Source organism: Callospermophilus lateralis, chromosome 10 (genome assembly GCF_048772815.1).
Source record: "Callospermophilus lateralis isolate mCalLat2 chromosome 10, mCalLat2.hap1, whole genome shotgun sequence".
Classification (NCBI taxonomy): Eukaryota; Metazoa; Chordata; class Mammalia; order Rodentia; family Sciuridae; genus Callospermophilus; species Callospermophilus lateralis.
In genome coordinates, this window is record NC_135314.1 from 40,223,284 (window position 1) to 40,344,391 (window position 121,108).

The 121,108-nt window shown below is 39.0% G+C and overlaps 2 protein-coding genes across 3 annotated transcripts; one reads left to right on the forward strand and one right to left on the reverse strand.

Annotated features, from left to right (window-relative positions):
* The first annotated feature begins 15,369 nt into the window (after positions 1-15,369).
* On the forward strand, positions 15,370-110,070 carry Yeats2 (YEATS domain containing 2). Of its 2 annotated transcripts, none has more exons than XM_076868098.2 (31): positions 15,370-15,537; positions 30,360-30,478; positions 34,489-34,586; positions 35,153-35,245; positions 39,359-39,604; positions 41,600-41,715; positions 49,025-49,186; positions 53,346-53,457; positions 57,640-57,684; positions 61,120-61,300; positions 62,570-62,806; positions 64,459-64,617; positions 66,075-66,178; positions 67,827-67,934; positions 68,562-68,744; positions 73,826-74,084; positions 76,339-76,500; positions 81,099-81,283; positions 82,072-82,230; positions 87,989-88,165; positions 90,322-90,505; positions 94,341-94,469; positions 94,943-95,041; positions 98,732-98,834; positions 99,838-99,911; positions 101,559-101,638; positions 102,309-102,510; positions 104,142-104,368; positions 105,194-105,268; positions 106,535-106,608; positions 108,349-110,070. In XM_076868098.2, exons 2-31 carry the CDS (start codon positions 30,379-30,381, stop codon positions 108,455-108,457), a joined length of 4,242 nt encoding a protein of 1,413 aa, XP_076724213.1. In that variant the 5' UTR covers positions 15,370-15,537; positions 30,360-30,378; the 3' UTR covers positions 108,458-110,070. The 2 variants fall into 2 exon arrangements, with proteins under 2 accessions (XP_076724213.1, XP_076724214.1); XM_076868099.2 differs by having other exon boundaries at positions 106,535-106,631; positions 108,349-108,409.
* A 3,739-nt stretch (positions 110,071-113,809) lies between these two features.
* On the reverse strand, positions 113,810-118,763 carry Map6d1 (MAP6 domain containing 1). Its single transcript, XM_076868913.1, has 3 exons — positions 118,384-118,763; positions 114,511-114,628; positions 113,810-113,890 (listed from the first exon to the last, which is right to left on the reverse strand). The coding sequence occupies exons 1-3, from the start codon at positions 118,761-118,763 to the stop codon at positions 113,810-113,812; spliced, it is 579 nt and encodes a 192-aa protein (XP_076725028.1).
* Between the last annotated feature and the right edge of the window lie 2,345 nt (positions 118,764-121,108).

Sequence of the window (121,108 nt, forward strand, 5' to 3'; positions counted from 1 at the left end):
TGCTGGGAAAACTGGAAATCCATATGCAACAAAATGAAACTGAATCCCCTTCTCTCGCCATGCACAAAAGTTAACTCAAAATGGATCAAGGAGCTTGATATCAAATCAGAGACACGGCGTCTGATAGAAGAAAAAGTTGGCTACGATCTACATACTGTGGGGTTGGGCTCCAAATTCCTCAATAGGACACCCATAGCACAAGAGTTAATAACTAGAATCAACAAATGGGACTTACTCAAACTAAAAACTTTTTTCTCAGCAAAAGAAACAATAAGAGAGGTAAATAGGGAGCCTACATCCTGGGAAAAAATCTTTACTCCTCACACTTCAGATAGAGCCCTAATATCCAGAGTATACAAAGAACTCAAAAAATTAGACAACAAGATAACAAATAACCCAATCAACAAATGGGCCAAGGACCTGAACAGACACTTCTCAGAGGAGGACATACAATCAATCAACAAGTACATGAAAAAATGCTCACCATCTCTAGCAGTCAGAGAAATGCAAATCAAAACCACCCTAAGATACCATCTCACTCCAGTAAGATTGGCAGCCATTAGGAAGTCAAACAACAACAAGTGCTGGCGAGGATGTGGGGAAAAGGGTACACTTGTACATTGCTGGTGGGACTGCAAATTGGTGCAGCCAATCTGGAAAGCAGTATGGAGATTTCTTGGAAAGCTGGGAATGGAACCACCATTTGACCCAGCTATTCCCCTTCTCGGTCTATTCCCTAAAGTCCTAAAAAGAGCATGCTACAGGCACAGTGCTACATCGATGTTCATAGCAGCACAATTCACAATAGCAAGACTGTAGAACCAACCTAGATGCCCTTCAATAGACGAATGGATAAAAAAAAATGTGGCATTTATACACAATGGAGTATTACTCTGCATTAAAAAATGACAAAATCATAGAATTTGGAGGGAAATGGATGGCATTAGAGCAGATTATGTTAAGTGAAGCCAGCCAATCCCTAAAAAACAAATGCCAAATGTCTTCTTTGATATAAGAAGAGTAACTAAGAACAGACTAGGGACGAAGAGCATGAGAAGAAGATTAACATTAAACAGGGATGAGAGGTGGGAGGGAAAGGGAGGGAGAAGGGAAATTGCATGGAAATGGAAGGAGACCCTCAGGGTTATACAAAATTACATACGAGAGGAAGCGAGGGGAAAGGGAAAAATAATACAAGGGGGAGATATGAACTGCAGTAGAGGGTGTAGAGGGAGAAGAGGGGAGGGGAGGGGAGGGGAGGGGTGATAATAAAGGATAGGAAAGGCAACAGAATACAACAGACACTAGTATGGCAATATATAAATCAATGGAAGTGTAACTGATGTGATTCTGCAATCTGTATACGGGGTAAAAATGGGAGTTCATAACCCACTTGAAACAAAGTGTGAAATATGATATATCAAGAACTATGTAATGTTTTGAACAACCAACAATAAAAAAAAAAGATTTTCATCTACTTATAAAGTCTTATTTCCCCATATGTCAAATAGGGAGGTCTATTTTGTAATAAAGAATTCTTCACTCAACATGAAAAAAAATAATAATAAAAAAAAAATAAAATAAAACTTGAAGATGTGGGAAAAGGCAATAATAAAATAGATATTAAAAAAAGCATCCTGGTTACCACCTGGGTTTGACTCTTCTTTTGATATCTCATCCTTCTTCCTGTAACTTGCATATGTGTCTGAATGTATTCCCACAAGTAAGCCCCAAGTTTCTTACAATTGAAATAGGCCTTAATGGTGTTCATTATTCATTAGCCTCCAGGTGTGGGAGAATCACTGTCGCAGATGTAAAAAAGTCAAACTGGAGTTCTGAATAACAGCTGTTATGGGTTTGAGCCAAATCATCTTCTTTTTGGTCTGTAGAAATCGCTTTAGTTAATCTCTCTGGAATCCAAATGGCTGCTGTTTTCCCTGTGGAAACACACAAACAGACCCCCGACTCCAGACAATCACTGGGTCAGGACCTTTCCATTGTCCTGTTAGAATATCCTTCCAAAGTACCTTGGGCTTATGTACAGTTTTTGGACACATATGCCTTTCCGCAGCACTAAGCCCTGATGAATCCAAATTTTAAAAATTTATAGAGTAAAAAAGGTTATTTTAAGTTTATCTTTGGGGGATATATACCCCTTTCCAATTCCCTCTTTTTGCTTTAATAAATACATTTTAATAATTTGATGAGCTCTTTCAACTATGTCTTGCCCCTGTGGATTGTATGGGATTCCTGTTATATGAATAATGCCAAATGATGAGCAAAATTGTTTAAAACAGGTAGAAGTATAACCAGGAGCATTATCTGTTTTTAACTGTTTTGGAAGGCCCACAGTGGAAAAATTTTGTAAGCAATGAACTATAATATCTTTAGTTTTTTCTCCGGCATGAAGGGAGCCCATCAAATTCTGGAAGAAGTATCAACTGTAACATGCAAATATTTTAATTTTCCAAATTCGTGCAAGTGTGTGACGTCCATCTGCCAAATATGATTAGGTATCAGTCTTCTAGGATTGACTCCAAGATTAATTTGTGGAAAAAAGGTCACACAATTTTGACATTGTTTTATTATTTGTCTAGCTTGTTCCTTAGTTATTTTAAAACGTTTTTGTAAAGTATTAGCATTGACATGGAACTTTTTATGAAAATTTGTAGCTTCTTCTAGCATAGAGAAAATATGTATGTCATGTGTAGTTTTATCTGCTAAATCATTGCCCAAACTAAGGGCTCCAGGCAATCCTGTATGTGCTCTGATATGTCGTATAAAGAATGGATCTTTTCTGTCCAAGATTAGACTTTGTATAGTGGAAAACAAAGAGAAAACAGTAGAGGAAGGGGAAATCCTACCAGCATCTTCAAGGGATACTATAGCATTAACGATATACTGACTATTGGAAAACAAATTAAATACAGAATCTGTAAACATCACAAAAGCTTGTAATACTGCATTAAGCTCTACTTTTTGAGCTGATTGTTTGGGTACTAAAACTACAGCTGCTGTACCATTATTTGACCCATCAGTGAATATATTTGGAGCATTCATGATAGGTGTTTTTCTTGTCATTTTTGGAAAAACTACAGGATGCGAAGACCAAAAAGACAATAAAGGATTAGATGGTAAGTGGTTATCAAATGAAACATTAGATTTATAAATGATTATTGCCCAAGTATTTAACTCATTAGCTAACTCATCAATTTGATCCATAGTATATGGAGTAATAATTTTATGGGGAGAAATTCCAAACACTCCCTTTGCTGCTTTTATTCCTTTGAGTATTAATTGTCCTACAGCCTCAGGATACCTAGTAAGAATAGTGTTAGGAGAATAAAATAAATGTATCCATAATAATGGGCCTTCATGCCAAAATACTCCTGTAGGAATATTTTTTTTGTTGGTAATACAATAAATAATAAAGGTAAACTTATATCAATTCTATCCAAATGCATATTTTCCATATGTGTTTCAATGATTTTTAATGCCTTTCTTGCTTCAGGTGTTAACATTCGGGGTGAATTTGGATCTGATGGACCTTTTAGGATATCAAATAAAGGTCCTAACTCTCCTGTTGGTATGCTTAGATAAGGCCTTATCCAATTTATGTCTCCTAATAACTTTTGAAAGTCATTAAGTGATTTGAATTGATCTACTCATATTTGAATTTTTGGTGGACGGACCATGGTTGAGGATAATAGAAGTCCTAAATAATTAATTGAAAATTTTAATTGTACTTTATCTATTGCTATCTCTAAATTATAATTTTTTAATAAATTTGTAAGTGTGGCATAATATTCTAGCAATATGTTTTTATCTTTGTGTGCTAAAAATACATCATCCATATAGTGAAATATTTGTAGTTCAGGATTTTGATTTCTAAGTGGCTGGATTGCTTTGTTAACATAAATTTGACACATAGTTGGGCTGTTAACCATTCCTTGAGGGAGTACTTTCCATTCATATCTCTGATCGGGACCTTCATGATTCAGTGCAGGGATAATAAATGCAAAACGTGGACTATCCTCAGGATGAATTGGAATTGAGAAAAAACAATCTTTAATATCTATAGCTAAAACATACCAGGTTTTTGGCAAAGCAGACAATTGGGGAAGCCCCGATTGAGCAGGTCCCATAATAATCATCTCATTATTAATGGCTCTTAAATCTTGCAATAATCTCCATTCACCAGATTTCTTTTTAATGACAAAAATGGGAGTATTATGGGGAGATACAGAAGGTTGTATATGTCCCTCCGCTAATTGTTGTTTGACCAGGTCATGGGCTACTTGTATCTTTTCTTTAGTCAGGGGCCACTGAGGAACCCATACTGGTCTTTCTGATTTCCAAGTAATTTTTATTGTCTCAGTGACCCCTTCTGAAAACCCAATCCATGTCTATTTATTCCTTGATCTATTTGAATTGGTGCTGCTATACCTTGTTCTTGTTCTCCTAATCTTTTTCCTTTGCTAAAATCTTGTCTAGCCCTAATAGTGGGCACATTTGAATTGATGTTATTTGATAATGTCAAACCTAATTGATTTAGGACATCTCGTCCCCATAAATTTATAGGAAGATGATCCAATACATATGGCTGTATAGTTCCTTCACATCCTTCAGGATCCTTCCAATCTAATACCATTGCACTTCTATGGGGATTAGTTGCCGCTCCTAGGCCTCGAAGCATTTGAGTGGCTTGTTGTAATGGCCAATGTTTTGGCCATTCTTGACGAGATACAATGCTAAGGTCTGCACCTGTATCCAGTAGCCCATTAAATTCATGTCCTTGAATATTTAATTTTAGCTGGGGCGAGAATCTAAATTTAAAGAAAGCATTGCCCAATCTACACCAGTGGAGCCTAATCCCCTGGAACCTCTTTCTATAGTACGGCTGGAAAATTTATCATTCAGGCTGGGTATTATTAGTAACTGTGCTATTCTATCTCCTGGTGAAATTACTGATATACCCCTTGCAGAACTGGCTGTAATTTTTATTTCACCTTCATAATTGGGATCAATTACCCCAGGACTTATCATAAGTCCTTTTAGAGTAGAAGAACTCTGTCCCAATAATAAGCCTACTGTTCCTTGGGGAAGAGATCCTTTTACCCCTGTGGGAATGATTTGAACTCCCACCTCTGGAGTTAGTCCTGCTCTGGTAGAGGCGCAGATGTCCAACCCTGCGCTCCCTCTGGTTTGTCTGATGAGGGAGCTAATGAATAATGTGTCCTGGGCACTACCCTGATGGTGTTGCTGGGTTCCTCCATTGCCCCGTATATTTGTGGTCATGGGCCCCGGAGCATTGGGCCCCCCTGTCCGTTTTTTGGCAATGGAGCCCAATGCTTTTCTCCATGATATTGTGGGTAAACACTTGGTCCTTGTCCGTTTTTTGATAATGGAGTACCCTCTATGGTGGTTTGAGAACGGCATTCATTAGCCCAATGTCTCCCTCTACGGCATCGTGGGCAAATACCTGGTATTCTACCCCTTTGATACCTAGTTTTGTTAAACCCTCCTCCTATGGGGCAATTCCTTTTAAAATGTCCTGTTTGTTCGCAACTGTAGCATGTTTTTGGCCTGGCATCTAAAGTCTGTTGTACTGCAGCTGCCAAGACTTGCCCTTGTTCATTAATGTCTGTACATAATTTAATATATGTGTTTAAATCTTCATGTTTCAATGGTCTAATGGCTTCCTTGCACCAAGGATTTGCTTGCTCAAAGGCTAGCTGTTTAATTAATGGCATTGCTTGTTCTGTATCCCCCAAAACTCTGGTATCTATTTGAATAAGCCTATATACAAATTCAGCGTAAGGTTCATTAGCTCCTTGTATAACCTTAAATAATTGTCCTTGTAAATCTCCATGTCCTTGTAAAGTCTTCCATGCCCTAACCGCATCTTCAGCAATTTGTGAATATATAGCAGGATCATATTCAATTTGTTGCCACTGACCCTCATAAGGTCCCTGTCCTGACAACATATCTAGATTTCTCTGAGGATAACCGGCTTCTGCATTTCGCCTAGCCGTCTCCGTGCAAAATTTCTGATTGGCAACCTTCCATAACAAATATTGCCCTCCATTTAGCACAGCTTTACACATGCTAGTCCAACCTGCTGGCGTCATGTTCAAGTTGGTAATGGATTCGACCATGCTTAGAGTGAAGGGTGCTTGGGGACCATAGATTGTTACAGCCTCTTTTAGCTGCTTCACTGTTTTGAAATCTAAAGTACAGTGAATTCACTGCTCTCCTGTCTGTTCAAATACAGGGCATGCTAATCTTTGAGGTCCTGTCTCAGGATCCCATCTATCAACTACGGGGGTTGGGGGCCCCACAGCATATGTTGTCTCTATAGGTGGAGCTGTTGGTTGGACACTTACACCCTCTGGTGATAGAAAGGTGTTGGTAGCAGCCTCCTATTGTAACTTTTTTTCTGATAGCTCCTTTTCCTTTAAATTTTCTTCTTCTGTCTGACTAACTTGAGAGACCTTCTCTTTTACTTGATCTTCCATAGTCTGAACCTCTAACAATTTACTTAACATTCTTTCGATTTTTTTTTTACTAATTTCTGATCTACTATAAAGATAACGCAACCCAACAAAATAACACAAAACAAAACTGAAACAGAACAAAACAAAAATGGAACAAAAGGGCTGGAGATTTGGCTCAAGCGGTAGCACGCTCGCCTGGCATGCGTGCGGCCCAGGTTCAATCCTCAGCACCACATACAAACAAAGATGTTGTGTCCACCAAGAACTAAAAAATAAAAATTAAAAAAAAAATTTTTTTTAAAAATGGAACAAAAAATCATTGTATCAGTTTTTCTATTTTCTTGACATGTGCATTTGTGGTCTATCTCTATCTGTTCCTCAGGGGCGAACAACTTCAAACCTTGAGCCAACCATTTTCCCCAGTTTGCCTGAGAAAGTTCTAGGGACAGGCAGCTTGAAATAAAAACAAAATAAATCAAAACAAGAACACATTGTTTTTTGAAATGGTTACCCATTCTTTTGTTCTCCTTCAGGGGCGAGCAATTTCACTTACCTCCAAGCTTCAAGCATTCCCCGTACGGGCCACCAAATGCTGCAGTCTGTCTGGGCACAAAATAACCGAGCCGCCACAAAGCCTTGTAGTTTCAAACAGCAACTCTTTATTCCCCAACTCTCACGGGCACTCTACACACACTTCCCAGGAACACACTCCCTCCACTGGGAACCACGCACCAATTCTCTCAGAACCCTGCGAGAACTCAAGGGGAACTCCAAAGTAGTTGGCAGGCGCCCAAGGCAGCAGGATCCACCCTAATCCCAGCAGGATCCGCCCTAATCCCGGAGTTGCCCTATCACCTCCCCCAGGATCCGCCCTAATCCTGGAGCAGGGTCATCTTTCAACCATTCCCTCTAGCAAAATGCCAGTCGGCATTCTGACTAAACTGTGGCTCTCAACAGTAGTTGTTGCACCAATTTGCAGTCCCACCAGCAATGTATGAGTGTACCTTTTTCCCCACATACTAACATTTATTGTTACTTGTATTCTTCATAATTGCAATTCTGACTAGAGACAGATGGAATCTCAATGTAGTTTTAATTTGCATTTCTCTAATTTCTTAAATTTGCTAGAGATATTAAACATTTTTTCATATATTTTTTGACCATTCATATTTCTTCTGTAAAGTGCCTATTCAGTTTCTTTGCCCATTTATTGATTGTGTTATTTGAGTTTTGATGTTGTTTTTTTGAATTCTTTGTACATCCTGGAGATTAATGCTCTATCTGAGGTGCAGGTGGTAAAGATTTTCTCCTGTTCTGTAGGCTCTCTCTTCACATTCTTGATTGTTTCTTTGCTGTGAAGAAGCTTTTTAGTTGTATACCATCCCATTTATTGATTCTTGATTTTACTTCTTGTGTTTTGGGAATCTTATTGAGGAAATCAATTCCTAAACTAATATGGTGGAGAGCTGGGCCTACTTTTTCTTCTAGTAGATGTAGAGTCCTAATGCCTAGGTCCTTGATCCACTTTGGTTATTTTCCTTTTTGCCTTTTACCTCAGCTTTCCTTTCCTTTTGTCGCTCTCATTCCATGACTCTTCTTGAGGCCTCATCCAGATCTCCAGTCTTTTAACCATTGCCCCTTACCATCCTGCACTCAATAATTATAGTGTCATACAATCACTTTCACCAGCTTTCAACATTTGCTCACTCTTTTGATCTCCCATTTCCACTTACTTACTCTTATTGCCTATATGTGTATCAATCTAATTGTTAGCCCTTTCATTTCCTACTCCCAAACTATTGACCACAGGTAGAGATTCAATTAGTGGCAAATTTACACCTCTAAAATGTGATCTCCAACTTCAACTGGACAATCCCCCCTGCCCCCAAATACTGGGGATTGAACCTTAGGGATGCTCTACCATTGAGCTCCATGCCCAGCCCTTTTTATTTCAGGACTGGGTCTTGCCAATTTGCCAGACTGGCCTCGAATTTGCAATTCTATTGCCTCAGGCTCCTGAGTTGCTGGGTTTACAGGCGTGGCCACACCTGGCTATGGACAAGATATTCTTGACCGGCTGCCAATGTAAGCCTACTCTCTCCTTCTTTCCCCTTCCTCTGTAACAGTTCAATTACCATCCTCCTGGAGTAAGCCACAATCTTGACTTTTGCTTTCAGTAGTTGATCTTGCCTTCTCCTTCAAAGAGAAAATAAAGGACTTAAGATAGAATCCCTCCCAACATTTTGCCCTCTCAAAGATGGGATATGGGGGGGGAGGGGCTGGGGTTGTGGCTCAGCCGTAGAGCACTTGCCTAGCATGTGTGAGGCCCTGGGTTCGATACTTAGCACCACATAAAATAAATAAATAAAATAAAGATTGCGTTCAACTACAACTAAAAAATAAATATATTTTTTTAAAAAGATGGAATATTTCGTTTCTTCTTCACCATTGAGGATTGAAGCTCATTCTTTCAGCTTCTTAGGACGTCCCTTTATCCCCCTCTCATTTTCAACCTCTCTGTAAGCACGGTTCCAGGGCAGTCAAACACACTCTGGCCTCTCCTATCTTTAAAATCCTTTCTGTAACCCTGTGTTCCCTTCTAACTCCACATTGGTTTTTCTTTCATGTCTAATCAAATATCTTAAAAGTTTCAACTTTGCCTCGCTTCTTCCTACACAGCAATCTGGCTCTCATCCTGCATTCAAGACCACAGCCTTATTTAAATCACATTTGCCAAGACTGTCAGTTTCATCTTTGTTCCCAAATCTGAATTCTTTATCTTAACTTAACCTCCCTACAATTTTGATGCTATTAATTATATTTTTCCTGTTTTTGTCTAGTCACAGAACTCTTTTCCACTTTTCCTTTGTTGTTGTTGTTGTTAAAGAGCTCTTATTCCACCTCAGCCCTGAATCTTCAATAATCAGGTTTTCTTTTTGCCATGCAGATAACTACCCTAAGTAATTTTAGTCAGTCACTCCTATGGCACCACCTATGGCTGCATTTGACAACCCCAAAATCTAAATGTTCTGCCAAGATTCATATGTTCAAATATTTTCTATAAACTTCTGAGTCCTTTATATTGAACTACTAGCACCTGGAACTTCAAAACCTCTTTCTCTCCAAATACTTGTCTATCTTGTATATTCTCTTCCATTAATAGCAACAATATTAACTGCTTATCAAAGGCAGAAATATAGGAGTGATTTTTTTTCTGTTATTTAAACATGCAAATATTTACCTTGTGCCAGGACTTCTTCCTCTTTGATATCTGTCTGTCCATCTGTCTGTCTATCTATCTTTTCATCCCCTCTACCAATGCCTTAGTTCAGGCCTTCAGCATCTCCTAAGTGGAAAAATCCACCTAAACTGCTTGCCTAAGACCAAAGTTCCTTGTTGCATGCAAATGAAACCAACTTTATCTAAATAGAGAAGGTAGCAGAGGCTCAGAGAATTAAGAATCAAGTATCAGTCAGATGGTCATTCCTGGTTGTCAGGAAGAGTAGATAATTATTTAACTTTCCAGCTTGTAGGAGCCATGGATTGTGGTGCCTGCCTGTAATCCCAACAATTAGAGAAACTGAGGCAGGATGATCACAAGTTCAAGGCCAGTCTGGACAATTTGGGGTGGAGGGATTGAACCCAGGGGCACTTAACCACTTTGCCACATCCCCAACCCTTTTGTACTGTTGTTTTTATTTTGAGATAGTATGACTAAATTGCTTAGGAACTTTATAAATTGCTGAGCTGGACTTGAACTTGAAATCCTCCTGCCTCAGCCTCCTGAGCCACTGGAATTACAGGCATGCACCACTGAACCTGGCCTGGGCAATTTTTTATTCTGTCTCAGAATAAAATTTTAAAAAGTGTTAAGGATATAGCTCAGTGGCAGAGGGTCTCTGGGTTCAATAGCCAGTACCACAAAATAAACTAATAACAATTGTTTTGTTTTTTCAGTGCTGAAGATAAAACCCAGTCTTTGTACATGCAGGGCAAGCACTCTAGCACTGAGCTGCATCCCCAGTCCTCAACTGAATATTTTAAATTTTCAACTTGGCATGAGTATAAAGAAATAATTCCCTAGTATGAGAAGACAGCAGTGCTAATAAAACAATAAATGGTAACTCATGCTCAGCCTGGGATGGGCAATGTGTCAGAAAAGCCTTGGGAGTGGTGAACTATGGCCTGAGGGCAACAGGGTCTCTAAATGGGATTAAGTTTCTAACTGCTTCCTGGTGGGACAGCTAAACTCTCAGACCCTGAGGCAACTGTGTCTGTCCACAACCCAACTGCACCACTTCTAGGCTGTGTAACAAGTTCCTCAACCTTTCTGCCTCCTTTTTCTCTTCCTTAAAATATGAATAATAGTAATAAAGTTGTTAGGAAGATTAAATTTGTATAGTGCTTGAAACCCTGCCTAGGAAGCAATGTTAGCTGATTCCTAATTATAGCAACATGGGCCAGGTTACCACAGCTCCTGAGTTTTCACAGAAGCCCAAACCCAGGTTACTATGTGAAGTATCTCAATGTTCGAAATGTGGCTTGTTTAATGCAGATTGTGACATTTATAGGTGGTGATGGTACAACCTCTGCACTGTTTTCTTTTCCATGGCAACCTCTCCGGTTCTCACCAGTTACCTGTTGACAACAGATTGTTGACAGCACCACCCATCAGTTCTTCCCTGAGCCCAAGAGCCATATACTATACACAGATACCTGTTTAATGTTAAGATGGATACCTCAAACCAAAATGTCCCAAAGGGATTTTTAAATTTTCTTTTCTTTTCTTTTTTTTTTTTTTTTTTTTTTTTGTGGTGATCAGGATTAAACCCAGGGCCTTCTCTATCACCAAGCTACATCCCCAGCTCCACACAGGGAATTCTTGATTCCCCCACCCTGTCTTAGTAAATGATTCTACTATCCACCATTTTTAAAAGCCAGAGACCTGGGAGCCACCCTTATCCTCCTAATCCTCTTCTCCAAGCTCACCTTCATGGTGGCAGGCAAGAGCTGCAGGAGAGCCTGGCCAGTCAGAGGCCCTGAAATCCAATCTCCAGCCACTAGTCAAGCTCCCAAATCTGCCTAGAGGAAGGGGTAACTTTCTAAAGGTCCCTTTGCCTTAGCAGGGGTCAGTCCCTTTCCTTTTCCTCCTGTCTCCTTCCAGTCTCTTCCTCACCAAGTCCTTAGGTATTTTGTCTACAGTTCTTGTATCCATCCACCTCCCTCCATCTCCACTGCCCAGGGTAAGCCAACCTCACTTCTCACCTATATGACTTGGACAAAATTTTCCAATACCTTCATTGCTTGTTTGTTCACAAACCCCTCCAATCATTCCCCATCCATTTTCTGCTGCAGGTGATAGTTTTAAAAAGGTGAATTGGATACATCATTCCTGCTTAAAACCTTTTGCTACAGGGAAGGTGACACATGGCTATAATCCCAGCAATTTGGGAGGCTGAGGGGGAGAATTACAAATTCAAGGCCAGACTCAGGAATTTAGAATCTGTCTCAAAATAAAAATAAAAAAGGGCTGGGGTATAGCTCAGTGGTAGGGCATTCTTGGGTTAAATCCCCAGTAAGGCAGGGGTAATGGGGTGGGGACAAACAAAACCCTTTGATGACTTCCTGTTGCTCTTATGGAAAAGATCAAAATCTTGCCACACCTATTTGTGTGTTCTTGCTACTGCGGATATCTGGATATCTGGTCCCATCTCTTGCACTCTACTTTTGCTTAAACAATCCTGAGTTCCTTCCATCTACCTTGTCTGAGACTTAATCCTCCCCAACAGCTCCTCCTTCTTCATCTCTCACTGAATATTTTTCAAGAGCCCTTTTCTAACACTAAATGTGTTTCCTTGTGTTGTGCTTTCTAAGGGCTCTGCTCATTTCCTTCACATAGCCCGTCTTTGTTTTTGAAATGTACACACTGCATGCAAATGTGTTAAAAACTATAGCTATGCTCTTTTTAAATGATACAAGCTTTCTCATAGGTTCTCATCCCTGTTCGGGATGTTTGCTCTTCCATGGCAACCTCATCAGCTCTTAGGAGCTTCCAGTTGATAACAGATTATTGCCGGCAGCACCCATCCATCTTCCCGGAACCTTCAACTTGAGCTCACCTTAAACTTGCTAATGGAAGTTATCTGAGTCCTTCCTGGTCTAAAACAGTTTCATCTGGGGGAAAAACATTTGGGTAAATAATTTAAAGTTTCAGTTCTATCAAAACTTTCCCCCTTTTCTCTTTTCCCTCTTGACTTTCCAAGGTCCCTGATGGGATCTAGGGGAAACCTCAAGGCTATAGCAGGAAGGGTCTCTGATCTGTGCACAATTATGATGTGCATTTTAGGTCTTCACTGGCTTCTTCTGCCATGTACCTTGTCACTCCTGGTTAGCACTGCCTTGTGGCATAAGCTGCTGAAGTGGTTGGCCAGCCATCTCATGACCTGTTGCTTCAGTGCCTTCGGATCTGAAATCTCATCTTTCACCCCCTCTGCTCTATCCTTGCTCCTTTCATCAGCTGACTTAGGAGTACTTCAGCTTTGCTGGCACCTTCAGCTTTGCCCTTGATGTCTTGTCACATCCTCCAGCCAGCCAGCCATACCACAAGGCCTTTTTGCTTTAGGATCAACTGGCCCCCGACACTGTGTCCACCTATGGCTCTCAGCCAGCCTACTTTCTGCATGCCTTGCAGGGAGCATAGAGAGAGGTATGGATTTCTGGCACACCATCTGCAAGCGTCAGAGCCCAGAAGCATTATCTCGGATTTCTCTCCCACCCATTGCCACTTTCTGCTCTTGAGCCCTGCTCAGTGTGGGACTTTTCCAAGAGCTGGGCAGCTTTCCAAGCTAGAGCAGGGAAAGTGGATGATCTGGATCCTTCAAGAGTGAAGGAACTCCAACACACTCACTGTGACCTCTTATTTTACCTCTTTACTCATGGAATTTATTTACTGAGTGCTGAGATGTGAACCCTGGGCCTGGCACATGCTAAGCAAGTGCTCCACCATTGATCTATATCCCCAGTCCTCAAAAAAAAAAAAAAAATTATCTCCCCAGTTTCTATTCTCTTTGAGTTTTAGCTTAAGGTTCAAAGAATCCTTTCTGTCAAGAAAGGATTCAGATTAGATTATTTCTCTGTCAAATTATAATCCAACTAAATTTCACAAGGGCAGGAGTTCTGTCTAATATCCTTAGTGCCTAACTAATATAATGATTGGAACACAGTGTCTGAATACAAAATAGAAACACATAAAAATTTATTGAGCATCTGGGCATGGTGGCACACACCTGCAATCCCAGCAGTTTGGGAGGCTGAGGCAGGAGGATTGCAAGTTTGAGGCCAACCTTAGCAACTTGGCTTTTAAGCCAAAGCAACTCAGCAAGACCCTACCTTGAAATAAAAAATAAAAAGCGGGGGATGTGTCTCAGTGGTTAAGTGCTTCTGGGTTCAATCCCCAGTACCCTCTTCCTAATATATATAGCAAATATTGTGAATCTGTTTTTACCCCTAATAAACCTATGGTCAGGAGGCCAGAGGTGACATAAATTCCTCTATTTCTTCATCATGTATGGCTTTTGAGTAAGTTCCTGGCCCTACTTTTCACATAATTTTTCCATAATTACTTTTTGAGTACATACTAAGTGTAATGAACTGGACATGTTATTGGTGATACGGAAGTGTATCTTTTAAATGCCACATTTTTTTTTATCCATTCATCTATTGAGGGGCATCGGGGTTGGTTCCACAGTCTAGCTATTGTGAATTGTGCTGCTATGAACATCGATGTGGCAGTATCCCTGTAGTACGCTCTTTTGAGGTCATCAGGGAATAGTCCGAGAATCTTTTAAAACATTCATATTAAGCATTAAATACATCAAACAATTGATAATGTATGTAAAGAAAGCATGAAAACAAAGAATTCAAACTCTCTAAGTCCATCCCCTTACTCCAATAGAAAATATCTACATACTGAAGAGAAAGGACTGAAGGGGGCCAGAAGGAGACCCTCAAGATCAGTTGAGAGGCTTTATTACAGTCTCCCTCCACCTTCTTCAGTGTTGGGGAACAAGCCCAGGGCCTTGAGAATGCCAGAGGCTACTGTATCTTAGGCAGAAATGACGAGGTGTTGGGTAGGATGGTCCATGGAAAAGAAATGAGATGGCTGGCCTCTGAGATGGACTTGACAGTCACTAGTGTGACCTATATTAAATCGCAACATTTTTGAGCTTTCCTTTCTTTCTTCCTTTTTTCTTTTTCTCCTCTCTTTGTCTTTCTTTCTTTTCACTGGGGTCGCCCTTTGCTGCCCAGGGTGGGCTCAAATGATCCTCTTGCCTCAGCATCCTAAGGAGCCCAGACTACAGGTAGGCACACGGAGCCAGCTTGAGCCTTGTTTTTGTATCTATAAAATGGGTTGTTATAGTTACTGTTATGTGTCTCCCCATCACCTAGTATAGAAGTTGGCACAAGGGCTGGGGCGTAGCTTAGTGGAAGTGCGCTTGCCTAGCATATGTGAGGCGCTGGGTTCGATTCTCAGTACCACATATGAATAAAAAGAAAAAAAAAAAAGTTGGCCCAAGACGGCACACACAGAAATCAGTTATAATCGTACCACGGAAGCTCATGAACGCCGGAAGAATGAATATTCTGTCAAACTTGGGACTAGAAGTCGCCGTCTCCTGGACAGGAAAATGATGGAAGCTGGCTTCTGCAGCACCCACACCCGCAGTCCCGGCAGCTGGGTGGCGCGGCCAGATTCTCGGCCTGGGCCAGCCCCCGCAGACCCGGGCCCGCCCCGCCCAGCTCGCCCCGCCCCCCGCCCGCGCGTCCCCGCCGCCAGCGCCGCGCGCGCCCCGCCCCTGCTGCTGACGTGCGGTGCGGAGCGGGTAGAGCGGGCTCCACCGAGCTGTGCGCTTCCGCGGGCTGCGGGGTCGCTGGGCCTCGTGGCAGGGCGGCTCCGCGGGGCTTCGCTCGCTCCCTCCCCTCCCCGTGCCCCCTCGCCTCGCCCGGCGGGGCCGCGCTGCAGCCACGTACCGGAGAAACGGTGAGTGCTGGCGGGAGCGGGGTGGACGGCGGCGCGCGCCCCGCTCTCCCGGGCATTGTCTGGGCGGGGGCGGCGCGGGCACGTGCGCGCCCCTCCTCCACCCGCTGGCCGCGCGGAGGCCGGACCGAGGCGGGGCTGGGGGAGCCTGAGGCCGTGGAGGGGAGGGGACCGGGGGAGTGAGGTCGCGAGCCGCCTGTGCGGGAACCGGAATTCGGACGTCCGTGTGAAGGGGTCCTTTTCGAAGGGGCGCTGCGCTTCGTAGGTTGGTGGCTCTCTGAGCCACAGTGGCCGAGCTTTCAGTGTAGTCACGTGGCCTGTGGATGGTATTGGAAACAAAAATTGGCCCAGCACCAGCAAGTTGTAGATTTACCAAAGATTCTGGAATGTACCTCCAACCTGTCGCCATCACCGCTGGCCCTTCGCCTCCGAAGGGTGGGCAGAGTGAGAAAGGTGTGGGGTACTCCAGGCGCGATGCCGGAGTCAAGCACCGGAGGTGTGAGACAGTGCGGCGTTAGAGTGGAGCCTCGGAAAGTGAGGGCTTGCCAAGAAAGGCTGGCTCTATGGGTTTGTGGCCACATTGCAGAAGACAATGAGGCTTTTAATATAACCTTCCCCCCATTATGTGTGTAGATAGGTTAAAAAATAGAAAGTAGAAGAGGGAAAATATCACTGCAGCCCCGACACATCATTCTTCGATGTATGTTTTCTTGTATTTTCATCTAAGCATGTTTCTTTACATATTTTCCATTGTTTTTCCTCATGTAAAAAAAATGCGATGTAATATTACATGTATTCAGCAGTATCATTCTGTTAAGTAGCAAGTATTCATTGTAGAAGAATTTAAAAATAGACGCAAAACTAGAAAAAGTAGTTTACTGTCTAGAGATAATTACTATTGATTGTGTAGACTTTCAAAGATAGGGACAGACAATGCCCTGATTAGTTTTATTTTAAAAGGTTTTGAGAAGGGGAGTAGCATAATCTGCCTGCTACATGGAGGAAGAAGCCAATAAAGAGAGATGGGAGATCAGTTCCAATGCTATGTACAATAACTTGGTCTAGGCCCATGGCAGTGGAGATGCCAAAGAGTGAAAAGATTAAAAAATATTTTGGAGGGCTGGGGTTGTGGCTCAGTGGCAGAGTGCTTGCCTAAGATGTGTGAGACACTGGGTTCCATTCTCAGCACCTCATATAAATAAATAAATAAATAAAAGGCCTGTTGACAACTAAAAAAATATTTTAAAAAAATAATAATTTGGAGGTAGAATGAACAAAACTTGAAAGTGAATTGATGAGAAAAGAAAGGAATCTTTGCTTTTGTTTTTTGAGCAACTGAGTAGATAATGGTGTCATTTATTAAGATGCAGAGTAGAAGAGAGTAATTTTTTTTAGGTTTTAAAAAAGTTTTTTTTAATTACTGGGGATTGAACCCTGGGATGCTGTACCACTGAGCTACATCCCAGCTCTATTTTTTTTTGAGAGAGGGTCTCACTAAGTTGCCCAGGCTGGCCTCAGGTTTGTGATCCTTCTGCCTCAGCCTTTCAAGTAGCTAGCATTTGGGTGTGCACCCCTGTGCCCAGCTGGGAGAGAGAAATTTGAGGAGGAAAAAAACGTGAGTTTCATTTTGGATGATTTAATTTGAGATGCATATTAGTCATAAAATTGGTATGTTGAGAAAGTAGTTGGATGCACAGGTCTGGAACTCAGGGAGCTTCTAGAACTAGAGATGAACATTTGGGAATGATCAGAATATATTCAAAGATATGGGACTATGTGAGGTCACTTAGGAAAAGAGTGTAGAGAGAGAAGCATATAGAACTTGGACACTCAAATACTTCCAGAGGGAAAAGGTTGAGCAAAGGATGGAGAAGAAGCAGGTTTTTCTCCTCTTGGGAAGCCAAGAGAGGTGAGTTTCTGGAAGATAGCATTAGTCCTCATATCAGTGCTTCTGAAATGTTTAGTAAGATTGTCAGTTGGATTTGACAATCTGAGGCTATTGTTTATTCACAATTCTGAAAGCAGGGGAGGTAGAGAACAGAATAGTCCAGTGGGATGTAAGAAAGTAAAGACAATGTGTGTTGCCAGATCTGGTGGCGCACACCTATAATCCAGGAGACTTGGGAGGCTGAGGCAGTAGGATCACAAGTTGGAGACCAGCCTCATCAACTTAGACCCCCAGCAACTTATCTCAAACAACCTTCTCAAAATAAAAATGTAAAAAGGATTGTGGATGTAGCTTATTGGTAAAGCACCCCTGGGTTCAATCCTCAGTACCAAAAAAAAAAAAAAAAAAAAAGTCAGAGGCTAGAGTTTATTTTATACATAAGTTGGAATTTAACTTCATTCTTGAAGGATGAAGAACATTTTGGTAAGTAGAGAAGGTCAAGGTGAAATTGGAACTCATTGGAAGATGATTGTGAAATGTTCAGGCATGTGAACTTTGATGACTAGACCTACAGAGGTAGAAGAACTAGTTCTCCTAGGCAAGGGTTGTTTGATCTGCTTGTACGTAGAGTGGGCTCTGGAGGGGGGACTGTTAATGTGATGGTGGAGAAGGTTGAGGGATGGGATTGGGGATTTAACTTTATTTGTAATATTTTTCAGTCATAGTGGTGGATACATTGGGGATTGTTTTTGTATTTTGTTTTCAAGTATTATTCATTCAAGCATATGGGTATATTTTTAAATCGAAATAAAATTTAATTACTGTTTTAAAGTATGGAATTGTTGAGATTTTACTATATTCATGAGATTGTGCAACCATCACCAGTATCTAATTCTGTGACATTACTATCACTCCAAAAAAGAAGCCCTTTGCCTGTTAGCGGTGTTGATTCTCCCCTTCCCTCATTTCCCTGGCACCCACTTTCTGTGTCTGTGCATTTGCCTGTTTCTACACATTTCATTATAAATATAATCTAACGTGTCTTTTTTCACTTAGTACAGGGTTTTTCAGTGTTCATCTATTTTATAGCTTGTATCAATACTTCCTTCTGATTGCTCAATAATATTCCATTGTAGGAATGTACATTTTGTTTACTATTCATCAATAGATTGGCATTTGGGTTGTTTGCATTTTTTTTTGCTATTATAAATAATGATATTGTAAGTAATGCTATTATAAATTATGTGTAAAGATATTCATATATAGGTTTGCAAGGATATATGTTTTCATTTTTCTTGAAGATATATGTAGGAGTAGAGTTGCTAGTTCATATGGTAATTCTGTCTTTAATTTTTGAGAAAACACCAAACTTTTCATTACGGCTGTACCATTTTATTTTCCCAAAAATGTATAAGGGTTCCCATTGTGTGTTCTTACACATTCTGGCAGACTGTGTTTAATAGTGTTGTATATGTGCAAACAGCTTTATTGAGGTACAGTTGGCAGGTCACAAACTGCACATATATAGAATGTACAACTTTTTAAGTTTTGATGTAGATATCTGTCTGTGAACCTATCACCACAGTCAAGATAGTAAATATCCAATCTCTCCGAAGTGTCCTCAAGCCCCTCTGAAAACTCTTTTCTCCCTATCCTTACCCCTCCCCAACAGGCAGCCATTGCTCACCTTTTCCTTCACACTAGACTTCTTTGCATTTTATATAAATGGAATAATGTAGGATGTACTCTTTTGGGCGTGGGGATTAACAAGGAGAACCCAGGGCTTTGCACATGATAAGCAAGCACTCTGCCATTGAGCTATATCTCCAGTCCTTTTTTTTTAAGTTGTTGAGGCTGATCTCCCAACTTGCAGTTCTCCTGCCTCAGCCTCTTGAATAGCTGGAATTACAGGTGTGTGCCACAACATTCAGCTTAGTATATTTTATATTTTTTCAAAAACTGGCCTCTTTTTACCCAGCATCATTTTGATGTTAATTCACGTTATTGTGTATATCAATAACTTATTCCTTTTTTGGTGCATAAAATTTTATTTTACAAATATATTACAACTTATTTAATTCATTCACCAATTAGTGGATTTGGGGGTTGTTTCCAAGAATGTGTGTGGCTATGGGGATTGAACCCAGGACCTTGTGCATGCTAAACACATGTTCTACCACTGAGCTACGTTCCCAGCCCTTGTCTCTCACTGTGTTCTCCTGTCTTTTTTTTTTTGAGATGAAGTCTTTCTCTAATGCCTGGCTGGTCTTGAACTTCTGTGTTCAAGTGATTCATCCTTCCACTTCAGCTTCCCAAGTGGTGTTTCTGGTTTTTGACTATTACGAATAAAGTTGCTGTGAACATTCATCATTCATGTCCAAGTTCTTTTTTTTTGTTTTTCCTAATTTTTTTAACATTTATTTTTTAGTTATTGGCGGACACAACATCTTTGTATGTGGTACTGAGGATCGAACCTGGGCCATGCTACCGCTTGAGCCACATTCCTAGCCCCAAGTCCAAGTTCTTACATGGACATATGCTTTTATTTCTCTTGAATAAATACCCAGGAGTGAAATTTCCAAAGTGTCTGTACCATTTTACATTCCTACTAGTAGTACATGAGAGTTCCAGTTGTTCCATGTTCTCTAGTTTTTTTTTTTTAACATAAAGAGAAGCATAAAATAAAGACATGCAGACATCTATAATCTGCCTCCCAGATTAATCCTTTTGTCATTTTTCTCTCCCAAATACCACATCTGTGTGGTTAGAAAGTTCAAACATGGTAGACAAGAATAAAATGAAAAAGCAAATCCACTATCCACTGGTAACTATTATTAATCATTTTGATTTTTTTTTCCCAGAAAGCTTAAAGAAAACATACTTCAGTATTTTTTTTCTGTCTTCACTTTCCCCTAGTTTATACAGAAGGAATGAAAATATGCACTCTGATCTGTGTCTCCATGTGTTTCACTTCACAATTTATTTTAGAAGTATTTCCATATCAGCCCATTATTTTTCTTTCTTTCTTTCTTTCTTTTTTTTTTTTTTTTTTTTTTTGGTACTAGGGATTGAACCCAGGGGCATTTAACTATTTAGCCACATCACTATCCCTTTTTATATGGGACAGGGCCTTGTAAAGTTGATGAGGCTGGCTACACATTCTTTTTAATAACTGAATCATAGTCTTAGAGCAAAACAGTTTTGCTATAAGAAAACACAGATTTGTTCCCAAGCAATGTTCATATTTGGGGACTTTCTGAACATATTGTGAATTTCACATTTGTTTATGCGTGATTCCATCTGCAGAAAACACTAGGTGAATGCAGAAAACTACACCCTGCTGAATGAATACACAAGCCACAAAATTGCAACCTCTAACATCTTATGGGGATCTCAGCTTACTCTTGTTAAGAGTCACACTCATCCATATCTACTGTTAAAACTGTCTTGTCAACTTCAGATAACCTTCCTGCTATTTCACAGTAACACACAAGCTATAATCTTTCATGCCCACTTCCACGAGCAAACTTGGTCTTTTTCAAGGTAAGATGTCATTTATTATAGCATTTATGTGTTTCTTAACCATCTAACATATAGAGAAGTGGGCTACCATTTTTATTAGATTCCCCTTTTTATGTCACTAAGTGAAGTTTTTCAATATTGTGTCCAATCCTATTTTCCCCATAAGCCAGGTGGTTTTATTATGCAGATTTACATAGTGAGGTTATTTTTTAAGAATAACATCACATTATAGAAAAACTGATTTGTTCCAAAGAATGAATGTACCCTGTTTCTTTAATTTATAATTTTTTAGTTTTATTTTAAGGAATTAACATATATATATATATATATATATATATATATATACACACACACACACACACACACCAAAGAGCACATTTTATAAGTATCTTTTAAGTAATAAATAATAAGGCAGGAAATAGCTACTTTTTATCTACCATCTAGTAAGAAATAGAAAATTATGGCTTGGCATGGAGGTACACATCGTAATCCCATCAACTTGGGAAGCTGAGGCAGGAAGATCCCAAGTTCAAGTCCAGCCTCAGTGACTTAGACTCTTAGCAGGTTAACTCAAAATAAAACAACAAAAAGGACTGGGGATGTAACTCAGTGGAAAGTGCCTTTGGGTTCAAGCCCTAGTACCAAAACAAAAACGGAAATTATGAATACTTTGAATCTCCCTGTATTCCCTCTCACTGATCATTTTATACTTTTCTAAATATCTGAAATATCTAATAATAAAATTAGAAAGTATTAAAATATTAATATCTCTTCATTTTTGGGGGGTGGTACCAGGGATTGAAATCGGGTGCACTCAATGATTGAACCACATCTCCAGCCCTGTTTTGTATTTTATTTAGAGATAGGGTCTCACTGAGTTGCTTAGCACCTCGCTTGCTGTTGCTGAGGCTGGCTTTGAACTCACCATCCTTCTGCCTCACCCTCCCAAACTGCTGGGATTACAGGCATGTGCTGTGCCCAGCCAGCAAAACTGGTCTTCATAATGTTGATTCCCTAACTGCCTGCCCTACTGCAAGCATACAGATAGTGTGCATGCATACTTGAGTGAAGGATAACCTGTACATATGTAAATATATATTTAGCTGTTGAAGGTAAATGCATCATGATGCATGCCTGTAATCCCAGATACTTGAATGCCTGAGGCAGGAAGATAACAAGTTCAAGGCCAATCTTGGCAATTTAAGGAAACACTGTCTCAAAATAAAAAATAAGAAGAGTTGGGGATGTAGCTTAGTAGTAGAGGACCCCTGAGTTCAATCCCCAATTCTGCCAGTATTGTTTAAAAAAAAAAAAAAAAAAAGATACATATCTGCACAGACGTGTGTGTGTGTGTGTGTGTGTGTGTGTGTGTGTGTATACACAACCATCACCACATCTAATTCTAGAAAATTTTCGTCCGGTAAATGTTTGTAGGTATGAAGATTTAGGCACTGTTGTTTTAAAGAATAAAGCAATTTTCTAAAAAAAAAAAAAAAATATATATATATATATATATATATATGTATATGTATATATATATATATATATATATGTATACACACACACACACACACACACACACACACATACATATATATGCTTTAAGGTACTTGTTTTCCTTCTGGAATCTCACCTCCAAATAGAAAACTATGTAACTTATGCCCATAGGAGTAATTCTCAGTTTGAAAGCTCCAGCAAAAGTTCCTGCTTAACAAAGTGTATAAGATTTGCCTCAATTATGTATGCACAGTGATTGTGTGCAAGAATATGAAATTCTTGATCTAGTCTAGTTCCTGTTCTTCATTTTTAACCTGGACTTGTAGATAAGTAAGTTTTATTTCCTTTTTGTTTCTGCTATAAAAATTTCTGCTAGAAAAAATTTTAATGGCTTCATAACTGAAACACACAATTGCCATGTAAGTTAGAACCATCCTTTTATTGGACAATTCAGTGGTCTTTGTTGGAAACTGACTTAAAGGAAGTCACTAGAGGGTTATGTGGTCTCCTTTAAGTCAGCTTAAGAATTTATCTTAAATCTCCTAAAACACTTAAATGTGTAGCTTAGTAGTAGAGGACTACTACGTTGCTCACTCTTCCAGAAAAATTATGTTGAATTAACTGGGGGAGTAAAGGAATGGTAAAACTTAACTAAGGTTAGCTCTTGAGTTGTTGCATAAGTAAGTAAAAACAGTGACTTGGATAATTTAAAATAATTGTTTTATCCTTAACTTTTATTTCTAAATGTCTTTATTTTGTTTATTTATTTTTATGTGATGCTGAGGATCGAACCCAGTGCCTTACATGTGGGAAGCAGGTACTCTGCCATTGAGGCACAACCCCAGTTCTGTCGTTAACTTTTCTATGTGGTAGTTGGCAAGGTTGGAGATAGAGTACTGGCCTGAATTGATCCTGGGTCTTATTAGAAAGTTGTATAGCCTTAAACAGTTTTATTTGTAATAGGAAAGTGGTTATTTTTTTGAGCTGAAGATACATAATTCTTAATAAAGAAACTTTTTGAGCTAAGATCTCTAGCTTTTCTATTTTGCTCAGCTCTTTTCATGCACATATATACATATATAGATATAGATATACATACACACATATATATGCTGTATTAGTTTGATACTAAGAGCAGAGACCTCTCTCAACTTCCCACCATTTTCACCGTGTAAAATTGTGATTATTTTTTCTTAAAAGACCTGTTTTGGGCTGGGGTTATGGCTCAGTGGTAGGAGCGCTTGCCAGGCATGTGTGAGGCACTATATTCGATTCTCAGCACCACATATAAATAAAATAAAAGAGCTGGTTTTGTTTCTATACCAGAGGAGTTGAAAAAACAGTGATTGCCAGGTGCAGTGGTACATGCTTGTAATCCCAGCATCTCAGGAGGCTGAGGCAGGAGTGTCGCAAGTTTGGAGCAAACCTCTGCAACTTAGTGAGACCCTGTCTCCAAATTAAAAATAAAAAGAGCTGGAATGTAGATCAGTGGTAAAGTGCTTCTAGATTCAATCCCCAGTATGGGGATGGGGCAGGGGTGGGGAGAAGAAAGAAAAAAGAAAGAATAAATAGCTATCATGTTGCTTGGGAAAATGGAGGCAGGAGAATCAAGTTCCAGGTGAGCCTGGGCAACTTAGTGAGACTCTGTCTCATGCAAAATAAAATGGGTTTGGTATGTGGCCCAGTAGTAGAGCACTTGCCTAGCATATGTGAAACTGTGAGTTGAATCCCAGTACCTTCTGCCCCCAACACAGACACACAGAAAGAAAAAACAGTGATTGTTGGCCAACAATTGAGAACATATTCAAAAAGTTTTGTATATGAGAATAATTAGCATAGTTTTTGTCAGTACCAACTCTAAGGAAAATCAGAACAAAATCTGTTTTCTCATTAATTTCCCTTGGTCTGTCTTTCCTGTAATAGATTATTTCAGATTACTTCTAGGATAACCATAATTTGGGGGAGAAAATTAGATGAATTTTTTTCAATTTCTATGTCAGTGAGAAATGACAATCTTATTTGAAGATAGAGAAATTTAAATTGACGTTGAAATATATTTTTATTCTTTTGATTCTATTTACCTAATAATTTTTCTCAGTAAAATATTAAAATGGGAATATATTCCTAGAGTGTACATTGGATTCTTTGGGAATCCTGGATGGTATTTGGGTCATAATTGCTGCTATTTTTAGTTTGCAAAATATAATTCATGAGGGGCTGGTGTTGTGGCTTAGTGGTGGAGCGCTCACCTAGCACATGCAAGGCCCTGGGTTCGGTCCTCAGCACCACATAAAAATAAATAAACAAAATAAAGATATTTTGTACAACTAAAAAATAAAATATTTAAAAAATATAATTCATGAAAGGATCTTATATATTTGAATTACTAAAAGTCAATGGCATTAAAATGTTCTTAAAAGTCCAGCATTAGAAATGTGTCCTATAGATCACCTTCCTTCTAGGTCCTTTAGTACCATTTTAGGATTTAGCCTTTGTTCAGTCTGTTTCTTTTACTATAATTGGCATCAAACCTTCTAGTTATGGGCAGGGGTTGTAGCTCAAGTGGTAAGAGTGCTTGCCTCGCATGTATGAGGCACAGGGTTCGATTCTCAGCACCACATAAAAATAAAGATATTGTGTCCATCTACAGCTGAAAAATTTTAAGGAAACTTTCCAGTAATGATGTACTAGACTTTTATCCCCACCGCCCCGCTGTATTAGTCTTTTAATACCCTGCTGGATTAGATTTACATCTGTATTTGCAAATAAAAACTGTTCTGTCATTTTCCTGTGAAAATGACTGTGTCCATATTTCCAATAGTTTGGGTATATTATGTTTCTTTTCATTGTTGTCAGTTTTTATTTTGCTTAATTATAATTTCCTCTTTGAGCCATGAGTTAGTTATTGCATAGTATCTTCTATATAGTAAGTTAATAATTTAATATTATTATCAGAGAATATGGTCATAACACTTCCACATTTTTTGCAATAGTTTAGACTTTCTTCATTTCCTGTCATAATCATCCTTCAGTGTGCTTGGGGAGTTGTTACCAAATCCAAGGATGCTTGAGGCCCTTACATAAAATGGTATAGTATTTGCATATAATTTATGCATATCCTTCTGTATACTTTAAATCCTCACTAGATTACTTATAATACTTAATACAATATAAAAGCTATATAGATAGTTATTTTACTGTATCATTTAGGGAATGATGTCAAAAGTCTGTACATGTGTAGTACAGACACAATTTTTTTCCCCTGGTTATTTTTTTGTTCCGCAGTTGGTTGAATCTGTGGTTGTAGAACCTGATGGTACAGTGGACTAACACTGTATCTGATTTAAATTTAATGCATTTTTATAAATATTTTAACTGGATTTTTCCTCTGTTGTGTTTAGAATTGTGTTAAGTCTGGCTTGTTAATTGCATTATTTGTATCTTTATTTTTATCTGTCATCTTGATCTTTTAAATATTTTGAGAGATATGTTTAGATTTTCCTAAAATTATATTTTTTTAAATTCTCCTTGTATTTACATTTTCAGGTTTTTTGTGTGTATTTTAATACTATGCTGTTTGCTGAATGGTTTATGACATACCTTTTTGATAGTCTTTTAGTAGTATCGTAATTTTTATCATATTAAATATTTTTGCTTTGAATTGTTCTATTAATATTGCCATGTGTACTATCTTTTTTTTTAAACCAATATGTCTAATAGTTTTGTATATCTCTTTATTTTAAACATTCAGCTATGGTGCCTTTGAAGGTGTAAAAATATTAAAAAATAGATTTGCAAGTATTGTGAAAGGAATGATGAAACCTAGTGCAAGCTAGTTATGTTCCCTGTGGGTATTTGTACTTGGCAAATATGTTAACCCTTCATTCATTTATTCAGCAAACTTATTGACTATTTCTAGGAACTTTGGAGGGGGTATGTGGGAAGAGCTCCATTGGATAGGGTGGTCAGGGAATCCTTCTCTGACAAAGTAAATGTTTGAGTTGGGATCTGATAAAGTTAATCTAGAGGAAAAGCATTCCCGGAAAAAAGAACTATAAGCCCAAAAGTTGTAATGAAAAATTGAACTGTATTTGAAGAACAGAAAGAACCAACATGTGAGATCTTAAAGATCAAGAATGGAGAGGGAGCCAGAGCCCAGTTCATGTAGGGTCTTACAGGTCATACTGAGGAATGTGAATTACTCTATTATGGGATTCCATTAGGTTTTAAGCAGGTGATGACAGAAAATATATTTTTATAATTCATTTCTAAATTGAGGTATAGTTTATATATAGTAAAATAGGCAGATCTTAAGGGTCCAGTTGGGAGAGTTTTTGTGATTGCATATGTCTGAGTAACTTAAACCCTTTATTAAACTATGAAACATTTGTCAACCCAGAAGGAATCTCTTTATTCCTCCTCTTAATAAGTCACCAGCACCCTCAACTAGACTTTCCATTTCTTTCACCATTAATTTATCAGTTCTAGGACTTCATATAAATAATACCATTTCATTTAGTGTGTGTTCCCGCTCTCCTTTAGTTTTTCTTCCAAAGCTGGGGATTGAACTTAGACTTCTAGCATGCTAGGTAAACTGCTCTGCCACTGAGCCACAGCCCCAGTTCCCTTGTGAATATGCTCGTTTCTGGTTTCTTTGCTTAACATAATGATTTTAAGATTCATCTCTATGGTTGCTTGAATCAGAATTTCATATACCACAATTTTCCATTACCCTGTTCGGTTTTCGTTTTTGTTTTTTTGGTGGTGCAAGGGATTGAACCTAGGGCTTTGTACATGCGAGGCAAATGCTCTACCAACCCGTGTTCAGGTTTTTGTAGACATTTTTTGCCGCAGTCTGGCTGGGCACGGATAACCGAGCCGCCACAAAGCCTTGTAGGTTCAAACAGCAAGTTGTTGTAGTTCAAACATTATTTCAACACTGCATGCACGCTTTTCCGCCAACGCCACCCACGAGGCCCTTCCAGGAAAACCCCCACACCGGAAATCCCTCCTCCGGCACTTCCCCAACCAATGGGAACTCTCCAGGAATCCCCAGGGAATCCCCAAGAGAACTCCAAAGTAGCCGGAGCAGAAGGGAGCAAGAGCTGCCCCATTGCCCGGCAGTAAAGGTCAAATATACAATAAAATCAATCCAGCATCACAGCATTTATATATAGCTTAACTCAAATCATCATCTCAATGGTTCACCTTTCAAACATTCCCTCTGGCAAATGCCAGGCTTGTGGCTCTCAACAATTTTTGAAGCATCTCTTTGGCTAATAGAAGGGAATGGATTACATGTTCTCTTATTCATGTATTTAATAAAAGAATACTGGTTATATTATTTATAAGGGAGAAATTATTTTATTTGAAGTGAAAAATATAGAAGAGGCAGGGCCAAAAAACTATAAAATCATTGCCAGAATTTTAGGAATGTCTGTCTGGAAGCAGATGGAAAATGATTGTGATTGTGCTAGTTCCCTTCACCCTTGTAAGCTGGATGACAAAGTATTTTGGGGGGGTGGGATTAAACCCAGGGTTGCTTAACCGCTGAGCAATATCTCCAGCCCTTTTTAAAATATTTTGCTTAGAAACAGGGTCTCACTGAATTGCTTAGGGCCTTGCTAAGTTGCTGAGGCTGGCCTTGAACTCACCATGTGCCTGCCTCAGCCTCCTCAGCCTCCTCAGCCTCTCAAGCCACCGGGATTACAGGCATGAGCCACCGTGCCCAGCTAATAGGAAAGTATTGAGTGAGACTTCAAAGTTCAGAGGTTCTAATGAGGTTCGGATGCCATGAGGAGCACAGAATTATTGAGAAGTTTTTGGCAGATTTTTCAGAGGCCTTATTTATCAGATTTCACTCCTTCCCCTCAAGAATTGGTCAAGTCTTGTACAATCAATGTGGTATTTGCAAAATATGGAATAAAGGACTATGTTTTAGCTCTTCCCTGACATGAAAACTAAGACTAATTTTTTTGTTTGTTTGTTTTTGGCAGTTCTAGGGATTGAACCCAGGGCCTCATGCATGCTAGGCAAGTGCTCTAGTACTGAGCTACATTGCGGGCCCTTTTTGTTTTTTGTTTTGAGACATGGTCTTCCTGAGATGCATAGGCTGGTCTCCAACTTGCAATTCTCCTTCCTAGGCCTTTCAAGTAGCTGGAATTACAGGTGTGCATTACCGCACCAGGTTAGGAAATAAGATCTTCTTTTTTTTTTTTTTTTAAAGTTGTAGGTGGACACAATATCTTTATTTATTTTTTATGGTGCTGAGGATCAAACCCAGTGCCTCGTGTGTGCAAGGCAAGCACTCTACCACTGAGCTATAACCCCAGCCCATAAATTAGATCTTTTAATACGAATTTTCAGTGATTCTCACATTATATAATTTTTCTTAAATACCTTTATTTTATTTATTTTATGTGGTGCTGAGGATCGAACCCAGGGCCTCACATGTGCTAGACAAGCACTCTACCTCTGCGCCCCAGCCCCACCCTCTGTAAGTGTAAAAGAAATTGAAGTTAAAGTGTAAAAAACCGGGCATTGTAAAGTTTCTAAGCTGCAAGGCCTGAGTTAAAAAGTAAAGGACCAGGTATTGTTAAGTTTCTCTGCTGCCCCCAAAACCTGAAATTCCTGTAGCTGTTAGGACAATACCCGAACTGCCCAGTAAATATTCCCACCGACTCTGTGGTTGTTTAATAACCTGGGACCCTGTGTAGCTTTTCACGTAGGCATTCAGGCCCCAAAACCAATCAGTTTGAATGTGTACCCCGCTTAGGAGTGACCAATCACCCCCGTCCAATCTGTTCCCGCCAATGAATGTACTAATCAAGTCTAAGAATTGTTGTTCAATTTTCCTGCGCCTCATGATGGTTTGTTCTGATGTATGCAAAGCCCCCGCCCTCCTCAAAAAGTGTACTTAAGCACTGCTTAACCTCGGTTCTGGGCTCTGGGCTGCTCTCCCTTCTTGAACGAGCTCGGAGCCCCAGCGCGCTGGATCCTCAGTAAACCCCTTTTGCTATTGCATGAGTTGGTCACTTGGTGGTCTCTTCCTCCGACGTTTTGCTGGACCCTTACACCTCACCCCCAATTTTTGTTCTTAATTATATAATTTTCTTTTTTAAAAATGTTTTTCTCTTGGGGTTTATTTATACTATAAAACATTAAGAGATTTTTTTTGTGTTTTTGGTCTTTAAACCTTTGTCAGAAACAGACTACAATAAATAAATAAATAAATGCTCCTCTGAGACAACATTTTTCCTGTAACTTATTTTGTATTATATTACTGAGCTTAAAAATATTCCCGAAGCATGCAGTTGAAGTTTAAAAGAATAATAATGTGAACTAGTTAAAAAAAAAAGTTACCACTTACAATTTGTCTGTGAGAATGGATTTTTTTTTTTATATTATGGGATCAAAATCAAATACAGAAGCAAATGAAAATAAGGACTACTATTGTAGTAGTCCTTATTGTTTGTAGTAGTCCTTATTGTTTCCTAATTATAAAAAGCAAATATTGTCATTTCCTCAGCCCTATTTTGTATTTTATTTAGAGGCAGAGTCTTACTGAGTTGCTTAGTGCCTCGCTGATGCTGAGGGTGACTTTGAACTCACGATCCTCCTGTCTCAGACTCCAGAGCCCCTGGGATTACAGGTGTGCACCACCGCACCTGGTGAATTTCAGAATTTTGAATTAGGGATATTCATCCTGAAAAGTCTTGTGCAAGAATTCCACAATCTGAAGAAATCTAAAATCTGAAGCATTTCTTGTCCCAGCATTTTAGATCAGGGACAATTTGTATACTGATTCATAAGTACAGTATTATATAATATTGATTTCTTTATTCCCTTTGTGTGTACATATGCATTTGTAAGCGTTAGTATTGTATAATGTTTATTAATTAATTAATTATTTTTACAGTGAAGAACTGAATGTCATCATGTCTGGCATCAAGCGAACAATCAAAGAAACGGACCCTGATTATGAGGATGTATCTGTGGCCCTTCCAAATAAGCGGCATAAAGCAATTGAGAATTCAGGTAGAAATTGGCTACCTTAGGAAACTATTACTACTTTGTTGATATTTGCCTCCACTTTAAAATGAATAATAGCTAAAATGAAATGAATTTTCAATTTACATATAATTTGAAGGGGTTTGTGAGCAAAGTACTCTGTATAATAGTAATACACCATTTGTTGCATAAAAGGCAGACGATCTGGCAGTATCATGATCAAATAGATATTGAACGTAGCAATAATGAGACAGGCTACAGATTTTAGCTATCATGGTATATTAGTAGTAATCATGAAGTCTTATGTGTACAGTAGTGGGTATCAGGTGAGATGATTGCTTCTAGTTGACACATAGATTGAGGTTTTAATGTGTGTAAAGAAAAAGAATGAACTGTAAAGTAGCCATCAAACTTTTAGTTTCATGGCTACTATTTCTCTGGATAAAATTAAAATTATTTAAAAATATTATTTGTGTTAAAACATTTCACATGGTTTTCAGATTTTCAGGAGTTATCTTAAAAGTGATATATGAATGATATATGGATATTTGGGGAACATTTATCTAGTTCAATCCTTGTACTTACCTAGCTGCTTTTAGTGGGTTCAGAGGCATTAATTATTTGCCCATCATTATATAATTTATTGAGGAGCAAATCATCAACTGTGTGTCTGTAGTGATCAAGAATGTCCTAAGCTATCTAAAAAAAAATTGCAAATTTGTGCAATAAATTATTGCTGAAATTTATGTTTATTTAAATACCTGAGTTGTGCACAGAAAGCATCGGAGTTATAGCTCATGTGTTGCAGTTTCACAAAGATTAAGACCCCTATAGTTTAAATGGTGAAAAAAATTTCTGTCTCTAAAAGTATAGTCAAGTCACACATATTCAGAAGTCTTTTTGGAAGGAAAATAGTAAAAATTCAATCCTAAATAATGAAAACATTTCACTTCAACTTCCCCCTCTTGCAGCTATAATTTTATGTGGAAATGTCATTTCTTTTTAATAACAAGCCAGATAAATATAGAGTTATCATGTAACGTACATCTATTGCTCAAAATCTTCACATGCACACCCCCCACCCTAAAAAGAATAGAGAAAAGTGGTTTTAACACTGTATCCCTCTATCTTTGGTTTAAATCTAATGTGAGTTCCCAAACCCTGTTTAAGAAAGGACAATTTTTTGTTACTGAGGACCATTTGCTGCTGTTTCTGTTGGTTTCCTTCTACGGAATCCTAATCTTTTTTTTCCTAAGAATTTTTTGCAGTATAGATTTAGTCATATATTTCCCTTTGCTTATGTTATTTTGTTTTGGCTTGCTTTTGCTTTTCAATCTTCTGAGAAATTCCTAAGTGTCAGGAATTTATGGTATGAAACAGTGAGCGTGGTACCTGACTCTCAGTATCTGAGAATATCTGTTGGTTTTTTAATACAACATTTATGTATACTTTTATATATAAATTTAGGTACATAAAATTTATATATATTTTATATATTTAATAATAGAGTTATGTTATTTTTATAATTAATTATATGTAACATCATTTTAAGTATTATTTTTTACCTATAAAATACCCAGTGATCTAGGAAAATATTTATTAAATATGAGAAATATACTAGTTGTTTCTCTCTATGCAGACAAATACATAATGTCAGTAATTTAAACCAGTTTTTTTTGTGTGTGTGTGTGTGGTGCTATGTTAACCAAATTTTTGTTGGTCTAGTTTTTTTGTTTTGTTTTGGTTTGGGCTTTTTTGTTCATTTGTTTTGTTTTGAAGGGAACTCACTGTGTTTCCCAGGCTGGCCTCTAAATCCTGGGCTCAAGTGAGCTTCATGCTCAGCTTCCCAAGTAGCTGGGTCTGTAAGTACGCACCACCATGGCCTACTATAGGAGCACTTTTTTGATGATGGTAGTGATTTTTTTTTTTTTTTTTAAGAATTTTAATATTTATTTTTTAGTTATCGGCGGACACAACATCTTTGTTTTTGTATGCTGAGGATCGAAACTGGGCCGCGTGCATGCCAGGCAAGCGCGCTACCGCTTGAGCCACATCCCCAGCCCGATGGTAGTGATTTTGAACCAGGACCTAGAGCATGATAAGCATGCAGTGTACCACTAAGCTAATTCCTCAGCCCCACCCATTACTAATTTTAAATTCCCAATTCCCTGACATATTTTATGTGGATAAAATGACACAGATTTATCAAAGAGTCAAAAAAATTTTTTTGTTATTTTTTCATATGCTTTACTCCAAAGCATTGGTGCTGAATTTTTCATGTCACAAACTCAAGGATCATTTTTGCTAAATCCCAGATTTGCTTTTTAAGCAATCATGTCATTGCTCTTTGTTTTGGTGTTCTATCTAGTCGCACTGTGTGTTTTGATATATTTAACTCTGAGTTGTGTATTGCTTTGAGTAGTCATCATCTGAGTTCTAGTGCCTTCAAAGGATTTGCTTTCTTTTGATTTCTTTCTTTGCTCATTCTTTCAGGTATTTATGATAAGAAATTGCTGAATTGCCTATTAGCTCATTCTCTGCAGAAGGAAACTTCTCCTGTTATATATTGCTCTAGTATCACAGATCACTTTTTCCTCAGCTCTTTACTATCTTTTTCTTTAGACCTCTGGTTTTTCACAGGCCACCAAATATTTCAGAATTTCTTGATTTTTTTTTTTTTTTTTTTTACTTCTTCCTTTTTTGGTAATTTCATTTTAATGTAATTATTTTCCTATTTTTATTGGTGCATTATAGATACGCATGATAGTGGGGTTCATTGCTGCATATTCATATATACATACACTATAACAATATAATGTGGTCAGTATCATTCCCTAGTATTTCCTCATTCTTTTCCTTCATCTCTCTTTATATAATTTCAAACAGAAAAATTGCAGGGAATATTCATGTCTTATCCAAATTAATTTACCAGTTATTTACATTTGCCTTATATGACTTATCTTTATTTTAGGTACTGGGTTCTTTAACACATCCACAGCCCTTTTAATATTTTATTTTGAGACAGGATCTCACTGAGTTACTGAGGCTAGCCTCAAACTTGGGTTCCTCCTGCCTTACCCTTCCTAATCACTGGGATTACAGGTGTGTGTCACTGCCCAGCAATCATTCTTTTTTTGTTTTTTAATATTTGTTTTAGTGTAGGTGGAGACAATAACCTTTATTTTATTTTTATGTGGTGCTGAGGATCGAACCCAGTGCTAGGTAATTTCATTTTGTGCTAGGCAAGCACTCTACAGCTGAGCCACAACCCCAGCCCTTTTTAAAAAACTTTTAATTAACATATTATTGTTTACATTTATGAGATAGTAAATGATGTTTTGATACGGATTTGTCCTTTTTCCCATTTCCACACACACGTACATGTATATGCATGCATGTAGGTAGGTAAGCACATTATTATTTTTTGTTTTTTCAAAACCATTGGAGAATAAATTGGAAACACCTCTGTGTGTTTTTAAAGGACAGTCTCTTATATAACCACAGTAAATTTATCAAAAGCAGAAAATTTGAGCATTGTTACATTATATTATTCCAATCTGTAGCCTGTATTCTGGTTTTATCAGTAGATTGTATTTTTAGAGCTATTTCTCCCCCTTCAGGATCCAGTCCAGAGTATGCAGGGAATTTAGTTGTCCCATTTCTAGTCTCTTTCAGTCTCCTCATCCTTACCATTACTTTAGTATCTAAATGGTACAAGGCAGTTGTTTTGTGGAATATCTTTTGTTTTTTGTTTTTTTGGTTGATTTTTGTCTGATGTTTCATGGTGAGCAGGGTTAGTATTTTTGGCAGGAATATCTCAGAAAGATGTAGTGGTGGATTTCTTAGTGCATCATGTCACAAAGCACATGAGGTCATTTTGTCCCAAAATGAGTGATTTTAACTTTCTATCACTGGTTAAAGTAATGCCCTCCAGGTTTATCCCTTGGAGCTATTATTCCTTAGGTTTCTTCTTGTTTGCTGACTTAAGATCGCTCCAGATTAATTAGGACTTGATGTATTTTGTGTTCTTTGTGTAGCTCGAGATGCTGCTGTGCAGAAGATTGAGACTATTATCAAGGAGCAGTTTGCTCTTGAAATGAAGAATAAGGAACATGAAATTGAAGTCATTGACCAGGTATAATGATCATAAGTTGAAAAAAAACCCACAAAAAGCCTAAAAGCTATGATAAAAAGTCTATAGGATGAATTGGGGAAAGAAGAAGAAAAAAATATATATATGTGTTATATTATATGTATATATATATTTTTTTCTATATATATAAATAGAGTCATGGTTTTCCTTTGCTTTTTTTTTCCTGCTATTTTTTTGAAAAATGTTTTGAGGGAAAATACCAATGTTAAAAAAAATCACATTCCAGAAAAGATAAAGAAAATATATTGCCTGAAATTCCATCCCCAAAGATAATTCCTCTTTGTTCTTATACTCAGTATCTTTGTTGACATTTCTCAATGAAAATGCTCATAAATATGCATTTTAATATATCTGTGTAGCATTTGTGGGGCGGGGTTCATTCTTTAAATCTTTGCCAATCTGACAGGTGAGAAATGTCATCTTTATATATTTTTCTTTGATTATCAGAAAAAGTGAGTTCTTTTGTCATTTGCTTTTCTTATTTAGTGAATTATGTTTTCTGTTATAATTGCCATATTTTAAAGTAATGAAGTAACACTTGTTTTTAGCGACTGATTGAAGCAAGAAGGATGATGGATAAACTTCGTGCCTGCATTGTAGCAAACTATTATGCTTCTGCAGGTCTTCTGAAAGTTTCTGAGGTAAGTATTTATCATATTCAGTTGTTTTCCAGCCACAATAGTTGTCTGAAAAAAACTTATGTCAATGTGGAATAATCCCTCCCTGCCTTTCAAACATTTCTTTGACCTTTAGGATTTGGGAGGCCTCTAGCCTACCTTTCTGGGGAAACACACATATTCAACCACAGTCCTTTAGTCATTGCTGTTTGCATTGTCAGTAATCCTGAGTGGCTTTTTCTCCTTTTTACTTAATCTTTTTCCTGCTAAATGTTAGTATTATGCTATGTTTTGACATCCAAAGATGCCCTAGTTCTTCCTCATTTGAGTATGTCTGTTTTGGAGTAAATTATAGACTGAGTTTTCTCTTACCTTTTACTCTAATGATGGCAATTTTTAGTTTCAGAAGATTTACCATATTCAACAAGTCCTGTTTTCCCCTCTCTCCATATACTTTTTATGCCAAATTGCAAATATATGGAAGGGAAAATAAGCACCTATTTATACACCATTTGGATTCAGCGATTTTAATATTTATCCATATTTGCTCTGTCTTATTTTTTTCCTAAAACATTTAAAAGTAAGTTCTAGGCATTACAGCATCTCATACCTAACTACTTGAGCATTTCTTTCTTCTTCTTTTTTTTTTTTTGTACCAGGAATTGAACTCAGGGACATGAAGCCTCTGAGCCCACATTCCTAGCCCTTTTTCCTTTATTTGGCGTAGGGCCTCACTAAGTTGCTGAGTCTGGCTTTGAACTTGAGATCCTTATGCCTTGGCTTCCTGAGCTGCTGGGATTACAGGCATGGACCACCACACCTGGCTTGAAGCATTTATTTTTTAAAAGATATTCTTCCTTTATCATCATGATAGCTAAGCAAATGATTTCCTAATATTATCTGATCCAACTTCAGATTTCTTCAGTAAGCCATTCAGGATTACTGACAATGCAAACAGCAAAAGCCCATATATATATATATATAGGCTTATAACATATATGTATATAAATATGTTATAAGTGTATACAATACCTTTATTTTATTTATTTATTTATTTATTTATTTTTATATGGTGCTGAGGATCAAACTCAGTGCCAAACACATTCTAGGCAAGAGCTCTACTGATGAGCCACAATCCTAGCCCATATCCCCAAAATCTTTTAAGCTGGATTTAAAAAAAAAAAAAAAAAAGATTTGTAGTTGTAGATGGACAGAATGCTTTTATTTTATTTATTTATTTTTATGTGTGCTGAGAATCAAATCCAGTGCTTCACACATGCTAGGCAAGCGCTTTGCCACTGAACTATAGCCCCAGTCCTTAAGCTGGGTTTTTTAGACTAGGCTTCATCAGGGTTTATTGACTAGCTTTGGTTTCTTCTAAAACAGTCCTTCTTTTTTTCTCCATGAGAATTGATTATTTGAAGAGACTAGGCCACTTTTTTTATAGCGTATTCTATATTTTGGATTCCCCCCACCCTCCAGTGGGTTTCTTTTATTTGCTTTATCTTCCTATAAATGGAAGTCAAGTCTAAAGGTGCAATTAGATGTAGGTTAAATATTTTGGCAAGATTACCTTATAAGTAATGCTGTATGTGTTTAGGAACAAAATATCAGAGTTTAAGTCTGATCACTGGTTAATGTGATAATCCCATGGTTGCTCCAATTATAAATGAAAGTCTTTTTCTTTCTTTCTTTTTTTTTTTTTTTGGGTGGGCAGTCCCTGGGGTCCAACCCAGGACCTCATATGTGCTAAGTACACACTGTACCACTGAATTACATTCCAATATCTAGCTCTTTTATTCTAGCAATCTGTCTGAATTTGGAACAAGAGAATAGGACTGAACCAAAATAGAAATATTTTTTTTTTGGTGTTTTATTAATTTCAGCATAACTTTTGTGGGGGTGATTTTGTTTTGTTTTGAGATTGGGTCTTGCTGTGTTGCCCAGGCCAGGCTTGACCTTGAGATCCTGCAATCTCAATCTGAATAGTTGGGAATGACGGTCATGAGCCTCCATGCGGGCTGGTGTTTAAAAAACTCTTTTCTTAAATTTTGTCTGTTAGAATTAGTCTCAGCTAATTCTCTTCTTGTACATCACTGGCTCCATGAGAATGAGAGAGGGCTAGACTCTAGGGTAACAGTGGGAGGTCTGTGTCGTTTTTAGGCTTTTGTGTTATCAGACAGAGCTTTATAGTGCCTGGTATTGGTGCTGCCCCTGATGTTATCTTGTAGAAACTAGAGCATTATTTGAGTTTAATCCTCGATAGTAGGCAGATTTCATTTATTACTGGAGTTTCCACAATGTACATTAGAATCTATGTTCATTTTCTTTTTTTTTTTTTAATATTTTGGTTTTTTAGTTATAGTTGGACACAGTACCTTTATTTTCTTTTTATGTGGTGCTAAGGATTGAACCCAGGGCCTTGCTTGTGCTAGGAGAGCACTCTACCGCTGAACACAACTCCAGCCCCTCTATGTTCATTTTCTAGAACTTGCATTACATTACTACAGCTTGGTGGCTTAAAACAATAGGGATTTATACCTCACAGTTTTGAAGACTGGTAGTCCAAAATCAAGTTGTCAGCAGGGCAGTGTTACCTGTCAAGGTTCCAGGGAAGAATCCTTCCTTGCTTCTTCCTCATTTCTGATGGTTGCTCACAGTCCTTGATGTTCCTTAGCTTGCAGCTGCATTGCTTCAGTTTTTACCTGTAGCTTCATGTGGATGTTTTCCCTCTATGTATGGCTCCTCTGAATCTGTGTGTCTGAGTTTCCCCTCTTCATTTAAGGAATTAGTCTTGGATTAGAATTTACCACAATCTAGCACAACTTCATTTTAACTTGATTATATCTGCAAGGACACCCCACCACCCTGCCTTTTTTTTTTTTTGTACTGGGGTTTGGACCCAGGGCCTCATCCATGTTAAGCCTCTTAGCACTACAGCACTGAGCCTATTTCTTAATAAAGTCACATTCACAGATTCTGGGGTAGACATGACATAGTCTAGAAAATTCACTGATTTTATGCAGTAATGTTCTGATTAGGGGTCAAAATTATTTAGATACACTTTTGTCTATTATGATCAGCCATTTAATTATTTTTAGTTTATGGTAACAACATATTTATAGCTCTGAGAAATCTTTATTATTGAGATTCAATAGTTTTGTTGTTTTGACTTAGAAACACTCTCTGGCTCATTTCTTCCCACCAAAATAATTATTTTAATAACAGTTTTTTTTAAATAATACATTTTAAAAGTTAGACTTCCTAGGAACATAACTACAGTGTATAACATTATGATGAAACATAACATTTTGTATACAAGTAACTAAGATACAGAAAAATACCCTGTAGACTGAGGGTAAACTTTATAAATTAGTGTTGATTATCTTAAAATATTTAATAAATATTACATTTTACTTCTATGCAGGTGTCATTTTTATACCATATGCTTTTTAAAGAAATATTTTGTTTTTTTTTTTAGTTGTAGTTGGACACAATACCTTTATTTATTTATTTATTTATTTATTTATTTATTTATTTTTATGTGGTGCTGAGGATCAAACTCAGTGCCTCACACATGCTAGGCAAGCATTCTACGGCTGAGTCACAACCCCAGCCCCTATACCATATACTTTTTTAATTTATAAATTTCTTACAGGGATATTTAGAGCCTTTGATGTGTTTGTGTAAAGTGATATGCCACCCCCCATTTTGGTTTTCTGTATAGGCATTCAAACCCAGGGCCTCATATATGCCAGTCAGGCATTCCACTACTGAACCACATCTCTACTTTTTTTTTTTTTTAAGTCAAATATTATTTTCTGTGTATTATTATTTCTAAAGAGAAATAAAGAGCAGTAAATCTTCTAGATAAGATAAAATATCTTCTAAACATATTTTATCTTTAGAAGACCCTCTATCTTTAGCTTTTAGTGTTAACAACTTTTATGTAGTTGTCACCCTAATTTTTGTTCTGTTGATGCAGACCTTGTTAAGGAGTTTGTTCTTAATTTTATAAGTAGAGATCTTTGAAGGATTTTAAATGTAATCGTCATAGCTAAGAGTTTGAAGAGATCACATTTTTACCTCCTTTCAATGGATGGGATTAAAAGTTTGCATGCTGTCATTCTTTTGTAGGGATCAAAGACATGTGATCCAATGGTCTTTAATCATCCTGCTATCAAGAAATTTTTGGAATCACCATCTAGATCGTCTTCTCCTACCAATCAGAGATCAGAAACACCCTCAGCTAATCATTCAGAAAGTGATTCTTTATCTCAGCACAATGACTTCTTATCTGACAAAGATAATAACAGCAATGTGGATATGGAAGAAAGAGTCTCAAACAACATGGAACAGAGATCAAGCCGAAATACTGGAAGGGTAAAGTTGAATGGATGAGAGGGAGCTAGAGGAGAGGGAACTAGTATTTACTAATAAACTGTGCTCATATTATCTTCTACAGGCACTCTAGGAAACAGCCTGTTTTCCTTTTAAAGTGAGGAAACTTAGCCTTGATGAGGTTAAGGGTATATTTGCCCAGATGTATCAGAACTGAGAATTAAACCCGTGTCTTTTTAATTTTAGAGATTAGGAATCCAGGGCATTGCACAACTGATAGATGTCATTCATGTAGATATGAAAGAAACCTTTAAAGGTTGATGGTTCAGTGACCTTACCAAAGGTCTTTCCATTATTGTTTTTATTCTTTCTAGTGACTCTTAAGCACTTTCCTGTATGAGGTTTTATGTTCAAAGATGTTATATTAGCTGAAGGAAATTTGACAATAAATAAATGGAATTGAATGCTATTCATTAATATTTGATCCTGCCAACTTGAATGCTTGAATTGCCAGCTCAAGGTACTCTAAACTTCATGTAATATTCAGCTATCATCATTATTGGTTTAGACCAGTGATTTTTCTCAGCCTGGTGTTCTGTGACAGGAAATTTCCAAAGTAGCTTGCTTGCTTTTTTTGTTTTTGGTCCTGGGAATTGAACCCAGGGGCACATAAACATCCCCAGCTTTTTATTATATTTTATTTAGAGACAGGATCTTGATGAGTTGCTTAGGGCCTCACTAGTTGCTGAGGCTTGCTTTGAACTCATAGCCCCTCCCAAGCCGCTGGGATTACAAGCATGAATCTCCAAGTTGCTTTCTGTAGTAAGACATCAAATATTTTATTGATTGGTTCTCCATACTGGGTATTAAACCTAGCGCACTTTACAGGGGAGCTACATCTTCAATTTTTGTTGCTGTTGTTATTTAAGACAGAAACTCAGTAAGTTGCCGAGGCTAACCTTGAACTTGATCCTCCTGCCTCAGCCTCCTAAGTAGCTGATTATAGGCATATGCCACTGTATCTGTTGTATCTCTCTCTCTCTCTCTTTCTCTTTCTTTTTTTAAGAACAAGAATTTAGGTCATATTAGTTTTAATTTAGAAACTTAACATCTTTTATACAATATGTGGTGGTTTATATATTTGCATATATTACAAACATTTAGTACTTACTGTGAATCAAACACTTTTCCAAGAACTATACAAAACAATCATAAAGTGGTACTATTAATGTCCTTTGAGAAAAGGGGGGCAGAGACGCAGAGAGAGTAATTACCCAAGATAACAAGTTAATACCTGGAAGGACTAGAATTTGAACTGTGACTTTCTGTCACTATAGTCTAACTTTTAATTGATCGTTGTATTTCTTTCTTTTTTAAAAAAAATTTTTTTTCAGTTGTTCAAAGACCTTTATTTTATTTATTTATGTATGTGTGGTGCTGAGAATTGAACCCAGCGCCTCACACATGCCAGGCAAATGTGCTACCGCTGAGCCACAGCAGCCCCTCTTTCTTTTCTTTTCTTTTTTTTTTTTAAATGTTGTTTTTAATTGTAGATGGACACAATATCTTTATTTTTATGTGGTGCTGAGGATTGAACCCAGGGCCTCAGGTGTGCAAGGCAAGCGCTCTACCACTGAGCTACAACCCTAGCCTTAATCATTGTATTTATTTCTCATTGAAAATTTTTTAATAATACAGAAAATTAAAAAGAAAGTAAATTTTTTCATTTCCATTGCCATTTTTCAGAGATAACCACTGTAATAGTTTCTTGCATATTCTTCCACATCTTCTTTGCATATATAAAGCAGATGTATGTGAATATTAAAAATACATGTGGAAGTATAGTGTACAAACTTTTAGGATAAGATAGTGCAGTTATTTATAGCAAATTATTTTTTCATGCTTTCAAAGGTGCCACAAAGCCATAGAATTTTATAATTAAAAAAAAATTTGAGCTCCTCTATAATTTTTGATTTTCTGAGTTTTGTGCTATTGTAAATTGTTCTCAATGAAATGAATATTGATTATTATTTTCAGGATACGTCTGGTGTTACTGGCTCTCATAAAACAGAACAGCGGAATACTGATCTCACAGGAGATGAGACTTCACGACTTTTTGTAAAGAAAACAATAGTAGTGGGCAATGTGTCCAAGTGAGTACGAGCTGATTTTTCTCATTTTCAGCCATCATTTCTATTAATACATTGGCACTGATACTCCTTTACTGTAATATTCCAGTGGGATGAAGCCTGAGGAATTTTTTTTTCCAGGCTCTTAGTTATTTCAAAAATTCACCATGATCCAAAACACTTTTAGGGTGATCTTGCTCATTATTAAGCACAGTCCTATTTGACTCTAAGCCTCCTGTTTGTCAGCTGGATATTGTTTTTTTCCTGTGTACATCCTCTCTTTACAGTGCCATTCTGCCTTGCACCATATCCACTAATATCCAGAGATGATAAGCAAGAAGACATTCTCTCCAAAGTGTTACTAGAGAAGAGGCAGTATAGTAATCTCTTAAACTTTTTGTGACGTTTGTAGAAGATGCAATTAAGAGGCATTTGAAAGCCATTGAGAGTGGTCAATTCTCAGGAACTACTTCCAACCCTAACTTTCAAATCTGCTTTTTTTCCTATACATTTATGATCTCGGCATTTGCAGGTTGGCACTATTGATGCTGAAATCGGGTTTTTATTCCTGGGAACTCATTTACTTTTCTTTCTTTTCTCTTTTGAAATGGAAGGATTTATGTGTGATAAGTTTCTTGGACTTTTTTTTCTTCTTCTGTTCTCTGTTTGGCAAGCCAAAGAAGTTTGAATCCTGTAAGTCATTGGGGCATGAGAATCAAAGTAGATAAGCACTCATTTTTAGTCGTTTAAATATACAAATACTTTGGCATAAATATTCTTATTATCCTAATATTCACTGCTGGAAGAAGCCTTAGGAAATGGTTTTCCTAAACTCTTAGTTATTTCAAAAGTAAACCAAGGTCCAGAGTCTTGAGAACCTGCCTTAATATGTCTGCCAATCTTTGGTTTATAACAAATCCGTACTTGGTAAACATTTCTAAGATAGGAGCTCTTACATAAATGTATTTCATCAAGTGTGTAAGTATCCATAAGTTTGGAGGAACTTTTGACTTCTAACCTAGTTCTGTCCTTGGTACCTTAGCTAATTCCTAAAAATGTTGTGGTTGCCCAAACTGAAATGTTTTTAGGGTGTAATATGATTGCAGAGCAGGTCTCAAAGATAGAGTTCCTCTAAGCTTAAGAGCCATCTCTTATTACCCTAGGTACACGTGGTGTGACTCTACACTATGTACATCCAGAGTAATGAAAAATTGCACTCCATTTGTGTACAATGAATCGAAATGCATCCTGCTGTCATGTATAACTGATTAGAACAACAACAACAAAAAAGAGCTATCTCTTTAACAGTTAACTTGTTTGTCTTATCATAGTCCCATTCTTTTTGCCAAGTGCCCAGAACTGGATAAAGACCTTATGAATGTTTTCATAGAATAGGAATGTTATGCTGTATAAATATATGGCCCAGATATACATAGATGGAAGGGATTAAGTTGACAGAGAAAATTAGTCATGGTGGCCAAGGTTTTAAATGGTGCCAGTTTTAACTAATTTTCTTATGAAGTTTTATGTATGGATTACCTCACTCATTAGGTATATTTCCTCTATGTTCTCTTGTGATTTTTATCATATTATATGTTGTTTATTTTCTATTTTTGTATATTTTTCCCAACTTAGATTGGAATATTTCTAGGGTAAGAACTATGTTTTGTTTGTTTTTGTAGTTTACAGAGCTTGATGTTTGGTAAATATTTGATGAATTAATTGATATAGAATGCCGCAGTCTGGCTGGGCACAATTCAGGAGCCACTTGTCAAATGAAACGAACTTTAGTTTTAGAACCACACATGCCAAACAAAACAGCTCCTCAGGAAAAACCCTCAGAGCCCAACTGCCACCACCGGCTTCCCATAAGCCTCTCTCACCACCAGCCTCTCCACCTCCCACAATCCTCCTGCTCTTGAGGCCGATTGGCTGGGTCGCGTGGGCGGAGCCAAAAAAGTCCCCCAATGAGCAGCTCCGTGGCCTGAAAGGGCAGGGAAACAGCCCAATGAGCATCACCGCAGAGGAGCCAATCAGCTGGATGTTGCTGGGGCCGCTGTGAGCCAATCATCAGCTGGTAGTCTGAAAGTGCGGGGAAACAGCTCAATGAGCATCTCCAATGAGCATCACCGCAGAGGAGCCAATCAGCTAGATGTTGCTGGGGCCGCTGTGAGCCAATCATCAGCTGGCAGTCTGAAAGTTTGCTGGGGCCCCTTCGGCTGTGGCTCTCAACAATAGTTTTGAAAATTGTGTTTAGATTCAGGTACAGAAAATAAAGGATTTGGGATTACAGTAGTTATGTTGCAGGTGATCAAATTGGAAAATAACAACTAATTAGAATAAATTTAAAAAGAAAGAAAGTGCTTTAGGTCTGTGGATCTGAGCTATTAGAAAATGTTCAGTCCCATGCAGCATGACAAGGCCACAGAAATTAAAAAAAAAAGAAAATGGAAAAATAACAAAACTGCCCAGCTACTCAGGAAGCTAAGGCAGGAAAATTGTGTGTTCAGAGCCACTACTCCTCTCTGAGCAGTAAAGATGTGGGTAGTTTTTATATTCTTCACTGTGCGTTGCTCAATTTCCCAGATTTAAAAGATGAAGAAAAGCCAGATGTAGTGGTGCACACCTGTAATCCCAGTGGCTTGGGAGACTGAAGCAGGAAGATCCCAGGTTCAAAGCTGGCCTCAGCAACTTAGCAAGACCCTATGTAGTTGATTGAGATCCTGTCTCAACATAAAACATAAAATAGGCTGGGGATGTAGCCCAGTGGTAAAGTGCCCTTGGTTCTAATCCCCAATATCAAAAACAACAACAAAAGCCAAAAACCAACATAGCTGGTTAATAGGTCATTAATAAGAAACAATAGCAACTCTGTTAAAATCTCAGGAAAGCTGGGGGCATAGCTCAGTGATAGAGTTTGTGGTTAGCATGCAGAAGGTCCTGGGTTTGATCCCCAGAATCCCCTTAAAAAAAACCCTAAGAACAGTAAGAGCACTTTAAATCTATATAATGACATTTCGGTAGAAACAAAATATGATCAGAGCATTTAATCAGAAACCTGTTTTATAGAGTATTTCTCATTTATAGATTACTTCTTTTTTATAGACTATTACCATTAGATAAATTCTTATTAAGTACAGTTTTATTCTAAATCAAAGATTGGCAGACAGACTTTTGTAGCTTAGTGTACGTGAAGTATCCAGGTTCGGTTCCTAACCATGGTACAGGGCAGGTCAGTCCAGAAGAGGACAAGCCTGGAAATCCAGGTAGACCTGTGAGACCACAGGATTGGGGATAAACAGTCATTGATGTTTTTCAAATCATTATGCATAGTATGTAGGTTTTGAGTTTTGAGTTTTGGTTTTGTTTTTGTTTTTAAATAAAGACCAGCTACAACTAACATACTGGTTAACTATTAATTTTAAGTAGAGGGAATAATTGGCATGAGAATGTTCTAAAGTCAGTATTTTGTTTTGGAAGAGGGTAAAAAATATAAATCAGTTTTGGATATTAAGAATGTTAAAATAGATAACTTCTAATAGGATAGAAATAGAAATTTAAACTTTAAAACTAGTGGGGGGATGGAAAGGAAAAAGGAGAAAAATCTTGATTTGAAAAGAAGGTAGGTAAGGGAAGAAGGAGGGATACGGAGAAAGGAAAAAGTAAGAAAGTAGTTTAAAATAATTTAGTAAGAACAAATTGGAAAATGCCAACAGTTACAAAAATGTACATGGATTTAACTATTTAGTTAAAAGATCAGATTTTTTTTTTTTTTTTTTGTACTCGGGATTGAACCCAGGGGTGCTTACCCAATGAACCACATCCCCCGCCCCTTTTATATTTTATTTAGAAACACAGTCTCACTAATTTGCTTAGGGCCTTGCTAGGTTGCTGAGGCTGGCTTTGAACTTGTGATCCTCCTGTCTCAGCCTCTTGAGCTGCTAGGATTAAAGGCATGTGCCACTGTGCCTGGTTCCAAAAGGTAAAAATTACTAGATTGAAGTGAAATGAGCTAAAACCCAGCTATCTGTTGTTTATCAGAGATACCTCAATACACACAGGAAGATTAGCCAGGTATGGTGGTCCCTGTAGTCCCAGCCACTTGGAAGGCTAAAATAAGAAGATCCCCTGAGCTCCAGGGTTCAAGGTCAGTCTGGGCAACATAGCAAGACCCTGAATCCAAAAAAAAAAAAAAAAAATTGAAAGTAAGCAAATAGAAAAAGGACATACCTAGCAGATAACAAATGAAAAGAAAACCAGTAGCGTAGGTTAATATCAGGCAGAATAGACCAAAACATTAATGGAAGCAAAGACAGTCACTGTGTATAATGGTAAAAGCTTCTGTTTATCAAAAAAATCGAAAAATCCTTAACTATTGTGTACCTGATAATGTAGTCTTAAAATGTCTATGCCAAAAATTACAGAACCATAGGAGAAATTGCCAAATATGCTATCATGCTGAGGAGATTTTATGTATCTCTTTCAATAGTTGATATGTCCAATAAAATAAAATAATAAGAATATAAAAGATTTGAACATCACTTAACAAAACTTGATCTAAGGTACACATAAAACATTTCAAATAATAATAGAAAAACTTTTTTTAGAGACACAAGACATTTATGTAAGTAAACAATAAGCCATTAACTAAGCTCAAATATCAAAGAACTTTTATCAGTGTTTTTTCTGACCATAGTGCAGAAAAGGTAGAAATCAATGGCATGGATGACTTGAAAACCTTTATGTCTGGAAATTCAGAACATTTCCAAACAACTCACAAGTCAATGAAAGATCACATTATAATATTCAGAACTAAGAAATAAAAACTTAAAAGTATGCCTTTGGAAAGAAAGTTAGTATTAAATGACTGCAATAGAAGTAAAATTTAAAATTTCCTTTTTTAAGCATCTCATGTTAGACTAACTAGGCAAAAGAAGAAGTGATGAAAGAAAAAATTAGAAAAAAGTAAAATATATAAATCTGTTGAAATTGTTCAAAGAAAAGAAAAAAGACACAAATAAATATTAGAAATGGAGGGGCTGGGGTTGTGACTCAGCTGTAGAGTGCTCTCCTAGCACATGAGAGGCTCTGGGTTTGATCCTCATCACCACATAAAAATAAATAAATAAAATAAAGATATTGTGTCCAACTACAACTAAAAAAAGTACTTTAAAAAATATTAGAAATGGGCTTGGGTTGTGGCTCAGTGGTAGAGTGCTCGCCTAACACATGTGAGACACTGGATTCGATCCTCAGCACCACATAAAAATGAAATAAAGATATTGTGTCCACCTACAACTAAAAACAAACAAAAAGAAAAAAAGAAGAAGAAACCCCCCCCCCCCAAAAAAAAATTAGAAATGGAAAAGGAAGCTATAACTGTAGGTGCTACACCATTATAGAGATCAGTGCACGCCAAGGCCCTGGGTTCAGTCTCTTGCACCCCCCACAAACAGATAAACAATTAATATTTTTATGTCAGTATATTGAAAATATAGGTGGAATGAGTTAGAACTACTAAATAAATTTAGTTATTGACTTTTAAATGTTCCTATCCCAAAAGTAATCCACCAGGCCTAGATTGATTTACAGATTGAACAGATAATTTCAATTGTATATAAAATCTGAAGGAAAAAAAGACAACACTTGCTATTTTGTAAGGATAACTTAACTTTGTTAGTAAAACCAGATAGGGAGTACACAGTTATAGAATAATCACATTCATAGGTATACAAATAATTAACATACTAAATTCAGTAAATTTAGAAATGATAGTACTTCATGACCAAGAAATGGAAATTTGAATCAACATTAGAAAATTATAGGTATAATTAACCATATTAGCAGATTAAAGGAGGAAAGACATTACCTCAAAGGATTCGAAACAACATTTGACAAAATTCAACATCTATTTAGGATGTAGCCACTTGGCAAACTGGGAATTTAATTAACTCAGATAAAGAATGTCTTACAAAATGTACATCAGATATCAAACTTATTGGTAGACTATGAAAAGCTTTCCCTTTAAGATCAGAAATAAAACAAATGCCTGGTGTTACTGCTGTTGTACAGCATAGCACATGGGGATACTAAATAATGTAGGCAGATAAAAAAAAGAAAAGCATAAGATTAGAAAGGAACAAACCAAATGTTACTAACATTTGTTGGTGGAATTAATCAATGATATGATTGCAAGGAAAAAATCCAAAACATTGGTTTTTGATGATGTTCTAGGATTACGGAGAGTTTAGAAAGAACAGTGATTATAGTATCAGTACACACAAGATGGTTGTTTCTTTGTGACAGCTATGCACTGAGATAAACATTTTTAAAAATGTTTACTTTAGCAATGAAAATGTAACATACTTAAAAAAAAAAAAAAAAGCTAGTCCTTCATGAAAACAAAAACTTTTTGACATAAAGGAAGAACTAAATAATTAGTCCATGATAAGAAAGCTAAATATTGCTTAAAGATGTTATTTTCCCCAGATTGATCTGTAGATATTTCAAGTAAATTCCCAACAAGGGTCATGAAATTCACCAGTTAGTTCTTATACTTGGAAGAGCAAAGCACCAAGACTAGACAAGAATTCTCCTGAAGAACTGTTAGGCAGCTTGGCCCCCTGCATTACTAAAGATAACATAGAAGGCCATGTTCATATTCTCCTCCAGAATCTAAGAAGGAGCACTCATACATTGAAATGAAAATGGGGCCCATGAAGGGGAGGGCTTCAGGTGCTAGTTTTACTATGATCAAGACTTGAAGGGTTGCAAGTTTGAGGTCAGCCTCAGCAACTTAGTAAGACCCTGTCTCAAAATAAAAGGGCTTAGGGATATAACCCAGTGGTAAAGCACCCCTGGCTTCAACCCCTAGTACAAAACAACAACAACAACAAAGACTTGCAGTGGCTTGTTTGAGCTTTCAAAAGGCAGGAAACTAACCTTGGCAGCAGTGATTGGCTCCAAAAGGTCCTGAAGTTCTGGCACCCTGGAATCTGAGTGAAAACCTTAAAGACTAGAGGTTCTCTAGCTCAGGAATAAAAATATGTCAGGTTATTTCCACTTCAGGTACCTACCTGATAGGAAAAACAAGTTTTATTTTAAAATCTCAGACTGCTAATCAGAAAACAAAACAAACTTTAAAGGGATGGCTCTTAGACCAAAGAAATGTTTAAAGAAAAAATAAAATAACTCACTACAAAGACTTTGGCTAATTGACATAGCTATTTAATATTGCTGGAATATTAATCTTGTTTTAAAGAGCAGTTAATTGTGTTATTAGGTCTCTGAAGGAAAGAAAAATTCAGATTTCTTTTTTCTTTTTCTTCTCTAGGTATATACCTCCAGATAAAAGGGAAGAAAATGACCAATCAACCCATAAGTGGATGGTATATGTTCGAGGGTCTCGTAGAGAACCCAGCATTAATCATTTTGTCAAGAAAGTTTGGTTCTTCCTTCATCCCAGCTATAAACCAAATGACCTTGTGGAAGTTAGGTGAGCATATTTAAGTTCTTTAGCCTAAGAACAGAAATGTGGTTTAACTTTAGAAGTTCTCTGGAAATTCTTGTATTATTAGTGATATACTCAGAGTTGACTCTTCAGTCACAATGTAGTTTTAGCTGTGGTTTCTCTCCTTTTGCAGATTACTGTCTCATTGAACAGGCATTGTTACCCCATGTCAGATTGTTACCATACTAATTACATCAGCTGATAGTAGCTAATTTGTTTATATGGATACAGATGTGTATTAAAATGTTACTTTTTTATGTATAATAGAATGAAATACAGGATTCTGATGTTACACAAATATTTAATGTTGAGATGATCCCACCCACTCAAAAATAATCCCTAGTGATACTTTTCTTGTGCGTATACTGTTAGTTGTTTGTGGTTACCTCATAAAAATGGAATGATAATATGTGTACTATTGTGAAATCTTGCTTGTCGTTTATTTGCTTGTCATTATTATTTGTTTGTCATGTATTCTTCCATCTATATATGATGATACCACATATACCTTCACTGAATGCGCTGTGAAAGTGGTGGCGGCTTATAATTAGTGAAATCTCCTATACTCTCTACCCTGACCAGCACATTCCTTTTACTCCTGATTTTTAAACAAAACCTGGCTCTCTTGAGAACTCTTTTTTAAGTGGTGGCTATTTTTTTTTCCCTTCCATACACATTGTACTGCTGGGTCTGGAAATGGGATTGGTGTCTTACTTGTCATGTTTATGATTCCAAGATCCCTTTACCCCTTCTACCTAAAATATCCTCACTTCCATTGTAGAGCCATGTGGTTTGCTTCCCTCCTTCCTTGCATTATCTACTAATTTCCCATTGCAGTTATCTACTATTTTTCTCTATCAGAAATAGTTTTAGCATGTGGTTTATTGATTTTTTTTCTTTCTATCATTTGTATTCTTGCTATTATTATTAACACATGTCCTAGATTTAATAATACTGGGTTCTTTTTTTAAGACTTCAAAGCTGTTTTTTTTTTTTTTTTTTTTTTGGTCTGGTGTCAAAATTAATTTGATGCATGGCTTTTGCCCTGGCTTGAAACTTGGAGTTAATCTTACTTTTGGGTCAGAGTACAAATGTTTCTCGTGCATGCTGTATCTTCTCATCCCAGCACATTACGTAGGAAGAACATGGGTAGGTTGTGCTCCTATAGAAGCATCTTTTTCATTTGTTTCAGTTGTCATGAACCACTCTTAGCCAGCTTCCTAAAAATTGTGCATGTTAACTTTGCTTTTAGTCATAAGACAGTTGCTAAATGTGTGCTAAACTCAGAGCCTGTTATGGAAACATAAAGACCACATAGTCCCTGCATTAGAGAAGTTGAGCATAGTACGACTGCCTGACCAGAGCGGATCAGGCCCCCAGAGCAGATCTTAGTGAGGGTCTTTAAGACGTTTGTGTCTGTTTTATGTAGGTTGAATGTAGAAACTCTTTAGAGTAGCACTGTTCAATAGAAATATATTATGAGCCACACATATAACTTCAGATTTTCTAAAAACCAGAAGATAAAAACAAATTACTTAGCATAGAAATGCAGTTTTAAGCTGCCTTATTAGAAATCAGGTGTACTTGCTGTCTATACCAGTCTGAAAAGAGCTAACCATACTGTCCATCTGGAGGTGAGTGGTATGGGCAGTATAGAGTTCTGTTACCACGGGAACCTAGACTACCACAGTGGTAAAAGCATGGTCCCTACAGCCTATTGCTTGAGTTCGAATCCTGGTTCAAGTACTTATTTGCTCTGTGACCTGGGCAAGTTAGTTATGCAACCTCACTGTGTCTCAGAGGAGATAACTCATAGCGTGGTTGTAAAGATTAGGTAAGTTAATAGATGCAAAGGACTTAGAATAGAGTGGGTCAAGGAAATACTATGGACATTTGCTGTTGCTATTCTAAGGAAAAGATGTGGTCATCCTGAAGAGAATAGACTCACAGAAATGTTTTAATTCTTTTGAAGATCTTTCATGTGAATGAAAAATTTATTCTTTGTGATTCTAAGTGACATATCTAGAACTATCATACAGGAGGTAGAGTAAATATTTTTATAATAGGTATTCCAAAACAGAACAAGGAATTCTGTAAGTGGTGAATTCTGGGTCATTAGGAGTGATACTAAAAGACATTTGAATTCAAATTGGTCGTTTGAATTAATAAATTGAACAAGGAATTGTACTTCATTCTGTTTCCAGTAGAACCTTTCTTCTTTTTTTTTTTAACCTTCTACTAGGAATCTAGAAATATATAATTCTGTTCAGGGTATGCAGTTCTTTCTTGTATGAAATAACATATTTTTAAAATTATAGAATTTTCTTAATAATGTTTTCTTTATTTTAGTAATTCTTAGATTCCTTTTTTTGCTTCTCAAAATATGATTATAGAAGAATTTCCTGTAAAAACCATTGTTCCTTTTTCTTGAATTGTGCTATTTGTCTGTGTCTTTCCTGGCCACAGTCCTTCCTGTCTATTCACTGAAGGTTAGCCTGCATACATAAATTAAGAACATGCCTGATTTCCATTGTGAGAGCAATTGACCATGCAAACAGTATAATTGAGACATATTGCAAAATAAGTTTGGACTATCCTCTCAACTTTACTGGAATTTAAATTACCAAATTTACCATTTATAGAATTTCCATTGATTATTATTAATATTAGGTCCACCATGGCCTTACCATACCTTTGGCCTTGGATCCCCTCTATGCTACCTCAAGTCTACCTTCTCATTTACTGGAAGCCTGTTCCTCTACCATCATCATGTTGTTTCTGTGACCTCATCTTGTGTTTACCTGACTTCTATCCAGGGCATGTACTTTGCTTTTGCTTTTGCTTTTTTAAAATTCTTTCACTTTCTTTTCTTTTATAACGTGGGCATTGTTTTGTCCACTTTTTAGACTGCTACTCAGATTTTTCCTGTTTTTCAAGGTCTTTAATGTGAAGGAAAAATTTATTCTTGATGATTCCAAATGTCGTATCTAGAATTCACCATTCTGGTAGCTCCTGGCTTTGTGCTTATTAATTCAGATCTGTTAAAAGTCCTCTCAGGTTTTATCCTTGGACTCTCCACTTCTAGAAAGCCTTTCTCTTAGTTTTGAAAGTGCCTGTTCCCCTGCAAAATCAGCATTTTATCTTATTACAATAATTGTAAGCCAGGGATTCATAAACATTTTTATTTTAAAGGTATTCCTCTCTTCCCAATTAACTTAAGCCATATTGTTTTGAACACTTAAAAGATCTCAATTAAATTTTTAAATTTTTTTATTATGGAAAGTTTCACATGTATACAAAAGTAGAGGGTATAATGAACTTGTACCCATTGCAATTAATAATAGTTTGCCAGTCTTTTTCCATTAACCCACCTCTATACACACCCTTTTTTTGAGCAGTTTTGGGGATTGAAAACAGGGACTTATATGTGCTAGGGAAACATTATACCCCTGAGCTATATGCACTAGCCCTTTTTACATTTATTTTGATACAGGGTCTTGTTAAGTTGCTCAGGCTGTCTTTGAATTTCTGACTCTCCTGCCTCAGCCTTCCAAGTAGCTGAGATTTTATATGAATCCCAGAACTCTTGACTAATTTCCATTTTTCCCCCTTAATTAATTACATTATGACTATAAATTCTTCAGTCCAATTAATATTCATACACATTCTCCTGTACCCACTAAAATCACAGCTATTGTATGGGGAAGATCAAGTCTTTTTAGCAGTTTAAAATAAATTTTCACTTTCGGATTGAGCATTTTGATGATTTATTTTATTTTTGCCTTTGAGGACCTGGGGTAGGAACACAAACCTCAGAGCCTGTGCCTGTCATATGCCAATCAGAGGTTCTGGCTCTATAGTGTAACATTCATCAATTAACTTTGGTCCCTCATCTATGAAAATAACTTTGGATTACTGTCTGGACCTATTACTCTAAGCATTCAAAAATGGAATTTATTGTAGATTTGAATTTTTGTAACTTAGTATTTTAGTGAAATTCAGCATGTAACTTTAGCTTCACATAAGGAAACATAAGTGATTCTAAGAAGGATGTGAATTTCTGACTTATCCATTATAAGAAAACTTCCTCTCTAGGATGAGAGCATGAACATGGGTGAATGTATAAATATCTGCTTTTCCCTAGAGAGCCTCCTTTTCATCTGACCAGAAGAGGCTGGGGTGAGTTTCCTGTCAGAGTTCAAGTTCACTTTAAGGACAGCCAGAACAAGCGGATAGATATCATACATAATCTGAAGGTATTGTGACAAAGCATTGCTCCCCAGAAATGATATATTTTTTTCCCATCATCTATTTCATATGGTAGTGAGGGAGGTGGTCATGGACAGTGGAAGCAGAATAATCATTTGAGCATGTTATGCTTACTGTTACAGTACTTCTTTGTCCTCTGAAGGTTGTGGAGACAAGTTGCTTTCTAGCACAATGTATTTTCTTTGAAAAGATGAACTAATTGTTCAGATAATGTGAAGACTTGAATTTTTATTAAATCTTACCATTGATGTGTTACTTCAGACTAAGTAATTGAAATCTTTCTTTTTTTTTTAAATGTTAGCTTTTCTATAAAATGAGGCAACTAATGCATTGCTTGTTTATCTCTACAAGGATTAAGGGAAACAAACATATTTTGGCAATTGTAAAGTACCATACTGGGTTGCAATATCTAGTTTGTATGGTCAGAAATTCTTCATTATATATATTCACATGATTTATTATGCAGCCATTATAAATTATATTTTATGAAGAGTTTTCTGTTTGTAGAGAAAAACTACCATTATAGTAAGTGAAAAGCAGAGCACAAAATACTATGTATATGAAGTTAGCCATGATTTTTAAAAGGTAGAAAAAACAAAACAAAATACCAACTATTGGCATTATTGAAGTAATGAATTGGTGGGCAATTTCTCCTATACTTTTTTCTGTTTTCCTGTTTGTTTTAACATTTTTGCAGTTTTATATAATAAACATATTTAGCTTTTATAGTTGGAAGACAGACCGATTTAGTGCTCCCCCTAGACACTCTTTGTAATGTATAATAGAAAATATCATCTGTTCATTTTCTCTATATGTGATATAATCCTAACATTTTACTTCTCCCAAAGCATCCGTACTTTGTAGCTTATCACATTGTTCTAATTCCCAAAATTAAACTCAATAAAGCTGAGTACATTTATGGAATTCCTTTTACATTACCTTTGTTTTATAAATGTACCTCTTTAAACCCAGAGGCATACTAAAGTTTTCTCTCCCTTAGTGATAGATGGTACTGCTTAACTTGACTTTTAAGTTATTTTCTACAGATTACTGTAAGACTAGATTGCCTTATAACCTCAGAGAAGAACAGAAACCAATTAAACAGCAAGTAGGCACTTCATTCAAAAGGACAGAATACTGTTCTATTTGAAGAAAGTCTAAAATAGTTCTGCTTTCTTTCAACTTATTTTAATCACTGTACATAGCACATTATATTGCTCTAAGCAACATAATTTATTTAGTCTCTAAAATAAAGGGAATTGTTTACATGGTTCTCACATATTTTATTATGCATATCACCTAGAGTTCCCTGTAGAAAATTATTTGAGACACAGTGGTATAAAATGACAATGAAGTACTTCTTAACCAGTTTTTCTAGAAAACATAATTTTTACTATTTTTGTTGTACATTGACCTCAAAGCTTTAAATACCTATATTGTGGCCACAGGATCTTTATTTTTAGTGGAGTTGTCATTTTCCCTGTTTGGGTTTTTTTTTTTTTGGCAGGGGTCGGGGGAGGTACCAGGGATTGAACTCAGGGGCACTTGACCACTGATCCACATCCCAGCCCTATTTTGTATTTTACTTAGAGACAGGGTCTCACTGAGTTGCTTAACACCTCGCTTTTGCTGAGGCTGGCTTTGAACTCACAATCCTCCTGCCCCAGCCTCCAGAGCTGCTGGGATGACAGGCGTGTGTGCTATCATGCCCGGCATTTTCCCTGTTTTTTTCTGTGTTCTTAGAATGAAAGATCTTTCATTTTCTTTCCTCTTTGTTCTAAATATTTGTTCAATTGAAAACCATTATTCTTTCTAAAACAATCTTTCTTATATTCCCATTGTTGCTAGTCTGTGTTCTGCCTTCTTTAGTTCATTTCCATTCCCCTCTGTCCGTTCTATACACCATCATCAGATCAGTCTGTCCAAAACAGCAGAACCATTATGCTGTTCCTTTTTTAGAAAACATAATTTAATTCTTGATGTTCAAGTTCAGACTCCCCGCCTACTTTTTAGGGTTCTTCCTGTTTTGATTCAACATACTTCCCCTAAATTATCTTGCATTAATCCTCTGCATGAGCATTCTCCAGTCATCTCACTCTTCTCGTGTCATAGAAAGTCCTTGGCTTTTCTTTCCTTGTACCTTTTTTTCTCATCCTCTCCTCCTCCTTAAATACTTGTTTGAATTCTTTCCAATCTTCAAGTTTCTGTGTAACTTTTTCTGGCTATTTAAGCTCATAACGATGTCTCCATTTTACTCTACAGAGTACATAATTATGTGTATTTGATACTGTAAATACACAAATAATTATGTGTATTTGATACTGTAAATACTGAATTAAATGCTAACTATTCTTAAGTGTTAGAGTTTGCAGAATATATGAAATTCCCTGAATCCTCAGCAGGTAGTCACTTAACCCTCTCTTCAGCATTACCATGGAGCACAGCACTTCCAAATAAATGTTTTATTTATTTAGTAAATAAAATTTTGAAACATTTTTTTCATAACTTACTTAAAACTGCTGTTCTTCTTGCAAAACAAAACAACCTTGATCTTATTGTTGTAGCTTGATTTTTAAAATAATACTGTACAACATTGTGATTTATAAGAACTTAAAAATTTCAGTAATAGCCTTCATGTCTCTCCATAAATCATTTTTTTCTCTAGGCAAAACTTGTTTCTGTGACATTTCTTGTATGCTGTGTTTTCTATTTACTTTTGCTGTTTTGATAATAGTTGTTTTTATCAATGTCCCTCTTAAAATCTGGTCCTAAGAATGAAACATATGCCTGTTCAGATTATAGATAAACTGTTATTTTCATTTTCTAGGGGATAAGAAAATGAATGTCACCTAAAATTGCCCATACCTGTTTAGCAGTCCTACTCTTGGCTAAGGTTAAAATATTAAAACTCCAGATCTCATCTGTGGAACCTGTCTTAATCAACCCTATGTTGCTTTTTTTTTTTTTTTCTGGACACTAAAATCTCTTGACTGACTGACTGAGTTGCCTTCCCTGTGTCGGCTATGATGAGCTCAGCCAGGCTTGACATCTGCCTTTTTTTTTTTTTTTTTTTTTTTTGGATCTTGTGATTAGCCTAAGGTCTCTAAATGAGCACAGACCTTTATTTTATTCATTTATTTATATGCGGTACTGAGAATCGAACCCAGTGCCGCACATATACAAGGCAAGTGTTCTACAAAGAGCCACAACCCCAGCCCCATTATATCTACCTCTTATCAGCCTTTAAATCCTTGTGTTTACTAACCTTCCCTGGCTTTGCTAGTTTTTCCTTTTTTCTACCCAACTTATAAACATGTTTTTCCTGTCAGTACTGTACAATGTTTATATGGATAAGCTGTCACAAATTTCTTTTTTTTTAAGATGTCAGGATATAAATTGGAACACAAAAAGAAGTAAACCCCTTCCTATGTAATTGTAAACTTTGGTTTATGTTATTAACATTCCCTCAGTTTATGCCTTCTTTCTCTCCTCAAAAATAAATCTTTCAACCCATTTGTGTGTGGGCAGGGGCGGGTACTAGGGATTGAACCCATAGCCTTATACATGGTCGGCATACGGTCTGTCACTGAGCTATATCCTCAGCCCCCAAATAAGTCTTTCATGATGCTAATATATTTGAAATAGTTAGCATTGCCTGTCATGCCTAAATTTTCAAGAATGAAAAGTTTTTTTCAAGAATGCTTAATAACCATACATTTAAATATGTAATTGTGTCATCATATTACACGTATATTTTTATAGCCTGTCATTTAAAATGTATTTACACAACTTTTTGAACTCATCTTAGTAGCTACATAATACTTCACAAGTTGATTATCCGTGTTCACTTAAGCATTCCTTTTATTGGACATCTATGTTTTTAGTTTGTGGTTATAGATGATGTCACAGTAAGCTTCTGGTGTGAAACTTCCTCCATTTTAGGATTGTGCTTAGAATAGGTTTTTAGAAGTAAATGGCTTACATGAAAAATATAATAACTGTAAGGCCATGACTATTTGTGTTTACCCAGTATTTCTGCTAGAAAATTGAGGATTTTTATTGAAGCAATGACATGCTTGTTTACATTATGAGAACATGGATCCTGATTAGCCTAAGGTCTGTAAGTGAGCACAGTGAAATTGAACACTCTGTCCTTTGTCTTTTAATAGCTGGATAGAACGTACACTGGCCTGCAGACACTTGGAGCAGAGACGGTAGGTGTTTTTCTTATGGTCTTCTTTCTTTCCTTTTTTTTTTTTTGGTGGTGGTGCTGGGGATGATCTTCATTTTTAATTAGGGGGAAAATGAATGTCAAACAGATTTCCTTCTGAAAAAAGTTTTTTTCTCTCACTTCCTTTGTGTTTCTTTTCTTTATAATTGTTTATAAAGAAAATTGTAGTTAAATAATTCATAAAATTTACCATCTTAGCCATTTTTCATTGTATGGTTTGGTGGCATTAATGCATTCTCACTGTTGTGAACCCATCACTACAGCTCATCCCTTGAACTCTTTCCACCTTGCAAACAGCTAAGTCCACGTGTGTGGAGCAGAGTTACCCCTTCCTCCCTCACCCCATCTCTAGCAACACATTCTATTTTCTGTGAATTTGGCTACTCCAGGTACTTTATAAATGGAATCATTTAGTACTTGTCTTTTGTGATTGCCTTTATTGTACTTAGCATGATGTCCTCAGTGTTCATCTATGGTGTAGCAAGTGTCAAAACTTCCTTCCTTTTTAAGGCTGAATATTCTATCATATTTATATGATCGTTTGTTTATTCAGTCATTCATCAATGGACATTTGGGTTGCTTCTGTCTTTTGATTATCATAACTAATGTTCTTATGAACATGGATGTACAGATAACTGAATCCCTTTTTTCACTGGGCATAGTATCCCATGCCTGTAATCCTAGTGACTCTGGAGGCTGAAGCAGGAGGGTTACAAGTTTGAGGCCAGCCTCATTAATTTAAGGAGACCCTGTCTCAAAATAAAAACCAAGGGCGGGGGTAGAACTGGGATTGAAATGGAACAAATGAGGATTGATATTTGCATATGTGAATATGTCAAAATGAACCCCACAATTCTGTAAAACAATTATGCACTAATAAAAACAAATAATATTTTTAAAAGGACTAGGATTGTAGCTCAATTATAAAGCATCCCAGTGTTTAGTCCCAGTACCAACAAAGAAAAATTGATGAATCCCCATTTTCAGTTCTTTTGGGGATATACATAGATGTGGAATTGCTGCATCATTTGCTAGTGCTATTTTAGTTTTTAAGGAAACACCATGTTATATTTTCCATGGCAGCTGCATCGTTTTATATTCCTCCACAAATATGGAGTTTGTTTTTATCCATATTTTATCAATACTTGTTGTTTTCTGATTTTTAGTTTCTAGTAGCTTTTCTAATGGTCATGAAGTGGTATTTTGTGGTTTTTGAGCTGTGTTTCTCTAGTGATTAGTGATGTTGAATATCTTTTTCATGGGCTTACCTTATTCCACTGCATAATCATCACATATTTTATGCTTTTTTTTTTTTCTTTTTCTTTTTCAAAAGAGCATGGTGCAGGGGCTGGGGTTGTAGCTCAGTGGTAGAGCACGAGTGTGGTGTAACCATTATGTGAAACTTTAAAAAAAATTGTGCCATTATTACTTAAAGTCATGTATTGTTAAACTGTATTTGATGTAAGAATAGGATGCAGGGAACATTTGTGAATATACCTTAAAATTGAACAGTCCAAATAGATATACATCAGTTTAGTAACATTTTCCAGTCTGAAAAAAAAAGTTAAACATTAGTTTTTATTGATTTGTGCATTATAGACGAAATATTACACTTGAGAAAATTTACTATAGTGTTGTCAAGTATGGACGTATAAATTTTGATCTTCTGTCCAAAGATTCTGTGCCTCTATCATTGGTTTTGTTATCTGATGAGCTGTCTTTAGTGCCATCTATAAGGTGTGTTTACCTTTGGCATGCAGCTCTCAAAACAAACCATGCAAATGGACTTTTAAAATATGCTGGCAGTGAGTGTGCGTTGAGAATCCCAGGCCCATGGCTGGCAGTGTGCAAGAAGACAAATGTGCATTCCTGTGCCTCTGGTGACTGCCTTGCTGCTCTGTTTACATTTTAAGCAGCATGAAGAACAAAATTAATTCCATGCAACAATTGCACAATGTAAGGTTATAAACCAGTTTTTACATCGAAAAAAAACAGGATGTGACAATTATGTGGAGAAATACAGTATTTAGCCATTTTATTTTCTTTAGAGAAATGTCTACTCAAGTCCTTTGCCTATTTTTTACCAGATTGCTTTTGCTGTTTTGAGCTGTAGGTGTCCTTTATCTTTATATATTTTGAACATTAATCACTTATCAAATACACAATTTGCAAGTATTGATGCCCATCCTATGATTCATTTCTCTACAAAAGTTTTTAGTTTGATGTCCCATTTACTTGTTGTGTTTTGTTTGTTGTTTGTTTCTTGGTTTTTTTTCCTGTGATTTTGGTGTCACATCTAAGAAACCATTGTGAAATCCAGTGTCATGATGCTTTTCCTGTTTTATTCTAAGAGTTTTATTATCTTAGCTTTTGTCTTTAGGTCATTGATCCTTTTGGGGCTAATTTATATATAGAGAAAGTGAGGTACTACATTTGCATGTGAATAACCAGCTTTTCTTGCATTATTTTCTGGGAAGACTTTATCCTTTCCCTTATTGAATGGTCTTGGAACCTTTGTGGAAGATCATTTGGTCATACATGTGAGGTTTTGTTCTATTCTGTTGTTCTGTGTGTCTGTCTGTATGCCAGCACATACTGTTTTGATTACTACAACTTTATAATAAATTTTAAAATCAGGAAGTGTGAGATCTCTTTTTTCTCTACCCTCTTCCCCATTTTTGTTTTTATTATATAATATCCATAGTAACTATTATAATCAAAATTAGTAGTCAAATCTTTATCTAGAGAAATGGACTATATTATTAGCAGGAGACATTTATTGAGCAACTACTATAACCTATGCACTGGTCCAGGTGTTGGCAATACAAAAATGAACAAGATAGTTTTTTACTCTTAGGGAGTTAACATTCTTCGTAATTTGGAGAATGAGGAGAGTAGGCAATAAACACAAAGCAAATAACAATTTCAGTTCCAAATAAGTACTTTGAAGAAGAGAGTAGCTGGGGGACAAGAGAGTTGCATATGCTAAGGTGATTGTGGAAGATCTCTCTGAAAAGGTGACATTTGATTGAGATCTACTGATGAGAAAACCATGCAAAGATTTGGAGGAAGTATGGTTCTAAGGAGTAGAAACAGCAAATAGAAAGGCTTTTCACTGAAGGTATTCTATGAAGCCAGACTACATTACATTCTAAGATAAATTCTTCAGTTCTTGAAATGGAAATTGACTTTGAGATGCAAGTAGAAGTTGTTTGTCACATCTCGTAGAGTACCATGTTCTAGGACAGGACTGGAGTATTCTGTGACCCCAATGGTGGATTCATCAGCCCAATGGTAGCTCAGGCACTCTACCACTGAGCTACAACCCCAGCCCCATACTTATCATATTTTAAGTGTTTACATATGTAAGCATATAAGGTGTACAATTTATTCTAAAGGGTGTTGTCCAATTGTGTAGGTAGTGGATGTTGAACTCCATCGACATTCTCTTGGAGAAGACTACGTTTACCCCCAGTCCTCCGAGTCGGACATCTCCGATGCCCCTCCATCTTTGCCTTTGACCATTCCAGCCCCAGTAAAAGCTTCTTCACCAATAAAGCAGTCCCTCGAGCCAGTACCCGATACCTCTGTGGAGAAAGGTAATGCTGCAGTCTTCCTTGTATGGGGTCTCTCTGGGGCCATTCTTTCTCATTTGTACAACACAATATAAAACTTCTGCCTTCAGTGACTTAAGAGAATATGGAAATTAAATTTTTATAAATAGGCATGCTGCCAGTAGTACACAGTTCTATCAAGGAAATATCAAAATTTCTGCTCCTCTCAGAAGCATTTTTCCCCCATAAAGTGCTACTGACATAAAAAGCAGGTGTCACCAAAAAAATTAGATTTTTATCCTTTGCTAAAAATCTCTGATTCAGCTTCTGATTGTTTTAACAAAATACTTGAATATTAAATATTTAATCTTAGTTAAAATAATGTTCCAACATCAAAAAAAATCCAAGGTATTTTTATTTAATAAATATGTAAGTACACAAATACCATATTTTAAAAAATATTTCTTTAGTTGTAGATGGACACAGTATCTTTATTTTTTATTTATTCATTTTTATGTGGTGCTGAGGATCGAACCCAGAGCCTCACTCGTGTGAGGCAAGTGCTCTACCACTGAGCTACAATCCCAGCCCCATAATTACCATATTTTAAGTGTTCACATATGTAACCATATAAGGTGTACAATTTATTCTAAAAGGTGTTAGTTTTATCTCTAAGCCTGTATTTTAATGTGATGTTAATGTTTTAATTCTTTTATAAAATGTTGGCCTATTTTTTCTTTAGATTTTAATTGCATCCTCTTTCTGAGCATTAATGAGATCAGACATCATTGAATCAATCAATGAATGAATCAATCAATGAATGGTTTCTTTTTTAGTTTTTCCTCTTTTCTAATTTAAACAATTTTTAATTTCATATATTAAAAATGCAAGAACATAACAAACTTTTGCTTTTATATGTGGTTTAAAGTTAAAGATTTCTATTTTTTTAAATTTTTTGTTGTTGTAGAAGGACACAATACCTTTATTTTTCTATTCATTTTTATATGGTGCTGAGGACCCAGTGCCTCACATGATAGGCAAGTGCTCTGCCACTGAGCCACAACCACAGCCTCAATTTCTAATTTCATAACAGAAGCATTTTAACTAAATAGGATTCTAAGCATGATACCTTCCACCAAAAAAAGTGTAAATGGGTAATTGATTATATTTATTTTACCATCAGTAATTTGTATAAATAGGTATTAAAATATACTGAATAATATACTGATTTTTTTAATTCTTTGCCACAGTGGTAAGGTTTTGCTATTTCAAAATGATTGATGACTTATTATTTGCCTGCTAAATTTCAAACAGGATTCCCATCCAACACTGAAGCTGAGAGACACACTACATTTTATTCTTTGCCATCTTCATTGGAAAGAACACCCACCAAAGTGACATCCCAGAAAATTACCTTTTGTTCTCATGGCAATTCAGCTTTCCAGCCAATAGCATCAAGCTGCAAAATTGTGCCACAAAGTCAGGTTCCTAATCCTGAGTCACCTGGAAAATCCTTCCAGCCCATCACCATGAGCTGCAAGATTGTCTCAGGTATATAGGAGATGTGTTGAAGACGATGTGTGTAAAGTTGGCTGGATGGTAGAAGGGTTTGAGTGAAGTTCTTCTAAGTAGTATTTGTGTTTCTTTTCCTATCTCACTATTGATTAGCACAGATGCCACAAAGCAAAATAAATAAATAAATAACCATACACACAACTTATTTATATGAGAAGAATTCTTTAATGGGATGAAGAAATGAAACTCAAAATGGTCAAATTTTAGTCTCCTAAAGTTAGCACAGGTAAAATTTTGATAGAGTAACCTGGCTGAAATCAAGGTAGAAATTGAGTTTGGGGATTCTAAGTGAAAACCAAAGTAACTAATAATAGAAAAAATTTAGAGGCCTTTTGGCTTGAGGTTAAGCTTTAAGTGTTGGATACCTTCTGTTGTCTCCATAACCACACAAGCAAATTATTCATTCCTATTATCAGTAGTATCTGAGACTTCCCTTTCACTAAATTTTGATTGTCTTTTGCCTTGTGGAAGTTTCACATTTATATTTAAAGTTAGGAACTTTTAGTAGAAATACACTTTATGGTTTTCTCTCTACCACTTCAGAAAAGACATCGAAAGCTGGATGTGAGGGGTACATGTCTGTAATCCCAGTGGCTCAGGAGGCTGAGGCAGAAGGATCCTGAGTTCAAAGCCAGCTTCAGCAATGGCAAGGCACTAAGCAACTCAGTGAAACCCTGTCTCTAAATAAAATAGGGCTGGGGATGTGGCTCAGTATGTCAAGTCCCCATGAGTTCAATCCCTGGGTTCACTGGCCCCCCTCCACCCCCAAAAAGAGCCATGAAAGGGGTGATTGAAACATCAAGCAGGGAGAGCACTTGCATATAATGCTTAAATGAAAGAGGAAAAACAGGAGTCTCTACTGCTATACATGGACAGCTAAGCAGAATATGGTCCATATCTTTGAAATAGATAAAATCTTTGAATTGATTTAAGGTAAATTTCACCTTCCAGCTTGGATTTTGGAACCTGCTGTTTCCAAGTTGGAATAGACTGAACACAGAAGTTGATTTGAAGTTCAGAGAAATTTGCAGGTGGCAAATTTGATCAACAAGGCAGTTGAGGATGTTTGTTTATGACTACCCTTTGAGAGTGCTCTGTGGGAACATGAATCTTCCTGGATTGTGGCTTTGACATAGTATTGACAGATTTTTGTCTGGAGCAGGTGAATTTCATATTTTTCTTTTAAAAATTAATTGTGAATTAAAACAGCAGGTTCCTAGAAAACTATTTCCTAGTTTTCTCTCTGATTTTAGTGTTTTGAGTATAACACCCACCTATGACGTTGAGAGAATCTTCATGCCAAGATAATTGCAGTTCCAGTTCCACTGTCACATAAAGCATTGCTTTTTGAACTTTAATGTGCATTCCAGAGGATCTTGTTAAAATGCAGATTTATGTCCAGTAGGCCTGGGATAGACCTTGAAATCTTTTTCTAATGAGTTCTCCAATAATGCTGATGTTGCTGGTTTGCAGATTAGGGTAGTGGATCACAGTACTTCCTGACCTCAGCTATACTATCACTGCTGCTGCTCAGCACCACAAGCATACAGTCCCGTTTTTTCATCCTGACTTGTTACCTTAGACTGACTAAACGTACTTTGCTTTTCTCCTCTTTTTCATTAATAAAGGTTCTCCAATATCAACGCCAAGTCCATCACCATTGCCTCGAACCCCAACCTCCACACCAGTCCATGTGAAGCAAGGCCCTGCCAGCTCTGTTATAAATAATCCTTACGTTATCATGGATAAGCCTGGGCAGGTGATTGGAGCCTCTACTCCTAGTACAGGTGTGTATATGGCCAATATTTGTGCAATCCAGAGGATTTGATCTTTTATTAAAGACTAAATCCTAGCATGACTTGATAGCCAAGTGATAGGAAAATAAAATTTTCATCCATTAAAAAAGACTATATAAAGTAACATCAGTACTGTCTCTGAGGGTAGATTTGTTTTTTGTACAGGTACATTTTAGGAATGAAAAGTAGTGAGCCATCATTAATTTTCTTTAAAGAAATAGTTGATTTTCTTTTCATTTAGAAATGAAATTCTTGTTCTTTTGAGGGAATACAAGTAAGTGCCCAAAACTTTTCCAGATTAAACTTTTAGTACAGTGATAGTTTTGTGTACCATACACATTTCTTCCCAAGCAACTTGATATTTACTTATCTTCAAATAAGACACATTTTGCTTTGGGAGGAAAATTGAAACCTGTAATTATAAAAAGAGAATACTAGTAGGAAGAGCAAGTCTTTGGAGTCACCATATTTGTCTTCACAATGGCATACGACTGCATAGTGCTTTTCAGTTTTTTGATGTTCTTTTACTAACATTGTTTTATTTATTCCCTTCACTTACCCTCTATAAATACACATGTTCCTATCTGTAAATTTCACTGATGTAGGGAAACAGGAAAAGAGAAATGAGATAAAAAAGGATGATTATAAAGTAATGAGGCTTTTTTTTAAATTTAATCTTTTGGATGTAATGCACATTATTATATGGTTTTGTTTGTTTTTTGAAAAGCTAAATAAGTACCATAATGATTTTTAATTGCAGAACTTTAAAAAAAAAAATACTGCTTTCCAGGCTTACCTAATACCCTTTTGAACATATTTAGGAATGTTAAATAGATATATTTTCAGGATGCTTAGTTTGGGGAATCAGCCACAAATCTTTAGAGGTAGTTTTGAAAATGGAGTAGGTGATTGAATACCATTTTAGGTCTCAACTTGTTGACTGTTAATAATGTGACTTACTTTCATCAGACTCACATAGTTGCAGACAGTTGCACAGGAAAAGCATAAAATGTTTAATGTAGGCAGCATTCTAGGGTAGACTAAGACATTCTACAAAGTAGTTTCACTAGGTATAATCTCTAATGAAACTACTTTGTAGAAGCTGACATTACTTGAATTTTTGTATTCTGGCCCATTTGTTAAAAGACCAATACCGTTATGTTGTTGTGTCTCTTCTTATGTAAGGAATAGAGTATATAATGTGTACTTTATTTTTTCTTCTCTTAATACTTACTAACTTCTTATTTCTTTGCAGATTGAATTTGTGGTCAACTTTGTCTCTGAATTCTTAAGTCTTTTTTTCCCCTAAAAGTTTCAGGGTTATAAGTATTCAACCCTTAAAAATGAAAAATAAGTAGTGGCAAAGAGAGGAGGGTGGTGGACAATGGTTTAAATTACTTTTGTAAATTTTACCCTGTATTTCATTTTTAAATCTGCCTTGCTTACAGGAAGTCCTACAAACAAGCTCCCCACAGCTTCTCAGGTCTCCCAAGGAACAGGTTCCCCTGTTCCTAAAATTCATGGAAGTAGTTTTGTAACATCTACAGTCAAGGTAAAGCTCTTGTATGCATTGCACTTTGCTAGTTTGTAAAGACAGTGTGCACAGCCTTGGCAAGAGTGTCAGCTGATGATGCAGATTTCACAAATTAGGCTCTTCTTGCTGATAACTAGTTTGAAGGTCATCTACTGCAGACTCTACTACCTCACCTTGGTCTTTTCCTGGTGTAAAAAATGCTTCTGAACATTCCTATCAAATAATTACCCATTTCAATTTGAAAACAGTGTGGTGAGGTGGTGACCTTACTTATTTATGTTTTGACTTTTTTTTAATATTTATTTTTAAGTTTTAGGTGGACACATATCTTCATTTTATATTTATGTGGTACTGAGGATGGAACCCAGTGCCTCATGTGTGCTAGGCGAGCACTCTACCACTGAGCCACAACCCCAGCCCCTGGAGATGACTTTTTAAAAACTATTTTCTTACAAAATATTTGTCTGAAACCTTTCATTTTTTCATATGTTTGGACTACCAAAAATAGAAATATTTCGTCTTGTACATGTTAGTCTTTTAGTTATTTGAGAATAATTCTTACCTCCACAAGTTTTTTCCCTTCCTCTTCAGAGTGAGTAGTTCTTCAGAATTTTGGATCTCAAATGATCTGACTTGTTCGGATCACAGTACTAAATATCCACTCACCATTTGGCAAAGACACTTCCCCACTGTGTGGCTAAATTACCTAGCTTTCCTGTTAGGGCTCCCTTAAATCTGAAGCATTTGAGTATCAACTCCTATCTGAAAAACCATGAGAATGTGAAGGTTGTCTCTTACATGACGTGTGCTGAACATAATTCTTATATTTAGACACATGGTAATGATAATCTTGAATAGTTTCCTGGCCCAGAGCTGGTTTCCCCTAAATTCTGTGCAGTGTGCAAGTAGCATGTAGATGAATATCTGAACAATATTAATTTCCTTGAAGGTCTTAACTCTTGTCAATTTATTTTTGATGTTTGTTGATGATCTTTTTATTACACAGTCAAGAAATATTCTTTTGTTTCTTTTTCTTAAAATTCTAAATATGGCAAATTGCCTCTGAGATTGGCATTTTGTCTTTGAGAATTAGAGACCATCTACAGTAGTTCTGAATGCCGACATTGTAAAGATGTCTTTGCATATACTAATTAAGTTCTTTACATTTTTTTAGTAAGTCCTTATTGAAAAAATTTCCCTTGTATTCTAAGTATTGAATGAATTTCACAAATCAAGTGAAGTTATGTTAAGAGAACATATATTAAAACAACTACCTGTTTCAACCATTAATTTATTTAGTGAATTGGCTAAATAGAAAAGAATAAAATGCAGTGCCTGTCCTTTAATAGTTTATTCTCTGGCGGCTCTAGGCATGCAAGCTGAAGGTTGTAGCGTAGGAGTCTCCCCAGCAGCAGCAGGACACGTCTGAGTAGCTTTGCTAAGTTGTAGCTTTTCTTTGCATTTGGTTTTTAAAACAAGATTAAAATATAGATATAGAGGCTTGGAAAATCCCTAAGAGTTTGGGGGTTTTGTTTGTTTTTGTCTTGTCTTTTGGTTGTTTATGTTGCTACAGAGCGTCACAGTTTGTATTAAATGTAGATGACTTAGAATTTCTGAAATCACTCTTTTTGACTTAATTGCATAATATGTATTTATATACACACAGCAAGAGGATTCTTTATTCGCATCTATGCCACCTCTTTGCCCAATTGGGAGTCACCCTAAGGTTCAGAGCCCCAAACCTATTACTGGAGGACTTGGAGCTTTCACAAAAGTGAGTATTGAGTCTGTATGGTCTTATTACATAATCCTTTTTGTAGCATGTTAGAGTTGATTGAGACTACCTCTACAACATGTTACTTTCTAGTATGTTTCAACTCTGAAACCAGATCTTAGTTCTGGTACATGTTTCTATTTATTTACTGATACCCACTTCCTTGGAGTCCAGCAAGATAGGGAATTCAGAGAGCACAAACTAGGTTGTTTCTCTTTAGTGCTATTTTTCTACTAATCTCTGAAACAAATGAAGGAAGCACAGGGTCAAGAACAGGGTCTCAAGTGTACTAGGCAGTTTCTGTGCTGCTGAGCTATACTCCCAGCCCTTTTTATTTTTTATTTTGAGACAGCATTTTGAGACCAGGCTGGCCTCAAACTTGAGATCCTCCTGCCTCCACCTCCCAAGTAGCTGGGATTATATGCATGTACCACTGCTCTTGGCCTTTTGGTCCCTTTAGTAGTTTTTGTATACTGTATTTAAGCAGTCTTTTTACCCTTCTCAATAATCTTTCTACCCAGACCAAGTTTCATTGATTCATTAATCTCTGCAAACAGAATCTATTCAGATGCTAGTTTTTTTTTCCATGGGATATTAATGCAGTGTCATTGTCATGTTTGTTACAAGGTGATCATCAAACAGGAACCTGGTGAAGCCCCTCATGTGCCCACAACAGGAGCTTCGAGCCAGTCGCCACTTCCTCAGTATGTGACTGTGAAAGGGGGTCACATGATAGCTGTGTCGCCCCAAAAACAAGTCATTACTGCTGGAGAAGGGACTACTCAGTCACCAAAGATTCAACCCTCCAAGGTTTGTGTTGGGTAGAGATTGGGCGGTCAACATGTAAGTGAACATTGTATAAATAATTAATAAATGCCAAAAAGATTCAGATTGACAGGGTTGCTGATCCCGTAAGAATCTGAATAGCAGCCCAGTCGCAAAGCAAGTCAGTTGATGATAATCCCATCTGCTCCACTAGTATCCATGACGAAAGTTGAGGCATGTATTGTAGAGGGTCCAGGAATAGCCCAAGAGGCAAAGGAAAGCTGTGTCCTCTCTCTGTCAGCAGAGGTGACTGGCTTCACATGCATAGCTTTCTACCTATTCAGATCGGAGATGGAACCACTGGTTTTGTTTCTAATTACACCTCTATGTCCAGACTGATCTATTTGATGATTTCTTGGTTCTTTAAAGTGTTAATATTCCTTACAGTGTGGAGATACGGTGGAATTAATGAATCAGGAGAAATGTAAAATGGCCCTCAGTTCCATATTTTCCTACATTGATTAGAAATAATATCTATTGAATGCTTTTTGTGTCAGGCTCATATTTATATATTACCTGTAATCTTTAAACCACCCTGCAAGGTGGGTATTTTCACCCCCCTCTTTTTTTAGGGGAAGGAGTACCAAGGATTGAACCCAGGGTGTGGCTGGTTTTTTTTTTTTTTTTTTTGGTGGTGCTGGGGATTAGAACAGGGTGTGGCTCTTAACCACTGACCCACATCCTCAGTCTTTTTCATTTTTTATTTTGATACAGATTCTTACTTAGTTGCTGAGGCTAGCCTCAAACTTTCAATCCTCTTGCATCAGCCTTCCAGGTCACTAGGATTATGGGTGTGCACTACCGTGCTGGGCTATTTTCATCCTCATTTTACAAATGCAGAAATAAATCATGACTGAGAAGCATGGCAGCTTCCTAAGAGTGTACAGCTAGTGAGTGACAAGGGTTTAAATCCATGTGTATTGACTTCAGACCATTCCACTCATCCAGTAATGCTGAGCAGACATTCTGTCTTGTCACATGGCTATGTACCTAATGGTAATATAAGACTAAGAAAAAACAGATTTGTGCTAAAATGCCCTGAGTAATCCTTAAGGGCACCTGGGAAGAAGTGCCACAGCAGAGTGAAAGAATTTCCAAGAAGAAAGGGAGCATGAGAAAAGACACCACTGTTTACCCTACCCAGGATATTTAGGAGATAATGAGCTATCTGCAAGGTAATACCATCCTTGGTTATTGTTGAAGTACATTCTTTGAAACTGTGCCTGAAAACAGGAGGGTGGAAAATGTCATCATTGTTCTTCCATATCATTTTGGCACAATAGAAACTCTTCTTACCATGTTTTCTGTGATAGATGAAACTAAGTCCACAATGGCAGGATGGGGAGTGGGAAGACAAAAAGATCAGTGGATTACAGAAAGGGGAATGAAGGGAACAGTGGTGGGATAGGAATAGGAAAGATAGTGGAATGAATCTGACATAACTTACCGATGCACACATATGAATACGCCACTGTGAATTTCACCAAGAGTGGGATCCTAATTAGAATAAGGTATATTCCTTGCTTGTCAATGATATCAAAATGGACTCTACTGTCATGTGTAACTGAAAAGAAACAATTAAAAAAAAGAAAAAAGGGAAGTGCTACCTTCAACATGAAAAGTGACAGCTGAGGAATAAGTAAATTCCACATGGGAAGAAAGCAGTGTGGTGGGTAAAAAGACCATGAGATTTGAAATTACTAGTAACTACTCATGACTTGTGTGACATGGTTAATCTCTGTGAACTCTGGTTTCTTCATCTAGTGAAAGATCTCTTGTCTTTCAGAGCTTAGGAAAATGAGAGAGCGTCATATTTAAAGGACCTAGCAGAGAACACGTACTCAGTAAAGAACATCTGATATGAATGTCATGTGTACCTATGTACAATGCCATGGTAACAATTATTATTGAGCATAGTTGGCTGTAGTTTTGAATATCTAGAGGCAAAAATCACATATAGAAGAATGTTCTTACATGCTATAGACCTTAAAGTTGCGAATAGTTTTTTTGTTTTTGTTTTGTTTTGTTTTTTGGTAATTACAAATAATATTATTACCTTGGACAAATCTTCCCCTTTAGAATGCTAAATTCTCACTTGCCAAAGTTATGTTCACAGGGTAGAAATAGAATAACAACAAATGCATAACAAAGGTGTAATTTCCTTCTAGTTGTTTTTTAAAGCTAGAAGGAAATTAGCAATACCCAGAGAAGTATTGTGGAATGGGAAGAGGAGAGTGGTAGGTAAATTTAGGTTCTAGGCTAAAATTTTGTTAAAAACCGAAGAACTAGCTTGGGATTATGATGTACTGCTTAAGGACCCTTTCTCCTTTGTAGTGTCTGTCATCAGCTGTGCATAGAACTTTTCCCAAAATAATGCAGACTTTCCCATTCTCAGTTTTCCAGAACAAATGGTGTTGGGGTGAGGGGTCATCTTATGAGTGGTGTGCACATATTGGATAAGCTCTGTTAGTCAAGACTGCCCTCCTATGGCCAATTTGGATATCATATTTTATAAGGCTCTTAGATTAAATGTATCATATCTGTATCATAGCAAAAGTTCAAAAAAAAATTTTAAAAAAAAGCAAGAGTTCATGTTAGCAGCAGCTCTCATGTTAGCTGGGCATTTTATACTTAATTCTCATTCCTGATTTTGTGGGGCAAATATTACCCATATTTTATAAATAAAAGGACTAGTGCGAAAGCTCAAAGTGGTTAAATAACTTACCCAGCTAGCTGCTGATGGACTTAATTAAACAAGGAAACCAGGTCTCTCTGCTTACAGAAACCTATATACACTTTCTTCTGCTACACTGTGGTTTAATTAGTTGATTAGGGGATCATTTTCTTTACGTCAGTCATATCATCCAGACACGTGGCAAATATATATTAGTATATATTACAATTATAGTAATATGCTGTATATACAATTATAATGTATTAATATATACTATATAATGTCATATTACTATATTGTGATATAGTAATTACTTAATTAGAGCATCCCATCCATCAGTTGTATATGGTATATACTTTTATTCTACCTCCTAAATAATCTTATTTTTTAAAGAGGATCTAAAATTTCAATAAATATACAAAGTACTGTAAGCATTTGCATATCCTCTGAATTAGCATATTCAGATCTTTTTTCCCCAAATAGAACATGATTGATGTCAAGTTCACTTTATTCTTCCAAGAAATGATACTATCATGAATTTGATATGTAGTCTTTTAGTTCGAGCTTTCCTTGCAGAAATATATAGCCATGGAAAATATGATGTTTGTATTTTGAAAGATTTACATAAGAGATACTTGTGGGTTTTTGCAACTGCCTTTTCACTCAGTATGTATCATTTAAAGTCTGTTTATGCAGACCTATGTAGGTCTCATTGATCTGTTTTTAATTGTGTGTGATAGATATTCCATTGTCTCTCCCTCTGTCTGTAGGCATTAAGAATGTTCTTATATGCTGTAAATCTTAAAGTTGCCAATAGTTTTTTTGTAATTACAAATAATACTACCTTGGACATCCTGTATAAGTTTCCTTGAGCACATGTTTAAAATTTCTGTATATTCAGGTTTCTGTATTCCTAAAAGTAGAATTCTTCCTACATAGGGTATGCGAATTTTCAATTTTAGTAGATAGCCAGTGTCTCTCTGGAATGGCTGTACAAATTTATCTTTCTGTGAGCAGTGAACAAAAATTCCTATTTCATCATATTCTCTAGCAATTCTTGATGTTATTAAAACTTTTTAAGAACTACTTTTTCTCTACCAGTTTGATAGGTGAAAAGTACTATCTATCTACTATCTTTTTTGCCTTTAGAAGGAAGATTGTTTGCATTTCTTATAACCTTATGAGTCTTTTCATCTAGTTTCTGGTCAGTTCTTTTATGAAATACAGAGCTGGGGAATGGCAACACTGACTCATTTTGCCATCAATTAAATTGTTTGTTCTAACTTAACATCCTGCAGTTTGCTTTGTTTACCTGTGTAATATTTTCTTAATTAAAAGAGTTCACTTTACTTTGAACACCAGATAGTTCTTAACTTTATTATTTGGGTCATAGGGTCTTTTTTAAAAAAATGAATTAAATATTATTTTTGCTTAAGCTTTTCCTTTTGAATCAAATGTAACTTTAAGGAGAAGAAAGACTAGAAAGAGACATAGAAAAACATAACTTTTCTGGGCTGGGAGTGTAATTGAGAGGTAGAGCCTAGCATGGAGGAAATGCTGGGTTTAATCCCAGCACTGGGAGAGAAAGAGAAAGAGGTAACTCTTCTTGCAGCTCAGTTGGAAGAGGCCATATAACAAATGACATGTGTTGTTAGGAATTCTAGAGATGGAAAGAAGAAATGGTTATTTCAGATGGGGATAATATAGAAGAGACCACTGGAAAAAAATGATTTTTAAAAATATCAAGTGGAGTTTATAGTTCCTACATGAAAATCTTAATTTTATAATTTTCATAATATGAATTTTATTCATATTATGAAATACAAACACCTGAATTTCTAATAGCAATGAAATGTTTACATAGATTGTCGTATATTATTCAAATGTTATTATTTTGCTCAATATAAAAATGTTCTTGAAATATAACATTGGAAAATCCTTATAATAATGGAAAATGTTGGATAATAAACATAAAACTATATGTATAGTGTGATCCCAATCCTGTTTTTTAAAATATATATTAGGAGGAATTGGAAGTATATATATTAAAGATATTAAGAGACTATTTCTGGTTGTGTAGAACTTTTTCTTTTTACTTGCTAGATTTTCTATTAAAAATCTCGTATTATTTTATAGTCAGAGGAAATTCTAGAAAGTAGTTGAGGTTGGGATAACAGCCTATAAGCTTTTATTATTACAATATCCAAAATGTAAGAAATGTTGTCGTTTTATATCTGTCCAAACAGCCTTGCTGGAGGACTGAATTAGACTCTGTGTGTCATACCCAGGCTTTTGCTTTGCTCTTTGCTAGAACAGAGTGGCTCCTCTGTTCCCAGAACTCTCGCAGTGGCTATGAGAAGAAGCCTGCTGGACTCTCCTCTGTTTTGAACAGGTTGTTGGGGTGCCGGTAGGGTCTGCCTTACCTTCAGCAGTGAAGCAGGCTGTGGCAATCAGTGGTGGCCAGATCCTTGTAGCCAAGGCCAGCTCTTCTGTCGCCAAAGCAGTTGGTCCAAAGCAAGTTGTGACCCAAGGAGTTGCCAAAGCAATTGTGAGTGGAGGTGGAGGAACCATTGTTGCTCAGCCAGTCCAGACTTTAACCAAGGCTCAGGTCACTGCCGCTGGCCCTCCGAAGAGTGGATCCCAGGGCTCAGGTAACTGATCTTAATTGGGTCTCTTTCAGCAGCATCACTGTCCAAAATTTCCGTTGCTAGTGATTTTATTTGTTATTTGATTCTGACTGGGAAATTCTGTCAGGTTGAGACTATAAGATGTGTATAAAAATGTTCCTTTTAATGAAACTTTTTATATAGAGGTTTGTAAGTAGTTTGCTTTTAAGTTTTATTATATCTGTTATTTATATTTTTATATATAATATGCATGATATACATGGAAGAAGAATAAAAATAGAAAATATTTCTTGATACTACTTTCAGGTCTAAGGACAATTTTCATCTGTCCTCATCCTCACTTTGGGTTATGTTTCAGTCTTAAAATCCTGGTCCGATTACATCCAGCAACACTTGGAGATACCCAACTTAATAGATATCTATCAAATAGAAGTTTGAACACAAACACATGTTAACCTTTGATGTGTTAGTTCTGTGAGGACAAAAAATATATATATATATGACATTAGATGTTTGTTAATTTTTAAGGTCTTGGTGAGGCCAAAGAATTGTTGTAGTCAATTCGGAGGTTGGAAGGTAATGCATATCCAAAATAGAAATTTCATAGGTGGTGCACTGCTAATGATAGCAGAGTTCACATTGTGACATTAAAAATAAGTGCATGAGCTAAGCATGGTGGCACATGTCTCTAATCCCAGCTACTCAGAAGGCTGAGGTAGGAGGATTACAGGTTCAAGGTTAGCCTGGGCAAGTTAGGAAGATCCTTTCTCAAAAAAGACTGGGGATGTAGGTCAGTGGTAGATGACTTGCCTAGCATGTGCAAATGCCCAGGATTCAATCTCCAACAAGTGGTTGGGGGGAATGCATGAGATAGATTGAAAGGTATGACCTTTGGAGTTGAAGATGAAGCAGATGAGAAACTAGAGAATAAATAAGTCATCCCTAGTGTTCACTGAGAATTCTAGTCTTTAGTGTAGGGAGTGACTGGGAGTTTGGTAAATGATAGCAACAGTGGGTGAGCCTGCAGTGAGCCTCAAAAAAAACTGGGGCTTTTTCAGGAGTGAGGGGTGATAATGGTCTGAAAGCCCAACTACAGAGTACAAAGGCTCCCCTCCAGGGGCCTAATCTTCACATGTTAAGGTAAGATGACTGGCCCCTAGATAAAGAGGCTGACATGTTTAATTACCACAAAAAGGTTATGATCACAGCAGGAATTCCAGGGCCACTTGGTCAAAGAGCTAGGAAGGAAGGAGGGAAGAGGAAATCAGATCAGGAACTGCTGGGTGACTTCTGGCACTGACTGAAATTGAGATGGCACTGTTGAGTTCTGTTAATAATAGAAAGGTTTTAGAGCTAGCTGTGGTCTCTAATGTCTGGGGGCAGCTTCCAGGGTTCCTGGATCCCAGAGCTTCACAGCAAGGGTAATGAGGATAAGAACTACTCCAGCAGGCTGGGGGAAGCTGATCCTTTCTCTATGACTGACCCATGTGTTTCTATACATTGCATAATGGAGATTTTATTGATTTAAAGTAACTGCAGAAAATTTTATATCTCAATCCCTTTTAAGACTCCTGTAGAGGTTTTATAGCCATTGTGCATAGATAAGTAAAATTTAAGGAGTAAGTAAAAGCTCTTTGACTTAGACCAGACTTTTAAAAAGATGAATTAGGGTTTCATAATAATGTGCCAGCATTGACTGACTGTAGCATTTCTTAGTTCTCGGAAAGTAAGGGAGGCTGGAAGTCTTGTTTTAAATTAGTAAATTCATCTCTTACTAGAAACTGACTAAAGGAACATTAAACAAATGGAGGAAAATGTGTATTCATCCATAGATAGGGTGAGTATTTCATTAATTATGTAAATCACAGTATTTTTGAGAGTAAAAAGTCACTATATTAATAATTACAATGAGAGGATTGGGAGTGTAGCTCAGTAGTAGAGCATGCTTAGCATGTGTGAGGCCCTGGATTCAGTACCCAGAATTAGTAAAAATAATTACAATGAACATAGGTGTAAACTAGAACTGTTCTAGCAATTGATCAGCCTGTTTATATACAATATAAATTGGTTTGTGGTAGGTGCTACTAGTGTCTTAATTATTTTTTAATTAGCAAGATATTTAAGAATACCTGAAGCATCTAGGAAACAAACTTCAGTTTGCTGTTTGTTAGTGTTTTAAAATTAAGTACTTTATTACTCTGTATTTTGATTTTAGAGTATTGCTGATAGATCTAATAATCGGACTGTTTTTCCACCCTTTCTCTCTTAACCATTTTAGTGATGGCAACATTGCAGCTACCAGCCACTAATTTGGCCAACCTGGCAAATTTGCCTCCAGGCACTAAACTGTACCTTACCACGAACAGCAAGAACCCTTCAGGGAAAGGAAAACTGCTGCTGATCCCTCAAGGAGCCATCCTGCGAGCTACCAACAGTGCTAGTCAGTATCATTGAATCATTTGGTCATTCCTCAGGTCTAGCTGAGGGACAGTTCTCACCTGCTCCAGGGAGCATTTTTGTGATTCTCTTTGGTGGTGTGGTGGTAGCTTCTGTCCAAATGGATTTAAAATGTGCACATAATTTAGCTAGAAGCTGTTTAAATAATCATAGTCTTAGGAGGTGACACTGTTATTTTGGGCTTCCCTATTCAGTTTGGGATGATTGACAGATCACGCTGGGGTAGGATTTGATTGTTGAGGTTGTGTGGGGATGTCTAACCTACCTGTAGTGGAGAGTTCCTTTTGGAGTGGTATCTGAAAATCATCTGGTGAATCCTGGGGAAGGTCTTTCTGCTTTTCACTTTAAAGGGAATGGAACAGGACTGGTATTAAATATCTCTGTTCACTGTTATTTAGACGTACTTGTATTTGCTAGTTTGGAGATGGGAAGAGAAATCAAGCTCACCCTAAATTTGTAAGGCCCCAAGGAAATTAGCTAGTTATAAAAAATTTTAGAGAAAACCAGTTTAGATCATGTTGAAAAGGAAAGGGTAAAAGGAATGATTTTCCTCTGATCAGAGGTAGAATGGTGCATCAGTGAGACTCATTAACCACCCAGCTGGATGTGGTGGCACACCCTGTGATCCCAGTGACTCGCGAGGCAGAGGCAGGAGCATTGTGAATACCAGGCTAGCCTGGACAACTTAGTGAGAACCTCTCTCAAAATAAAAAATAGAAAGAGCAGGGAATATAGAAGAGTGCCCCTGGGTTCAATCCCTAGGACTAAAAAAAAAAAAAAAAGGAAGGATGGAAGGAAGGAAGGACAGAGGGAAAGAAAGGAGGAAATTTTTGGCAAGTGCAGTGTGTAGTTTATTCTCTGTAATGAGTCATTGCCACTCTCACCCTGATGTTTTTCCTGATACCTAAGCAGGGGAATGTCAGAAAGTTAGCAACATAAGAAAAGGACAGTGCAAGTCCCAGAAAAAAACCCAGAAAGCTACTTAGATTTTTCTGATGTCCTCAGGATCAAAATGTACCATTGGGAAGGAATCTGTTCCAAATTATAATAGTCACCAGAATTAAGGTGGGGAAGGAAGCTGATCTCTAATATTTATTAAGTAAATATTTAAATATTTATAATCTAGGTAGCTTGTAGACATTATCTTACACAAATGGAAGTAAAACGAACCCATAGGCTTTGAAGTGGGATTTGAAAAGCAAAATAGAATGGGGGTCCTAGAGTCATTATAAATGGGGGGGTTTGATTAAAATGTTACTAAGTCAAAATGCTTGTCAAAGATAAGTTCTTCATTATACTTAGAGCTGAAATATAGTCAGCTGTCATTCAAATTCAAACTACATGTACAAACTACTCATCCAAAATGCTTGGGACCATCCGAACATTGCAGTGCATACCTGTAATCTCAGCTACTTGGGGGACTAGGCAGGAGGATTGCAAATTTGAGACCAGCCTCAGCAATTTAAGGGAAATCCTATCTGAAAAATAAAAAAGGGCTGGAAATGTAGCTCAGTGGTAGAGCGCTCCTGGATTCAGTCCCCAATACTGCAAAAACAAAGCTTGGGACTAGAGGTATTTCAGATTTTTTTGAGATGCGGGGGGATTTTGCAACATTTGCAAAGACTTTACCAAGTAGGTATCCTTAATTTGAAAATCTGAAATCTGAAGTCAGCTTCAAAATTCCAAACTTTTTCAGTGTCACGGTGCTCAAAACATTTTGGATATCAAAATTTCATATTACAAAAAAAAAAAATTGTGCACCAGGATCAAGTAGGATTCATCCCTGGGATGCAAGGATGGTTCAATATATGGAAATCAATAAATGTTATTCACCACATCAATAGACTTAAAGATAAGAACCATATGATCATCTCGATAAATGCAGAAAAAGCATTCGACAAAGTACAGCATCCCTTTATGTTCAAAACTCTAGAAAAACTAGGATAACAGGAACATACCTCAATATTGTAAAAGCTGTCTATGCTAAGCCTCAGGCTGGCATCATTCTGAATGTAGAAAAATTGAAGGCATTCCCTCTAAAATCTGGAACAAGACAGGGATGCCCTCTCTCACCACTTCTGTTCAACATAGTTCTCGAAACACTGGCCAGAGCAATTAGACAGACGAAATAAATTAAAGGCATAAAAATAAGAAAAGAAGAACTTAAATTATCACTATTTGCAGATGACATGATTCTATACCTAGCAGACCCAAAAGGGTCTACAAAGAAACGATTAGAGCTAATAAATGAATTCAGCAAAGTGACAGGATATAAAATCAACACGCATAAATCAAAGGCATTCCTGTATATCAGCAACAAATCCTCTGAAATGGAAATGAGGACAACCACTCCATTCACAATATCCCCCCAAAAAATAAAATACTTGGGAATCAACCTAACAAAAGAGGTGAAAGACTTATACAGTGAAAACTGCATAACCCTAAAGAGAGAAATAGAAGAAGATCTTAGAAGATGGAAAAATATACCCTGTTCATGGGTAGGCAGAACTAACATCATCAAAATGGCGATATTACCAAAAGTTCTCTATAGGTTTAATGCAATGCCAATCAAAATCCCAACAGCATTTCTTGTAGAAATAGATAAAGCAATCATGAAATTCATATGGAAAAATAAAAGACCCAGAATAGCAAAAGCAACTCTAAGCAGGAAGTGTGAATCAGGCGGCATAGCGATACGAGATTTCAAACTATACTATAGAGCAATAGTAACAAAAACAGCATGGTACTGGTACCAAAACAGGCGGGTAGACCAATGGTACAGAATAGAGGACACAGAGACTAATCCACAAAGTTACAACTATCTTATATTTGATGAAGGGGCTAAAAGCATGCAATGGAGGAAGGATAGCATCTTCAACAAATGGTGCTGGGAAAACTGGAAATCCATATGCAACAAAATGAAACTGAATCCCCTTCTCTCGCCATGCACAAAAGTTAACTCAAAATGGTTCAAGGAGCTTGATATCAAATCAGAGACTCTGCATCTGATAGAAGAAAAAGTTGACTCCGATCTACATATTGTGGGGTTGGGCTCCAAATTCCTCAGTAGGACACCCATAGCACAAGAGTTAATAACTAGAATCAACAAATGGGACTTACTCAAACTAAAAAGTTTTTTTCTCAGCAAAAGAAACAATAAGAGAGGTAAATAGGAAGCCTACATCCTGGGAACAAATCTTTACTCCTCACACTTCAGATAGAGCCCTAATATCCAGAGTATACAAAGAACTCAAAAAATTAAACAATAAGAAAACAAATAACCCAATCAACAAATGGGCCAAGGACCTGAACAGACACTTCTCAGAGGAGGACATACAATCAATCAACAAGTACATGAAAAAATGCTCACCATCTCTAGCAGTCAGAGAAATGCAAATCAAAACCACCCTAAGATACCATCTCACTCCAGTAAGCTTGCCAGCCATTATGAAGTCAAACAACAACAAGTGCTGGCGAGGATGTGGGGAAAAGGGTACACTTGTACATTGCTGGTGGGACTGCAAATTGGTGCGGCCAATTTGGAAAGCAGTATGGAGATTTCTTGGAAAGCTTGGAATGGAACCACCATTTGACCCAGCTATTCCCCTTCTCGGTCTATTCCCTAAAGACCTAAAAAAAGCATACTATAGGGACACTGCTACATTGATGTTGATAGCAGCGCAATTCACAATAGCAAGACTGTGGAATCAACCTAGATGCCCTTCAATAGATGAATGGATAAAGAGAAATGTGGCATTTATACACAATGGAGTATTACTCTGCATTAAAAAATGACAAAATCATAGAATTTTCAGGGAAATGGATGGCATTAGAGCAGATTATGCTAAGTGAAGCTAGCCAATCCCTAAAAACAAATGCCAAATGTCTTCTTTGATATAAGGAGAGTAACTAAGAACAGAGTAGGGACGAAGAGCATGAGAAGAAGATTAACATTTAACAGGGATGAGAGGTGGGAAGGAAAGGGAGAGAGAAGGGAAATTGCATGGAAAGGGAAGGAGACCCTCAGGGTTTTACAAAATTACATACAAGAGGAAATAAGGGGAAAGGGAAAAAAAAAAAAACAAGGGGGAGAAATGAATTACAGTAGATGGGGTAGAGAGAGAAGACGGGAGGGGAGGGGAGGGGATGGGGGATAGTAGAGGATAGGAAAGGCAGCAGAATACAACAGACACTAGTATGGCAATAGGTAAATCAATGGATGTGTAACCGATGTGATTCTGCAATCTGTATACGGGGTAAAAATGGGAGTTCATAACCCACTTGAATCAAAGTGTGAAATATGATATATCAAGAACTATGTAATGTTTTGAACAACCAACAATAAAAATTTTTTTAAAAATTTCATATTACAGATACCTGTAAGTAGATTTTAATTTTACCTTCAGACTCTAGAAAAGTTCACCTCAATCTTGTCACAGAGTAGATGTAATACAGAGGAAAGAAAAGTATGGAAAGCAGGAGGAATGCTACAGGGGAAGCATCTCTGGACTCACCTGTTTTTTTCCTGTTAAACCATTGCTTGACTCTTTATGATATGGCTGTCACTCATTGTATTTGCAGACCTCCAGTCGGGGTCAGCCGCTGCTGGTAGTGGCGCTGCAGGAGGAAGTGGAGGTGGAGGCAGCAGTGGCAGTGCTGGAGGCAGTGGCAGTGGAGGAACAGGAGGATCTCAGGGCACCACTGGCCCTGGAGGGATCTCCCAGCACCTGACTTACACATCCTACATCCTCAAGCAAACTCCCCAGGTCTGTTACTTGTGCCTCATATTTTAAACCATTTAGCTATCTGATAAGTGCCTTTAATTTTTAAAGTTCCTTTGCCTTTAGTGCTCTGGGACCAGTAACACTTACATTTTACCCATATTATAAATCTATATTTTGGGGGGCTTTTTTTGAAAGATGAGGAAATAGATTCAGAAAGACTTAAGTAATTAAACAAGACCTTCCTGCTAAGCTAATGGTAGACTTTGGATTTAAATCCAGACCTTTCTGCCTCAAAGAAAGCTTGCCATTTTGTTTATTTTCTTCCAAAATCCATGAAGTAATAAACAGTATTAACCTACAGTTGAAATTTTGCTCTTAGAAGAGTGCAACCAGAGAGAAGAGTATCGAAGTAGTGTTATTTTGAGTAGGGTCAGATTCAGTGAGAAACAGGTTTCCACCTTCTTTACCCTTGTCCTGGAAATCCTTCATTCTCCTCTAAGAAACATAATAGTATTTTGGTTCTAGACATTTCTATTCAAAAGGATGAATAGTTATCAATCTGATTAAATCCACCTTTGGAAACTAGATTGCAGAACTTAACTTTCCAATAACCAGCAGTATAACTACTGTGCAAAGTTTAAGAAGTAGAGTTATCCTTAGTTATATGTTAGTTTTACTTAGAGCTTAGTTTTCAGTTGTTTTAACTAAGTCAAAGAATGAAGCGGAGAGCATTGTAGCTTGTCACTTGGGTTCTTTTGATTTAAAGGATTAGAGCTATCCACTTGAATTTAACAAATTCCTGGTTAATTCTTTTTCTCCCCCTAACTTAGGGCACATTTTTGGTCGGCCAGCCATCACCTCAGACATCGGGAAAACAACTGACTACTGGGTCAGTGGTCCAGGGAACACTGGGAGTCAGCACATCTTCTGCGCAGGGACAGCAGACCTTAAAAGTTATCTCTGGACAGAAAACCACTTTGTTTACACAGGTAAACGTGCACCCGCACACACTCCTCTACCATGCGGCCAGCGCAATGGTTTCATTAATGAGGTTCTTGGCATAAAAGTTAGCTTGTGAGATCGAAATAAACACACAGACTCAGTTACCTTTTTCTATGACCAGGTCCGAGACGGCTCCCCTCTCTGGTTCTCTCCTCTAACCGCCCGGCAGGGCAGCAAGGATTACTCAGGGCTAGCAGGAGAGAGAGAGAGAGCACGCCAGGGAGTAGCCTTTTATTGGGGAGCAAGAAATTCAGGGGAGAATTCCATCCAATGAAGGTTGAAGGGGGGGCCGCACTCCAAGGTCAGGGTCAGTGATTGGGCCTCCGGGGTCAGTGGTCAGTTACACCCCCACACGGACAGGTTCTCTCATCAGGAGAGGGCCGGGAAAGCTCCGACACAGCCAGAGCGCCTCAGACCCTAACCGGGAGTCACCCAGTCACGTGTGAGAATGGCTTCCGACACACTCCTATTATGTGGTGATTGTGGCATTTAATTACTTTTTTATAGCTTCTCTCTTTACACAAACTATAAGAAGTTAAGTTTACATGAGAAAATGAACAATAAAATAGTATAGAAAATTAAAAATAAGTCTTGAGGGTTGGGAAAATATAGCTGGAATGAGAAAATAAGACCAAGAGGTATTCAGATATACAAACAGTAGGATCCTATATAGTTAATAATATGAGGTGTAAATTTGACAGAGAAGGTAAAATGAGAACCTTGATGAATTATAAAATCACTGCTTATGAGAAAGAAAAAAATATATTTCCTTAGAAGAACCAAAGATTCTTTGATACTTTAATTGTATCACTTCTCTGGAGAGATTTCATGAAAGATTTAGAATAGTGTAATAGATGATTTAGCCACAATATAATATAGTAAGTAAGTGCTCTGATGGGTTTGGGGTATGTTTCTTCAGAATTTTTTAGTATAAACCCAAGAACAACATCCAAATTTTAACTGGGCAAGGAACATCATAATCATTTGTAGGAAGATTCTATAACTAAATCTCCAAAATTTACCAGATTTTACAGACAAAAGTACAGAATATAGATTGTATACATACCATTCATCCTAAAACAGCATTTTCTATGACTGTATATTTCAGCATTTCTCAGAAAATTGAATAAATATTAGATTTTTGCTAATGGACACTTTCTTTGTTGAGCATGGTTATATGTCTTTTCTTTAGTTTGTTAATTATATTGATTTGTTTTTATTTATTTTCATTTTTTTTAATGTTAAACCTACCTGTGTTCCTGGGATAAACTTCACTTGGTTTTTATATATTATCCTTTGTTAACATATTGTTGTATTTAGTTTGATGAAATTGGTTTATATGGGGCTGGGGTTGTGGCTCAAGTGGTATAGTGCCCGCCTAGCACCTGTGAAGCACTGGGTTTAATCCTCAGCATCATATAAAAATAAAATAAAGATATAGTATCCACCTAAAACTAAAAAATAAATACTTTTTAACAAAAGAAATTTGTTCATAATTTTTTACAAAGGATATATTGGTCAGTAGTTTTCTTTGTAATGTCTGTCTGGTCTGACTAACTGCAGCTTCAATTTATTTAATAGGCAAAGATCTGTTCAGATATTATTTCTTCTGTAGACTTTTGTTTTCCATAATTGCTTATCCACTATTGGGTTCCTCAGCTAGCTTTTGAGCAGTCAATATAATAAACTTATTTGTCTTTGCTACCATTTTTTGTGGATTTAATGCTGGGAGGAGTATTGTAGTCTGTGTTCAATCCCCCATTCTCAACCTGGAACAGAAAAATAGTTTTAGTTATCAAAATTAAAATCCACAATGAGCTGGGTGTGGTGATGCACACCAGACTAAGATACTCCTATACTCCTATTCTAAGTTTGAGGCCAGCCTCAGCAACTTAGCAAGGCCCTCAGCAACTTAGTGAGACCCTGTCTTAAAATAAATAAAAAATAAAATAAGAAGGACTGGGGATGCAGCTCAATGACAAAGTGTCCCTGGGTTAAATCTCCAGTGCCTTAAAAATTAAAAAAAGATCCACAATAAAAATGAAATGGTATGATTATTTATGCATTGAACTGTGTAGCAGTGATTATACAGGGTACAAAAAATATTACCATATGAAGAGAACTTAATAAAAAGGTTTTTATTTGCATATATTTGAGAATTCAACTACTTGGATAAGAATTTGAGTTGGAATAACACTGTATTAGTATATTAGTTTGTTATCTGTTGCTATATCAAAATATCCAAGGCTGAGTAATTTGTAAAGAAAGAAGTTTATTTAGGTCACAGTTTTGGAGACTGGAAGTCCATGACTAGGTGGCCACATCTCTTTGGCCTCTGCTGAAAGTCACCTTGGCTGCATCATCATCATAACATGGTAGGTGGCATGCTTGTGGGAGCACATGTAAGAAGAGTTTATGTCGCAAGACAGGGAGCCAGAGGGATTCAGAGGTCAGACCTGCTCTTTTGTAACAACTTGATTTTGTGAGAATTAGCCCTCTCCATGAAACCAGCATTAATCCCTGACCTATTCACCTTCCAATAATACCTACCATGTAAAGGTTCCAGCCCATTCACATTGCCATACTGGGGACCAAGCTTCCTGCACATATACAGTCAAATCATACCCATACCATAGTGCATTGTTGGTAGGCTTAATTATGTATCTTTCTAACACTATATATATATATATATATCTTTTATGCCTTTGGAACATTAATAAGTTGATTATGTAGTTGGTAACCAAAAAAATCTTAGCATATCCCAAAAGTAGCATTCATTGTACCTAATTTTCTTGATTAGTTAAAAAAAAAAAAAAACTCAATGACAATAATTAGAAGTACTTTGAAATATATTATTCTAAATCCTTGCATCAAAAAGAAATAAAAGGGCTGGGGTCATGGCTCAGAGGTAGAGTGCTCGCCTATATATTTATTTAAAAATATAGAGTGCTCGCCTTTATTTATAAAAATAAATAAAGATATTATGTCCATCTACAATTAAAATAAGTAAATATTTTTAAAAAAGTAATTTATAGATTACATTTCATTAGCTTTCCTAGAGAAACAGAACCATAGGATATATATACACATAGATATATAAATGGAGATTCTAAAAATTGGCTCATGATTATGGAGACCAAGTCCCAGATATGTCAGGTCTGCAGTCTGGAGAAACAGGAAAACTCGTGGTATAATTCATTCTGAGGCTAGAGGCCTGAGAGCTTGTTGGAGTTGGGGCATGCACATGATAGTATATGCCCCTGATTTTGAAGGACCAGGAACCAGGAGCTCTGATATCTAAGAGCAGAAGATGGATGCCCCAGCTCAAAGAGTGAGAGTAAGAATTTGCCTTTGATCTACCTTTTGTTGTTAGGCCCTCAATAGATTGGATGTTACCCAACCACATTGGTGAGGGCACATCTCTGATGCTAATCTATTCTGAAAATACCCGGAATTAATGGTTTACCAGCTATCTGGATATCCTTTCCACTCACTCAGTTTATATAAAATTAACCATCACAACAGTAATTTATATTAAAATCTATGGAAGCAACTCAGATCTATTGGAAGCAACCCAATTTTCATGTATAAGAAAATTCAAACTTTTTTTCTTTTTTTTTGTTTCTTTATTCCTTCTGTGTGTGTGTGTGTGTGTGTGTGTACGTGCGTGCACACATGCACATGTATATGTTTGTATGTGTGCGAGAAAGAGATACTGAGGATCAAGCCCAGGACCTTTTTATAGCCTAGGCAAGCGCTCTACCACTGAGCTGCACCCCAGCCCACATTCAAAGTTTTACCGCATTATGTACAACCACAGGAATGAGATCCTAATTAGAATAAGTTATATTCCATGAATGTATGATATGTCAAAATACACCCTACTGCCATGTATATCTTAAAAAATAAAAAAGCTAAGTTTTAAATTCTTTTTTAGTTTTAGCTCTCATCAGTCATGATTAAAGTATAATCATATAAAATAATGCACAGATTATAAATGTACTGCTCAGTGAGTTTTGAAATATGTACATAAATAAATAGATGCAATCACTGTTCCAATCAAGATATAGAATATTTCACTCTAAAACATTTTTAATCACCACTTTTCTATTTCTCTCATCAGAGATCAGTTTTTATGTGTTCTTGAACTTCATATCTATGGAATTACATAGTATATACTCTTTTTATGTCTAGTATCTATTGCTCAACATAATTTTTTGAGATTCATCTCAATGGGATACACACACACACACACACACACATAGATATATAAATGGAGATTTATTCTAAAAATTGGCTCATGATTATGGAGACCCAAGTCCCAGATATGTCAGGTCTGCAATCTGGAGAACCAGGAAAGCTAGTGGTATAATTCATTCTGAGGCTAGAGGCCTGAGAGCTCTTTGGAGTTGGGGCATGCGCCTGACGGTATATGTCCCTGAGTTTGAAGGATCAGGAACCAGGAGCTCTGATGTCTAAGGGCAGGAGATGGATGTGTGTATCAGTAGTTTATATTTTTTAATTTTTGAATATATTTTGTTTCATAACTCTTGACAGACATAGATTATTTCCAGTTTTTGGCTTATGAATTAAACTACTAAAAACATTCTTACACAGGTCTTTTTGTGCAGAAGAACAACTTAGATAGCCTAATGTAAGTTTATGAGTGGTTGTACCATTTGATTCTCCCATAAATAACATTAGAGTTGCTCCATATCCTCACCAACACAGAGTATTGTCTTTTTCTTTTTTTTTAAGGTACTATTTTTTTTTTTAGTTGGTAGGCATTTATTTCATTTATCTACTTATATATGTGCTGAGAATCGAACCCAGTGCCTCACACATTCTAAGCAAGCGCTCTACCACTGAGCCACAACCCCAGAATTGTCATTTTTAATTTTAGCATTTTTGTGACCGTGAAGTGATATGTTATTGTGGTTTTAATTTGTATAAGACTCCATTGCAAATTATGCTATGGCTAGTACTTCTGGATTCTAATCAGGTCTTCTTCAATTACTAGCTAGCTGTATGACCCTGATAAAGTCACTGAGCTTAATCTCCTTTAAGGCAGAACTAAAATCAGCCCTATCTATTTAATGAGAATAACAATTTATGAATGACATAAGATACATGTAAGTTTTTTCTAACATTCCGGCAGGCAGTAAGCTCTCAGAAACTGAAAAAAATGGTATCTGCTTGTTAGTGGCATAAATTTGGGGCACTAAGTAATAGATATGGGCCCTCAAACTACACCCAAGACTTTCTGTTTTTGTAAATAACATTTTATTGAAACACAGCGACACTTGTGTCATGTTGTCATCGTAGAATTGAGGAATTGCAACAGAGATTTCTGTAATCTACAAAGCCAGAAATGTTTGTTTATTCCCTTTACAAAAAAAAAAAAAGTTTACTGAGCCTTGACTTAGACCACTGAGACAATATTTGCTGAGTGGTTCTCCAGTACTAAAATGCTAAGCCAGTGTAGAGCCTAGAGCCCCTGAACTTATCCATTTGAGTCTAGCCCCGAGTTTGAGTTTCATGGTAATTTGTAAACTAATCCATTTACTTGTTCTATATTAGTGCATTTATAAGTCAAAGGTCATTAAATTTAGACTTCTTAGGTTCATAAAAACTTCATCTAATCTGGATTAGCAAGACTTCCTTGGATGTGCTCTCACATGTAAATAAACAATAAATTGTGTCTCTTAGTGTTACCTTATTACTCTGTCCCTTTTGTTTCTGCAGGCAGCAGCTGGGGGACAGGCATCTCTAATGAAAATATCTGATAGCACCTTGAAGTCTGTGCCAGCCACTTCACAACTCTCAAAGCCTGGAACCACAATGCTGAGGGTAGCAGGAGGAGTTATCACAACTGCTACTTCCCCTGCTGTGACCCTCTCGGCCAATGGTCCTGCACAACAGGTGAGTTAGCATTGCAGTAGAAAATCATGAAACATGAAAAGGAGGAACATAAGGAAGATAGATTCCCAAGAGGCACAGCATTGTGCCTTTTTTAAATTGGAATTTTTTTTTTTTTTAATTAGAGCTTTTTAGTTATACATAGTAGTTGGGTTCATCCCAACAAACTCACAGATGCATGGAAATAAATTTCAGTCATAATGTTGTTCTTTCTTAAAAAAAATTGATATAATTCACATACTATAAAATTTCCCATTTTTATAGTGTGCAATTCATAGATTCTTATTATATACACTGGGTTGTACTTATCATCATCTAATTCCAGAACATTCTTATTGTCCCTCAAAGAAACCGAATACCCATTAGCAGTCACTCCCCTGGCCTTACCCTATTCCTACATAATCACTAACCCCTCTTTCTTTGTGGATAGTCCTATTTTGGACATTTCATATGAATGTAGCCATACAACATGTGACCTTCTGTGTCTGGCTTCTTTTGCTTAGCATAGCATTTTCAGGGTTCATCATGTTATAGCATATGTCAATACTCCATTCCATTCTGTAGCTAAATAATTCTCAGTTTTATGGACATACCACATTTTTGTCCATTCATCAGTTGACAGACATCTGGGTTGTTTTTTGTTTAACAATTATGAATAATGCTACTGTGAACATTTATATACCAGCTTTTGCATAAACAAATATTTCTGTAGTCAGTATGTCTAGGAATGGAATTGCTGGCTCATATGAAAAGTAGTGTTTAACATTTTGAAGACCTGGCAGACTGTTTCCCAAGAGCTGTACCATTTTATAGTTATTCTAGCAATGTATGAGAGTTCCAATATCTACATCCTTATTGATACTTGTTATCCTTTTAAAAAAAAATCATCGCCATCTTCATGGATATGAAGTTGTATCTCATTGTGGTTTTGATTTGAAATTCTTTGACAGGTAGTAATATAGAGTATATTTTTATGAACTTATGGGCCATTTATTTAGCTTTGGAGAAATATCAGATCGTTTGTCCATTTCTTAGTTGGCTTGTCTTTATATTATTAAATTGTTGAATATCTCATGTAGTCTAGATTCAACTCTCTTACATGTTTGCAAAAAATATCTCCCACCCTGAGCTGACTTTTTTCTTAATGGTATCCTTTGAACCACAAAAGTTTTTACTTTTGATGAAATCTGATTGATCTATTTTTCTTTTCTTGTTCTTTTGGTGTCACGTCTTAATAAACCATTGCCTAATCCAAAGTTACAAAATTTAAGCTTACTTTTCTTCATTTTATATTTAATTCTGATTAACTTTGAGGTGTCATGTATTGTGTGAGTTGGAAACCAAATTGCATTCTTTCATATGTAAATATCCACTTGGCCCAGCAACATTTGTTGAAAAGACTTATTTCTCCTATGAATTGTCTTGGGACTCCAAAGCACTTTTACTATCTGACTTCACACTCCACAGCTGCTGCTTCTCCTGTGCTTCTCTGCTTTGCAAGCTCCTTAGCATACCGTATTCTTTCTGACTTTCCACCTGCTTTCTTCTGCCAAGAACCTTCCTTCCTCTCTCATCTTTGACTTGAATATTAAAGGGTCCTTTAAAGTACTCTGTATCTTACCTGAAACATTCTCCAGTACCCTCCCTTTTGCATCCCTAGTCAAAAGCAGTGATTTCCCTCTCAGTTGTGTGCCGTGCACCTACGCCTACAGTGGCACTCATCATTCTGGTGACCACTCTTCCTTGGTGGCTTTTAGCTCTGAGCTCTAACATTTGATACTGTGCCTGCCATGTAGTAGATGTGTCTTGAATGAAGTGACAGATTTTAAAACTCTAGTTGTTAATAAAGCCCATTTTATTTCATTTTTACATTCTGAGAATATTTCTTTCTGTTTTTCTGGTGTTGAAATAATAGATGGTGAGTTATTTTTTAATGTAACACTACGACACACTCTCATTTTTCTGGTCTATGAAATCTAAAAGCATAGAAATCACTGAATTAGAGAAGCCATACTTTTTTTTTTAATGGCATGACATTTAATAAATAATAACAACTAATAGTTGGTATTTGCTGAGTGTGCTGTCTGGCAGTCACTGCTCCAAGTAAGTCACACTGCTTTCTTCTTAATTTCTTCATTTCTGGCCCTGTGGGTAAGCAGTCTGAAGGCACAGTCCCTGGCTCATCCTCTACCCTTGGTTCTGTAATGAAAACTACTGGGCAGCCGCAAGTGTGTGTGAGCCAGGCCGCCGTGGGAACCTGCAAGGCTGCAGCTCCCACTGTCGTCAGTGCCACTTCCCTGGTGTCCACACCAAACCCCATCTCAGGGAAAGCCACAGTATCAGGTCAGTTGTATCATGATGTTATTTCTCTCAATTTTTCACTTGGGGCTAGAATATTTTTGGAAAGTCTTAATATTTTGTTTAATAAGTTACTAAAATATAATTCAGAAATATTTTACAGATAGCTGCTTTTTAGAAAAATTATTCTTATATTAAAATGTATATATAAATTTATCATTTAAAAATAATTATTCAGTTTACAGATTAAACTCTTTTTTTTTTTTTTTTTTTTTTGGTGGTACAGGGTTTGCACCCAGGGATGCTCTACCACTGAGGCACATCCCCAGGCCTTTTTACTTTTTATTTTGAGATAGGGTTTTACTCAGTTGCTAAGGATGGCCTCAAACTTGTCATCCTCCTGCCTCACCTTAAGTAGCTGGGATTACAGGTGTGTGCCACCACATCTCGCTGAATAATCATTTTTAAATGATTTAATAAAATTGTAGCCACCTGAAATTTTGTTGGGTATTTTAGCTGTCTTCATAATGTAATTTATGGAGAACTAACAGTTTGCTCTCCTTAAAGAACTCATTTCTTTTTTTATAAATTATCAATTTTGACTGGAATTCATTATAAAATAGCATACTTTTATTTCCTCTTATGAACAAAGTATAATATATATATAAAGTTTCACTAACTCTAACTCATAATTTTTGAAGTTAGTTATTATATTGGATAGATATGCTTGAGATTTGGCAAAATGTATGATACCTTTGTGCCAGCACTAAATGGCCCCAGAAAAATGTATCTTTTAATTCTTTATGTAGGGCAAAATTTGTGTGTGTGTGCGCACTCCAAGGATTAAACCTAGAAGTACTTAACCATTGAACCACATTCCCAAACCTTTTTTATTTTGAGACAAGGCCTCACTAAGTTGCTGTGGCTATCTTTGAATTTGTGATCCTCTTGCCTCAGCCTCCCGAGTTGCTGGCATTACAGGCATACACCACTGTGTCCTTCTTAAAAGAAAGAAAAAGAAATAAAAATTTCAGGAATTGCATTATATTTTCATTAAGTTCCATAGCAGTTCTAGAATCTTAACTTACTGCTTTTCAAAATTCTAGGGAAAATAACTTTCATTCTAGAATTCTTTAGGCAGCAAGATCATTTTTGAGTGAAGGTAGAATTATTTTCTGACAAAATTTCTAATGTATTTTTTACACACTGTCCAATGACGTTACTTAAACATATGCAGAATGAAGACATATAAACCAAAAAAGAGGAGAGAAATAGAAGATCCAGTTTAGAAGAAAGGTAAAGCGTAATAGTGCAGAGATAGTACATGACTGAGAGCTGTGTGGCAGCTCTAGGAAGCACCAGGCCAAAGTGGAGCAGATCAGAGCTCCTGGAAGGGCTTCTCTTCTGAGAAGTGGAACTGTAGACTGTGGAGGGGGTTTGACATATGCAAATTCTATTAAGGGGTAGCTTAAGGCGCTCTGGAAGGAGATGGAAAGACTTGGGAAAGGGTTAGAAGAAAACTAAATTTTCAAATGATAAGGGAGGAAATTGTTCAAACATCAGAAAGTAAATGGAATTATGATATCAGAGTGTACTCATCTGGATAATCAAAGAGTAGTATTGGAGTGTGGGGAGGAATGAGTCAAAGTGCCTCAAAGCCAACCTCATTAGTCAGGTGGTCACATGAAAAATCAGTGAATCAAAGCCTGTACCATACACATTCTTGTAAAATTGCTGAGGTACATATTAAAAGAAAGAACCAAAAGGGTTAAAAGTGGATGCTCCCAGCTGCTTGAGAGGCTGAGGCAGGAGGATTGAGAGTTCAGAGCCAGCAAAAGTGAGGCGCTAAGCAACTCAGCGAGACCCTGTCTGTAAATAAATACAAAATAGGGCTGGGGATGTGGTTCAATGCCTCTTGAGTTCAATCCCCTGTACAAAAAAAAAAAAAAATGGATGCTACTGGAACTAGATGAGAATTAGGGGGTGGAACAAGGGGTGACAGGTTTTAGTTATAAGGCTTTGTGTCTTTTTTTTTTTTTTTAACTTTTAAACTGTGTACCACATAATAATTTGATAAAAATAAGAATTTTGAAAGTACAGAAACACCAGACCATAATTGTACTCCCCAAGGGAGTACATATCTCACCAAGTACTTACTACTTAACTGATTTAACATTTCTCTGTTTCAAAGGAAGATTTTTCTGTTCATTGAAAGCCTTGTTTTAGAAAGAATTTAAAAGGATTCCTTTCCGTCAGTTGTGGTGGCACACACCTGTAATTCCAGCAGCTCAGAAGGCTGAGGCAGGAGGACCACAGGTTCAAAGCCAGCCATGGCAATTTAGCAAGAGAGCCTGTTTCAAAATTTTTTTAAAAAAAGGGAGTAGGGGTGGGGTTGTGGCTCAGTGGTTAAGTGCTCCTGGGTTCAATCTCGGGTCAAAAAAAAAAAAGTTAAGGGATTTTTTTTCCTTAGTTCAAACCAGCTGCTGTCCTCGTAGGCCATAACATACCCATAGCCTCTATTGCTGTTTTTAGTAGATGTTGTCATATGTTTGTGTCTGCTGTGCTCTTCCAGTAAAACTTCTTTGTTATTCCAACCCCCCAGCCCCACCCCTTCTGAAACACTTGGAGCAATTTGTGATGCAAAGACAGCTGTGGAAATTACCTTTATGATAAACAAGAGGATGACCCTCTCTAAAATGATAGAGAACATTTGATATTTGAAAAATAAAGGCTACATAAAGATAGGAAATATAAATCAAGATATACAGACAGATTAAAGTATAGGTGCAAAGGGTGCGTTTTCCTTTTACTGAATAAATTTGGTGGCGCTAAAATAAAAAGTATAACTGGGTGTGGTGGTGCACTCCTGTAATCCTAGCCATTTGGGAGCTGATGCAGAATGATTGCAAATTCAAAGCCAGCCTCAGCAACTTAGCAAGGCCCTAAGCAACTCAGCAAGACCCTAATGCAAAATAAAAAATAAAAAGGGGCTGGGTGGTGGCTCAGTGGTAGAGCACTTGCCTAGCATGTGTGAGGCCCTGGGTTCAATCCTCAGCACCACATATAAATAAATAAAATAAAGGTATTGTGTCCATCTACAACTTAAAAAAAAAATTTTAAAATAAAAAGGATTGGGGGTATGACTCAATGGTTAAGCACCCCATGGTTACCCGCCCCACTTCCCCCAAAAAAAGGTGTGAAGGGACCATGGAAGAAGATGCAGATACAGAGGAACCAGATTAAAATGGACCCCAAATAATTTGAAGCTAATTTTGGAGACGTTCTTTAGCCAGAATAAGTTTGTTTGTTTTTTTAATATTTATTTTTTAGTTACAGGTGGATACAATGTCTTTATTTTACTCCCTGGTGCTGAGGATGGACCCAGTGCCTCATGCGTGCTCCCGCTGAGCCACAACCCCAGCCCCAGAATAAGTTTTTTAAGTAGGAGAATGACAGTTTTCTACATCAAAATACAAAATTTGTGTTCATTGTGCACGCATCATTGCTATATACAAAGCAAATAAATGGTCATAGAAAACAGACATGAAAAGGAAATGTCTTAAAATGTTGATTCCAGTCATCTTTGCAGTAGGACTTTGGGTGGCCTTTTATCCTTTCTATTAGTCCTGCATTTATTTGCAAAATTTTCTGTATTACTCTGTGATTGGGCAAGGACACTTTAAAAATAAATCATTATTGTCACATCAGTGAGATTGTGAATTTTGCAGCTTCCTTTGTTGCTTGCTTCCAGCCCTTTATTTCCTGAAAGGTGAATGTCTTGGAAACTTCTCTTGGGAGAAAACACGAGTGGCAGAAAGGGCACGGGGCTTAAAGGAAGCATCTAATCTTGAGCTTGGCCTTATTTTCCAACTTATTTTAGGATTGTTAAAGATTCACTCCAGTCAATCCAATCCCCAGCAGGCTGTCCTCACGATTCCCAGCCAGCTCAAACCACTCAGCGTAAACACCTCTGGAGGTGTGCAGACAATACTTATGCCTGTGAATAAAGGTATGACCTCACCCCTGGTTTTGTCACACAGGTCCACCTTGGGGAAGGTTCTACTATTTGGTGATGGCTTGCCCTGTATAGCCTGCCCATTAGCTGTGACATATCCTAGCCTACGGGCACTAACTCTGGGGCTGAAAGTAAAACCCAAACAATCCACTGGCTTCTAAATAGCTGCCCATTTCTAAAGTTGAGTCAAGGGAGAACGTTGTAAGTATTTGTGGGAATTTAGGCTAATTGGCTTTTTGTTTTTTAGTTTCCTGACAAGCCACAATTTCCAGTTGAGGATTTAGTTCATTTACCCTGGTACTAATAATAAACAGCCCAACTTGATGGATCACTGTATGAGGACCTTACCATTCCCATTGTCCTGAGACTGTGCTATTAGTCTAATATGGGGCTGCCACATGGGAGTTAGATCATCCTTTTAAAAATAATTTCCATCTCTGTTATAACCCCCTCCTTTTGCCTTTTAGTGGTTCAGTCATTTTCTACCAGCAAATCGCCTACTATTCTGCCTATAGCTGCCCCAACTCCAGCTGTCCCCAGCTCTGCTCCAGCAGCTGTTACAAAAGGTATGTAGGATCTCATGGTGTTTTTGTCCTGAAATTTTATGCATGACATTACTTCAGTCTGGGTTCTTTGAATTTTCAGCATCAAAATAGTTACTGACTACTTATCTAGTAGACTTGACATTGAGTGAATACAGATCTGTAAAGCATCATTTCTGCCCTCTAAGACTTTATAATCAGGTTGAAGAGAGCTGTGGTTAACAGCAAGCAACGATTGACAAATTAAAGATAAGTGGTCTGGAAAATCATCGCTGAAATATTGCAGCCTAGTATGCCTAATCAGGGTTGTTGGGATGTGGAAGGGACAAGACTTTGTACGGGGCATGGATTATAAATTGGACTTGAAAGAGTAGAGCTTGTAGGGGCTGGGGATGGGGCTCAAGCAGTAGCACGCTCACCTGGCATGCGTGCGGCCCGGGTTCGATCCTCAGCACCACATACAGAGAAAGATGTGTCCGCCGAAAACTAAAAAATAAATATTAAAAAAAAAAAAAGGAGTAGAGCTTGTAAGCAACATAACTGAAAACAGGAGTAGACTTCAAACAGATCAACAAGCTGTCTTTATTAAGCAGTGGTGGAATGGCACGTGGCACATTTTCAGGGTAGAAAATGGCAACTGGTTACAGAAGGGTCTGTGTTTTATAGGTTACAATGGGGGTGAATTAATCATTGGAGACTTGGGATGTGCTGGCTGGCAGTCAGGAAACTAGTGGTGCAGGTTAAAAATCTAACTCGGGAAAACAGCTATAAAAGCTGGAAACTCAATTCAGGGAAACAGTTGTAAAAGCTTAAAACTCATTGTTACCAGGATAAAAATCCAGAGCCCATTTGTTTGCTTTTTCCTTCAGGACTCCATGTTACTGGAAAAGGATGGAACATTGGGGCCAATTGATTGCCTTCCCCTCCTCCCCTCCTGCATCACACTGTCCTCCTTTTCTCCCTGGGAGCCATCATTTCCCTTTTATTGGGGGATGTTATTTTCCATATGCTTCAGAGCGTTTTACCGGTGGGGGTGCAGATTAAGGAAACAGTGGAGACAGGGACTCAGAGGATTTTGGAGGGGGGAAGTATACCAATAAGAGATTCATTTGGGGAGCCAGTTATAGTAAAGGAGGGACAAGACTGGTGATCTTGCAAGGGTCCTTTCCTGACGACAAGAATAAGGCAGTAGCCAAGCACTGTGTGTTCACCAGTAATTCCAGCTGCTCAGTATAGTGACAAGAAGGATGGAGATTTGAGAATAAAAAATAAAAAGGACTGGGGATGTAGCTCAGTGTAAAAGCATCCCTGGGTTGAATCCCCAATGTCACAACAACAATAAAAAGCAATAAAATGAATTTCACATTTGCCATGTATAATGGTGTCCAGTAATGACAGCTACTTGTGTTCAGAGCCTGCAGTGTGCCAAGCACCATTCTAGCTGCTTTATGGCCATCACAGGCTCTTATTCCAATACTTCAGCATAGCTGTTGCCCACTCTATGCCTATTTTGCAGATGAGGAAGCAAGTTTGGAGATATTAAGTATATATTTCCTGAATCTAGAAAGCAGTGAAGTTAGAATTTGAAATAATATGTGTCTACCACCATTCTGGGCTGCTTTCAAACATGCCAGGATTTCATGAGAATCTCAGAAAGAGATGTATTTGTAATTTACTAAGTACTCACCTAACACAGGGTTGGCTGACTGAGATCTACTGCCTGTTTTTTTGTAAGTAGAACCATGCCTATTCATCATTATAGGCATGTGCCACCACGCCCGGCTGAAACTAATTTTTTTTAATGAGCAAAAAAAATATGGACAGTTGCTTCACAGAAGAGGACATCCAAATAGCTCATAAGGAAAAAGTATTCACCCTCAGTAGTCATCAAGGAAAAGTAAATAAAAACATAGTAATAGACCAGAATCTCCAAAATAAAAGGATTCACAATATCAAGTGTTGGCAAGGATGTAAAGCAGCTGGAACTTGGATACACTGCTGGTGGTTTCTAAATCGAAACAATTGCTTTAAAAACCAGTTTGGCAGTTTCTAATAAAGTTAAATACCCATCCTATGTTCCAGTTCCAGCAAATCCACTTCTGGGAAATGAATGCATATGTCAACCAAAAGGCATGCATTACTACTCATAATAGCTAAAATGGTGTTGACACACACACAAAAAAAGCATGCACAATATGATTCCAGAACTACAGATTTTTAAATGGGCAAAAGGTAGTCATCTTTTTCTGAGATGAACTGCCAGCAGAAGCATAAGGTAGGCTGCCAGAGGCAGGAAGGATACATCTTGATTTGAATGGTGGGTACCCAGGTGTATGTATACGTATGTATACTAAAATTTTTTGAACTCAGGGTTTGTTTATTGAATGTTTGCTATGCATCAGTGAAGAAGAAAAAAGATGTATATCTCAGTTGTAGATCCCTGTTGTTAAAGGGAATTACTGAAGAATATTGAGTGGGCTCATGACACTGAAGTCTTTTTTGGAAAGTTACCTAATGTTGATGTTCAGAGAGGGTTGTCAAGGAAAGAGAATAGAGGCAGGGCAGCTGGGACAGAAGCAGTAGCTGTATAATCATGATTTTTCAAATCAAATTAGACAGTAGAAAGAAAGGAAGGCACATGCTCCTGAGCCATTGCTGTCTTCTATCAGTAGATTTAGTGCAATCTGGGTATCCCTAATCCAAAATGCTTGAGACCAGAAGTGTTTCAAATTTAAGATTTTGGAATACAGTATTTACATAATGAAATGAGAAATACCTTGGGACTAAGTCTAAACATGAAGTTGATTTATGTTTCATGTATACCTTATACATATAGCCTGAAGATAATTTTATACAGTCTTTTGGTGTGGTTTGGTTTTGATACTGAGGATTGAACCCAGGAGTGCTTGCCCACTGAGCCACATCCCCAACCCTTTTATTAATTAATTTATTTTTTGAGACAGGGTCTCACTAAGTTGCTTAGGGCTGCTAAGTTGTTGAGGCTGGCTTTGAACTTGCAATCCTCCTGTCTCCGCCCCCCCAAGTCACTGAGATTACAGGGGTGCACTACCACACCCAGCTTATACAGTATTTTTATACAGTATTTTAATTTGATACATGAAACAGTTTTGTGGTATGGGATTTTCTACTTTGGCATCATATTGGAACTCAAAAATTTTGGATTTTGAATTAAGTATGCTCAACCTGTAATATTGAAAGCCTAATATGATTAGCTTGGAAGTTTCCAAGCACAATTGATCTGATTTTTGCTTTCTGCCTTGTATCTCAGAACTCTAGGAAAATGCCAAAAGTTAATGAACTTTAGCAGCAGAGATGATGTTGAAAAAGTAATAATAATAGGCCAGCTAGCTATATTTTCATGTGGCATTGTTCATTGTTGTGGGAGTGTGTAAGTGACTATGAGAGAGAGATCTTACCTAACAGTGTTTGTGGCCTTTAAGAAATATCTAAAAAACCATTTTATTGCCCTCACCTTGTCATGAGCCTGGAGCTGCTCCCCCAAGACCCAAGCTAACAGTTCTTCCCTTGTGTGCTGGCCCTGTGGTGACAGAAGCCATCTCAGTCTTCTGGCTGCGTCCCCACAGCAGCTGGAGGGGCAGTTTCCTCACTGAGCTCCAGTGGAAGAGCTTTGTCTGCCTGCACGTGTCCCTGCACTGCCTGACCCCGACAGCTCTCTCTTTGTTGTTCTTGTAGTGAAGACTGAACCAGAGACTCCCGGGCCAAGCTGCCTCTCTCAGGAGGGTCAGACAGCAGTGAAAACGGAAGAAAGTTCTGAACTGGGAAACTATGTCATTAAGTAAATATTCTAATATTTTCTAAAGGAGTTCTGCAATGGGTATTTTTATGATGTTTTTTTAAAATCATGCCTGTGACAGTTGAGTATGTGTGCGCAGAGCTAAGCCCCTGCACAGCTGAAGAGCCTTCGTTTATACAGTGATACACTTGATTTACAGCCTGCAAGCCTCAGGTAGGGTTTCAGAACTCCCTTCATCAAGCTTGCCAGAGGTGCTTATCTGATAAATGGACAAAGTTTCTCAGGCTAAAATCGCTCCAGTGTGTTCACATTTTGTAGCTGGCTACACCCTGTTCTTACAGAGCTGCTTCTTGATGAGCTGTGTACACTTTGGTCTAAAAGTGCTGCTTGAGGCTTTCTTGGTTTCTTGTTTTGTTTTGGTATGGGGATAGAAGCCAGGGGCACTCTTCCATTGAGCTATATCCCCAGCCTTTTTCATTTTATTTTTAAATTTTATAATAGGGTCTCACTAAATTTCTGAGGCTGGCCTCAAACTTGTGATCCTCTTGCTTCAGCCTCCAGAGTAGCTGAGATTACAGACGTGAGCCACTGCACCCAGGTTCTAAGGTTTTCTGATTCCGACATCAGGAACCTAACTCTGACCACATACTTTGGAGTATCTCAAATTTCTAGGACAATCGATGCTTAGCCACTTTAACATGACAGATGGCGGCATCACCTTGTAATCCTGTGACCTGCATTTGTATGGTAGAATTTTTCTGATCACCTTGCAAAAAAAGATTATGTTGCTATTTAGTTTTAAAATGTGTACATTTGTGTAACTAAAATCTGTTTATTCTTGACAGTTTCTTTCTAAGCATAGCCTTCTTCATAAAGGAAGAGTGTTCTATCTATAGAAAGAAAAATATACCCACATAATGGTTTTAATTTAAAAAAAAGAGAGAAATTGTGTATGTAAAAGAGAAATTGTGTATATAATTATATGTGTGTGGGGTTAGAAACTGCTATGTGTGTTTATCCAATTATTTTCTTTTATCCTTCTCAGGATAGACCATTTGGAGACTATCCAGCAACTGTTAACAGCGGTAGTGAAGAAGATTCCATTAATTACTGCAAAAAGTAAGACATTTGTACTGAGTATATGAATGCATTTTTTAAAAGTTGTGAACTGCTTGGGATATTGAGTCCACTTAAGTCACTTGGTATGGTAAGTTAATACTGTATGGCAATTATTATCTTAAGAGGCTTTAGCTAGAAATGGCTGCTTTGCAGGATCTGAGAATGCACAGTGTCCTAGTCATCCAGCTAATTTTTAACCATTTTCATTGTAGAATAAATTTATTTACATTTTTTAGTATAAATTATAAAATATTTAACTGTGCATTAGCTTTTTACTATTCATTAGAAAGGGGAAAAAAAATAACATTTACCTACAGCGTGCCAGACCCCACAGGCGCTCATGACATTTGCTGTCTTAACCACCACCATCTCCTGTGTGACAGGTGGTGGCAAATTCCCTTCACAAATGAGGAAACTGGGGTGAAGACATTAGGTAACTTGCTCGAGCACTTGGCTCTGGGTTTTAAGGCAGCGTGTAGACCAGTTCTGGGTGACTTAAAGACTATTCATCCTTCTTCTAAACTCAATTCACTCTCCTGGTAGAAATGCACACAATTTTCAAGACCTCCAAAATGAAGTCTTTCCTGTTGTTCAGATTGAATGATCTCCATCTTAGCCCCCGTTATTCTGACAGAATTTACAGTCCTGGTTGAGGGCTAGATCTCCGATGGCTGTGTAGGTGTTTGCTGGGGTGAGATCATCCTGAGCATCTCTGGGGCAGGCACACAGCCGAGTGTCCTCCAGCCACTTAATTTTGTGTGATTTAAAATGATAGGCTCGTTCAGACCACCTTACAATTTTTTCCTCCATCTGAATAGACAAAGAAATTACACTCCCCCCATCGCCCTAGTTAAAGTTTGGGGACGTTTGAGGGTTCATTCTGAGGTAGCTCAAAATAAATTTTCAGGGCTGGGTTTTCAGGGCTGGGGTTGTGGCTCAGAGGTAAAGTGCTTGCCTAGCATGCGTGAGGCACTGGGTTTGAACTTCAGCACCACATAATGTAAAATAAAAACATTGTGTCCACCTGTAACTAAAAAAATCTTTTTAAAAATAAATAAAATAAATTTTCAGTGACAGTTTCTCGGTCCAGCAGAAGAAAATTCAAAATCACTTTTAAGAAAAAATTAGTTACAGATAAATAATATTAGACAGTTAAAAAATCAGCTTTCTCAGCTTTCCCATTTTATGGGTAAGAGGCCCAGTGGTGCATACCTGGAATCCTAACTATTCAGGAGCCTGGGCAGGCGACCCTGAGTTTGAGACCAGGCAGAGTAACCTAGCAAGGCTTCCTCTCAAAAAATAAAAACAAAACTGAAACTCTGAAGAGCTATGATTTGTTGCCAGAGTTGATAGCAAGGCCAGAGCTCCTAGGGGAGTGTGATTAGCACTTATTTTAATAGCTTCATGGTGGTAGGTTACCTGTCTGTATCAAGAAGTCAGTTTCCCAGGGAGGGAGTTACTTTGAGTACACAGGAGGCCTTCTCTCATCAGGAGAACCCTTCTGTGTTGTGCTGCACTTCAGCTTTGCCCAATTAGGAATGTATGTCCCGTAAAAAGGCCTGAAGAAACTCTGGGACATGCCTCCAGCAAATGAGGGTTGTCTGAATCACAACAGCTTTATTCAGTTGCGGGGTGTGTGCGTTCTAGGTGAAGATGCCAGCTGCTTCTCTGCAAAGTCTGTGGAACAGTATTATGGCTGGAACATTGGGAAAAGAAGAGCCGCTGAGGTAAGCTGTTGTCTGCCTCTTCGTATGCAGCCACTGAAGGCCAGTTGTGCAAAACACCATGCCTTCTGACTGTCATGGAGCAGTGGTAAAATTTGCAGCATATTTTGCTAAAATATTTGATGTTAAACTGTTTTCCTCAGTTAAAAATCTTATTCCTCAAAGACATATAGCTTGCCTTTGAAAGGCCTGCTTTCATGTCCTGCCTTGGTATGGAAACATCTCTCACATTTCTAAAAAGTTTTTTTATGAATATCAGAGTATAAAAATGAATTCATATATATTTTGAGTACTTAAAACATGGCAGCCTCTGTGACAGAGACAGTGGGGCTATAAGTAAACAGAGACCTGTTTAGGAAGTGGTGGAGGAAGGCCAGTGTGGTTGGTTTGGGGATGGGACATGGGGACTCTCAGGTTGAGATGGGTGAAAAGCTTTACATGCCAATCCTTGGAGTTTCTGTTTTATTTTATAAGCATTAGGGAACCAATGGAGGTTCTTTTCCCATTTTTGCCCCCAAGACTGGAAAGTTATAGAGTCCATTTTTTTCCTTAGACAAAAATGATTCTAATATTAGAAGTTAGTACAGTGATTTTTAATTGCGTGACTTATTTCAATACACAACTACTAAGTAAGTTGAAGGATTTAATTATGTTTCAAAAAATTTTTTTTAAGTGGCAAAGAGCAATGACAATGCGAAAAGTCTTACAGGAGATACTAGAGAAGAATCCAAGATTTCACCACCTCACTCCCCTTAAAACCAAGCACATTGCTCACTGGTGCCGCTGCCATGGCTACACCCCTCCAGATCCCGAGAGCCTGAGAAATGATGGGGACTCCATTGAGGATGTGCTGACCCAGATTGATAGCGAACCAGGTGAGCCTCTCCCAAGGGCTCTGCCAGCCCCAGGGCTCTGCCATCCTCGGCCCTGGCCAACTTCGGTGCTTCATCCTTCAGCTAAGGGATGGCAGCAGCCTTTGCCTGCCTCCTGTCATGCCCCCTGGACAAATGTTGCCTGCTAGCCAAGAGTGTTCAGCTGTGCCATCTGGCAGGCATGCTCTGTTGGGGAGTCCCCACCTCAGTATCGTCTCTTCTTTGAAGTCTCCTAATCCACCTCCTCCCTCCAAATAGAAATGATTTCTACTTCCTTTGGAGCTGTAGGACCCCACCCTCAACCCCCATTGACAAGTCTTCCTGTTTCCTTGGGGCCTGTGGCTTATCTGTTACTTTATCTCCACACCTACCTAGGAATTACACCACCCAATAGGATGTGAATAATAATGTAGATGACAGAATAAAGAAACAACTGCTATATTGTGGTGGCGGGGGCATAAAAGGTAACTGGGGAGGAGGAACATTTTGAGTCTTACTTTCAAGTAGGGACTGAGGGAATGTGGAGCACAGAGGTGTGGCCCCTTTAAGACTTAGCATAAGTCTCATTTTCTCCAGGAAACTTTGTGAGAACCCTGTGCAAGTTGACCTTTCCTTTCTTTGATCTTCTGAAGCACTTGACACCATGAGGGGCTATCTGACTCCGCCTCTAAACTCTTTGGTGGGCAGACACTGCATTGATTGCCACAGTGTTTCACTGGTGCATTAGGGAAAGCGCAGGTTTTTCCATGTGCTAGGCTTTCTATTAGCATGACTTGCTGATTTGTCAGAATCCAGTCAATAAAACAGAAAAGGCCAGGAGCCAAATGCCCTGCCACCATCTTGCTGGGTTCCATAACCTCACCTTATACTCATTTGGATCTCACCTACTCATCTATGAAGTGAAAGAAGTGTCCTGGAACTGACTTTACTGTCTTCACACTCAGGCTTTTTTATAAAAGCTTATTAAAACTGGGAACATGGTGCATACTAAATATCAGCAGTACTGCTCTCTGAGCAGAGAAGATGTAGGTAGTTTTTTATATTCTTCACTGTACATTGCTGAATTTCCCAGATTTAAAAGGTGAAGAAAAGCTGGGCGTGGTGGTGCATGCCTATAACCACAGTAGCCTGGGATGCTGAGGCAGGAGAATCACAAGTTTAAACCCAGCCTCAGCAACTTAGCAAAGCTCTCAGCAACTTAACGAGATCCTGTCTCAAAATATAAAACTGGTTGGGGATGTGGTTCAGTGGTTAAGCGCTTCTGGGTTCAATCCCTGGTACCACTCCTTCTGTACCACTTCCCCCAGCTAAAATAAATAAAAGATAAACAGTTCAATCCTTAATACTCAGGGGTCTGGGGATGGCCTATTATTTTGTTTTGTTTTGTTTTTTGGTGGTAGAAGTCAGAATTATGCACTTTCTGGTCTTAGATAGCAATTATATGGGGCCTGTCGTATCATCCACCTCATGAAATACTAGTTCTCATCTTGATAGATTTATGGAACTTTAGAACTGGAAAGAAGGTCAGCTCCCTTGAGACTTATCTGCCTTCCTCAAACTGTTGGTCCATGTAGATTGAAAGCCCTTTTCTGTTGTCACCACAGCTGTCATAAGACTGATTACCTCTCATTTAGAGTGCCCATCATCTTTCTCCTCTGCTGACAACCTCTGCCGGAAACTGGAGGATCTGCAGCAGTTTCAGAAGAGAGAACCAGAAAACGAGGAGGAGGTGGACATCCTCAACCTCCCAGAGCCATTAAAGATAAACATCAAAAAGGAGCAGGAAGAGAAACAAGAAGAAATGAAATTCTACCTGCCACCAACTCCAGGGTCTGAATTTGTTGGTGAAGTCACACAGAAGGTAGGGCCTGTGACCTCTGGTGTTGATAGATAACAGAGCAGGTATGAGATATGCAGGTTCAGCCTCATAAACTCAGACCCCAGACTTGCCTGGTGATGTCGATGTAAATGTCTGATCTACTTCTGCCTAGTAACTCAAGTATGCTTGCTGCACTTCCCACTTCCTACCTCAGAGTTCTTGGGCAAGAAAATTACACATGAAAAGGTTGCTTGTTGAACGTGGACTTGAAGAAAAGATGGCTAGATATAGACAGTTTATTACTTGTCTTCTCCTTTAGTCTCCTGCCTCAGGACAAGCACCTTTTCTTCATGAAGCATGTCATGATTTCAGTTATACTTCAGTGGGTAATCTGTAACTAACGTTTTTATAGCTCCCGAGTGCCTGACTGTCGTATAGACATGATACATACTACCCTTGTGATACAGATGAGAGCTGTTTATCCACCCGATGAAACTTAGCAGTTCTTAGCATCTGTCGCCTGTCAGCTGCTCAGGACCCAAAGTAAAAGACAGTGTTTGTCTCCCTTATAGGATAAGATGAAAAACGGGACCAGGTAAAGATATGCAAATTCCAAGTACATCTTTACCTCTTGCAAACAGGGCCATTGAGTCGATTCTAGGCTTTTCACTCAGAATTCATGACAAATCCCAGCCATGTTCCCCCATGAAAGAGATTTAGAAGTAAAAACAGGATTAAGTTTTGTCTGACTGTTTGTGGAACCCTTCTTCCAGCCAGGCATCTCTGGGTGTTAGAAAAGTCTGCTTTTGGAAAGATGCTATTTTTAATGTAGAAATGGGAACAAATTATTTTCTTCTGCTTTTCCAGATTGGGATCACCCTGCAGCCTGTGGCATTGCACAAGAATGTGTATGCATCCGTCATAGAAGACATGATCTTAAAGGTGGGTGCTTGCTGGTGGCAGAGGGACCAAGAACTGTAGCTGTGCCCTGTAGACCTGGGGTATAGCCATTACCCCACAGCCACCCAGGACACTTTTCTGTTCTGCAGGGTAGAACACTAACAGCTCTTTGCAATTAAAGACAATATGTGTCATACCTTAGGGCCAAGCATTATATGTTGTTGTGGTGGTGGTTATTGCCTAATTTATTTTTTACTGCAGACCTATTCCCCTTTTAGAAACAGAAAATTAGGCTTTGGAAGGCAATCTTCCCTGGCCTTCACAGCAAATAGATGATAAACGTAAATCCAGATACAGATCTTACTGGCACTGAGGGGCCACCAGGCAGGATGGTCTATTCCAGACTGGAGTTTTTGGGAGGTTTTATTATTATTATTATTTATTTATTTATTTATTTTTGTGGTGCTGGGGATTGAACTCAGGAACTTATGCATGCAAGGCAAGCACTCAACCAACTGAGCTATATCCCCAGCCCTTGTTTTTATTTTTGTTGTGGTGTTGGGCCTCACACAAGCTAGGCAGGTACTCTGCCACTGAGCTACACCCCAGCTCTACAGATATTTTTGTGTCATTTCAGATACTTCTTAAGAAGTATTCTGGGGTGAAAGTTGGGCATGGTGACTCACACCTGTAATTCCAGGGTCTTGGAAGGCTGAAGCAGGAGGATTGCAAGTTCAAAGCTAACCTCAGCAACTTAGCAAGGCCCTAAGTAACTTAGTGAGACCCTGTCTCTAAATAAAATATAAAAAGGGGATGTGTCTCAGTGGTTAAGCACCCCTGGATTCACTCCCTGGTACCAAAAAGAAAGTATCCTGGGGTGAGAGTCAGTGCTCTTATTGTTTGGAAAATAGCAAAGACAGAGCCTTGGGGGTTTTTTCTGCATGGGACCGTAGAAAAACAGCTACAACTGTCCCTGGACAAGAGTATGGAAAAGCCACAATTTCCATACCCACCCTGATCCTCTTCCCTGATGGATCTCCTCCAACAATAAATGCCTCAGTAGCAGCCCTCACTGATTTTCCTTAAAAATAATATCTGATTAATGAAAACAATCCCAGTTGATAATTTTTCAGAATCATGAACTCTACATTTATGGTCTATTACTCAGACTTTTAAGTTTTCCTTGAGGATTTTTTAATCTTTAATTACAGTTGTTTCAAAAGTTGGGGTGAGGGGTGGGGTCAGATGCATCCCTTCTTGTCAGAAGGCAGGTGGCCATTTTGAGAATAACAGCATCTTCTGTTGCAGGCCACAGAGCAGCTGGTGAATGATATCTTGAGACAGGCCCTGGCCGTTGGATACCAGACAGCATCGCACAACAGGTATCTCTGGTTGGTGATGTGAAGTATGTAAACATTTCCTAACCATTTCTTTGCCCACGAAGATGTTGCTTTAGTTAACTTTTTTCACTGTGATTAACATACCTGGCAAGAACAAGTTAGAGGAGGGAAAGTTTATTCAGGGCTCTGTTTCAGATCTCAGTTCATATGGTCAACCCTTTGCTCTAGGCCCAAGGTGAGGCAACCCATCATGGCAGAAAGACCAGCAGAGGAAAGCTGCTCAGTTCATGGTAGGGTCAGGAAGCAGAGAGGGAGACCTAGAGAGGGAAGGAGTGAAGGTGTGGAGGAAGAGGACACAGGAAAGATGCACCCTTCCAGTGGCATGCCCCCAGTGACCCACCTCCAGCCATGCCCCACCCACCTACAGTTACCACCCAGTCAGTTCCTTCAAACTAGAATGGACTGTATCCAAACCATAATAATACTTAAGTCAGCCCAGTAGGAGATAGGGTTGTCAGTGCTTGGAACTTTCTTAGAGCCAGACAGACTAAAGGGTCTACTCTGTCGTTTTGAGAGAACCTCTTGGTTGTACTCAGCTTGCCAGAGAGTCTGTACCCTCCTGGACATTACTCCACAGCCACCCAGGACATTTTTCTGTTCTGCAGGGTAGAACACTAACAGCTCTCTGCAATTAAAGACAATATGTGTCATACCTTAGGGCCAAGCATTATATGTTGTGGTGGTGGTGGTTATTGCCTAATTTATTTTTTACTGCAGGCCTATTTTTCCCCTTTTAGGAAAACTAGGCTTTGGAAGGCAATCTTCCCTGGCCTTCACAGCAAATAGATGATAAACGTAAATCCAGACACAAATCTTGCTGGCTGTGTAGCCCCCAGTCTCATCTCTCTGCTCTGCTGACTATTTTTCTTTGGGCACTGAATATAGCTTTTTTCCAAGATCATGAGGGAATGATAGATGAGCCACATCCTGCTTTCCTTTCTAAGGAAGTGAATATTACTTATCATGTTACACCAAAGGCTGTTGTGAATTCATAGTGTTGTAACAAAGGGCCTGAGGACATGAAGAGTCATAAATCAGAAGAATATTATATAAGACCTAGGATTATCATACATCAGAGAGCATAGACATTTTAAGTGGGGGAAAAAGGGAGACAGAGTTTCATTCATGCTCGATGTTTGATTGAAACCTGGGAGCAAAACATGTGCCTTCTGAGGCCCAGTTCACCTCCAGGGTCTGACCCTGGAGATGCAGAGACTTGAGTGTTTTGAGCAAGAACATTTAACCTCACACTTGGTTTGGCATGACTCCCTCTCCCGTCTTCCTGAGAGATGGGGAATGTGGCTCCGGAGCGCTACGAGGCATTGACTCAGCCTTTCGTCTGCCAAGATTGAATGACAAGCATGTCATCCTCTTCTGCTCTTCATTTTACTTCCTCTCTCTTTTCTCAGTCCTTAATAGGGTTTATTCCTAATCATTCAGCCAACTTGAAGCCCATTTACTTCCTATGATTGGGAGGTGTGATTTGAGGCCTGAGTAGGACTGTGGTTGGAGACAGGCCAGATTGTTCATCAGGGTGGAAAGGAGGTCAGAGAGAGAATGCGCCTGGCTCTCCCTAACCCCTGAGCTATAGCTTGTCACTCATTATCCCCTTCCATAGGGCCTGTGCAGGGGTTGGTCCTGGGTAAGTTAATCAAGTAGATTATCATTAGATATGCTTGGGAGAATTACATGTAATAACACCCTTTGGATGTTTTTGACCAGGATTCCCAAAGAAATTACAGTGAGCAACATTCACCAGGCCATTTGCAGCATTCCTTTCCTGGACTTCCTCACCAACAAGCACATGGGCGTCTCGAACGAGGATCAGTGAGCACAGTGACACTGCCGCTAGCAGAGCAGGACTTGAAGATGGAGCTGAAGTGCGCGACTGTGGCGACTCTCCTGTTCAGGAAAGGAGGTTGTTTTCTGTGTGCCTGAAATATCATGGCTACCAAACCATTGCCTCTGCCCAAACGTGACACCAGAGCATTGGGTTCCAGGTGGAGCCCTTTTAGGACAGAAGTCTGTTCCCTGAATCTGGAGAGAAGCCAAGCTGGATGGATGCTTTGTCACCTTGGGTTTCCTCACCCTCTCTACCAGCTCCAAGAGGCCCCTGAGAGCACCAGGCCCTCCCTTCCTTTTGTGCCTGGGGGCACCTTGGGCCTGATCCCCAGGAGAAGGGAAACAAGTCTAGGAGGCCCGAGGTTACCCCCTCTGTGAGCTGGGGTCATCCTGAGAAGCGATTGTGTTTCACTCTCAGTGAGTGGTTTTCTGTTCCTGCCTGGCCATGGTATGAGGAGGGCCTGTACTCATAGACCAGATGAGTCAGCTATAGAAAGAAGTGGAGCCTTACAGAAGCCACAGAGGCCTAGACTGTAGACTGGGCAGGATCCTTTACTGTGGAGCATAGGAACATCACTGCAGCACAATGTCAAGGAATGGATGGGTCCCAGCGGAGTTCCAGAGAAGGTTTGACTGGGAATCTCTTAGTGTGTTACAGTAGACAACATCCACAACCCTGGGTCCCTGGCATGAGTGTACCAATTTGTCACATGTTTGCCAGGCAGATCTGGGGTCTACACAGGAGCTCAGATGTCAAGTGGCCACGGAGCAGCACCTGGACAGGCTCTGCTGGGATCGTTGTCCTAATGGTGAACCTATTGTCCTGTTCTTCTTGGTCACGGAATTTTCCCCAAGAAGAAAAGGGTTCAAAAGAAATACCTGTGAGTGCCTTAAAGTTGGAAAAAGAACTGCTCAGGCCCAGATACAGGGATGCCAGTGCTCAAAAGCAGAGAGAGTGACTTGTATCCATCAGGGAAGCCTCCTCAGTGGGAAGGAAGAGCAGACAGGAGAAGGAAGCGTGGCAGTGCCACTGCCAGGTATCCAGCCCACTGGAGGGATCCGCTCCAGGGTTACTAACGTGGTCTGTGTGGAGGGCAAAGGAAAGAACTTAATTCTCAGTTAGAAACCTGCTCTTACTCTATTCAAAGAAAATCTGAAACCTCTGAGTCAAAGAAACTTATCCAAGCAACGTAATTCATATTTTCATGAGTTTCACAGATATTTGTGTCAGGAAAAGAAAGCTGGGTGATGGCTGAATAAAATCTGCCTTTCTAAATTCAGCATCTGAGAGTTGCAAATGCAAAAGGAAATCCACTCAGCAGAGCAAAGGGCATGCCCTTAAAAATGTAGTTGAGTACATAAGGCCCAGATGCATTCAGCAAGTAGATTGCGAGTGAGACCTGTAGGTGTGTTCTCTTCCCAGTGGGAAGAGATCCATTTATTACAGATATGAAAGCCTAAGGAAATTTCTTTTTGCAAAAGAAGTATTAAATGATTTAATAGTCTCGTGTGTTAAATGTATTTGTATCATAATATGTAACACCATTGTATAACAAAAACGCCTACAATAAATCTTTTAGTATTTATGATGGTTTTTCTGAGTTGGAAGTATTATACCAAAGCTGTTTCTTGGGATAGGTCAGAAAGCACTGAAATGAGGAGAGGTGTAGCCTTTTATTTGTATATTTAAAATGAATTCCTCTACTTCTATCCAAGAAGAATTTGCAACCATGCAAGATAAAGGATTACACTTACATAATAGTCTAAAAAAAATTGGAAGGTACATGTTTGACCATGGACATAATTGTTTCTGATGGCTCAGAGGAGGAGGACAATATGGGTGAGCTCCAGAGTTTCCTGAAAGCCAAGGTAGAGAGGCAGGCAGCTCCTGTTGTCCAGTGCAGGAACATACCAGTTTATCTGGCAAAGTAAAATTGGTGTGTGCTGGGTTCTGAAAGGAGTTACTCCTTTTGCAGCCCTACCGTCTGCTATCATGAGCTAAAACAGAAATGCTTGAGCTAAAAAACTGAGAGCTTAGGTCTCTGAAGGTGGTAATTTCTGCAGGAGGCATTGTGACACAGTGCAGAGAGGTCACTTGCAGGGGGTGGACTTTGTGTAGGGTCAAAGTCAAGAAAGTTGACTAGGCCATACATGGTGGCTCACACCTGATCCCAATAGCTTGGGAGGCTGAGGCAGGAGGATAAAGAGTTCAAAGCCAGCCTCAGCAATGGTGAAGCAACTCAGTGAGACCCTGTCTCTAAATAAAATACAAAATATGGCCGGGGATGTGATTCAGTGGTAGAGTGCCCCTGAGTTCAATTCCCAGAACCAAAAAAAAAGTTGAGTAGACTGGTGGAGTAAGGATGGGGCATGCTCAGGCCCAAATGTTAGTTGTCTCAGGGTTTGGACGGGAGCTGCAGAGCACAGATCCATGTCATAGGCAGTGTTTAACTGGGGACTCTCTGCTACTGCCTGAAGGAACCCATTGTGAGTGAAGCCAACAGTCAGTTTTAGGGGAAGTTCCTCCATCTGCCTGATTGCTTTTATTTTGTTTGTTTTGGTACCAGGAATTGAACCCAGGGCCTCACACATAGTAGGCAAGTGCTCTACTACTGAGCTACAACCCCAGCTCATCTGCCTGGGGTGGGCTGCAGGACATCCCCTGGTAGGGTCTAGCATTTCTCAAAAGCAGTGTTAGGGTTTCACCTAAGGTCCTGGAGTTCTGTTCTGTGAAATACAGAGAGGTGGGGCACTGATCTCACAGTTTCAAGATTCCTGGACATGTGGAAGGACCTTGTAGTGCACTCTATAGCTGACGGAGGCTCCTCCCACAGTGGTCTCTTGGTTATGGAATTATTAATGCTGAACACTCTTTCAGTTGCTAAAATTAGCTATAACAGACTGAATTACATTTATTTTTAAAAACTTTCTGTACAGAATACAAAAATGCTTAATTATATTTTGGCAAGTATAATAAAGTGTAAAATGTTCCCCATGACTCCCCTCTTAGAGATAATAACCTGTTACTATAATGCATTCTCCCTGTCCCCAGGCACTGTCCGTGTGCGTAAGATAGATAGGGGTTGAAAGCACTGAGCTGAGACTTGTCTTAGCCAATTCTTGTCACGCACTTGGTATGTGAGGATTTACTCAGTCCTAGAGTGAGTGGGAGGGACTTCCTTCAGGCACCTGGGAAGTCTCCTGGGGAAGGCTGTGAAGATGGGATGTGTGTGGCATTGCGTGGGACAGCGCATCACAGGAAGGTTCTTGGCATGCAGTTGGCCTGGCAGAGTTCAAGCTCCTCTGGTGCAAGAAGGCCTGCTTTTTCCCAGCCAAGGTGCAACAGACCTGATGTGTCCCTTACAGTCAAAGAATCATGGACCTCCGAGGCTGGCTCTGGGATGGAAAGAGCACTACCAGGTGCACAGTGTGACCTCAGGCAGGGTGCAGCATGGGGCACAGGGTGTTAATGGCTACAGGCAGGAATAGAGGTGCCCAGGGAAGGGGGGCTTAGGTTAGAAAGAATTATTCCAGCAGCTGTACTTGGTGTTACCATATGGAGCTCACCCCACCCCGCACACCCTGTGCACAAACATGAAGGCTCTTGGCCAGCCAGCGCGGGGGAAGTGGTGGCAGCTAACTGTCCACATGAAGAAATGGAAGCACCCTCCAGTCCCAGCTGGTCATGAAGAAACAGGGTTTGAGCCTGAGACTAGCATCATGGGTCCATGTCCCTGGATTCCAGAATGGCAGTGGGAAGGATTGAAGTATAGCAGGGAGGCTAGTGGGTTCTGTGTGCCACCAACACCAGTGTCACCTGCAGCCCACAGTAAGAAGAGCTCAGCATTTATAAGCCTCCAAGGGACACTAGAAGGAGCCACATTAAAGTCATTACTTAGAGATGGGACAATATATGTGAAGAGAGACTCATGTTTATAATTTAAAAAAAAAATAAGAAATTGAAAGCGTGCATTTTTGCATTTTAGTAAAGTCAGATTGTACAGTTAAGCTGCTCGGCCCCCACAGAATGCCCAGCAGGCAGTCTCCTCCGCCCAGAAACATCAAACATGCAAACCAGTGAAGTCTAAAGCAGTAGAACCCTTTGTGTAAGCATATGGTTTGTTCTCCCTTTAAAATGACTGTCATCGGAGCATTTCTTTAGCTGGAGTGAGGGAGGGCCCTGCCTGCCAGAGCCAGCACCTCTGAGGGGACACTGGCAGGCAGCCTGAACTGGAAATGGCCCCTCTGAGCCTGTTGTGATCTGAAACCAGTGCCACCGCCTGGGGTCTTACCATTCAGCAGACCAGAGCCACTGCTGAAGAGGAAGAAGAGCCACAGGAAATGCTCAAATTTCCTTACCCAAACTGTCCCAAGCTTGTGCCTGTATTTTTCAAGAAGGGATACAAGACCCCTTCAAGTGTTTGAAAGGCTGCTGTGCAAAGAAGAGACCCTGCTTGTTCCACAAAGCCACACTGGCTAGAATCTATGGAGACAGGAGAGCCTTTCAAAGATGGGAGCAGCTGTCCCTGCAGCAGTAATGAGCCTCCTGTCACTAAGTGTGCAGAGTAGGCCTGAGGGCAGGGGCCCCCGTAGAGATGATGTTCTAAGGTTCTTAATGATGTGAGGCAAATGCCACCAATTCCTGCTCAGTGTGTGCAGCTGTTCAGTTTAGTCATCCCTGTGTTAGGGGAAGTTGAAACACAATAGGGGGCTGTGCCTGTAGAAAACTACCCCAAGGTCATTGTTAGTCTTTAAATATTTCACTCACCCCAATGTTTTGTTGAAGCATGAAGGCCACCTTGGCTATAAAGAAATTATGTTTTTGACATCAAAACCCTGTGATTGGTACTGTTTTCTTTTGGAAACGTCTTTTGGCTTTTCAGCATCTCATGAATCACATGCAGGTGGGAACCTGAGTTCTGAAACATGGGCCATCACAGAAAGACCCAAGGATATCACCTGGGATTACTATAGGTTATAAAATTAATAAAATTCTCATGCATCCTGGGAAAACCACCCAAAGTGGACATCACTGGCTCTGCCAAGGAGCTGCTGCGTCCATATTCCTCAGTCCCATGGACAGCTGGGTTTACAACTGAATTGGTTCTCAGGTTCCTCAAATTTAAAAACTGAAGAGTGGCCAAATGGCAATTAAAAACAGATGTGAAGACTCCCACACACTTTGTGGGAGGCCGAGGAGTTGGTGATGCTGCGTCCATCTGCACCTGTGCTCCACGCCAGGCCTGCAGCCCGGGCAGTCACACTCCTCTTGAAAGCAGAGGACAGAGCCAGGCTCCTTTTTCAGCAATATTCCAGCAGCCATCGTTCCATGCTGACGCAGTCACACGTTGAGAATTCGGGGAGCTGACGCCTGAAAGATGGCTGAGGGGTTAGGAGTGAACTTCTTCCTCACTTCAGGGACCTGAAAAATGAAATGTGGCCACATCAGTGGGCCTTTTTCTCAACTCCCTCCCACCCCTGGCTCCAGGAAAAGAATTCCTCGCATTGTCCAGGAGTTGGAACTACTACCTGAAGGTCAGAAGGGGACTGCTGCCAACCGTGAGCAGTGTCGCTGCAGTAGCAGGTTAGACACAGCCTGTGAACCTTCCTTTCTGCTCCCTGAAGCCTCTTTTGGGTGGGATCAGGAAACAATCCTCACGTCCCTTCCATTTTCTCTTGCATTTTATATGGAGGCCCACATATTGGGTTGCTGGAGATAGAACCCAACATCTTACTCAGGCTAGGCAGGTGCTTCACACTGAGCAGCCCCCCAGGCCAATGCTACATATTTGGAAGGAAGGTCACTGGTACTTAGTAGTTGAGGTTAAGGTTGGGATTTAGGAGGCAGAGAGACCCCTGCTCACCAGAGAAGCCAGCACTGGGGGGGTACCCATCTGGCCAATGACAGTTAACTTAGTTTTCTGTTAAGAACAACTTCCTGGGCACTGCTCTCCCTGATCATAACATTTAAATCCACTAAAATCTCCTAATCCCCACGCTGGAAGGAAGGCTTCTGTGGCCAGGGCCCCGGTAGCACCTGACCTGGAAGCTGGCCCCAGTGCCGCCATCCCATCCGGAGGTGTGGGTTGTGATAACTCTGGCTGGTTTTGCTTTTGGGGGTCTTGAGGGTTTCACTCCAGTCCAAGCCTGAAATTCCTGTCTGGAACAGAGCATAGAGTCACAGCCTTACACAGGCTCAGCCACTGGGCCACTCCCCTGTGCTGCTTGGAATGTCAGGGCCTGTCCACTATTGGGATCCTGCTTTAGCCCCAGGTGGTCCTTCATCCCCCTTAGGCGGGCAGAACTAACAGAGCAGGTAGGTACCCAAGACAGGCTCCCACTCTGCCCTTCACCTCTGGGTGCTCCACTGGGAAACCTGGGCTCGCCCTGTTCCCTAAAAGTAGTAACAGAAACTTATGCAGGTGAGCGACAGGCTCGGGGTAGAGCTCCATCAGCAGCTGGTGTGCACTGGGCCTTCGGCACTCTCTGTATTTAGCCTCCAGGGCCCCTGAAATCCTCCTGCGGCTGCCCCTCCAACAGGCAGGCTACTTAGAGGGGTCCCACAGTCTGAGAGCCAGTGAAGGCCAGTCACCTCCTGCTCAGGTCAGTGGTGGCCACAGGAAGTACCAGCCTGGACAATGCTCAACACAATGAAGGTCCTCCATATCTGGCTGATTGAGAAAGAAAAGTAATACTCAGTATCCTGTGTACATAAGCTGTCTTTTCAGCTTACGCAAAGAATGATTCTGAATGACCACCTTAAACTAGATGGTCTGGCATTTGCATGGCTCGAGCGTTGAGGAGCCAATCCGTGAGCCAGTGTGAGGCTGCAGGGAGGGCAGGGGTGGTCTGTGTGGGCAAAGCCAGCTCCTTGGAGGGAAATGACAGTGCTGGCACAGCCCAGCTTCCTGTCCTGGGAGTGGGACTTTATCCTATCCCTCTGAGCAAAGGAGACCTTTTAATTCTGTCCGTGTCCCTGCTAGATGGCGAGCTCAGGAAGGCCGAGGTCCCTTGTGTCTGTTGGGAGCACCTGGTCCAAGGATGTTCTGTAAGAGTCCAGCTGGCCAGCACCAACCCCCTCGTGTGCCTGGGGCCGCTCTTGCTCCACCCGTAGTCCTGGCTGGGCTTCAGGCCCTGAGTCAACAAAGGCGCCTTTTCTCCTGGGCAGTGGCACAGCTGGGGCTCCCAGGGCAGGCAGGCTGGGCAGGGAGAGCAGTGTCTGTCGGTGGTCTGCACTCAGGGAGCCTTGGAGTGTCAGGAGGTAAGCTGAGCCAGGGCCTGTCAGTAATCTTTGTTTCTGAAGCTGCCAGGTTCTAACGCCCAGCTGTCCAAACCATCTGCTGCCCTGTTTCTCCTAGGGAAGCAGGTCCTCCCCTGGGCGTGTCCTTCTGTTCCCAACTGCCTCTTAATGCTGAGCCTTGGGTCTGGCAACCTGAGTCCATTGCCCTGGGGTGGCTACAGGGGTCTCAGAGAAGGAAGGGCTCAGAGGAGAAGCCCAGGCTGAGAGGGTGACAGAGAGGATAGAGAAACATCAAAGGGAATTAGGGGGACTGCCCAAGAGAAGAGGAAGACAAATGGATGGCTCTGACCAGGAAGATTAGTGAAAACTACAAGCCTAGCTGTGCCTACTGTGTATCAGGCCTGACAGTGTTTCTGGCGTGTTCCTGCATCAGCCACCTCTTGCAGGTCTCAGCTAGACCCTGGATCAAAGGCACTGAACAACCCAGAGAATTTTGAGGAAGAGGCTCTGAAAGGAGCTGGTTGGGTAAAGAGTCCCAGAATGGCTGAGGATCAGACCTCCTGTGCCCACATGACCAGGCAAACAAAGCAGGTCAGTCCTCACATGGAAATCAGCAGCCAGGCAAGTCAAGAGGTGGATACCAGCTGTGATACCTGTGGAATCACTGGATTTGTTCATTTTCTTTGTTTTCTAAATTTCTTTAGCAGTTTGCTTTTAGATGAGGTGCATCTTGCAAGATGGAAGGCAGGATGCAGTTGCTGGAGCCAGGTTCTAGAGCTGGAAGGTGGAACATTTCAGAGACCAGCTGGTGTGGTGCTGAGGGAGCCAAATTCAGTGGGGAGCAGGGGTCTGGGTCTGCTGTCACGGTTCCCACTCTCCATATGAGGGTCCAAGAGGCCTAGTTTATACAGCAGAAAGTGGGAGCGCGTCTGAGTCCCTGATCCCATTGTCAGTTCTTTTCACTGCTGGCTTTGGGACACTGATTCAGAGGCGGTGGCCTAGACAGGTAATAATAACCTCTGGGGGTCACAAATTTGGTCTGAGGCAAGATAGACTGGTTTATTCTCTTTTCTGCCCTTCAGAGCTGTGTGACTATGCACCAGTCCTTCATCTGTAGAATGGGGATAGTGATAACTAAGGGCTTGGGGAGCTAATCCACAGGCAGTACAGAACTGTGGTTTAGGGGGAGGAACTGCTTCAAACAGCCCAGACTTTGCTTGATCATCTCCAGTAAGGAACAGCTTACTGTCAGACAGTTCTGCTTATTGGAAAGGAACTCCTCCCCTGCGCTGGAACCCTCTCCCCTGAGGCCCCACTCCTTGTTCTTGTTTCTAGAGCCTCAACCACTGCAAGGTACTGCACCCTAGGGCCTCTCACCATTCTGGCCCTGCCAGCTAGCTCACCTCCCCATTGGCCAGTAGTCAGACCTGTGCAAGACCCAGCTATGGCCATGATGTCTGACTTGCCATCAACAGGGATACCCGAGTTTCAGCAGTTCAGCTTGAGCATGTGTCAGTGAGCACAAAACCCACCCTGCAACCACAGCCGCCATCAGATCCCTTGAACAGTGCACACCTATGAAGGAACCTGTTCTTAGACACGTTTAAGGTCTTGGGTTTTCATTGTACGCAGGCTTCTGGGTATCCTGTCCCATGGCAATGCCATAATTAGCCAATCCCCCATATTAGGACTAAGGGGCTGTTAACTACTGGCAAAACGTTTCCATGTATTTTATACTCCCACCTCATCATCAGGAAACCTGAAGGGAAAATTCCTAAAGTATTGAAATAGCTGCACCATCAGAATAGTAGTGTTTCCTGTAACCCCATAACCAGAGATACCCTAGATATTTAATAAGGGAGTAGGCAGATAATATTGGGATATATAGATGTAGAACCCATAGGATAATGTACTGCACATTTATTAAAATTCATGTTGTAGAAGAACATCTAGTAACATGATCAGACATCCAAAGTAGGTGGAAAAATGTGTACAGTAAGAATGGAACCATGAAGGAATGTGTCAGCTTCTATGCACTGAAATGCACATTAAGAATTAGAACCTCGGTTTGGGAAGGGGCTAATGGATTTTTTTTTTTCCCTTTGGTAATTTCTGTCATTTCCAATTTTTCTACTGTGAGCGAGTGTGAATTATTTTTGTAGTAAGAATGAAGACCTAAGTTGTCCAGGGCAGGGAGACGGTAAGGACCTGCAGACTTGTCCTCAGCGAAAGGGCAGTTGGGATGTTAAGGGACTCTCGGACCGGCCAATGCTCCCACAGAGGGCCCAGAGCAGAGGGAGCCTGACCAGTTGGCCTGTGCACACCCCCGCTGTGGGGAGGCCCACCGGGTTGAAGTTAAAGGAAGCAGATTTCACCTCGGCGGAAGGCCGGCCTTTGACCTGGCTGCTGGGGGCGGGGAGCCAGCTGTGAGGGGGTGAGATTCTGGTCCATGGAAGTGATCATTCATTCTGGGTCTGGGCAGGGAAGGGAGCAGCAAAGGTGGCGTCTGCAGTGCCAGGGAACCAAGGCGGTGACCTCTAGCCACCAGCTGCTGTCGAGGTCTTGTGGGATCCAGGAGCCTCCTCTCTCCCACCCACCCCTATCCTCCTGGCTCCGGGTGTTTCCTTCCACCACGGGGTGTGAATTTGGAGGGTGTCCCTACCCCAGCCCGATACCTGTACGACGTGGTCGCTGCTGCACCCGTGTCCGGATCGTCAATGGGCAGCACGTAGACCCCCCTGGCGCCGGGCGCGGAGGACTTGCTCCTGCGGCCGCCCGCCCCCGGACCGCGTCCCTGCGCCGCATCTCGGGTTCCCGCAGGCGCGGTCCACACACCAAAGTCGCGCTGGTACTGAGTGAGTGGCACGTCCCGGCCAGAGTCCCGGCCGCCGGCGGGGGTCGGGACCCTGCGCGAGGCTGCGCCTCCCAGGCCCGGGTCCTCGCTCTCGAGGTCCGAGTAGCCGTGCAGGGTCAGCGGCACCGCCACGTCGGAGCGGTCCAGCTGGTTCCAGCGCCGCGCCAAGCAGCACAGGCGGCTGATGCAGGGCCACGCCATGCCCGCCCAACCCCGGCCCCGGTCCTGGTCCAGGCGCTCAGCTCCTGGCGCTCCCAGCCGCGCCGCCCCCGCCCGGCGTCCCCGCCCCCGCAGCCCTCCCCAAGCTACCGCAGCAGCGCCGCCCCCCGGCCTGGGGGTGGGTGTCCCGAGAGTGAGAGGGCTTGGCGACACCCGGCGTGGCCTCCATCAGAGTGCGCGCGGTTGGATTGGGGCGCCGGCTAGGAGAGAACGGCGACCAGAGAAAGACTGTACAGTCGCCAGGGCACCTGAAACCGCTTGCGGTCATTTACTTGTGTCCAACTTAATATTTCAAAATTGAATTCCAAGTTCCCCAAATATTTTATAACCGATGAGCCGAGGTAGAGGGCCGGATGGCTACCTTGCGGGTCACTCAGCCCGCAAGCAGCTGGGCAGTTAAATTGGCCAGGAGGGTCTCTTATTCGGTCTTGTGGACCGGGATAGCTAGCTAAGGCACTCCCAGTACTTGTACAAGGCTGCACCACAGGGTCTAAATGGGCAGCGGGAGGGGCAGCAGTGAGGTCATGGTGGGGAACACTTAGGGGCGTGCTTCCCAGAAAGCACGTGTTTGGATCAGGCAAAGTCCTCAGCTTCTTTGCTTTTACTATGCCCATTTGCGACAGGGATACAAAACTTTGGCCAGTTATGCTACATAGTTCCTCTCCCTACTGTGCATGCAAATTGTTTGAACATACAGCTAAACTGGGATAATTCTGCAGGGTAAAGGTCAATTTAAGGTAGGACAGTGTATCAGAACAACTCCTTGGCCACACTCAAAGGCTGAGTATTTGATACATGCCTTCAGTATTCATTGCAGACCAAACACTGTCAAAACAGCATTGATTAGCTGGAGCTCCTTCTCCAGACTGTACTCGGAAGGTGTCCAGTCTGTACCTCCGAGATGACTGCAGTGCTGCACTGGCCTGAGTCTCATTGCCTCAAACACTGCCTTAGTTGGAAGTCACAGCATCATGACATTACATTGGCCAGCTAAGCAGGCCAGGCTGTGGCCCAATAGACAACAGGAGCAGAGGCGTGGGTACTGAATTTACATTCACTACATCAAGAGTTATCCAGAGGGCCAGGAGCTCAGCAGACCTGACACAAACAACTGAAGCCGCAGAAGCTCCCAGAGCAGTGTGAGCAGAGGGAGGCAGGATGGCCAGGGTGCATTTGGAGGAACCCCACACTTTAGAGGCAGGCCCATGGCCCAGGCGCAGGGAGAGTATGGCCAAGGAGGTGTGGTCAAGGGTCAGCAAAGCCTTGATGAGGGGAAGCTAAACCCCCTAGCGGCCAAGAGGAGAGCTTGGGCAGGCTGCAGGGGGCTGGGCCTCCCATGGCCACTCATTCACAGGGAACAAGGTCCTCCATTGTTCAAAGGCTCCTCAGCTGAAGGACTTTATAGACAGGTAAGTGCTCCAGAGACTTCTCAACACTACTTCTCTGACACAGCAGGGACAGGAGAGAGGTCTTCACTGCCTCTTTTCCTGATCTGCCTTCAAATAGATGAAAATTTTGAGTGAGCTCAGCCTCTCATCCCAACTATGGAAAATATCTTGCCTCATTTGTCATAGGGTTATTAGCAGATTCAGAAATGGCAGAGCAGTGCAGTCACCCTACCCTCCACCAGTCATTTCCTTACTGGCAAAATGAGGGCTGGATTAAGACAATTCTAGAAGGGATGCTAGTTTACAATCCTCTGCCCACTGAAAATAACTGGGTACTTCACAGTGGAGCCAACCACACTGGTGGAAGAGTTAAGAATTACCAAGTACTGGACAGTATTTATGTGCCAGGCATGTGCTGTCATGCAGTTCTCAGCCACCTGGTGAGGTGGGTGTGACCCTCACTGCTCTCAGAGCTCACTGCTTACAAAGCCCAGCTGTGCACAAACTGGAGCAAATCAGCCAGGCAAGGCTAACATCAGGGCTTTTACTCCTCCCCAGCAAAAGCAAGATTTGGTATAACATTTTAAGGCAACCAAAAAACTAAAACCTCTCCTGTAAATGCTTTCAAGAAAAATCCTCAAATCGCATTTCCTCGATGTGATTCTCCACCTTGAGGCAATGTGAACCCCACTGCAGTGAGGCCAAAATGATGACAGCAACTATTTCAGGAACACGCTTCCATTAGAATGTACCTTTTCAAAAACATAAGATGCAGTTGGGCTCAGATTCAAGTCTGAATTTATCCAAGTCACTTCCTTTTACTCTTAATTTAGCTACAATTTTAACCTAGAAAGCAAAACCTAAAAATAGCTTTATGTATGTGCCTCTCACTGCCAGGAAACTCCACCTTTCTTGGGAGCATTTAGAAAGTATCTGCAG

What these genes read in the sequence shown, in the direction of transcription:
- Yeats2 (XM_076868098.2), top strand. Translation starts at nt 30,379, where the DNA reads ATGTCTGGCATCAAGCGAACAATCAAAGAAACGGACCCTGATTATGAG. An exon ending in TAAAGCAATTGAGAATTCAG is followed by an intron (nt 30,479 to 34,488) that starts GTAGAAATTGGC and finishes TTCTTTGTGTAG; the next exon opens with CTCGAGATGCTGCTGTGCAG. An exon ending in AGCCTCTACTCCTAGTACAG is followed by an intron (nt 64,618 to 66,074) that starts GTGTGTATATGG and finishes CCTTGCTTACAG; the next exon opens with GAAGTCCTACAAACAAGCTC.
- Map6d1 (XM_076868913.1), bottom strand. Translation starts at nt 118,763, where the DNA reads ATGGCGTGGCCCTGCATCAGCCGCCTGTGCTGCTTGGCGCGGCGCTGG. An exon ending in GCAGCGACCACGTCGTACAG is followed by an intron (nt 114,629 to 118,383) that starts GTATCGGGCTGG and finishes GCTCTGTTCCAG; the next exon opens with ACAGGAATTTCAGGCTTGGA. An exon ending in GCACTGGGGCCAGCTTCCAG is followed by an intron (nt 113,891 to 114,510) that starts GTCAGGTGCTAC and finishes TTCATTTTTCAG; the next exon opens with GTCCCTGAAGTGAGGAAGAA.